This window comes from Eleutherodactylus coqui, chromosome 4, assembly GCF_035609145.1.
Source record: "Eleutherodactylus coqui strain aEleCoq1 chromosome 4, aEleCoq1.hap1, whole genome shotgun sequence".
In the NCBI taxonomy this organism is placed as follows: domain Eukaryota; kingdom Metazoa; phylum Chordata; class Amphibia; order Anura; family Eleutherodactylidae; genus Eleutherodactylus; species Eleutherodactylus coqui.
This window is the reverse complement of record NC_089840.1, coordinates 146245620-146367515: the sequence shown is the minus strand read 5'-3', so window position 1 is coordinate 146367515 and position 121896 is coordinate 146245620. Positions and strand designations below refer to the sequence as shown.

Here is a 121896-nt window from a genome sequence, read left to right as displayed (position 1 = left end):
CACATAAAAAAAATGTAAATCTTTTCGTTACATTAAATTGCGCCCTTTCAACCCACTTGTCCTGTAAAGCCGTATCCGAACTTGTTGTTTTCCAGTTGGCAAAACCGCAATTAACGATATCTGACAAACAAAGCCCTGATACCACCTTGTTAACGGAAAAACAAAAAACTCTTGGAAGATGGGAACAAGTTTCCTGCCAAAACTGGCTACAATAGAGAGGTTCAAACTGTGCATGACTCCAGATGTCTGTTTGGCCGGTGGTTCAAGTCTCTACATCACATATGCATGGAGCCATGTTAGTAGTAGGACATAGTTTACTATGGAAAATGTCACAGTCAAAAGGTAAGGGTTGTAGGGAACAAGTTCTTAGAGCAAAATAAAAAGTGAAGATTAAAGGTTATGCACTATTAAAGGGACACACTACATTTTACATGCCTGCCTCCCTTACCTGATTTCCTGTCACACCCCAGAGGTCTCTGTGTATCCCAGTCACTTCCATGAAGTGCAGCCCTCTGTCTGATGCTTAACAGACACCCCACTGAGGCTGAGATTTTTTACTTTGTTTAGCATCTATCCCAGGATGCATCAGCACAGCATTAGTTAAAGTGATGCCATTCTGCCTGCCGGGGGACAGCTTAATTATCATTACTTTTTGTTTCTTACCTATTTAAGCTACAGTCTGTAAGTATACAGTCAGAAGGATGAGCTGTGATCTCCTATATTATAACTGTGTGACATGAGCTGTGACCATCATCAGTAACTGTGATAGGACTATCTATGTCCCCCTGCAGGCAGTTTCAGTGGTAGATCCATGTAATAGCATCACACAAACTGAGAATTGGACTAGAAAAATAACTCCAAGTAGATCTAAGCTGGTGAGAATGAGATCACATGACCACCTCAGGGAAAAGAGTCTGGCAGATTCAAACAGAAAGAAATAACTTACCAGGGTAACACTAGTGCACTTGCATAGAGTGGGGGGAGAGCTACATTATGCATGAATAAAAAAAAAAAATCAGAGTGGCCCTTTAACATCCCATTTAGCGTGTGTTTCAGGAAAATCTTTGGAAACACGTGGATATCCTGACAGATATGCATTTGGAAATTAACATGTACTGCACAATACATTTTTTTAATGCAAAGGCATCCTGGAAATAAAGGCGCTTCAATACAATACAAAAGAACATGTGTTAACAATTACCACCTGAATGTATAACAAAAAGACACTCTAGTTATACTGTTGGGCCGGTAGAAGTCTATGGATACATCTGACATACATCAAAAGCATTTACCAGGGATATGTGCACCACAAGCGTAGTGTGAAGAGTCATAATGGGAATAATAGTTGTTACTGCAACTTTCCCAATTTCTATTTTTGCTTTACCTTTATTACAACTTATCTCACAAAAAGTCAGAAATGACTTCTGGAGGACATATTTTTTACACTAAAGCTACAGGCACTCACAGTCCTAACAATAGAACGGCTCTCACAAGCAGAGCTGTGCTGGGTGTACAGTAGAGTTACAGTTGTCCTCAAGATGATGTGATCATGGGGACCAAGACAGTTACATGTATTGGCTATACACATATCAAAAAGGCAGAACTGATGAAAAAAGAACATTATCCTTATTGGGTGGATCTCCTGCGCAGTTGCTATTCTGCAGCACTGTTTCCATGATGCTACAGAATAAGGTTTTAAGGCATTTTCTGAATTCCAAAATGATGAGTCCATGGTTGTTCTAGATAATTTATTGGAATGAAATTGGAAGTACAAATCAGCAGTACATTGCAGGGATCATAGATGGCTTCAGTGCAACAATGTCCTTATTGACTATGATTAGAAATGTCTGGTAGAAACTTCCCAAGGTCCTTCATGAGCATTCACATCTAAGGAGAACAAAAAAGTACGTACTGTTAAAATGGCACAAGGTAAAATATAACTTTTAGTAGGCTTGACATATATTCTATTTGTATATGACATCACTTTTAAGGTGAACCTATCCTTAGGACTTTTTTTTATATTAGTGGCACATGTTACTATTAGCAGGAAGCGGCACCTTCAAGCAGTCTGTACATCCCCTTTCACTGTTTAGAAACTAGTCACTATTAAAAAATACATATCTGGTATAAAACAAATAGTTGAGAGAGAAGAAGGATAATGAAAAATGGGAAGCTGCAGCCGTATCTCCTGCCTAATGTCTGTATGTGACAAATTCTGTGAGAGGGGACAGAAAACAACAGGGGAAGACATCTAATACCCCTCTGACATCACAGCAGAAAAACCAACCCACTCAGCAAGCATGGTGCGTGGAAAAAATGGAAACCAAGTCCCAAAACATGTAGGTTAGCCACAAAATTGGCCACCATACATCTGATCTGCTACGTAACATGTCAAATCTATGGCCTGCCGAGTTATCCTGCTGTCACGGACATCGCAGAGTGATATGCATTAACATCTGTGGTACAAAAAAAATTGCACAAAAAAATAGAGTCTTTGAAGTGTCACCCCATAAAGGGGTTGTCTGGGAGTTTGCTGCTTGGGATCCCCGCCGATCAGCTGATTGAACTTGCAGCGGCCTGGTTTGGTACTGTATTCAATGGGAGCTGTGCCTATAGTACCAGCCTGGGCTACTGCAATGTTGAAAGCACTATCTGTTTCTAGCGCTTGCCACAATGATAGCAGGCCTGATGATCAGCTGATTGGTGGGGATCCTGAGTGCTGGACACCAGCCGATCAACTATTGGCTTATCCTCAAGATAGCCCATCATAAATAGTAAAAGTCCTGGAAAACCCCTCTAGTTCCTGTGAAACACCTGAAAGATTAACAAGCTTCCTAAATGCTGTTTTGAAAACTGTGTACTTAGTACTTCGAACCCCCCATAAATCACCCCATTATAATATACACGCCACAAAGTCACTTCTGAACTGAATTGGACCCCTGCCGATCAGCTGATTGCCAGACTATATGGAGTAGATGCAACTCCCTTCCCAATTAGTTGTTTGCCCGGGATTTGGTTGCAGTAAATATATGAAATAGGTTAACAACTCTGTCACAGTTATTTAAAGTAGAAATGTCTTATGAGAACAAAATAGAATTTTCTGACCATTGCCAAAATAGAAAACCAGATTCCATCTTGCTTTCTCTGTTCATTTTAAGATCTAAAGGTAGGAATATAATTGTTATAGGCAAGTTTTGATATCCAAAATGTAAATCTCACCCCTAAGGAAGTTCGGATTTCATTGAGTTGAGAATATACACGATTGCCTTCTTCAGGACAAACCACTTTCAGGTCATCACGACTCAAGTCCAGCAGTTGGTCCCCTGTTAGAACACCAAGGCACCTTATTGTGCTGTAAGAGAGGGAAGAGGAAGACGAGGGACGTAGCATTACAAAGATCATGAAATGCAAACACTTCTACATAAAGAGTTCACTGACACAAATTGTTCTCTCAAAAAAGTATCATTTTATATAAAAAAAATTACATAACAACCTTAAGTGTAATAAGGGAGTAATGCTGTGAATCTTTTGTAGATTAGGGCAAGTTCTCATCTATATATTTATTTTCCGTCTAATTGTTCTGTTGTGGAAGCAGTGAAGAAAGTGAGTCCGTTTTTGTGCCTGTAGAGGTCTAGTGAACGGAAGGCCTCAAGCCATTTGTATATTTTCTGTTTCCATTCCGTTTTTTAAACGGAAACTAATGGAAAGCATTCTTTCTGGGGTTTTTTTTGTTCAAATCAGATTTTTATTGTGGTTTTCACAAATTATACAGGGTAACAGAAAAGAACACGGACAGATAGAAGCCCGAAGGCTAAGGGTCCGACTCGAACCGACGCTCAATAATAAGTGATAACAAAACATACATAGTATTTTCAACTTGGTGCGGTCTGCACCGCCTATAGCTGTACGGATGGCATGGAGAAGAGACTAAGTCATCTCGCATCGGCTTCTACAAAACAGTTGTCCTTTTCTAGTCGGACCGTCATAAGGAGGCGAAAAAGGAGGAAACCAAATAACCAACAATGAAAGGAGGGGGGGGGGGAGGAAGGAGGGGGAGAAAAAGGGGGGGGGATGCAGTATGGAACGCCTGCACTAGAGGGGGTGTAGAAGGGCACGTCTCACCCATCCCACAACGCTGAGGATCTCACTTCACGCCACGGAGCCCAGGTCGCGATAAATTTATCGTAGGAATTATTTGACCAGCTGTGGAGTTCCTCCAAGGAATATAAGTTGTCAACTCTCTCCCTCCATTGACCCAGCGATGGAGCCATACTCTGAAGCCACAAGCGAGGGATCAGGGATTTGGCTGTATCTACTAGCAGGGCGACCAGTTTGTTCCTTTTCGGGTGGAAATGACTACTGGGCCTCCAAAGGAAGACTAGGTCTGGGGAGAGGAGGGTATTTGGCGCAACTTTCTGAATGATTTTTCCTACTCCCTGCCAGAACGGGGATAACGTCGGGCATGACCACCAAATGTGCAAGTATGAACCTACGTCATTCTTACATCTCCAGCAGGATTCCTGAGGAGAGAGCTTGTGTTCAAATAGCCATTGTGGAGTCCGATACCATCTGACTAATAATTTATGGTGTGCCTTCTGTGCTAGGACACATGGGGTGAGGCCGAAAGAAGTATCGAGGATCGTCTTGGTCTCCTCCTCCGAAAGCCGTATACCCAGTTCTCTCTCCCAGGGACGTAAGAAATGCTGTTTTGTAATGCTGGTGTGGAGAGATAAAAGACCTGCGTATAAAGGAGATCTTTTTATGGGAGGGCTTGTTTTCTGACCAGGCCTTCTCAAATGAGGTGAGGGGTCTGGTTGACTTAAATACATTGAGAAATTCCTTGAAGAACCCCGTTAATTGGGCAGTCTCAAGGAAGGAAAAGGTTACCGTGGGGAGGAGATTATGTGGAATCGTCGAAGGGGTCAGGTGGGAGAGAGCCTGTATATTAGCTATGGAGAACGCCTTGAATTTCCTCCAAACTGGTGCCAAGGGCCGGTTAGCTTGAGGGTTCAGGATTCTAGGGATGGCGTCTAGGGGGAATATAGGAGAGGGAGTTGGAGCAAGTTCCGCTCTGAGCTTATCCCACAACTCGCAAGGACCCCTGAGGAGGGGATTGTAGGTTTTGGACCGGTAATGGGAACCTTTGAGCATCCATAAGACCTCTGCTAGGGGGGGATTGCTATAGCCTGCCACCACCTTTGTGAGTAGTTCGTCGCCCCCTTCTTTCTGTTTTTTGGCAGATACTGCCGACAAGTCAAGAAGACGGAAATAATGCTTTCTGTTTATTTACGGTTCAGTTCCATTTTGATATTTATCTTTTCACTGCATTTATGTTTTTAATAAATGTTGGCAATATAAAATACTAAAAATAGTACCAATATTTAATAAAAGCATATTTAAAATCCCCATACACCATCTTGGCGTGTATGTGTACCAAAATAGTGCATATTGCGTTCTTTTTTGCGCGCATTTGCCGTAAATTCCTCCCTATGTGTCAACACTTGTACAAATCAAAGTGCTAATGAGCACTTGTCTGTCCGTCTGTGTGTGCTGTGTGAGTTACACGCAGAGCCTGACAACACCTTTGATGATGTCATCATCATGTAATCAGTTACTGGCTCTTAGCTGCGCCACCCAAATCATAAGACAGTGAGGTCATCACAGGTCCTTTATCCTCTTTGTGCACTAAATGAGGGATTATGGGTGGATTACATCCCCCACAAACCCCAGCAGCCTCAGTTGCTCTGGATACAGCAGTACTCAGTCGGAAGTTTGTACCTGGTTGTTGCACACCTCTATGGAGACTCCAATAAATGACACCTCACAAATGTACAGATATATAGCTTGTGTGCTGCCAGGACCTGTGATGATGTCACCATCCTGTGATCAGTTACATGGTCTCTGAGCTGAATGAGGGATTATGGGCGGACTACATCACCCACAAACCCTGTGGCCTCAGTTGCTATGGATACAGCAGTACTCAATCTGCCAGTTTGTATACAGCTGCACACCTGCGTGGAGACTCCAATAAATGACACCTCAAAAATGTCCACATACATAGCTGGCAGTGCATACTGACCATCAACATTGAAGCATAGTCCTTCACCACTATCTTCACATCTCCTAAATGTGATATCATGTCATCTTAAGTGCTAATTCTGCCAACACCAGTTCAGCCTTCATCTAATCGTCAACCTCTGTCCAGTGTTGAAACAAACCGTCGCTGTTGTGCAAGCATGTCACCACAGAGGGTTCAACGCCACGGTGAAGCTAAAGCTAATTCTTTAATTCGCAACCACAGCTGTCACACATGACAGCTGCGGAAGAGAATCTTGCTGCCGGCATCCCCGTTAATGGCTTTTCAGGGAAGGGCTTCATAAGCCCTCCCCTGAAAGGCCATTTAAAAAAGTGTATTAAAAAAATATCAATACTCACCTCCCTTTAGCTGCCAGGGCTCAGCTGCGACTTCTGGCGCTGTCCCCAGCTCCGTAGTACTGAGCTATCAGCAGCCGAGGATTTAAAATCCCCACCTGCTGGTAGCTCTTATTGTGATTGGCTGAAGTGCTTCAGCCAATCACAATCAGAGCTACCAGCAGGTGGGTATAGCGGGGATAGCTCAGCAGCGCTACAGAGCTGGGGACAGCTGCAGAAGTCGCCGCTGAGCCCTAGCAGCCATCAATGGCTTTTCAAGGAAGGGCTTCATAAGCCCTTCCCTGAAAAGCCCTTTAAAATAGTGTACAAAAAATAAAATTATACTCACCTGCCGGGGCTCAGCTGCGACTTCTGGTGCTGTCCCTGGCTCTGTAGTACTGAGCTATCAGCAGCCGGGGATTTCAAATCCCCGCCTGCTGGTAGCTCTGATTGTGATTGGCTGAAGCGTTCTTCAAGCCCGCAGGGGTCATGGCAGCGGCAGAGAGGTAAGTTTGTTTGTTTTTTTTACACTAAAATATTTCTTTTTCAGGAAAGAGCTTATATGTAAAGCCCTTCCCTGAAAAAGAATGCAGGGAGCTGACAGAGCATTGTTTTCAATGGAGCCGCCGGCAGCAGCCGCGGCTCCATTGAAAACAATGCATGCATTCCCCGTGGTGCACGCATGTCCTATCTTTGCAGGCACGCACCTGCAAAGTACGGATATGTGAACACACCATAGGGAATGCATTGTTGTAAATACAAGCGTGTTTTTGTGCGTGCGTATTGTTCAAAAAATTGCTAGATTGTTCAAATTTGAATGACAGTCGTTGAGTGTAAACAGGGCTAACATGTGAACGATGAACAAATTTGTTTGCTTGTCGTTCATCTCCTGCAAGCATAAAATCATCCTTGACTCATTTGCTAATCGTTCTCAGTTGTTCTCATTCACTTATAGTGAGCTAATGATTTATCAACCTGTATAAACAGCACAATCGAACTCTGACATTTTTTTGCTCAGGCAAACAATAAATCGTTCTATCTAAAACCACCCTTAGCCGTATTCAATATCTTGCTATCTTTGCTGTTCAGCTTCCTTCATAAATGCTTTTAATAATGAAAAAAATAATTAAAAATACTGGCTGCCAGGAAAATACTGCCAATAGGATTACAAGAAGCTGATGTTAACCTACATCCTTGAGAAGCCATTATCTTGCAGCCACTTGGCGACTTCCTCTGGTGTAGAGCTCTGTTGTAGCGTTACCACTCGATCTTGAACCTGCTGTTACAGAACAATAGCAATGTCTTATTGTAAGATTTGTATTATTTAAGCCATAATCACATTTGTGCATTTTTATTCTTAGCTTTTAACATGATTATTTACCTGGTTATTATTTGGAGTTTCCAGTACATTGTTTGGTATAAATCCTCTCTGCTCCTGAGTGTTCTCAACTATCCACCATTGCCTGCTCTGATCTAGAACCTGAGGGGAAACATTGAAAGAAAATACAGGAACTATATTAAGAAAGAAAATATACCTCCTCTGCGATCTAGTCATCATTTATTGATTATGAATAGACTTTATTTACTGTGGTGTTGTCTGAAATCTGCTGCAAAATCTGTATCTGTTAGGTTATGCTCACAGGGGATTCTGCCACTGTAAACATCTGCCACAGAATCCACGGCAGAAATAATCTGAGATTGAGCCTAAGGTTGTTGCTGTGAATTTACACTTTATAATTGTGCATTCAATGAGGGAAAACCCCATCTAGTCACCAACCCGATTTCCAAATGGAAATTGTCAAGTCTATTTTTTTCCACGATGCATGTGGAATCTCTATATATTCTGTGTCCATGCAAACACACATGACCTAGTCAAGCAGCTAATGAAGATCAATCCAAAATGAATTATGGTGCTTTGCTCAGAGCACATTAAAGGGGTGGTCTCGCGAAAGCAAGTGGGTCTATACACTTCTGTATGGCCATATTAATGCACTTTGTAATATACATCGTGCATTAAATATGAGCCATACAGAAGTTATTCACTTACCTGCTCCGTTGCTAGCGTCCCCGTTGCCATGGTTCCGTCTAACTTCGGTGTCTTCTTGCTTTTTTAGACGCGCTTGCGCAGATGCATCTTCTCCCTTCGGCTGGTCTTGGAAGCATCGGAGTTTTGGCTCCGCCCCCTTTTCGCGTCATCGCGTAGCTCCGCCCCCGTCATGTGCCGATTCCAGCCAATCAGGAGGCTGGAACCGGCACACGTCATGGGGCGGAGCTACGCGATGATGCGTACAAGGGGGCGGAGCCAAAATGCCGATGCTGCCGAGCAGAGCCGAAGGGAGAAGAAGGGAGAAGACGGATCTGCGCAAGCGCGTCTAAAAAGGCAAGAAGACACCGAAGTTAGACGGAACCATGGCAACGGGGACGCTAGCAACGGAGCAGGTAAGTGAATAACTTCTGTATGGCTCATATTTAATGCACGATGTATATTACAAAGTGCATTAATATGGCCATACAGAAGTGTATAGACCCACTTGCTTTCGCGAGACCACCCCTTTAAGCCTACAACATAAAGATAATTGCATGTACCAGGTTAAGTAAAGGCTCATTTACACTGGACGAGTGTCGGGCAAACGATGCCCAACACTCGTCCCTGTGTCTCCACGCTCCCATGCTCCTGCACGGGAGCTAGCAGAGCATGCTGGGTCACAGAACGGCCAGCAGGGTGTCAGGGCAGTGCAGGAGATTTCTCTCCTCTCGCTCCCCCACCCCCCTACATTGAGATACACAGCAGCCATTCGCTACTGAACGTCCGCTATTTAAATTACACGATGAGCAATGAGCTTCATCGCTGATCTTTTATGCTGCATAAACGATGAAGCTTATCATGCGGTTTAAAACAGTGGCCGTTTAGTAGCGAACGGCCACTGTGTTATGTGAATGAAGGAGGGCGGGGGAGCGAGAGGAGAGAAATCTCCTGCACTGCTCTGCCCCCCTGTTGGCCGCTCTGTGTGCGAGCCAGCCCTGCTAGCTCCCGTGCTCCTGCGCGGAGATACAGGGATGAGTCTCGGGCATTGTTTGCCCGACACTCGTTCTCTGTAAATAGACCTTTAGGGCTCAGTCACATGGACGCCGATGCGCCTGTGTTACTGCACGAAAAGATGGCTGCACCGGGTGCGGATGTCTCTCTGCATAACCGGCATCATTGCGTTCTATCTGCTGGCCGGTGCGGAGAGTTGTCCGCACCGGCAGTGCAGCGGTCTTATCCTGCAGAAACACTGACGCATTGGCGCCTGTGTGACCGAGCCCTTAGATCCCATTTACACTGACAGATGATAGCTCAAAAGTCGCTTAAACAATAGTTTACAAGATTAATGAGGAGCATAAATTGTGTGAAAAGTCAACGTCCCTTTAAAATCTGCAAAACATCACAAGTTCGTTTCTTGCACATTGGCAACAAGTAAAGTTGCTGTTTTGCCTAAGTATGAACTTTAAAAAAAAAGTTATACTTGTTTAGAAATAAGATATATATTGCCGCTGTTGGACAGACAATTTTTGTCATATCTGTGGTATATATGGTAAGTGCTTCTCATTACGAGGGATTTAGAATTGATCCCCTTTACGTTATATTTGCGAAAGATATTTAATCATAAATATGTAATTATTACATTTTGTGACCTATCACAAATGTTTGGTAGACCTTTCCTTACCTTCACTTTGTCTCCCTTCTTCACGGATAGTTCTCGTTCATTTCTAGCTTCAAAGTCATAAGCAACTTTCATTTCAACTTGCTGGAAGTGTCTGGAAGAAATTGTGTCTGTTGTTACCAAGAACAATGAGAAGGCCATTTGTTCTCTTGCAATAGTTAGACTCTGTTCACACTGGCATGACTTCTTTTGATCTAAACTGTAACTGATAGACCCCAGTGTCTTATAATGGGACCGTCAGGGTTCTGTCCAGTTTCCAGAATTTTTTTTTTGCAAGGATAGTGCTGCTTGCTGCTGTATTCTCCAAACATGACCGAAACCCCAGCAGAAGTTCCTTAAGCCAATGTGAACAAAGACTTAAGGTAGCCAGACTTAGATAGTTGTTGCAGCCATCAGCTATTCCTTCTAACCCCCGTACACATGTATTTTCGGCTGCAATGACTATGTTCTCATTATTGAGAGGGAAATAAGCGCTGACAGACACCTCTGATGGTGACTAATCTCCCTTGAGAACAAAATGATTGCTCATGTTGAAATCCAACATGCTTGATCCTCCCCCCACCCCCAACATCTACCTTCAGAGGAGTGTCAGGACCACCTTTGGACTGTGACTGCCATAGCCAATCAGTGGCCACAGGGTCCACATGTTTTGCTCTTGGCAATATGGCTACCATCACCAAGTGGTCTGTGGATTTATTAATAATATTTCAATTTTGGAAAAATATGATATGAAAGCTGCCCTATATTTTCATCTTTGCAAATAAAATCGATTCCAAAATGGAGTGAGGTCAGCATAATGTTTCTCCTTAGATTTGATACTTTGATTTCCATGTTGCTGTAGGGTGGGCCCCTAGAATCAATTCCTCTAGTGGGCTTTAGGCACTTCAGTCCGACACTGGTCAGGGCACCCCTATAGACTTTAAATAATTGTCCGCTTGTGCTGAAGTCAGCTAGTTTGGACAACATTCACCTAATGCACAGATGCACAACTTTTTCTGGTCTGAGGGCCACATTGCCATACTGATCCACATCCAAGGGCCACAAGGTTATTCCCATATGGTTTATCCTAGGTATAATCGAAATAAATTCCATTTCTAGGACCACCTATTGGGAGAATGAGGGTCACCTTCTCCCCAATAAGCACTCCAGAGAGGAGGAGACAATACATTTGGTTCTCCCCATTGTACATGGTGAATGTCGAAGTAACAGCCCGACATTCTGTAAGTCCTATGAACTACAAAAAAGAGAGCTGCGTGTATATACAATGCTAATAACTCATCTACTCATTTCTGGAGTGTCAAACGGGTCAAGAGACTTTATTCTTCTAACGTATAGGAGACCCAGATATGACTACACAGTGCAGCTTTCTTTGTCCGTTCTTGTTGCCCACGTGCTACTCATCTTCACCCTACATGTGAGTAGCTACAGATAGATATTTTTCTGTCCAGGTGACTGGGGCCCCACAGAATGGCATTGTGGGCTGCATGTTGCGCACTCATGATCTACTTTGTATGGCCACCTTTACTTTGTCATTGTTTGGATGTGTTTGTGTTAGGTTTAATGTAGAGTATTCACAGTTTATCTCAAATGCTCCCTTTATGTTAACTACTTATAATACCTAACTATACACATCGTGACTATCACTGAGTATGTTGGATAGTAAGAATATTTGGTCATACCAAATGTACTGTATGTGGTCATTTATCTGAAAACAAAATGTCATGAGCTACCACACCACACATGTTTAACATATATACTGTACATAGATTTACCTTTACATCCTTTAAATAGACTGTGTGACTATGAATTTGCCCTCTCATCAGGTAGTGGCGGTCACACTGATTACACTGATACGTGTCTGTGTGGGTCTGTGCAGGAGTTTGGGAAAAACTTGCATTTTATTAGTAGCATCCAGACACAGAACTAGTCCATATTCATGAACTGCAGCCACACCCACCCCAAGCTCCAGCCAATGATTTCCAGCTCTCTATGCACAGTAATAGGTAAACAGCTGTCAATCATTGGCTGGGGGATGGGGTGGGTGTGGCTAGGCTGCAGCTCATGAATATCCGCGATTACTACAAGTAGTCCTCTGCATGTGCTGCTACTGATAAAAGGCAAGTTTCTCCAAAACTCCTACCCAGATCCACCCAGCAGACACATCACTGTGATCAGTGTGGCAGGCACTACCTTATTCTGCCCTTAGAGAGGGGTGCAAAAAGATGGTGACAGAGTTTCTTTAAGTAACTATAGATTTACTTTATCGCTGAAATCAAGGATATTATGTGTTTCATACCGGTTGGTCGGTGGCGTTTTGCTGCTTTGTTGAATCTGGAGATAGAGCAACAGCAAATATAAAAACATAATAACAAACACACCTTATTCTTCTTAAAGATGAAAGCATAAAAGGAACGGCCTAAGATCCAAAAAAGTGTCAGCATTTTCCCCAAAACAGCACTACTGTCCGAAATGGAAAATCAGCTCTATTTTATTGAATGGGGTTTAGGTGCAATACCAGACAAAACCTCTCAACCAGAGTGGCACTGTTTCTGCGAAAAAACACACTCTTACAATAGTCAATGTAGACACCTATTTGTTGTTGTTGTTAGCCCTTTAGTTGTTCACGACTAAAGCCCGATGTTTTTTATACAGTTTTTGGGCATATATAATGGATTGTAAAACTTTTATTAATTGTGTTTTGAGAGCAGGGAGAGAAAACACATAAATCTCACCATTTTTTATTTTTAGCAGCGTTAATCCTACAGCATAAAGGCTTATTCACAGGAGTGTATATCAGCCGCCATTTTCATGGCTGGCTGATATACACTACCATCTGAGCTGTCTTTCCCCTTCGACGGCTTTTTGCCTCTCTTCTCGCCTCCGGCTGTTTGCAATGAGAGAAGGCGGAGCTAAGCTTACCACCCTTGTCTGCAGCCAGCAATGGAATGGGACGGGATGGGGCAGAGCTTAAACCCTGAGGACCTATTCACATGAGCATATATCAGCCGCCGTTTTCCCGCGGCATAAAAGCGCTCAGCCGGCCAATTTAGCGCTGTGCGCTTTTACGCCGGGCAGCAAGGATAGTCCTGGAACTATCTTCTTGCTCAGAATGCGTCGGCCGCTGCATAGACTCCTATGGGAGCCAATGACAGCGGCCGGAGAAGGGAGGTGGGAGGGAGTTTAGCAGCTTGACTGCTAAACTCCCTCCCTCTTCTCTCCTCCTCTCTCCTCCCCTCTGGGTGTTTGCAATGGGAGGGGGTGCGGTGGAGATAAGCTCCGCCCCTTCCTATTGCTAGCTGCATACAAGGGGTGGGTAGGGAGCGGGAGCTTAGCTTTGTCCCCGTCCTGCCTCATTCCATAGCAAACAACCAGAGGGGAGGAGAGAGGAGGTGAGTTGGCGAGGGAGAGGGAAGGAGGAGACAGCTTAGCAGAGCTAAGCTGTCTCTCCCTGCCCAACGGCATTGCAGCCTCGGCGTATATGCGCCAGGCCTGGGCCATCTGAACGGGCGCACAAACATTAGATTTGTGCGCCTGTTGGTGCATTTGTACGGCGCCGGCATGTGTATCAAAAAACATCTACGGTGTTTATGACGATACCTGGATTATTATAATTATTTTAGGTTTTTCCACCTTTGCACAATAAAAGCCCTTTTTATGGAAATTGTTATTTTTTCGACATCATTGCATTCAAAGTCCCGAGACTTTTTTATTGTTCCATGCACTGATCTCTCTGAGGGCTTGATTTTTTCATGACAAACTGTAGTTTTTATTGGTACCATTTTGAGGTACATATGGCCTTTTTGATCACTTTTATTGTGTTTTTTTTTTTTTTTAAGGCAAACCAAAAAAAAGCATTTTGCCGCAATATTGTTTTTTTTGCCATGCAAGATAAATAGTGTGTTTAATTTATTATACAAGTCGTTATGGATACGCTGATACCAAATATGTGGGATTTTTTATCTATCAAGTAAGGAAATCACGCTGCTCTGTGAATCTTTTACATGCTGCGATCTACATTGATCATGGCATGTAGTGGTTTAATAACGGGGAATGCTGTTCTTATGTATCCCTGCTGTTGCAGCCGGAGGCCGGCTATTGGTAACAGTCGACTCCTACTGCAGGATGGTGCGGCTCTGCTTCTGATCCGGTGCCATCTCCAGGATGTAAGTTTACATTCTGTTGCATTAAGTACCCTGCAGCCAGGGTGTAAAGTTATATCCTGTGCCGATAAGGGGTTAACAAGCCTTGTAACAATGAATGGGACAATAGGTGGCACTGTAGAAGTATTGTTTCATCTTCTCATTTGCTTATAATTCTCCTCACACCTTCTCGGTTCTCACCCTAAGGGCTTTTAACGCTGCAATATCGCTGCGTTTTTTTCAATGGGACTTTCTAATGTTAAAATCATATCACAAAAAAAAATCGGAAGATTGTGCTTTTGCGATTTTGGTGCGCTGCGACTTTAACATTAGAAAGTCCCATTCAAAATAAGGCAGAGATATCGCAGTGTTAAAAAAAAACCTTCATAACCCTAAAAAAAGCCCTAAGGAGGAACTATACCCTTCCTATCCAACAAATCTCTTTCCTATTAAAGCAGCCTTGGCTGACTATAATATATTGGGAACAAAATTTGGCAAAAAATATTAAAATGCCTTCCAGAAAATTCACAACTAAACAACGAGTGGGAAATGCTGCAGTTTTATAAGAAAAATATAACCTAAGAAGCAAGGATCCGTTAATAAAAACCTTGCACTACAAAAAAAGAAATATACATCAGATATTCTTGACAGCACATTTTATAGCCTGGCTTGTATTAAAGTGGCAATATTTGGTCAAATGGATATTAAACAATGGCATTCATTACAATGGCAATGATAGTGTGTGGGCGAGCCACATGAAAGGGGTATCCTAATAGCCATTTCTGTGAGGGGGTATATTGGTTTCAGTTATGGTATAAGTAATCACCTGCATATTAAAGCAGTAAGTTTTTGGTCTCCACATTGTCTATACTTAGAAGAGCACATGTTGTATGAGCTGGCATAGAAAATATATCTGCAAGTAGTATTTAATTAACAATCAGAGAATATTTGACAAAAGCCTATTGAGAATAGCACCACTTTAAAACTGGCTTACCTCTGGTTGGCCATTTCTGGATGTAGTTGCTGGAGGAATCCATCCATCAGAAAACGTTGGTGTATATTGAGGAACATTCCTTCCATTTGGCACATCTTCTCTATAATGTAAACATATAGTATTGAGACAAATGTAAAGAGCATTCCCTGGTCATCCTACAACAGGACACAAATGAGTTAATGTTCTTCTAAAAGACAAAATAAATGAAAGTAGACCGTAGCAAATCAATGAATCAACAAATGAGCCAGAAATGGACGACTATGCTCTATAAATATTCTATCCAGCAGAATGGGTCCATAGCATATGTTTCATGTGTAAGCCTTCTAAGGATTTAGCCTTGCATTCTGAAAGATTTCTGTCTTGTTTTAATGAGCAATCACTTGATACCTTCCAAGGATGTGAGACTGCATACAAGACCAAGAGTACTAGGGTGGAGATGAGCCCATTCTCTGCAGACCCTGCCCAATCCTTATCGGATGCTATTCTACTCTCTGAAGGCAAAATATCCTCCTGGGATTCGGATGATGACTCTCCAGATGACATACGGTATCTTTTTATTCCATGAGGACCGACTATCTAAATAATTAAAGCTGTTGAGGCTACTCTTTCAAACTGATTTGTCTGCCCAATCCTAATCAGATACTATTGTACTCTCTGGAGGCAATGGTGTACGTACCATAGAGACAGACCATGCCACTGCTATGGGGCTTTTGGAGAGTGGGGACACCAGTTCTGATTACACCATCTTTTCTGCTTGTGGATAGTGAGAACATATGCAGGACCATCCTCCAAAGAGGAACTGCATTGTTAGCAAATAAGGAGGTGGAGAATTTGCCCAAGGGTCATTCTAAAGGGCATTAAATGCTAAATACACACTGGATCCTGTTCTGGGTGGTAAAATCGGCCACCATGTTGGGGGCCCATTTACATTTTTGCTACGGGGCCCCATTAAGTCTTTGTACGTCACTGTCGGAATGTGAAAATTTTTCTGAGGATTTGTATGATAAAAAAGAACAACTTTATTAATTCCCTCATTAAAAAAAAACTTTGGCCTGTTCATCCTTTGGCAAAATAATGGTTACAAAAAGACCGGTACAAATGAGAAAAAAGAGCCAATCCAAGGCAAAATTTAAGTCCACATATAAGTACCTGAGGCTTCTGCTGTTTGGGACTGTCTACCAAAAATGAATATGGTGCTTGTTAACTTATCCAAGCTGTTTTGACCTCTAAAGAGTTCTCATTCTTAAAAAATCTGATGCAGAGAAAGGCCGATTCTTCGGTGAAGAAAAGACGTTTACCTCCTCTGCAGCTGCTTACAACAAAGCTTCAAAAACTGCGCCAGTTGCCTGGGACTCTGCCTATTTGGCTCTCAGCTTTCCCAAGGTCTGGAGATTGGGGTTCTGAGGGAAGAGAAAGAGAAAGAATATTCCTCTCATGAAGTCAGCTGCGCCGTTCCTCTATGATGAACCCCTGGAGAAGTTATCTTCCAAGTCTCTGGAGTCTCCTGCGCTCTTCAATACTGCCAAAAGAGCTCTCTAGGTAAAGCATTTATCTGTTGACATCCCATCTAAAATTCACTTTTGCTCACTGCCCTTCCATGCCTTATCATCTCTATAAAGCTACTTTTACACAGGTGACGCAATATCGCAGCGGAAAAGTTGCCACGATATTGCATCTGTGTTACAATCGATATCGCTGTGCCTTCACGTGTCGATTTCGCATTTTTGTCTTGCTCTTTCGCCATTTTGTACCACTCTTTTGCCGGGATTTTTTTTTTTTGGGGGGGGGGGGGGGTAAACTTGGAATACAGACCCTAACCTGAAAATAAGTCCTGGCTTCTCTGAAGCTACGGCAGACTTGCTTGAAGTTCCCCGGCAGAACTCAGGAGTTTGAAAATCCCCGCCTCCACGAAGCTCTTCCACTGATTGGTTCTTGAGCACCGCGGCTCAGCCATATCAGAGGCAGAGCTTTCTGGAGGTAGAGATTTTCAAACTTCTGACCAGGAAGCTCTGCCGGAGCTTTTTAATCATGCTATTCAAACAGGAACATGCTTAAAGCTCCTGTTATAACCCTTCTTAATCCTGGTAAAACCCTGACTCGCCCGAGAATTTTAGACCTTTATCCTTACTTAATTCCAGCATAAAATGTGAAAATACTAGCCAATAGGTTGTTCTCTATACTCCCCATAGATAATTAAAAATGATCAAGCGAATTTGATAAGAACATTAGGCCCCTGGCGGCACAAGGCACCTTACCAGCATTATTGCTACGGCCAGGTCTCTTTGGACGCTTTCTTTGCTTCCAGCTCTGGATGCGGAGAAAGTGTTTGATAGAGTCCATTGGAACTACATATCTGAAACTTTAAAAAAGTTTTGGATTCTCAGGCTCAATCCTATCAGCTATCCTGGCCTTATAGACCCATCCTTCTACTTCAGTTTTAGGAAATGGCAGTCTCAAAGACTTTTTCAATTGTCACTACTAGTATTCTCTTTAGTTATAGAGCCCTTGGCTGAAGCGATATGATGCAACTCTCACATAGAAGGCATTATGGTAGGTCAGCAATCTCATAAAATTAATCTTTTCACAGATGATGTAATTTCAATCCTTACAAACCTACTAACAACACTCTCATCTGCTATGGACACTTTGAATAACTTTAGCGCAGTTTTCTACTACAAACTCAATGCAACAAAAACATTGATGATGGGAATCAACATTTCACATTCTGACAAATCTCATATGATAGCCACATTTTCTTTCCAGTGGAGCCCTAAATAACTCCAATACCTAGGAATCCAGCTGCTGCCAAAGATCGATAAACACATTTTTTTTCACTCCTAGCCAGCCTCCAAAAAGAACAAGATAGAATGTACCCTTATGAGACAAGCTGGTTTGGTAGAACAACCTTATATAAAATGCATATTCTCCCCAAGATCTTATATCACTATATAACCCTGTCATTCTAATCCCAAATTCTATAACTATAGAATTTGTGATTACAGAAAATGCCACACAAGTTTTTGAGTTACACGATACAAATGTATGGCTGAGCTCAAAACCTTGTGTGGCATTTTCTGTAATGGCTAAACCTATGAAGAATGGGGTTATCCCTCACTACAGCTACTACCCCACAGCCTTTCTACTAGACCAGTCTAAGCACTAGCTTGGAACGCGCACAGACAAGACCTGGCGGCTTCTCTGTCACCAAGAATTCCAGATTCAATCAGACAATCTGTCAGCTTGGTTGCATATAAACAAGCAGGGAGGCACAAACAGCGAGCAGTTGGAAAAACTCCCTCCTATTTGTCCAAGGCTGATTTTAATTAAAAGTTCGTTTTTGTATGCTCTGACTTTGCAGGTTTAGGACTTATTCAGATGACCGTATTTATGTAGGTATTTTGCTGCGCTAAAAAAAATAATAATAAAAAAAAAAATCGCCCATAAAACGTGACTATGTGAAGCATTGAATTCCAATAGGTTCATTCAGATGACAATTTTTTGCCACTTAAAATAGTCACGCCAGGAAAAACAGTAACCGTTTGCGGTTGCCTGTTTTATACGGCACGTAAAACGATAGGTCTTGCCCTATCTTTTGAAGTGATACGCAGCGAGCTCCTGTAGACTTCTATGACAGCTGGATAAAAGGGAGGGGGAGGGAGTTATGCTGGGAAAAGAAGACAGCTCGCCCTAATTAGGCATTATTAGTCTTTCCAAGGATTTCTGCAGAATGCTGTTTTTCATCACCTCTGCTATTATTTAACATTCACACAGCAGCAGCCCATGTGAATGGCATGATATAAGCAAAAACAGATCGGGACTCGATCAGGTCAAATCTTTATTCATGTGATTATACGGTCGTGTGCAGGAGGCCTTATAATCAAAAAAAGGTGAGTCTGTTAGTGTAGGGTCGCATCTCAAGAGGTCGCCTTGTCGAAGGCCGCTGGATCCCCACCAATTCATCAAAATGTACGCTAAAAACTTCAAAATTATACATATACATGATAAATATAGCAGTGACTCAGTTCAAAATTAATATATTTATATTGGCATATTTCTTGGTGTTTGCTTTTTGCATTGCAGCCATAGTAACATACACCCGTGTCATCTAATCCTAATTAAAGGTCTGCATTGTTTCAGCGACCTGCAAGGAGATGAAAAGTTTTTTTGTGGGATATTAGATATCTTAGTGACACAAACCTTGTCATTACCTTGTTTTTAGCCATGCATCCCCTAAACTTTCCCACAGTTTCCGCTCTTTCTCCGTAACACATGAGTTTAATAACAGTATCGCTCTTTGTGTAAGGAAAGGAGAGAGCACAGAGCTGGCGGTGTTCTTCCTTGGACATTTAGATAAGATCTGTAATAGAGCATAGTATTTATTGCATAAAAATGTTATTGTCATAATATAAGTATCCCATGCTAACCTTTACCTTGGGCAGGACATCCATGAATATGTGGACCAATCCCGGAGCAGTTGGCTGGGACATGTGATCTTGGACTTTTGCCTGTTGGCATACAATTTAGAGAAGTATAAATGACGCATACATATACATTTTAAGGGGTTGTCCGGTTACTGGAAACCCCCCCCCCTTTCAATAAGATCCCGTGTGTGAAAGTAATAAAAGGAGATATACTTACTAGAGATGAGCGAGCACCAAAATGCTCGTTACTCGGGACGAAATTTTCGCGATGCTCGAGGGTTCGTTTCGAATAACGAACCCTATTGAAGTCAATGGGCGACCCGAGCATTTTTGTATATTGCCGATGCTCGCTAAGGTTTCCATTTGTGAAAATCTGGGCAATTCAAGAAAGTGATGGGAACGACACAGAAACGGATAGGGCAGGCGAGGGGCTACATGTTGGGCTGCATCTCAAGTTCCCAGGTCCCACTATTAAGCCACAATACCGGCAAGAGTGGGCACCCCCCCCTCCCAACAATTTTTACTTCTGAAAAGCCCTCATTAGCAATGCATACCTTAGCTAAGCACCACACTACCTCCAACAAAGCACGATCACTGCCTGCATGACACTCTGCTGCCACTTCTCCTGGGTTACATGCTGCCCAACCCCCCCCCTCTGCACGACCCAGTGTCCACAGCGCACACCAAATTGTCCCTGCGCAGCCTTCAGCTGCCCTCATGCCACACCACCCTCATGTCTATTTATAAGTGTGTCTGCCATGAGGAGGAACCGCAGGCACACACTGCAGAGGGTTGGCACGGCTAGGCAGCGACCCTCTTTAAAAGGGGCGGGGCGATAGCCCACAATGCTGTACAGAAGCAATGAGAAATATAATCCTGTGCCACCGCCATCAGGAGCTGCACACATGGGCATAGCAATGGGGAACCTATGTGCCACACACTATTCATTCTGTCAAGGTGTCTGCATGCCCCAGTCAGACCGCGTTTTTTTATAAATAGTCACAGGCAGGTACAACTCCGCAATGGGAATTCCGTGTGCACCCACAGCATGGGTGGCTCCCTGGAACCCACCGGCTGTAAATAAATGTATCCCATTGCAGTGCCCTGGACAGCAGAGCTAACGTCAGATTAAATGACGTTTAATCCACACTGCATGCCCCAGTCAGACTGGGGTTCTTTATAAGTAGACACATGAAGTTACAACTCCGTGTGGACCGACAGCATGGGTGGGTGCCAGGAAGCCACCGGCGGTACATAAATATATCCCATTGCATTGCCCATCACAGCTGAGGTAATGTCATGTTAAATGCAGGTGGGCTTCGGCCCACACTGCATGCCCCAGTCAGACTGGGGTTCTTTAGAAGTGGACACATGCAGTTACAACTCCGTGTGGACCGACAGCATGGGTGGCTCCCTGGAACCCACCGGCTGTACATAAATATATCCCATTGCATTGCCCATCACAGCTGAGGTAATGTCATGTTTAATGCAGGTGGGCTTCGGCCCACACTGCATGCCCCAGTCAGACTGGGGTTCTTTAGAAGTGGACACATGCAGTTACAACTCCGTGTGGACCGACAGCATGGGTGGCTCCCTGGAACCCACCGGCGGTACATAAATATATCCCATTGCAGTGCCCAGCATAGCTGATGTAACGTCAGCTTTAATGCAGGTCGGCAAAAAATTAATTGGATTACACTGTAGGCGAGGGCCCCAAAAAATTGGTGTACCAACAGTACTAATGTACCTCAGAAAAATTGCCCATGCCCAACCAAGAGGGCAGGTGAAACCCATTAATCGCTTTGGTTAATGTGGCTTAATTTGTAACTAGGCCTGGAGGCAGCCCAGTTAAAATTAAAATTGGTTCAGGCGCAAGTTTCAACGCTTTAATGAGCATTGAAACGTATAAAAATTGTTTACAAAAATTGTATGACTGAGCCTTGTGGGCCTAAGAAAAATTGCCCGTTCGGCGTGATTACGTGAGGTTTCAGGAGGAGGAGAAGGAGGAGGATGAATATAATACACAGATTGATGAAGCTAAAATGTCCCCGTTTTTGATGGTGATAGAGAACGATGCTTCCATCCGCGGGTGCAGCCTACGTATTGTTTAGGTATCGCTGCTGTCCGCTGGTGGAGAAGAGAAGTCTGGGAAAATCCAGGCTTTGTTCATCTTTATGAGTGTAAGCCTGTCGGCACTGTCGGTTGACAGGCGGGTACGCTTATCTGTGATGATTCCCCCAGCCGCACTAAACACCCTCTCCGACAAGACGCTAGCCGCAGGACAGGTCGAGCAGTGTGTACACCCAGTAATCCGTAGTGGCCAGAATGCGTGTAACGCGAGGGTCACGAGAAAGGCATCCTAACATGAAGTCAGCCATGTGTGCCAGGATACCTGTACGCAACACATGGCTGTCCTCACTAGGAAGATCACTTTCAGGATCCTCCTCCTCCTCAGGCCATACACGCTGAAAGGATGACAGGCAAGCAGCATGGGTACCCTCAGCAGTGGGCCAAGCTGTCTCTTCCCCCTCCTCCTCATGCTCCTCCACCTCCTCCTCCTCCTCAACGTGCTGAGATATAGACAGGAGGGTGCTCTGACTATCCAGCGACATACTGTCTTCCCCCGCCTCCGTTTCCGAGCGCAAAGCGTCTGCCTTTATGCTTTGCAGGGAACTTCTCAAGAGGCATAGCAGAGGAATGGTGACGCTAATGATTGCAGCATCCCCGCTCACCATCTGGGTAGACTCCTCAAAGTTTCCAAGGACCTGGCAGATGTCTGCCAACCAGGCCCACTCTTCTATAAAGAATTGAGGAGGCTGACTCCCACTGCGCCACCCATGTTGGAGTTGGTATTCCACTATAGCTCTACGCTGCTCATAGAGCCTGGCCAACATGTGGAGCGTAGAGTTCCACCGTGTGGGCACGTCGCACAGCAGTCGGTGCACTGGCAGATGAAACCGATGTTGCAGGGTGGCAGCGTCCGTGTGGGACTTGCGGAAATGTGCGCAGAGCCGGCGCACCTTTCCGAGCAGGTCTGACAAGCCATGGCACGTGCGTGAGGCTGCCGAGCTGCAGAGCCGCCACCAGGTTACGGCCGTTGTCACACATGACCATGCCCGGTTGGAGGCTCAGCGGCGCAAGCCAGCGGTCGGTCTGCTCTGTCAGACCCTACAGCAGTTCGTGGGCCGTGTGCCTCTTCTCTCCTAAGCTGAGTAGTTTCAGCACGGCCTGCTGACGCTTGCCCACCGCTGTGCTGCCACGCCGCGCGACACCGACTGCTGGCGACGTGCTGCTGCTGACACATCTTGATTGCGAGACAGAGGTTGCGTAGGAGGAGGAGGAGGAGGGTGGTTTAGTGGAGGAAGCATACACCGCCGCAGATACCACCACCGAGCTGGGGCCCGCAATTCTGGGGGTGGGTAGGACGTGAGCGGTCCCAGGCTCTGACTCTGTCCCAGCCTCCACTAAATTCACCCAATGTGCCGTCAGGGAGATATAGTGGCCCTGCCCGCCTGTGCTTGTCCACGTGTCCGTTGTTAAGTGGACCTTGGCAGTAACCGCGTTGGTGAGGGCGCGTACAATGTTGCGGGAGACGTGGTCGTGCAGGGCTGGGACGGCACATCGGGAAAAGTAGTGTCGACTGGGAACCGAGTAGCGCGGGGCCGCCGCCGCCATCATGCTTTTGAAAGCCTCCGTTTCCACAAGCCTATACGGCAGCATCTCCAGGCTGATCAATTTGGCTATGTGCACGTTTAACGCTTGAGCGTGCAGGTGCGTGGCGGCGTACTTGCGCTAGCGACGGCTGGCCGCTGCGCTGAGAGACATTGGTGGATGGGGCCGAGGACAGCGGAGGTGAGGGTGTGGGTGCAGGCCAGGAGACGGTAGTGCCTGTGTCCTGAGAGGGGTTTGGATCTCAGTGGCAGGTTGGGGCACAGGGGGAGAGGCAGTGGTGCAAACCGGAGGCGATGAACAGCCTTCGTCCCACCTTGTGGGGTGCTTGGCCATCATATGTCTGCTTATGCTGGTGGTGGTGAGGCTGGTGGTGGTGGCTCCCCGGCTGTTCTTGGCGCGACAAAGGTTGCACACCACTGTTTGTCGGTCGTCTGCACTCTCAGTGAAAAACTGCCAGACCTTTGAGCACCTCGGCCTCTGCAGGGTGGCATGGCGCGAGGGGGCGCTTTGGGAAACAGTTGGTGGATTATTCGGTCTGGCCCTGCCTCTACCCCTGGCCACCGCACCGGCTCTTCCAACCTGCCCTGCTGCTGCACTTGCCTCCCCCTCTGAAGACCTGTCCTCGGTAGGCTTAGCAAAGCAGGTGGGGTCAGTCACCTCATCGTCCTGCTGCTCTTCCTCCGAATCCTCTGTGCGCTCCTCCCTCGGACTTACTCCAATTACTACTACCTGAGTGATAGACAACTGTGTTTCATCGTCATTGTCCTCCTCACCCACTGAAAGCTCTTGAGACAGTTGCCGGAAGTCCCCAGCCTCATCCCCCGGACCCCGGGAACTTTCCAAAGGTTGGGCATCGGTCACGACAAACTCCTCCAGTGGGAGAGGATTCGGAACCATTGCTGCCCATTCTGGGCAGGAGCCCGAGAACAGTTCCTGGGAGTCTGCCTGCTCCTTAGAATGTGTCATTGTAATTGAGTGAGGAGGCTGGGAGGAAGGAGGAGCAGCAGCCAGAGGATTCAGAGTTGCAGCAGTGGACGGCGCAGAACTCTGGGTGGTCGATAGATTGCTGGATGCACTTTCTGCCATCCACGACAGGACCTGCTCACACTGCTCATTTTTAAATAAAGGTCTACCGCGTGGACCCATTAATTGTGAGATTAATCTGGGAACGCCAGAAACGTGCCTCTCTCCTAATCCCGCAGCAGTTGGCTGCGATACACCTGGATCAGGAGCTCGGCCTGTGCCCACACCCTGACTTGGGCCTCCGCGTCCTCGCCCGCGTCCACGTCCACGTCCTCTAGGCCTACCCCTACCCCTCAGCATGGTGTATTACCAGTAGTGCAGAAACAGAACGCTGTAATTAAATGTGCCGCTTATTGGCCTGTGGTTGGAGGCTGACTTCGCTTACGGAACGCACAGCAGAGCCAGGAAATAATTTTGCGCAAGCCTGCTGTAACACTTAGCTGGCTGCGTATTAATTAGGACTACTACCCCCAGCAGAGACGCAGTACAGTCAGGACGGTCACAGGCAGCCCAAATATATTTTTTTGTCCCAAATTTTTTTGTAAAAGCCCACTGCCTATATAGACAGTATACGTCTTTCACCTTTTTCACTGTCCCTGCCTCAGCACTACTGGCCCTATACTATGTAAAATTACTGCAGACTGAGGACGCAATGCTCTGCACGGCCGATATACAAAAAAAAAAACAAAAACAGCCTCAACAGTACTGCACACGGTCAGATGTGTCCCTAAGAAGGACCGTTCGGGTTCTTGAAGCCTAAAATAACTCCTAACACTCTCCCTATAGCAACTCCAGCAAGACAGCACTTTCCCTGAACTATGTCAGAATGCATCTGTGGCGAGCCGCAGGAGGGGCTGATTTTTATACTCGGGTGACACCTGATCTCGCCAGCCACTCACTGCAGGGGGGTGGTATAGGGCTTGAACGTCGCAGGGGGAAGTTGTAATGCCTTCCCTGTCTTTCTATTGGCCAGAAAAGCGTGCTAACGTCTTAGAGATGAAAGTGAAAGTAACTCGAACATCGCGTGGTACTCGTCTCGAGTAACGAGCATCTCGAACACGCTAATACTCGAACGAGTATCAAGCTCAGACGAGTACGTTCGCTCATCTCTAATACTTACCCTTCTGCAGTCACTGGGATCCAGCACCTTAGCTCACTGCGGTCCTGGCGGTCCTGACAGTTGATATCACACAAAATCACGTGACCATTGCAGCTAATGAGAGGCTGCAGTGTCACATTCTTGATCTCCTGGCACTCAGCATATGAGTGAAGATGCCAGGAGAATGGGCAGTGATGGTACACTGGGAACCCCACTTATCGGCTGACTGAAGGGGCCTAGCAATCGGGCAAATTCAGTGGCCTCTTTGTTGTTTAGCAGGCAGCAGCCATCAGTATTAAAGTCCCAGGAAACCCCTTTAAGTTAAGCTATAAGATATGTGCACACAGGGCAGATACACCATGGATTTTTTGCCACAATTTGTGTATGAAAAGTCTACAGTGTAACAAGGTAATTAACACTAAACAAAGGATGAACTCAGATTAGTGTAACAAATGTAACATCTTTATCAAAATATCCATATAAATACAATCAAGATACCTATGACTGGGATATGATAAATACGGATAGTACCTTGGGTCACATAATACTACATAAAAATTAGCAACCACAATTCTAAGCATAAACCACACAGTCAGTTAAGTGACATACAAAGGGCTACATAAGGTTAGCACACAGACCACAGGGTATCTCTACGCCCCAACGCAGATTTTGCTAATCACTTCATCGGGTAATAGTGCCATTAATGTGTAGTATTATGGATTTCTTTAATATCTACTCCACCCGAGTTAGTGTCAGTATTTGATCATTGGTAGGTCACAACTATTTGAATTGTTTTTGATGAATATTTCAATACAAACATTACATTTGCATATATTAGTGTCCTTTCATTTGGTGGGTGTTTACTGCAGTAATTATATGGAATGATTTATATGTTCTTTACAAGCCCAAAGCCCGGGAACCAGGACCAGCAAAATACAGTAGCTGTGAACTGGATGAGTTTTAGACCGCTTCCACACGGGCAACGCGATATTGCAGCAAGAAAATCGCAGCGATATTGCATTGGTGATCCGTGCGATATCACTGTGTATTCTTGCGGCGATATCACGATTTTGTGTTACAAAACCACATGGTGCTACAAATCAGAGGCAGTCAATCAGAGGCAGTGCCTCCTGGAGGCAGGGATATTCAAATCCCTGACCAGGAAGAGCTGCCCGAAGACCAGGGCCAGGAACCAGGGGAAGATGTGGCGGAGCTGACAGCACTTCTTTGGTGATGTATGTGGTTATTTATTTTATTTTTTTTTTTATGCAGCTAGGGCTTATTTTATGGCTTTTACAGTAGGATTGCCTACTGTAAAAGTTGCATCGCACCACACGAAAACCGCATTTTCGTGTGATGCGATGCAACACATAGGAAGGCTCCATAGGGAAACATGGGCTGCAAAAAAAATTTGCAAATTGCGGCTGTATAGCGTATGCCATGATTTTATATTCTCGTAATGTCGCAGGCTACAAATCATGGCTCGTGTGAAGAACCCATAGGAAAGCATGGGCTTTACATACACGCGATTTGTAGCACTGTCGCATAGCATCAAAATCGCGACAGAAGTGACCTTAGCAAACCTCATTTTGATATCCTACAGAAAAAATCTTCACTGAATCAATGCAGAAACTGGCATGCGGTGCGGATGTCAAATCCACAGTATGTCAATTTGTGTTGTGGATTTTACCCCTTTCAATAAGTAGAGTGAAATCCATGTAACATCTGCAGCAAATCTGCAACAAAGCTGCAAATAACTACCGTAGTTTGGTTTTTTTCCACAGAATTAACATCAACAAAAGACATCGACAAGCTGGAGCAAATTCAGAGAAGAGCTGCGAGGACTTAATAGTTGTCTACAAATATCTGAAGGGCTGTCACAGTGCAGAGGGATCAGCCCTATTCTCATCTACACAAAGACAGACTAGAAGCAATGGCATCCAACTGAAAGGGAGGAGACACAGGTTAGATATTAAACAGTGAGGGTGATCAATGATTGGAACAGATTGCCACGGGAGGTGGTGAGTTCTCCTTCAAAGGAAGTCTTCAAAGGCTGGACAGACATCTGTCTAGGATGATTTAGTGATCCTGCATTGAGCAGGGGGTCGGACCCGATGACCCTGGAGGTCCCTTTCAACCCTCCCATACTATGAATGTATGACAATACGGTCCTTACACTTATTTCAGATTTGCTATATGTTTATATTGTACAGGTTGTTGTTACTCACCATTAGATTAAAACCATATTTCATCTTCTGAAAACATTCGATAAATTCTGATTCGGAAGGTTTTTCTTTTAAGAAACAAAAAGAGGGGAATTCTTGTCAGTTTCTGATCACATTACGTTTTCCTAAACCAACGTGCTTTCACTATTATAGCTATTTTTTTTATTTAATTAAAGTAACTTCTTACTGACCTTTTTTCTTCTTTTTTTCTGGATTTAGTTTTCCAACAAATATTTCAATATCTGCAAGTACGTGGTTCAAGACTTCCTGAATGCAGAGCAAATTACAGAGAATATTAATAAAGACAAAAACCAACCATTGATTTCAGTGGTTTCGTTTTGACTAGCGTGATTTTTGGACTTGCCCTAGAAAAACTATGTGAGAGAAAGGCGAGGGCAGGACCTAACCTATTTTTTTTTCAAAATAGCCTGAAAAAATCTGTGGTTCATCCACTAGTATGCTCCGTAGCGGTGAGTGTATTAGCGTATGCGCCCATGTGTTTCAGCCCAAAGTTTGGAGCTCACAGCAAATTCCACATCTGTTACATAGTCAATCAGCCAGAGATAGAGAACGCAGCAGCAGACACCACTGGTGTGAGGCAAATAAGTAAGCACAGCCCAAATAAGGAACTGACTCCAAAGTTCCAAACTATAGTCCAAAGCAAAAAAGGCAGGGCAGCATCACAGACTGGTTTAGTAAAAATCAATGCATCACAGCGGATGCTCCTTTATTGATCCGAGTAGAAGGATACAAGCAGTTACATAGTGTCACAGATTTCGCTGTGGACTTGCCCTGAACTTTTTGCAGTGCAGTTTTTAATATCATGTACAAAGCTTTTGTGTTATTTTTCCAATTTGAGATTTATAACCTCAATATTCAATGTGGAAGAGTATTTAGGGCTCTCACACGAGCGGAATCACTGGCTTGAATTTAAGCAATTTTCCTGAAGAAAGGTCAATTTTGTAGATCATATTATGTATAATATTTATATAACATTCGTACAATTGTAATGATAGGTAAACAAATCCAGTTTCGTATAAAATGAACTTACAATGTCACTTCCTATGTTGGCTTTTTGATTAGGGATTGGTGGTGACTGGAAAATGACAGGTCCAGGATCATTCCTTCTTTGGTGAACGGGAGAATCTGCAATATAGCGCAATGCACATTGATGTATTTATCACTCTAAGGTAAGTTTTCACGGGGACATAGCAGAGTATGGACAATTCAAAAAACTTATGTTTTTGAATGCTACCTCAAGGTCATTATGGTGTACTAGTTTAACTGGACTGTGGCTTTTCATTAGGGAATGTATCACCTAGATCTATTTTGCTAAATAAGACCAAAAAAGTGAAATAGAATTTTATTTCTAATCTTTTATTATTTTCTGATTGTACATTTTTGTACTTATAGAACCATATAATGGTAGAGTTGGAAGGAACCTCCAGGGCCATTGGGTTCATAGAATAGTACAATTGGAAGAGACCTCCAGGTCTCATTGAGTCCAACCCCCTGCTCAATGCAGGATTACTAAATCATCCCAGACAGATGTCTGTCCAGCCTCTGAAGACTTCCATTGAAGTAGAACTCATTACCTCCCATGGCAACCTGTTCCCCTCATTGATCACCCTCACTGTCTAATTTCTGTGTCTTCTCCCTTTCCGTTTCATCCCATTTTCCTTATATGATAATCACGGCCGCATAACGGGGCAAAACGAAACCACTTATTTCAATTTATTTCATGGTTTTGTTTTCACTATCGGGATTGTCGCCTGTTACTTTTACAGGCAAGAAAAGACAGGACCTGACCTATCTTTCCCACATGTAAAGAATACTATGTGCAGGAAAGATCAGGCAGCATCTATCTTCCCGCGTTTTTTTCAAACTCCTGCAATATAGTGTGGAGTAGAATGACCAAAGGAAAACCTGTTCAAGTGCAACTACGCTCCATACTGGTGAGCGTAGTTGTGACTACTGCTATCTGAAGCCACCCTGAGGTCTGGAGGCATCTTAGACCACATTGATAATAGTGTTAGGACTCATAAGTGTGCAGCAAATTGTGCGCATATAATCCACAGTGAATAGAGGTCATTGATTTCAATGGGTTCATTCGCAGCTTTGTATTTTTCCTGCAACTTTCGGTTGTGTGGAAAAAATGCAGCATGTCCTATCTGAGTGCGTATTATGCACCGCAATGGCCCATTGAAATTAATGAACATCTGTAAATACACAGGAAATACACTGGAAATCAATTAGGCTTTGAGTGTTTTCTATACGCCTAAAAAGACTGTTGATAGGCAGAAAACCGCAAGGCAACAATGTATTTCAGCACATGAAACACTACATATTTACAGAACAAAATACAAATATGTCAGTATGAATTCACCTTTAGGGCTTAGTCACACAATGCGCCTGTGTGACTGAGCCCTTACTGCAGGAAGAAGACGGCCGCACTTCAGGATGGACGACTCCCCGCAGCGCCGAAGAAAGAACACATGACCGGCAATGAAGCCGGTCACGTGTTCTTTCTTCCGGCGTTGCAGAGAGACGTCCATCCTGAAGTACGGCCGTCTTGTTCCTGCAGTAACACGGGCGCCGATGCGCCCGAGTGACTAAGCCCTTAGGGTGGGATCACACCTGCGTTAGGGTCAGTTCAGGTGAGGCCGTTCTCCGACCTGCATTAGGGTCAGTTCTGGGTTTCACTCTCTCTGCTTTGTTTTTAGAGGACAGAAACTGAAATAAAATGGAAAAAAACTGATCTGTTTTTTCCATATTGATTCCATGGGGTTTCAGAAAAAACTGAAATTCCATTCCGTCAAGTTTCTCTTTTTTTGGACAGGAAAATAGCGCAGTCTGCAGTGTTATTTTTCTGTCCCCAAAATACAGAAACCTGACAGAATGGAAGTAAACCAAAGCCTTTCCATTTCTTTGAAACCCCCTTTGAAATCAATGGGAAAAAACATTTTTTTCCATTTTATTTTAGTTTCTCTTCTCCAAAAACGGAGCGGAAAGTGGGAAACCCTGAACTGACCCTAAGGCAGATGTGAGAGCAGCATTACCTGAACTGACCCTACCGCAGAGGTGTGAGAGCGGCCTCACCTGAACTAACCCTACCACAGGTGTAAGACCAGCCTCATCTGAACTGACCCTAACGCAGGTGTGAGAGCAAGCTCCCCTGAACTGACCCTAACACAAATGTGAGAACAGCTTCACCTGAACTGACCCTAACGCAGGTGTGAGAACAGCTTCACCTGAACTGTGAAGGCCGCAGGCCTGAATATGATTTTGTCTTGTCTACCACTTCTTGACACAGCTAAACAGAATTTTCTGGGCATACTGCTAGCAGTACAACTCAGCAAAAGTTACTAATCACATATCCTGTTTAGCTGGAACTAACAACGGAATGTAACATTGGAATGTTACAATCTAAGATAACATGTCTAACCAACAATGTATGCTTATGTGAAAACAAGTTCATTGGGCATAAAGCCCACCCTGTATTATGTTACTATACAAGTTGTGACATATGTAATAAAGGTAGACTGCTTTGCACATAGACTTGTCTGTGTCACTGCTTTCTCCCGGCCAGTCCTACAGGCTTTTTCAATTTGGAACCTGACAGCATATGAAGGAAACCAGTGAATTTCCCTAACAGAACTGACCCTAATGCAGGTGTAAGAGCAGCCTCACCTGAACTGACCCTAATACCAGTGTGACAGCAGCCTGAACTGCTTTGGAACTGTCATGTTAGAAAAGGATCGAAGAGGGGATTTCTCTTGCAACTCTCTTCGAGAAGACAACTAACCCTGAGGAGTTTGTCTCTCTGAAGTTCCGAATCTTGGGCTATCCATTGGTGGAAAATGACTGCGTTCATTGAATTCCCTCAGAGATGTTGGTCTGCTGTTGATCATAATCTTCTGTAGTTTATTTCTAAAATGATAAGCAGAAATTTATTTAAAAAATGTAAAGCGAGTTGTCCTTAATAAACATCACATGACCTGGTTGCCGTACATAAAAACAGACACATAGCAAGCTCTCACTAAATGTAATGCACACAGCAAACAGAGTCGACAGCACTGATTCTCAGTGTTCCTTAATACTAAAGTAAAAAGGTGGGAATCCTATATGGAAGCTGGGGTCCCCTATTCTGTGTAACATGTTGATGACTTTTTTATGCCAACTTCAGTTGCTACAATTATATACATCATTCCAATTGTCTGAACATTTTGACTACACTAACAAGTAGCGCTGCAAAAGGTCTGAGCATATCAATAAACAAAAGCTTTTCTGCTGACATTAAAGGGTTATTTCAGGATGTTTACTATTGATGACTTACCCCCTGGATAGGTCATCAACAGTTGATCAGCGGGGTTACCTCACTTCGAACCCCCGCTAATCAGCTGATTGTGTGGCCTGTTGTCAGTGGCCACAAGCCTGACGGCATCATTGGTGGTCAGGGCTCGGTCCTTAACCCCTTGAGTGGTTTCTTACCACCCTGTCAGACCCACCAGGGCAGGTTTTTTAAATGGTCTAATCATTTAATTTCAACTAATTTTCCAGTCGCGTTCCAAGAGCCATAACTTTTCCATTTTTTCATTGACACAGCCATATGAGGGCTTGTTTTTTGCGGGACAAGTTGTACTTTTCGATCATTTTTGGGTATATAAAATGTATTGCATAACTTTTGTAAAAAAAATTGTAGGGAGATTGGGGGGAAAAAAAAGAAATTCTGCCATTTGTTTTTTGGACTTCATTTTTACCGCCTTTAGTGTGCAGAATAAATAGTGTGATAACATTATTCTCTGAGTCGGCACGATTCTGGCAATACCAAGTTTATAACGTTTTTTAAGGTTTTGCTATTTTTGTATATTTAAAACATTTTTTTTCTTAAAGGTTTGCTTTTGTGTCGCCATATTCCAAGAGCCGTATTAATTTATTTTCCATTGTTAGAGCTCTAGAAAGCCTTGTTTTTTGCGGGATGAACTCTAGTCTTCATTTATCTAATTTTTTGGAACATGCAAAATTTTGATCGCTTTTTATTCCATTTTTTCTAGTGGCAAGATTAACAAAATCTGTAATTCTGGCATGTTTTGTATTTTTATTTTTCACTGCATTCTCTGAACAGTATTAATAATATATTAAAGTAATTCTACAGGCTAGAACGATTATGCCAATACCAAATTGTAATAGTTTTTTTCTTTTTCGCAACTTTTTTACAGTTTAAAAAAAAAAATTATTAAAAGTTTAAATCACCCTCCTTTTGCCATATCTATAATAAAAAATCTAAATCATAAAAGAAAAATACATATTTGGTATCGCCGCGTCCGTAAAAGTCCGATCTATCAAAGTAGTGCATTATTTACCTCACACGGTGAACGTAGTCCGAACCCTGACTCCCAGAAATAATGCAATAAAAAGCAATCAAAAAGTCGTATGTATTCTGAATTAGCACTAACGTAAACTACAGGACATCACACAAAAAATGAGCCCTTGCTCAACTATGTTGACGGAAAAATTTAAAAAGTTATTGCGCGCAAAAAATGCAGCAGAAAATAATTAAATGTCTTTGAAAAAAAATAAAAGTACTACAGCAAAAAAAACCTATACACATTTGGTATCGTAGTAATCGTACTGACTCATAGAATAAGGTTATCATGTCATTTTTGTTGCAGTTTGTGCACCGTAGAAACAAAATGCACTGAAATATGGAGGAATGTCATTTTTTTAATTTTACTCAGCTTAGAATTTTGTAAAAGTTTTTCAGTACATTATATGGTACTTTAAATAGCACCATTGAAAAATACAACTCATCCTGCGAAAAACAAGCCCTCATACAGCGACGTCGATGGATAAATAAAGGAGTTATGATTTTTTAAATGGGGGGAGGAAAAAACGAAAAGGGGAAAAAAGAAAAAAAGGATCCATATCATTAAGGGGTTAAATAATGTACTAACTTTCTCCTCTCGGTCATTACGATGCAGAGATACCACATGTGTAATTTTATTTTTAATTTTTTAAAAAGTAAAGGGAGACAAGTGCTTTTATTTTTATAATAATTTTTTTAACTTTGTTTATTTTCTAAAGTTTTTTAAACTTTTTTATTTTTGTCCATTTAGGGGACTCCCACAGAGACCCATCAGGACCTCCTGATCACATTCCAGGGGTCTGAAGGTAACAGCCCTTTACATGTTGCAGTCGCATAGACTGCAGCATTTAAAGGGTTAACACAGCAGAGATTGGAGTTTTTTTCCATTATCTGCTGTGTAAGAGTTGATGCCCGGCTATTCTCTGACAAAGGGAGCCCCCTCCCTCTGTCAGCCCTTTACATGCTGTGGTCGTATAGACCACGGCATGTAAAGGTTTAACACAGCAGAGATCGGAGGTTTTCTCAATTCTCTGCTGTGTAGAGCTGGTGCCTAGCTATTGTCTGACAGGCAAGCACCAGCTCTCCCTGCCACAGAGACCATTGGCTGGCTTCTGACAAGCCGATGATTTTTATGGCAACCTGTAAATAAAGCAGTGCAGGACTTTGAAAATAGAAGCGTGAGATTGCCGGCAGATCGGCAATATCTTCCTGCTTCTGTTTTTCAAAGTCCTACACTGCTCTGTGTGAGTCTGTGCAGGCAGATCACACTGCCAGAGTTTATGGCAGTGTGCTCTGCAGCTCCCATAGTGAAACATAGCCCGTAAATCTTCCGGGCTATATTGCTATGGGCAGTGGAGCTCGTCCTGGAAAATTTCCGGGCGTGCCACTCAAGGGGTTAATGGGTCCTTCTCACTTATTCAGATGGCCAGGTGGGTGTATATATGCCACAGCCCAAAATACCATTGGCCAGGAGCAGAGAGTTTAGCTCTGCCTAACTCCCTCCACCTGCCACCCCTTGCTGGCTGCTGGCAAGAGAAGGGAGCAAGACAGGGCAGGGAGGAAGCTTAGCAGTATTAGTCATGCTAGTCATGTTAAACTCCCTCCCTCATCCTCCCCCTGTGCCAGCCAGCGGCTCCCATTGGCTAATCATAGCCAAAAGTTAGGGCAAGTCCTATCTTTTCCAGCAGCGCGTAAAAGCGGCTGCCGGAATCGGCATCGTATGTGCTATTTTTTCCGGCCAGACAATTTTATGTGCCACAAAATCGCCCATCTGATTGAATGCATTGGAATCCAATGCTTCAGATGGTTGCGATTTTCGGACGGCGTTTTATTGTGGCTAAAACGCTTGTGTGAATAAGGCCATAGTGTGAGAGCTTTAACAGATGGGCATGTTTTTGTCCTGTTATGTGACTGTGATAATCATGGCTGCATAATGGAACAAAATGAAACCATTGACCTTGGAGTTTGGAGTGTAAATGTCCGGAGAAAAAAAAAACAAAAACCCATTCATGCACAACCACACTCCGTAGCAGTGAGCACAGTTGCGCATAAGGCCGTGTTAAGGTCAATTCAGACAAGCCAATTTCTCATTTGAACAAGCAAACTATGTCAGATTTGGCTCGTTCGCTCGGGCAGCCTGTTTATCACACAGATACACCATTGGGTCATATAAACGAAAAATTGCTCAGTCGTTCATATTTGCTGTTTAGTGACTGAGAGCGATGGAATGATCTGTATTTAAATAGAATGATTAGTGATCGAGCCAGAGAAGACTTTGTTGTGTTTAAACTGAAAGATATTGTTCACTTTCGCTTGTTTGAATAATTTTTCGAAAGAGAATCGTTTCGTGTAAATGGGCCTTTAAGCGCTCCTTCACACGGGCAAATTTTTCAGCAGTTTTCTGACCTAAAACCAGGAGTGGAGACAAAGTATAATGGAAAGATTTGTGTTTCTTCTGTATTTTGGACCCACTGCTGGTTTTGGCTTACAAAATACTGATGAAAAATACCCCCGTGTAATGGAGCCCTAACTATTATAAGGGCTTAAACAGACAAACATATGCGTAAAGACGTTCGCTGCAATGGAGCATACAGTGGAGAAAAAAAGTATTTAGTCAGATACCAATTGTACAAGTTCTCCCACTTACAAAGATGAGAGAGGCCTGTAATTGACATTATAGGTAGACCTCAACTATGAGAGACAACATGAGAAAACACATCCAGAAAATCACATTGTCTGATTTTTAACGAATTTATTTGCAAATTATGGTTGAAAATAAGTATTTGGTCACCTACAAACAAGTAAGATTTCGGGGTCTCACAGACCTGTAACTTCTTCTTTAAGAGGCTCCTCTGTCCTCCACTCATTTCCTGTAGTAATGGCACCTGTTTGAACTTGTTATCAGTATAAAAGATACCTGTCCACAACCTCAAGCAGTCACACTCCAAACTCAACTATGGTGAAGACCAAAGAGCTGTTAAGGACACTAGAAACAAAATTGTAGCCCTGCGCCAGTCTGGGAAGACTGAATCTACAATAGGTAAGCAGCTTGATGTGAAGAAATCAACTGTGGGAGCAATAATTAGAAAATGGAAGAGATACAAGACCACTGATAATCTCTCTCAATCTGGGGCTTCACACAAGATCTCACCCCGTGGGGTCAAAATGATCACAAGAACGGTGAGCAAAAATCCCAGAACCATACGGGGGAACCTAGTGATTGACTTGCAGAGAGCTGGGACCAACGTAACAAAGGCTACCATCAGTAACACACTACGCCGCCAGGGACTCAGATTCTGCAGTGCCAGACATACTTAAGCCAGTACATGTCCGGGGCCGACTGAAGTTTGCTAGAGAGCATTTGGATGATCCAGAAGTGTATTGGGAGAATGTCATACGGTCAGATGAAACCAACGTAGAACTGTTTTGCAGAAGCACAACTGGTCGGGTTTGGAGGAGAAAGAATGCTGAGTTGCATCCAAAGAACACCATACTTACTGTGAAGCATGGGGGTGGCAACATCATGCTTTGGGGCTGTTTCTCTGCAAAGGGACCAGGACAAATGATCCGTATACATGAAAGAATGAATGGGGCCATGTCTCGTGAGATTTTGAGTGGAAACCTCCTTCCATCAGCAAGGGCACTGAAGATGAAACGTGGCTGGGTCTTTTAGCATGACAATGATCCCAATCACACCGCCAGGGCAACGAAGGAGTGGCTTCATAAGAAGCATTTCAAGGTCCTGGAGTGGCCTAGCCAGTCTCCAGATCTCAACCCTATAGAAAACCTTGTGTTGCTAGAAGCCCTAGTACTACAAGTCCCAGCAGCACAACCTAACAGTTCCCATTCATTTCAATGGGAACTTTGCCTGCAATACCTAGTCTGGCCACTGCAGTAAGAACGGAGCTGTTTACTTCATGCAGAAATTAGCTCAGTACACAGGTGTAGAACTAGACAAGAAGTAAGATTTTAGTAGTGTGCAACCTTGTCTGCTAATCATTACTGAGAAAGAATGTGTTTGGTATCATAAGTAGAGCATGTAGAGGTACAAGTAAAGTCCAATCTCTTCAAGGCAATCCCTTTTAAAGTGAAATCAGTCACATTTCTGCTTCTCTAGTCCCTGGCCATAAGCTGTTGCCATAGGGAGAGTTATGTCTGGCCACTTTTTCCCCTGCAACACTGCATTGCTATACATATTCTGCATTCATTTGAGATCAGCTTTTGAAAACCCGACTCAGTCACTTCTATGAATTGTACAACTATTGTTAAGGCTTTTGCTTTGTAATATAGCGTCCATATTCACCTAACAGCTTGTGGCCAGTGTAGGGTACTGCGGCTCGGTGACAGGAGGAATAGTACATTCTAATATGCCTTAGGAGTCGCTCCATATAAATAGATGCATAATCTACAAACCAGCAATGAAAAGTACGCTTGGACTAGAAGGCATTCAGAATGATATATTATATTGTCCTAATTATGGGGACCCATCTAGGTGTCTGTGGGAACATCAGAATTACCCTGTGGGCTTCAGCTACATTGACTTGTACTGCATGAGTAACAGATAGGCCTCATGCCCACGGCCGGTTTGTAATCCCGCTGCGAGATTCATGCAGCGGGATGTGACCCGTGCTCTGGCATTGACCTCATACTTACCCATCCGGTGTTTCCTCCCTCCGCTCTGCGATGTGCCGGCTGGCGCACAGCCGCGCATGCACGGAGTGCAGCCGGCGTGTCACAGGTGACGTGTCTGTGCAAGGCCTGCACAGAAATAGGGCATGCCATGATTTAAATACCACGTGAGTTTTCATGCGGTCAAATCGCGGTTGTTGGCATGGGATTGCTTAAACTAATGCAATCCTAGGACAGCGTGCCATGGTGGAAATTCTGCAGGAAATCCCACCGCTGAATTTCCATCTGTGGGCATTGGGCCTTAAGCATGGAGCTGCAGTATACTATGGAATACCCTCAGAAACTGCTACATTGGGGTCTGTGCCATCTACAGGGCTGTTGATATATACTGATGTCAACATATTTTTCCATTTCTGCACCCCACACCTGATTGCCTGTCATGCTTCTGTGTAATGACCTGAAGTGTGGCCTTAGCCTGGGTTCACACACACCGGAATCCCGGCGGAAATCTCGTGGTTTGGCCACAGCGAAAAACCGCGAGATTTCCGCTGGGAGAAGCGCTGCTTCAAAACACGCAGCACTTAGCCACGGGTTTTGAAGCAGCCTGGCAGCTTGTTCTTCTGCTGCGGACGGCGCTCCCATAGAGGAGAGCGCAGCCGCAGCGGAAGAAGAAAAAAAATTTACATGCTGCGGCCAGGGAATCCACGCCGCAGCGCCGGCTTCTGCCGGATTTGCCACAGCAGATTCGCCATCCCGTGTGGACGAGATTTCTGAGAAATCTCATCCACATGGCCGGCTAATCCCAGGATTAGGGGCCGCAGGTGGATTTGCCACGGCGAAATTCCGGACGGAATTTCCGCGACAAATGCGCCTTGTGTGAACCCAGCCCTACAGTATAAAAGTACTTAAATGCAACTCAAGAGCAACTGTCCTAACTGCTCATTTAGCAAAGGGTAGTGATACTGGATTTCATTTAATAAGAAGATGAAGTCAAGATAGGGAACTAAATTGTTAATTTAACTTAGTCAGTTTACTATAAAGCAATTGCTGAAAGACCTGGGAGAATCTCTGTACGTGAGTGAAGGACCTTCCACTGTCATAGATCACGTGACCCAGCAGAAGAAAGAAGCTCCCTGACTGGTCAAGGGGCGGAGCGAATCACAGCTAACCTGAAACAAGGTACCTGAATGGACTCGGAGGGGGAATTTCCTGTTCCCCTGATCTGTGACATAGTAGATAATTATAAAAGTGTTGAGAGGCAAGGAACGAGGCAGAGTAAGTATAGAGAGTGAAAGAGAGAGAGAGAGAGAGAGAGAAGAAGAGAGAGAGGGAGAAGTAGTGGGAGAATGTTTGCAGCCAAGTGAAGCCATGTTACTGGCTTCCCTCCTTCCTGTCCTGTAACTGGAGAAGTTTTGCTTTCAACTTGAAGAAATCGTGTGTGCAGCTAATTAATCACCCACTATGCTGAGAGAAGCCTGTGTTTGTTCTCAAGACGAAAAAAAAAGGTTTGGTACGGTGTGAGCCAGTAGAGCAAAGTGTAATTGTTTTCATTAAGATAAATCAAGTAATCTTGTAGATAGGATACCTTTTAATGGCTAACAAAAATACATGATGTTACAACAAGCTTTCAGATCTTCTATGGACCCTTCATCAAGCAAAATTAAACTGATTTGGATGGGACACATATATATACATAGACGTACTGTCAGGGGTTACCAGGGTCACAATGGCGACCCAGCCCCTGCACTGATGGGGCCCCAGAGACCGCTCTCTGACATATATAGGTTCACATACAGTCCATTCCCATCTGTTCGCACTGCCAGCCGCCTGATTGCTGCGCTGAAGCCGACAGAGCGAACAGCCGAAACACAGGAGAAGGAGGAGGGAGGCAGTAAGCAGACGGCAGATGCAAAGCACGGCACTGCAGGGAGCTGAGCAGGATGATGTTACCACCCTGCACTCCTACTGACAGTGTACGGCAAACCCTGCCCTGCTGCTCTCCTCACACAAAGAAATGGTCCGGGGTATCTATCTATCTATCTATCTATCTATCTATCTATCTATCTATCTATCTATCTATCTATCTATCTATCTATCTATCTATCTATCTATCTATCTCATATCTCTCTGTCTGTCAATCTCATATCTGTTTGTCAATCTCATATCTATATGTCTATCTATCTCATATCTATCTGTCTATCTCTCTCATCTCATCTATTTCTGTCATCTATCTATCTATCAAAAACGATGGGAGCGTTGTACCGAAGTTAGCACTAAGGCCTCCTTCCCACGAATGGATTTACGCCGCGTAAATTTGCGGCAAAAATCCGCTGCGTTGCCCCCTGCTATTAGGTTCTATTGAACCTAATAGCACAATGCTCACGATGCGGAATTCCACTGCGGAATTTCGCACCGTGAAATCTCCCGTCCTCACCCGCAGCATGCTCTATTTGCCGCGGGTGTAAGTGCTGACGGCTTTCATTGCAGTCAATGGAAGCTGTCCGTTCATGCTATCTCCCGCTGTAACACAGCGGAAGATAGCGTGAAAACGCTTCCCCACCTACCGCCGCCTCATCATATGACGCGGCCGGCGCGTCACGTGACACGGCCGGCCGCGTCATGTGACGCGGTGGGCGTGTCACATGACGCGACGGTGGTGGGCGGGGAAGCGTCTTCACGCTATCTTCCGCTGGTAAGTATGGGGTCTCTGGGGGGCGCCGTGACGGGCTTCACTGCGGAATATTCCGCAGCGGAGCCCGTCACGCTCGTGTGAAGCCGGCCTAATAGTGGTAAAAAGCAGTGTGTGTGTGTGAGAGTGGCCTACGGGGCTACAAACAAATTTTCATGTAGTACAGGAAATGAGTTATATTTGGAAAGACTACGCTAAGGGGCAGATCATGTATGGAAATTTGTTTTGCAGCTGTATGCAGCACAATTTAGGTACTGGTACGAGAAGGAAGAGGGGCCTAAGTCGAACTCTTGCACCCGAGTCCCTGAGCCTTTAGGTACACCCCTGTATATATACATATACAAATGCAGAGACGACACCCCTCTTGATCTAAATACAAAGTTTCACACACAGAAATTTGAGACTTACTTGCACTTAAAACGTAAAACACTACCAGACAAGCTGGGCAAAGAAATAAATACTTAATCAGTCCACTAAGCTTAGGAATATGATTCTTGCATAAGTGGAGAATATGAAAGGTTTGAAGGAGGTCAAGAGGAATGTCCTCTTCGAATCATTGTTTTTTGTTTTTTTCTTAAACTTCGTAAAAATTCAGAAATTGATTTGAAAAAATGCTTCCATCCAATAGGAGGCGCTGCAGAACTATTGTTCCATCTTCCTTATGTGCAGGGTTAAAGGAGAGATAACAGACATCATAAAACTGTCACATTCCTTAGCTCAGTGGACTAATTAAGTAATTATTTCTCTGCTGAGCTTGTCTGGTAGTGTTTTAAGTGCAAATCAGTCTCAAATTTCTGTGTGTGAACTTTTGTATTTATATCAAAAGGGGTGTCATCTCTGCATTTGTATATGTTTATATATGTGCCCTATCCAAATCATTTTCATTTAGCCTGATGAAGGGTCTATAGAAGATTGGAAAGCTTGCTGTAACCGTGTATTTTTGTTAGCCATTAAAAGGTGTTATGTCTACAAGATTACTTGATTTCTCTTACTGAGAACAATCAGAAATGTCACTCCTGACGCGCCGGCTCCGCTCTGCACATGCACCGGCTGGGCGGCAGCCGGCCCATCACAGAGCAGAGCAGACGCGGAAGAAGGTGAGCTGCACTGCACACTGCAGGTGGTAGGTCGGATCCTGCTGCAAGAATTCTCACAGCTGGATCCAACCCAGCCGTCTGCAGGCAGCCATAGAAGAGCCTGTCTCCTCCTCAACACAGTTTCAGTGGCAGATCTATATAATAGCATTACACACAACAGACTGTGAAAGTGACTAGAAAATGGATCCATAACACCCAAGTAGATCTGAGCTGGTCAGAACTGAGATCACATGACGATCTGAGAAGAGAGATTTAGATGGTAAGAAATAACTAACCCAGGTAACACTAGCTGATTTATATGTACTGTGAGGATAGCTACATAGTGAATGAATAAAAACCAAAATCACCATCTAAGGACCTCCCAGTGATTGTTACAAGGCTTGTATAAAGAGTCTAACATTGACTTGCAGGAATGCTGCCTTCCAATAGGTGGCACTGCAGGGGTGTTGTTCCATCTCCCTTATTTGCATATTACCCAGAAGAGCATGAATGGCCTTATAAGTCTCCTCACTCACCTTCTTGGTGCTCTCCCTAAGGAGAAAAGATTCCTGACCCACATGTTTAAGAACAGACACTCCATGGGAAGCATTTGTGAATGTGGAGTGGTTACCCCACCCAATCCAGGGTCTACAAAAATTCAGAGTTTTGGAAGCAGTGAGGTGCATCTCCGAAAGACACATTATGCTAGGAGAGTGTTGCTTAAGTATTTGAAGGACTATGGTATGTTTAATCGTATTAACATCTCTGACATTCCACATCATGCACTTCAGCCGGCCATACTTTATGAGTTTATGTGCAATAGTATACAACACGCTGTGGGAGTCAAAGAATATCAAAATAGAAAACAAAACAGAGCTAAGCAATGCAGTGTTAGAGTCTCCTAAGATGGGTTGCTTACTCAAATATTGGAAACAATAACATTCACCAACCCCAGCCTCCACCCTGCATACCACTGTATAAAAACACATATGGTAGCTTGTATCGCCCACAAAGTCTCCACATAATATAAATAAAGTAGAACTATACCATGAACCAAAGAACGTAAGGAAAAAATGTGTAGAACATGGAAAATGGAGGCCCAAACCAAGGCGAGGCTAGGATGAAGACAGAGCCATACTGCCCCATCAAAATACGTGAAAGAAGGCAACAACAGGCCTTGGTGTAAATATTGAATCTAATACGGAGGTAAGTATACATAGTGTTCCACTGATTCAGCAGAACTTTAGGCATCTTCCAGAGGTTGTTGTGCTGGTTGGGCCGGACAGTACAAGCTAGTCCTCTAGAAATGTCTTAGGCCTCATGTCCACGGGGAAAATTAGGCTCGCTACGGATTCTCCATGGAGAATCCATAGCGGGTCCCTCCTGCCCCGCGGACATGAGCGCTGAAAAGAAGAATAAATAAGAATAAACTTACCCGCAGCGAACCGGGCAGGTCTTCTCTTCTTCGCGGCCGGATCTTCTTTCTTCGGCCGGCGGATGTGCTCGGCACATCCGCCGGGCCGAAGAAAGAAGATCCGGCCACGAAGAAGAGAAGATCTGCACGGTCCGCTGCAGGTAAGTTATTCCTATTTTAGGTCTCCAGCGGATCCGGATGGCTTCCATAGGCTTCAATAGAAGCCTGCGGGAGCCTTCCCGTGGGAGACCCGCACGAAAATGGAGCATGTCCATTTTTTTTCATGCTCCATATTTTTTTAATTCACTTTTATTGACCATCCGCGGGTATTTATCTACCCGCGGATCCACGGGCGGGAGAAGAGTTAAAATCCACTGCAGATTTTAATTCTTCTTTTCCCCGTGGACATGAGGATTACTGCCTTTTGCTCCTTCAGGAAGGCCAACAAAATGAAGGATAGAATGACGCTGTCTGATTTTCTGATTATCAAGTTTTTCTAGAGGCTGGTTACATTGGTGATGAAGGTCTTGGACTTGTCTTGGAAGAGGTTCAACAGTATTCTCAAGTAAATCCACATGCATCTCAGCCTCCGACACTGTTTCTGAGTTTCTGCATATCTTGGTAAAGCAGTGAAATATTGACTTTAACTTCTATCCTGCTAGTAAAGTACGACTCTAAACAATAGCTTCTAGAATGCTTGTAATATCTGGAAGCTTTGTTTGCTGTTCATCCTCCCCTGCTGCCACAGGGAAGATAGGCCACAGGGGCTAGCAGAAGGTTGTTTCTTATCTTGAGTATGACGGAATTTATCTAGCCTATCCCTAATCTCCTGAAATCTCTTTTCTTTGGACTCCTTTTGAGGCACCAAACTTACAGAGAAAGACGAGGAGGGGAAGATACATCAGAAATAGCAGAATCAGCAAGAGCTTGTGCAGTAGACAGATCGCGACACTTTTAGAATCTGTAACTAGTAAAGCATAAATGTGTAGTCAATAAGAAAGTCCCCAAGTGCGCTACAAAGCCTTTAAGAAGGTAGGTCCACGGTTGTGCTTGGTGGTGAAATAGGGTGCATATTTTACAAATGGAGTAAGGAGAGCAATACAGCGAGAAACAGCCACAAAGGAATATTGAGCAGAGGAGCAGTACATATGTCCCAGTCTGAACCACTTGATAGGCAGCATACACCAGGTTCGCTATCCATAGCCACCCACCCAATCCTCATAAGGTGCCCTCCAGGGACTCAGTAGTGCAGCCGTCTGCCACAACCTGCTCCGCTGCACTGCAGTCCCCAGATAGATAGAGAGGGCACCAGGGCAATGGGATACGTGTGGTCAAAAGCACAGGCCTCCACTAACAAAAAGCGGCCCACAGCCAAAGTCACATGTCATGTGACAGTGATGTAGCCAGGTGCCAAGGAGTGGAGCTGCCCAGGGCAAAAGAATGTGGAAAAATCCTGGTGTGATGGCGCAACACTCTATGCTACTAGAAGATTAAGATTAAGGTGCTGAAGCACTTCTTGCCTCCCTGTCTCCCTGACACATACAGGACCTCTGGCACATCCAAAAAAACCTTTGGAATTGTGTCACCCCCAGGCATCCTGTCATGTCTAATCTAGCCAAACTGACGAAGGGGGCTCGTCTCCGTAACGTGTTTTCACTTGCTGTTTTTTTATTTTGTTAAATAATAAAAAAGGAGTGCTTTCACTATCGCATATTGGACCTTCATCTTCTAGCAGCTTAGAGTGTTGCGCCTTCACACCAGTATTTTTCCACACTCTTTTCGCTATACTCACGCCGCCTTGGTGGAGCGTCATCTGGTTGGCAGCACCTCCATCATTTGAAACACTTTTTACTCCAGAACTATTTCACCACTCTCACTGGGTCTTGCTCCACCCTCCTTTATATATCTCTTTTACTCACAGGGCAAAAGGAGGCAGATGCCAAACAGATGGTCGGCTCCCAGGGCTGTGTCAGGTCATGGGCAACCGTAGATGGCTAGACAGACCAGCAGGACTACAACACTCACAGGAATCAGGGCAGCCTAGGATGATGGGAGGTCCAATAGTGAGTAGGCCCAAGTAGCCTGCAGCACGTCGCGTAGGTCACAGTACCTGAGCCAGGAAATCTGAGTCCCCTAGATCTGTGGATGGTAGTTGGTAGTAAACTGGAGACAAGAGATGGGATGGAGCAGGATTACAGGTTTTTGGAGGAGCTCTCCAGCTGAGTATCCTTCCACACCAGAGGTTGACCCCACTATATGGTGATTTTGACTGATTGCTGTGGCACTCTGCGACTCACACTGCAACTCCATTGAGTTCAGTGGCAGTGCAATGTCACTGTGCTACACAGCAGTTTTGGTTGTGCTTCACCGACTGCTTCCAAAATCACCGAGTAGCCTTAGCCTACATTTGTCATGTTCTTCTCCAGCGGGTGCTGCACTAAGACCTGCATATGAAACACCAGTATAAGTAAATGTGCCTCTTAGGCCTGCCTCACACAGACGTTTTTTACTGAGATTAGCGTGACGCTTTCAGCACCGCGCTAATCGCAATATAATGCTTCTATTGTTCTACGTGGGACCGCTCAGACAACCGCTTGATCACAGCGCTTTCCAACGCCACGATTTTCGAGCGGTGTCTGTTCTATTTTTGCTCGTTTAGCACGCCTCATCAATGATGAGGTATGCTAAAGTCCACAGTCGGCCATAGCGAAAGTAAAATTGCGACACTTACCGCAATGCACGTATGAGGGAGGCCTAAGGGTACATACAGATGTAGTATATATGCAGATCTTCTGTAGTGGAATTATGTGCTGAAAACTTACAAAGTTTTACTTTGCAAGCAATGTAAATGACATTTCATGAAGCTAATTTGTAACATCAGAAGTCATAAAACCTTAAATTTACATTAATGTTAAACTGTCCCAAAGTAAAACCAATAAGTTAACACTTTGTTAGTTTGTAGCATGCTGGACTGGATGTATGACAGAAAACCAAGTACACTGAATGCATTCTAAATGTCCAATAAGTTGGGCACTCCTATCATACAGTATTTAGAGGAAAGATTCCACAGGTGGTGGAAGGTGTGCTGTAGAGAGCCGGCAGGAGGCGTCATACCTGATCTCATCTTTAGCCTGTTGCATTTCTTTCCATTGAGATAGATTCTTCTCTAGATTCCTTTGCAGGGTGTTTGCCTAGAGGATACGAGATAGCAGATATGTTGACTGAGAAAATGGCAATTACTGCTGGTATATGGCATTTATGGCATTCTGTTACATGACTCACTGGGTGTTCATCAGACTGAAAGAGTAAAATACTTGTATTTTCTTGATTCTGGACAGTAACCAGAAAAAGAGAATTGTAGGGGGGGCTGCCTATCACAGAGCGACAACTTTCTATATGCTCCAATGGGATACTTTCCAGTCTGTCCTAAAAGATAGAATAGATACAACATTATTATATTCTTTAATATCTAATTTGTGCAAAAATATCAGTGCTCACATAATTTCTATCCTTTTACTAAGTTTACATGTGTACAGGTTAATACAGGGCTCAGCATTGTATCATGTATCTTGGTCAAAATCCAACCAATGCCTTGCATTTATTATCTATCATTCACATGCAGCGGGGCTTTAAGACTCCAGGGGGAGCCCAGGGTGGCAGTACCAATGTGGTTCACTGATGGAAGTGCAGGGCAACCCACCGAATTATTATGGCGTCATTAATAGGTTGCTGGTCTGCATGGTGAACTACATATATCAGAATGGTCTGGCACTTTGTATCCACTATGTGTGGGAGTATACGCCAAGCAGCCACCCCCCTCTATATCAAGAGGCAGTGTGAGTGGCTGTCTCATCGGTGTCCTGCACAGGTGTAATTCGCTCCCTCATTTGGTAGTCAGCTAACTGCATGGTGAGAGGATGCATCTATATGCACTCCTCAGTCAGTAAGTAACGGCCATTTTTTTGTGATGATTTATAAATGAAGCAAGAATTAATTTAATCTTAACTTTTAATTCTGAAATTTACATAGAATTTCAATTCCTGTAGTATGGCAGCACCCAACAAGGTGGGTATGCAAAGGCACTTGCATCAAGTATTGCATTGGGAAAAGGAGATTTGCAAAGTATGGTACATGCAGTAGGACTTTCTGTTAATATCTCTGTTCACCCATTACAGTTCAACCACAGGTAATCCGTTATTCCCTTTAAGTTTTGGTAGCAAAAATTTAGTTTTTCATGCCCTGCCTTGCAAGAGCCAAACATTCTTTTTCTGTCAAATTAGCCATATGTAACATTTCACACAATACAGAATAACGCCGCCAAATTTGCAGCTGCAAAATTCCACACAAAATCCTGCACAATCTAACTGTGGATTTTGATGCAGAATTGCTGGCAGGTTTTAAGCCATTTTGAATTCTACATCAAAATCATGCAACCTATGGCCGCCTGCACTCGGGCGGAAATCCCGCGGCGGTATTTCCCGCGGGATTTCCGCCACTGAAAGTTTGCATAGGAGTGCATTACAATACGCACTCCTATGCAGACGGCCGCGGTTTGGCCGTGCGAAATCTCGCGCGGCAAACAAACCGCGGCATGTCCTATTTTTGTGCGGGGCTCGCACTCACCCGGCCGCCGGCACATGAAAGAGCCGGGGCCGCCAGGCGCGGGTGAGTACGCGCTCGTCCCTGCAGGCTCTCGGGTCCCGCGGAGAGAATTCTCGCTGCCGGATCCGACCCGCTCGTCTGCAGGCGGCCTATTCCATCCTATGTGTAATGTGCCTATGAGGACTTGTTTTTTTGTGGGACAAGTTGTATTTTTAGTGGTGCTATATAATGCATTGAAAGAAATACAAATTTCATGGAGTAAAATGGAAAAAAAAACAATTATCTATTTGTTTTGGGTTATTCTTTACTGCTTTCACTAAGTAGTAATAACATGTATTTTGCGAGTCGGTATGATTAATTCAGTAAGAAATATATATAGTTTTTGTTATGTTTCACTACTATTACAAATTTAAAAATAACTTTAGACCACTTCCTGAGCAGAAGTATTAACCCCTTTCATTCCCAGGCCCCTGGGTGTTTCCAGTCTATAGGCAGTCAGTAGCTGGCTAAATTTTTTGTGTAAACTTAATCTGAGACCCATAATAACACCTTTATTTTCCAGTTGGGGAGCTGATTGAAGGCATATTTTTTTGAGGGCAAGCAATAGTTTTACTGGCACCATTTTGGGGTACATAGAAGTTTTTGATCACTTTTTTGTCCATTTTTGAGAGGTGAAATAATGTTAAAACAGCAATTTTGATATTATGTATTTTTTAATGTCACTCAATGTCCATGATAAATAACATGCTATTTTAATAGTGCGGGTTTTTAAGGACATGGCTATACGATTTATGCTTTTTTCTTAAGTATTTTTCATATAAGTGGGAATACGGGTGAATTGTGGTCATTTTAGTCTTAGTTTAGTTTTTTTTTTTTGAACGTCATTAAACTTTTCTTTCATTTTTTTTAGCCCCTCAAGGACTTTACAATGAACTTGCTTGATTGCTTATACGAAATACAGCGATACTGTATTTCGGTGTATTGTAATGTCAGCATTATTCTATTACTCCCTGCCACAACAGCCCAATGGCACACCTCAAATGCATTGCAGGAAGGAACAACGATAGGTTGATAAGAGGGAGCATGCAGTTTATAGAATGTAAAGGCCCATTTACATGAGCTGATGATCGCTCAAAGATCGTTCAAATGACAGTTTGAGTGACAGCTTTGAGCGATCATTTTGCAAAAACTATTAAGTAGCTACTCAGCTACTTAATAGCAATTAAGTGTGCAAATGAAGCCTTAGCTGAAAGCAGTTAATAGCCCAAGGCTAGCAGTGCCCGAAAAGTGCACGATGGGCGCACATTTGGACACAACAATTATCGCTAAAACAATCGCCTTTTAGCAATTTTTTTTTTTAGCGATCGGCTCGTGTAAACGGGCCTTTGCACTTACAGTGCTAAGGTCAGATTCACACCATGATATCCGGGATCAAGTGCAAATGCAAGGAGTAGTACAAGAGAATGTTTTATGCATCACTTCTCTCTTTTCCTGTATAGAAAATAGGCCCTGTGTGTGAATCAAGTTTTAAAATACTAAAACAGCTTCTGTTTAGAGAGCTGCCTTATGTAGTCTGCTGAAAGTCTACTGTGATCCTCCTTGTGTTATAACATCAGATTCCGCTTTGTACTGTGGACTTTGCTAGGGCCTCACCCTGCACTTACCTCTCCTACCTACGAAAGCAGAGAGTGAGGGCTTATAAACAGATGAGCTCATATTGCAATACGCTCGCTGCTACGCAGTATTTCTGTGCAGTGAACAAGTGTATTTTGCGTGTATACCTATGCAAATACTGAGCATATTTGCGCAGGTACTGTTCGTTCACACAGGTGAGGGAATCACCCCTCCCTTATTCAAATGGCTAATTAGCCTATCACTGTGCCGGTAAATGCGGGTATAAGAAACATTTAGTGCATACTAGCGCATGCAGATCTGCATGTTTATGAACCTACCATAGACCTCTATGGGGCTCATTGGTACGCAAACACGCACAAGATAGAGCAGGTCCTATTTTTTTGTTCCTGCGAAAACAGCGGGCACTGAAAAATGAAGTGAGAATGAAGCCATTGAAATCAATGGGTTCTATTCTTCATGTTCTATGGGCGGTAATTTCTCACTCGCTAAATCGCGATAAAGCACACTCGTCTGTTTAAGCCCGAAAGGCTGCATTTATTTCCAAAGTAAAACAGTTCAAATTGGCTTAAGAAAGGTCATTTGGACTGAGATGTTGCTCTGGTGAAATAGAAAGGAATGTTCCTTTGGAAGAGCTCTCTGCGGTAATACTGGAGGAGTCTTGAAACGGTCTCTTCGAAGTTGTGTAACCTGCTTATATAACCTTGTTTAGAGCTCTACAGTTCTGCCAACTAGCAGCTGCAGAAGTCAATGTATTGTCAGAGGATGTTAATATTTGGGTTCCCCATAGTAAGGGTTATGTAAGATTATTGGAGGACTTCTACAAGTGAACAGCAGATGGAAAGTTAATACCTTTTTATGCTAGGGTCACGCTAAAAGATTTAGGACGCGTCCACATGGCAACATTTTGCCACTGATTCCAGCTTGGATTCTACATTGGAATACATGGAACTTTAGCATTACATTGAATAGTATGGACATCCGCATCATTTGCATAATTTCAAAATCTGCTTTGCAGGAAAAAAAGTTGATATGTCAGTTTTTAGTAGCACACACATCGGGTAGCTGCAGGTGAATTTGTCTCATTGACTGAAGATAAATCTGCACGCGGATCCACATACAAATACACAAAGAACTCAGAGGTTCAGTCGCAGAGTACTGCAGCAGACTGGATGACAGATAGTATTGCTCTTCTTGATCTGCTGGGCAATAAAAATCTTTCCAATTTTCTCCAAAACTAATCGGGTTAGTCCAAACAGATTTTTGTGGGAAAATTGAATTTCCCATAATACCTGCTACAGAGGTCAGCAAGCAGCCAGGGCACATTGCTGATGTCACCAAATGTGTCCTCCATCTTGCATATGGGCAGCAGTTTCATTGGATGCATGCATCACATGACCTAGCCATATATAACAGGCACAATGTAACCATCAACCATTTTACAGTTGAACGCAGGACAGAGAAGCTGTATCACATTTATATACCCATGTAAGGGCTCCCACACACTTGCGTTTGCGTTTTTTGTTAACGCGATTGTCAATGGGACTTTCTAATGTTAAAAACGCAACACAACGCAGTGCAACTTGCGTTTTTGGTGCATTGCGTTGCGTTTTTAACATTACAAAGTCCCATTGACAATTGCGTTAACAAAAAACGCAAACGCAAGTGTGTGGGAGCCCTAACACATGGTCTGTTGTCAGGGCATAGATATTATACATTGAATATATTGCTGCTGGTGTGAAAGCTTGAATACCAGCACAGAAGTTAATTGGGGTTCTCTTGGAGTGGGCAGAGAAAGAAGCTGCTTCACATTTATATGCCTATATGAACCATTGTCTGAAAATTGGTAGGGGGGATATCTCTGCTGCTGTCAACATATATGGAAGTAAGGCCACCTGCACACGAGCGGAAATTCCGCAGCGGGATTTCCCGCAGAATTTCCGTCCGTGCCCGCCTGCATAGAATTGCATTACAAAATGCAATCCTATGCAGACAGCCGTGATTTGTCTCGGAGAGGCCCGCACAGAAATGTCAGTGGTGACGGGCCTGGTCCGCTCTGCGCATGCGCCGGCTGGCTGGCAGCCGGCGCATAGCAGTAAACAGAAGACGCCGGGAGCGGGTGACTGGCAGGTCTCTGCAGCGGCACGGGTCCACATCCCGCTGCGAGAATTCTCACAGTGGGATCTGACCTGGCCGTCTGCAGGCAGCCTGAAGCAGGTGGACAAATTCTGCTTTGGCATGGGGAATATTGCAGTTCTCTGTTTGTGGCCTCAGATGTCATTCATAGTCGGCAGTCCGGCCAATATAAATTATTTGCAGAAATTACATTTAAAATAAAAAGAAAACCAAACAGGGAAACCACACATACACACAGTCCATGTCAGTGCTCTCAAATGTCATGTCACCAGTCTAGCAGTGGTTTTCTACAAACTAAGGGCTAATGCCCATGGCCAGATTTCAGGCGTGCAAAACGCTGCGGAAATCTGCGGCATTTCCCCACAGCTATTAGGTTCTATTGAAACTAATAGCTTAATGCTCACGCTGCGAAATTCCACGGTGGAATTCCGCAGCGTAAAATTACCAGCGGCATGTCCTATTTGCCGTGGGTATACGGGCAGACAGTTTCCATTGCAGACAATGGAAGCTATCTGTCATGCTATACTTTCGCTGTGGCACAGCGGAAAATAGCATGAAAACGCTTCCCCGCCCACCGCCGGCGCATCATATGACCCTGCCGGCATGCCATGTGACACTGCCGGAGCGTCATGCACTGCACTGCGCAAGCACGCCAGTGCATCATGTGGGACTTCGGGCCGTGGATCCGGAGATAAGTATGGGATCTTTGAGGGGTGCCGTGACGGACTCCGCTGCGGTATTCCATTTGCGGAGCCCGTCACAGCCGTGTGCATTAGACCTATAACGCTAGCTTATAAGTTACACAAAACTAAACTAAAAAGTAAACAGAAAAAACTAAAAAGGAAACATGAAGAAAGCAAGGGTTGGAGATATGTTGGTAGTCGTTGTGGAGGTCGTAGAGGATGGACCAAGATAAAATCCAACCTCCATACAGCAGTGCATGTGGTAAATGCCAAAAAATGTCCTAAAACTAATATGTCTAGGGTAGCTCAGCCACACGGCCAAGGAGCTGTTGATGGCTCTGCACACGGGCTAGCAAGTGGCTAACCCTGCTTAATTTGAAGCAAGGCATGATCATGTGTGACAATGGGACCAACCTGCTGGCAGCCCTTCCCCTCGGCAATCGCACACATGTACCTTGCCTGGCCCATGTGATGAACCTGGTAGCGTTTCCTAAACAATTACCCAGGTTTACATCTTCTAGTGCTGCAAAAGGAAAGGAGACTGTGCTCTCACTTTTGGTGTTCACTCTCAGCCGCCTCTTGTCTGGTGGAGGCAGGGGCGTAACTAAAGACTCAGGGGCCCTGATGCAAAATGTGAGCTGGGGCCTCTATCTGTTTCTGTGCCCGTGCCCATACCTAAACCATGCTGCACAGAGACATAACTTGAAGCTTCTGGGTCCCAATGCAAAACCTGAAACAGGGCCCCCAACTATAATGCTTTATTCATAGTACTGGGCTCCCTATATGGCGAAGAGAGGCCTTATGGGCCACCTAAGGCTCCTGGGCCCGGCTGCAACCGCATCCCCTGTACCCTCTATAGTTATGCCCCTGGGTGCAGGTGTAGTGGCAGTTCGGGCTACCACCCAACCGTCTCACCTGTGACGTGCCTACATGGTGGAATTGCACATTGCATATTTTGCAGAGGCTTGAGCCTGCAGCAGAGAGCGATCTGGAGTACCAGATGTATGCCATTAGTAGGTGCTGTATGGAGGTTGGTCACTTGCTACCTGTGGAGTGCCTGCAGATCAAAAATGTGTGTGCCTTTTTAGCTTGCTTTGATGAAACGACCATAGTGGTTAGTTGTGATGACGCACCAATCAGGATGACAGTCCCTATTGTCTGCCTGCTGGAACAGACATTACAGAGCCTAAGGGACAATGACATGTTGTTGTTGAAGAAGTAGGAGGAAGGGAAACTCATTTTCCAACTGTTTGGCTAGTCCGCTATTACTCAAAATCACAGGGAAGGTAGCTTTAGGCAAGAAAGAGGGATGTCTTTTCCAACACAGATCTCTACTCATGGGAGAACTATAGAGGAATCCTAGAATTGTAGCATTGGAAGAGACCTCCAGGGTCATCAGGTCCATCACCCTGCTCAATGCAGGATTTACTAAATCTATGTTTAGCCTATGTCGGAAGACTTCCATTGGAGGGGAATTCACAACCTCCCGTGGCAACCTGTTCCACTCATTGATCACCCTCACTGTCTAATATCTTAACTGTGTCTCCTCCCTTTCAGTTTCATCCCATTGCTTCTAGTCTTTCCTTGTGCAGATAAGGATATGGCTGATCCCTTCTAATATTTGAAGACAGTTGTAGATATTTGTATTGTCTCCCCTCATCCTTCTTTTTTGCAAGCTAAACATTCCCAGATCCTTTAACCATTCCTCATAGAACATGATTTGCAGGCTGCTCGCCCTCCTGGTAGCTCTTCTTTGAACTTGCTCCAGTTTGTCTATGTCTTTTTTTAATTGGGGTGGCCAGAACTGGACACAGTATTCCAGATGAGGTCTGACTAAGGAAGATTAGAGGGGAATAATTACCTCACGTGATCTAGACTCTATGCTTCTCTTAATACATCCTAGAATTGTGTTTGCCTTTTTTGCTACTGCATCACATTACTGATTCATGTTCAGGGTGCGGGCAGACGAGCGCATAAACGGCGCGTTTTTGCGACCAAACGTATATACGTGACCATCTGAGGCAATGGTTTCGAATGTATTCGTTCACATGGGCGATTTTACGGCGCGTAAAAACGGCAATTCGAAAAAAAACGGAACATATGCGACCGAAATACGCGCCAACGCATATTCGATCGCCGAAAAGACCGTTTGCAAAGTAGGAACAAACGAAAATACACTTTCTAGCTCTGGTCGTGATCGGTGAAAAACGATCGCTCGGGCGATTATACGTTGCGCTCGTGCGAACGTAAATACGCCTATGCTCGTCTGCCCGCACCCTGAGTCTGTGATCTATTAGTATACCCAAGTCTTTTTCACATGTGCTGCTTAGCCCAATTCCTCCCATCCTGTATATGCTTTTTTCATTTTTCTTGCTCAGATATAGGACTTTGCATTTCTCCTTGTTAAATATCATTCTGTTAGTCAAAATCCACTGTTCAAGCTTTTTTGGATCTTCTCCCTGTCTTCTCTAGTATTAGCTATCTCTCCTAGCTTTGTGTCTACCGCAAATCTGATCAGTTTCCACTTAATTCGCTCCTCTAGATCATTTATAAAACTGTTGAACAGCTTTATAACACATTATTTCCATTGGATGTGCAGCCTTTTATAACCAGTCTTTGAGTACGATCACTCAGCCAGTTGTGAATCCACCTAACAGTTGCCTTGTCAATGTGAATCACCTAGTGTTTATAAAAATGAACCAGGTGAGGATTTCACCTGACGTCTGCACCCCCATGGCAGGTTCCACTGATTAGTTAACATGCTGGCAATTTTTACTAACATATGACTGAACATAGGTTTATATCAAAGACCACACTGTGAGTTCCAAGTGCTGTTGCTGCTGGTGGTGGAACTGTGGTATGAGGACATACAAAAAGTAACATTGAAACAACTGCTATTATTCTCTGTTATCAGTCAGAAAGCTAAGGCATATTATAGACTTTTCTGCTGTTCCTAAATGATTCTATGCACACAGGATATAGCTACTGCATACTAACCTTTGTCTTATTAACTTCTCTTCCTCTTATGTAAAATGTAGTTAACTAGGATATTTTCTACTAAAAATACCATATACTACTAATATTGTCTGTGTGGGATGCATCTGACTTACACTGCTGTATTTGGATACCAAGAAAGCCCAAGTTACATTCCAACCCCCCTGCTTCTTCTAAAAGTGAAAGTAGAAGATTATTTTCTTCCTGGGTTCTTTGTCTGACGTAGAGATAGTTTAAGACGATAGAGAATTAACACTTAATAAGCCTGCCTGCCTACCTGGTATATAACCTTGTGTAATTCTTTTGTATGTCACTAACAGATTTGACATGTCGGGTGGACACTAAAATAAATCTTAGTTCACTTCCTAAAGAATCATGATGTCCTGTGGTATCTCGTATATCAGACCTACTTCTGCTCTCCTTCTCCTGCTTATGCCATGTTTTCTCCTCCTCCTTCTTCCAAAAAGAAACATTTCTAAAGCACAAGAAACATCTGTAGCTCTACAGCTTTTCCTTGGAGGGGGCCCATGCTCATCTGTTCTCTTCACCTGGTAGAATTTCTCCTTGTAAAATTTATGATAATCCTTTTAAACCAAGACAGCACACCTGCTGTCTTATGTAGTGGCATTTTTGGTAGCCCCACAGCTGTTCTTTGAAGGAGGCCTGTACTAGAGTTCTGTTTTCATATGGCAAAATTTGTATGACATTGCTTTTCAAACAAGCAGCATATTTGCTGTCTTCCTTGGTGCAATTTTTGATCCCAGAGACCCTATGATGGCATTCCTTACATTACTTTGAACCATTTTTTGGATGAGCACAGTGTTCCCTAGATGTGTGACTGTATTCCCATGCAATTTAGGGGGCTTCGGCTGCATTTGTGACCTTCTATAGGTCAAATTAGTGAACCCGATTTTTACTCCCATTGACTTTAATGGGAGTCAGAATCAACCTTCCTGATTATTGTGAAATCGGCCCAATAACGATACAAAGCAATTACTCCACTAATTACTCATCACTAGTGTCAGATTTCCAATGGAAAAAGCTGATGGGAATCTGACATTTTACTTAACTGTGTGAATGAGGCGTAAGGGAATCTGATATACCTATAAAATGCTAGAGCAGTCTGGGAAAATATTATTAATTGGTAAATGTATTTGCTTTGGTCTAACAAATGCAATTCTAAAACAAGTCTTCTTAATTACATAACAGCAGCTTATAAATTGCAGTCTGTGACTCTGGCAAAGTATTATGTTTATTTAATAAATAGGAAGCACAAACATTATTTTATACTATCAGATATGTAAGCAGATAACTTACCCGAGATTCCAGGTCTGTCAGTACCAGTTCTCCATCTTGTACCTCCATAATCATTCCTTGTCCCCAAACTTTCCCTTCTGCATCTAATAAGTTGAGATGCTTCAGGCAATCCTGTGCATTTCGCAGCCGCTTATCAAGTTCGCATGTCATCAGGTGCTGCAACCAACACATTCATGAAATGTTACCGTGTGTTTATTGTGCTTTATTATTTAAAGGGAACCTGTCAGGTTCATAATTGTCCCTGGTTGATGGATCTCTCTGAATATGGAGAGACCTATCAATCATCAGTTGTGGGCGGGGGTTATGGAGGGGGGAGGTGCAGGAGGGAGCAGCGTATATTGACGGGTATATATATGAATATTAGTCGCGCTGAGCTCCCAACGGCCCACGCTGCACACTGTTAAACCTAAGTTTTAAAAGTGGCTCAACTAATTAGTATAAGTGACAGACTGCTGGAGTCAGCGTGCCTGTCCCTATAGTGTAGTGTCGGCAGCCAGGGCTGATTAGTGACCTGACAGGCGCTCTTTAAGTAAGGTTGCTTTATATCTCTGCATATGTACTGCACAGTTTTACTTGCAAATGAAGTTCCACTTTGTTGTCCTTTAATATTTATTTTAAATGTACTTTAATCATTTACTTCTTGACAACGTGACATAATAACTAGGAAAAGTAGCATTTCATTACCTCTACTCGATGATGGAAGCTGAAGTCACCCTTGGACAAAGACTGAGCATATTGTTTCCTCTGATCTGCAACACAGCCAAAAATACAATTAAAGCCAACAGGAACTCCCATACAATATTGTTTCTAACACTACAAGACCACTGGGTGAAATCTGGCAGGACGGATGTTTAATATGTCAGTGTGAGGTCCCTTAATACATTTAGTGCATCTTTGCTGGACTGGCGTCAAAAAGGAAAGTCTACATCTGCTATGTGCATAAATTTGTCCTATAGGTTACTGTAATTTATGGCGTAATTGTAGTTAAATTGTGGGACCACGAGCACCTATGCCTTCCAGCTAAGCCCCAGCTACTTTTGGAAAAGTGACAGGAGAGTATCGGAAAATCAGAAAAAGTTGCAAATTTTTGCACAAGTGTTGCTTGTATGACAATTTGTAACTTCTTTTACATTGGAAAACTGGTGGACATTTAATAGTGAATTCTCACTTTGATTACATTGAAAGTGATGATCTATTCTGGTTATTATTCTAGAAAGGTTTTTAAAAGTTCTCTTGGTCTGTAATAATGATGCTATTGTCAGCAATATCAAATCAGTGAGGGTCTGGTGTCTGGTACCCTTGCCGACAAGCTCTTTGAAAAAAACCACTGTGTGTGGGAAGTAGTACAGCTCTTTTTAGTGACCCAGAATGGTACTGCAACCCTCTTTCATTCACTTGAATGAGCATGAGCTTGCAGTTTGGGAGTAGGCCACTATACAGTTTAGGGCTCACACTCACGTGCGATAGCGTTTTTGCGATGTTGCGAGGCTGTTTTTTTGTATGACATTGAAATGCATTGAGTCTAATGTAGCTGTGCTCATTTGCCATGTTTTCACGTCTGCGAGGTTGCGTTTTTTTCTTGCGTGCTATGGTCCTATTTCTTTGCGATGTGCTATATTCTTCTTGAATGTAAGTCAATGGAGTGCTGTAATATCGCATCGCAAAACGCATAACGCGTGCGAGAATGCGATGCGATGGTGCTATGTTTTCTGTGTGGAATATGTCAGCAGTGCGGAGGAAGTTTGGACAAAAGCAAGACCATAAAAAAATGCAAGGGAGGCATTAAATACTCCTACCATGCAATGCAGGTTTTCAGAGAACAAAAATTCATCGCAATCGCACAAAAAATGCAAGTTCACATCTGCGATATCGCTGCGATTTTTTTCTCGCAAAAATGCTATCGCAAGTTAGTGTGAGACCTTACAGAGATGTGCATTGCAGCATCTGCAGACGGCTGACTGTGGGGGTACCGGATGTTGGATCCCATCAGTCTGATATTGATTACCTATTTTGAGGTTAGCTCATTAATATTATAATCTTTAAAAAAAACCTTTAACTCTTTAGATAACTTATTTTATTTCTTTCTGACCATTTGTATTTTGATCCATAATACAGTGTGAACAGAGCAACAATATCACAGGCCACATACTTTTGTGTTTGGTGCTGTCTATTGAACCATGTTTTCCCAATTGACATTGAAAATACTGCTCTGGGCGCCCGCTCAGTTTACTGTACTTTTTTGTGCAGCCGGGCCTGTTCACATTGGTGCAGGAAACACCCGTGCGGGTTTTAACTGGATCAACAGCCTAATTAGGCTCCAGTGTTAGTAATTAACACCGCAAAAACACACAGTTACGTGCGCAATTTCATCGAGCAGCGTGCGAGCACCCCCATAGACTCCTATTGAACCTTGGATGTGCAAACACTCATAAAAATAGAGCATGCCGTGTATTTTTCCCCCCTATGGAAATATCCGCTCAAAAATGCAGAAAATGAGGAAACCCATTGAAATTGCACAATGTCTCCTGTGTGAAGGAGCTCTTCTACAGAAAATCTTGGTCTGATATATGGTATCTGATAGAGTCTGCTGCTAGTTGTAATTAATATGGGCTGTGCAGCAAAATGGGCTCTCACAGCTACGTTTGTCGCCACAGAGCATAGTTTCGCATTGGTGTTTTTTTTTTCCTCTGTAGCTGTTCAAACACCACGCCATAGCATATGAGTTAAAAAAAAAGAGCAGGGAGATTGGTGCTGCCCTATCTTTCCTGCACGTAGTATTAACGAGTGAGAATACCGCTAGTGAAAAAGAAACCATTGAAATCATGCCAACATAAGAGGACAAAAAGCACGCCCAAATGAAGAATCCCTTAGATGTAGGATTTTAGATCAACTTGCAGTTTTTGATGTAGTTTTTTTCCAGCATAGGGTTTAAACAGACATGCATCATTTTGTCCCTTTTTGCGACTGTGAAAATCAAGTCCACATAACGAAACAAAACCAAACCATTGATTTTAATCAGAATTCTCGCGTATTACAGGACACACGAGAAAACATAGGACTTGCCCTATCTTTCTCACATAGTCTTTCTCCATACAAAAGAGATATGCCAGGACCTATCTTTCCTCTTTTGTTTCAAACTTGTGCACAGTAGCGCAGAGTTTGAATTGTAAAAAAAAATAAATGATTCATGCGTTAATACACTCCGTAGCAGCGAGCGCATTAGCACATATGCCCATGTGTTTAAGCCCTTACAAAGTGAGACTTTATGACTCATGCAAAGTAGGGACTTGTGCGAAGAGCCTTTACAGCAGTGCCCAGAGCATGTATGGGACCTTTCACACAGGACAGAATATTTGCTGTCCCTGAATTCCACACCAAAATCCACACTACTAATTGCAAACTTTGATGTGGAATTGCCGGCAGGATTTTGCTGTTTTCAATTCGGTACCAAAATCTGCACATTAGCAGAGGAAATTTTGGGACTGAATATTCTGTAGGAGGGCGTATTCTGTAATGCTGTTGCACAATGCTCCATCTCATGTGAAAGGTCCAAAGGCTCCTTAGTATCTAGCTGCTCTCTATCTCTATTGACTGCATATGTACAGAGAATCTTCCTCTAGAAGAAATGCTCCGGAGAATACCATTGTACTTATAGATTCTGATTGAACCTGTCATATTTTTGTTGGATTCACAGAATTTCCAACACAAAAACCCCTGTATTGCTCCATATGAAATCAGAGGCATACAGAGATACGGCAAGGTCCCATTCACTTGTCTGAATGCTATATTAAGGGCAAAAATACATGGGCGTATGCGCCACTACACTGCTACAGAGTGTATTAGCGCATGACCCTTTTTTATATTGACTATTTAAACTCTACACTATTGCGCTCGAGTTTGAAAAAAAAGTGGGAATATATATCCTGCCCTATTTCTTCTCGTACGTAGTAATATCGCGCAAGAACCCCGCTAGGATCAATAGCTTCTTTTCATGACATTTTGTGGTTGTGAGTTTCACAGCCGTATAACGGGAGTAAAACACTTCTATGTGTTTAAGCCCTAAGGCTCAGTACAACTTGGAGGTTATATGGACCCATAATACAACTATGTACATGAGCCTTATTAAATAATAATACAGATTCTTCCTATCCAGTGCTTATGTTATACTGTCTGCACTGCATCACAAGAAAGAATGCTGCAAAACAGCAAGGCATGAAACTTGGTGAATTATGTTAATATTTTCATGTCTCTTATTATTAGATAATAGTGTGTATATTAATGGGCTACTCTGGCGATTAAAAAAAATGTATTTATTCATTCATTATGTAGCTTTCCCCCCAGTATATATGTCGGCTAGTGTCACCTCGGTTAGTTATTTCTTTCTATCTCCTTCCTCAGATGATCATGTGATCTCAATTATGACCTATTCACATCTACTTGGGGTCACGTATGGAGTTTCTAGTCAATTTCATAATCTGTGTGATGCTGTTACATGATCCCTACCATAGAAATGATCTAGAGGGGGACACAGACTCTTCTATTACCATTATTGACGATGATCACACAGTTCCTGTCACACATTTATAATATTTAGGTGAATACAGAAGGTAATGATAATTAAATTGTCCACCAAACAGGCAGAAATTGTACAACCTGTAGCAAATGCATCATGGGTCAGATGTGAAAATAAAGCTAAAAACTCTCGCTCAGGATAGTGCCTAATAAGCATCAGACAGGGGGGCGGCACTGCATGGAAGTAGCTGAAATACATAGAGAAGACCTCCAGAGTGTGACAGGCAATCAGGTTAGGGGTGCAGGATGGAAAATTGTGTTTCTGTCAGAGTGGCCCTTTAAAGATGTGCCAAAAACAATGTCATAACTTGAAATAAAAATAATTGTAATAAATGTAATTACCATAGATGTTTTTTGCACTTGGTCTGCTGCCAACACTGCTGGACCTGGTGGATTCCTCATGCTGAGTCAGCATACCACTAATAGAGGACAAATATGGCATATAACGTCATCCAGCATTATAACACATTAACATTATGCCCAGTTTCATATAGTGATGGCTCGCTATGCCTGTTAGCTAGCTGGGATTTTATGTCATACATATATTATGTAACTACAAATTACTATTGTAAGTGTAGGTGAGAACAGGTTAGAATACCCCCATCATATAGAGATTGCCAAGATGTCACTCATAATCCAAGAACTTGACTGCAAATTTACAAAACCCAAAACCTTATTGACTGCATTCCCAAATCCATCCCCTATTTTATTGAATATGTTTGTGCCGCCGTACCGTGAAATACAGATTTGTAATTTGTTCTATTTGTTGCCATGTTAGAGTTCAACAGTGGGGTTTTGATTCAGTTTATTCTTTAGATCCTCTACGAATGCTGACATGGAAATAGCTTGGCAACATAACATGCCTGAGGAGCTGCGCTCTATTGTGAGACTCCAGGATGAGCGCTAGTAGTGTAAGGTGATGTTTTACTTATGTTCTTCTTATTCCGTAATCTGTCATATTTTGCAATAATTTTAGTATATCTTATTCTTATTATAAACATGGCTGCTTCTACTGAACTGGTTATGACTAGATATAGCTTACACAAATTACAGGAATTGTCAAGAAGATGGCTAATATTGCTGAATCGTTGGCAAATACGTGGCAACACTTTAACTTTTTAAAAACAAATGAAATGTTATTGGATGTTACTAAGGTTGTGATGCTTGAAGGAATGCACTCGCTCAATATGAATAATGCAACCTATCTGGTCTCTTGTGCACTATACTGAAGAGTGAAATACTCTTTTTTCTGTTATGTAGCAAGTACTATTAGTTAACAATACACTGATCAACCATAACATTAAAGGGGTTATCCTCAGGATAGGATATCAATAGTCGATTGGCTGTGGTCCACCGCTCGGGATCCCGACCAATCAGCTGAGCTGGTGCATACTGTCAGCGCCGCAAATACACAGAGGTCAGACTGGAAGCAGCGGAAATCTCAGTGCCAACCCCTGTGTAGTGGCCGCCGCTTGTAAGTGCAGGCACAGCTTTTATTAATTTTAGTGAGAGCCGTGCCTGCAGTTACAAGTCTTTCTACAAGTGCAGTGGATAACATTGATTATCTTGTGTTAAGAGGTGAAATATATTAGGCAGAAAGTGAACAACTAGTTCTAGAAGTTGACTAGAACTGAGTCATATTGTGATGGCTAGATAACCGGGTATTTACAAATCAGCAGGTCCAATGGGGTTAGTATAGAACCTTTCCAAAGTGGCCCAAAGAAGGACAACTTCAATGGGAGAGAACTGCAATACTAAACGGGGTCATCCGCAGCAGCTTCTCATCAGCTGGGGATCAAAGCAGCGGACCCTCAACCAATCTGCTTTTGATGACCTGTCCTAGTTTTAGCCTGGAAAACGCCTTTAATAGTGGGTTCGGTAGGAAGAAGTCATAACACACAGTGCATTGCTGCTTGCTGCATATGGGTCTGTGTAACCACCAAGTGCTCAGTGTCTATGCACGGCACAAGATTAGGCAGATAATTTATTGCCATAGCTGATTGGGGTCTATCATCATGATACTGGCTACTATTTAATGCAGCCAATATTGTGTCACCAGACTGCAGACACTGACTGTATTAGCCTGCAGTCTACTGACGGTAGTTTATAGTATATCATTTTATTTGGGCTTTCATTTTATCTAACATTGCTTCATGCAAGTACCCTTTTAATCTACCATACGGTATGTATTATGTATATGCTAAATAACCAAGAACAATGTAATATATCATAATAATTGGAGGTTATTACAACTATTCTTTGACAACAAATACTTACTCTGTTGTATTCAGAAAATATTGTTCCATATTTGGTGTTTAGAATCCTAAAAGGGAAAAAAATTATTTTTTATAGATTGCATCATTATTACTAAAATGCACTTCTCTTTGCACTTTCTCTTTTTATTTTGGATGTAAATCTGATATTTCATTTTACATTTTTTCAAATTTCATATAGAGGACCTTAAAGATAGGAAGGTAAGAAGATTAGAGTTTACTAGTGTTATCCGCGGTCAGGGGTGGTAGGGGGTTCGGTCGGGGGATTCTCAGGACAGAATTATAAATTTGTGAGCAAATAAGATAAAAGGAAATGAAATAAAAGGGTTGCATCTCTAATTAATTCATCTAGAAATGGGAGTAAAATATTTGTCTTTAAAAAACGTGATGGGATCTTGCTTAGTTATGCTATTACTTTCTCACAGTTGGGGTTCCAGTTCCATCAGAAAGGAAACCTACTTATACTAAAAATATGGTTTCAAAGTTTTCCCTGCACAGTAGATACCTCAGATAAGACAGTGAAGGGGATGCAGTGCTAAACCATGAAAAACACATTACGAACCATACATTATATTGGACTTATATGTATGTTGGTCATTCTGTTCCAAATCGAGGGAGGGAAGGGTTCTATTTGTAGTTGTCCCCTGTTTTCTGGCTATAAAAGCATGTGATCTAATCTTCTTTGAAGGTTTTCCACAAGATTTCAGAGTATGATTGTGGGAATATATACCCAATTGGCATGAGGTCAAGTGCTTATGTTGCATGAAAAGATCTGGCTTCCATTCAGCATTCCAGTCCATGCCAAAGGTTTTTGGTTAACAATAATTTTTATTACTTTTGAGAAGATATGATCACTCAAATTTCAACATTACAATCATATTTCAAATCAGGAGGAAACAGAATTTTTCAAGATTACAATAGTTATATAACCAATTTTTGAAAAAAAGTCTCAAATTCTTATTTCTTCAATAACATTTGCCCCTCATATAATGGTGATAACAGAAAGAAACCTTAAGTGAAAATAATATATTAGAAGGAGACAAGCGAAACACATAAGGGTAGAGCAGGGGTGTCAAACTCATTTTCACTGGGGGGCCACATCAGGTTTTTGGTGAACTTCAAAGGGCCGATTGTAAGACAGTATAGTAAGGGCTCGTTCACACCAGCGTATTTGCGTACATAATATGCAGAGAACAGAAGCCATTCATGTCAATGATTTAATTCACATGATGTATATTCTCACACAGCATGACCTATATTGTTTCAAACTACGCACCCCGATAGGCCATTGAAGTGAATGGGCCGCGCAAATACGTGGTGAATGCGCAGGAAGCCTATGTATTCAATGCATATTTGCGCACCATCTCAGGGGCCCATCTGCGTTCTTTTCTGCGTGCCCAAATACGCAGGCATAAGCGATTTTCGATTGCGCAAATACGTAGCATATTTGTGCGACCGAAATACAATTACGCCCGTGTGAACGAGCCCTAATAGTGACCCTCATAGTGGTCGCAGTAGTAATAGTGACTCTGATAGTGGCCTCAGTAAAAATAGTGACCCCTATAGTGGTCGCAGTAATAATAGTGACTCTCATAGTTGCTCTAGTAAAAATATTGACCCCCACAGTAGACCAGTTAGTAATAGCGATCCCCACAGTGGCCCCAGTAGTAATAGCGACCCCTACAGTAATATTACCCCCTCCCAGCAGCAATATTACCCACTCCCAGCAACAGTATTAACCCCCACCCACCCAGCAGCAATATTAACACCCCCCCCCCTCCTCCCCTTCCCAACCCGGCAGCAATATTAACCCCCTCCCAGCAGCAATATTAACCCCCTGCCAGCAACAATATTAACCCCCTGCCAGCAACAATATTAACCCCCTGCCAGCAGCAATATTAACCCCCACCAGCAATATTACCACCCCACCCGACCCCCGCAGCAATATTAACCCCCTGCCAGCAACAATTTAACCCCCCCCCCCCCCCCCAACACACCAGCAATATTAACTCCCTCAGCCCCGGCAGCAATCAGCATTATTAACCTTCTCCCAGCAACAACAATATTAACCCTCACCCCCCAGCAGCAATATTAACTTCCCCCTTCCCCAGCCATATGCTTACCTCCTCCTTGCTGTCAGCACCGTTCCTCCTCGGATCGTGCAGAGCCCGGGTGGCATATGAACTTTTCCCACAAGACTTCTGCACTATTGAGCAATTCCAGTAACCTGATTGGTTGTTTGGTTCTCTGGGTTGGCTGATTCCCCAATCAGATTGCTGGAATTGCTGACAAGTGCAGAAGTCTTGTGGAAAAAGTTCATATGCGTCCGGGTGTGCACTGACATCAGTGAGCAGCACGGCACGCTTCCTCCCTGAGTCCTCTCCTGCGGAACTGAAGAGCAGGGGACTCAGGGGAGAAGGGATCAGCGCTGTCAGTGTGATTACCAGCGGGGAGCTGCGGCACCCCAGCTGGTAATCACTACAGTGGTGAGCGGCCGTCGGCACGCCGCGGGCCACATAACACAAGGCAGCGGGCCGGATTCGGCCCGCGGGCCTTGTGTTTGACACATGTGGGGTAGAGTAAGGGGGAGGGAATAGGGCAGTATGTATTATCTAGGTTGGAGTAATAGGATGGGCCCTTCTATTATCTGAATTGATGGTTATTTTACTTCGTAAGCTTGTGGGGGTGGGGTGGAAAATATACTTGAATGTAGGATAGGATGCACTGGATGGACCTGGGATTTAATTGTTGAACTCCACAGGCACATGGTAAGAGAGTATTGGTACCAAGACGACCATATTTTTTCACACAGCGTTTTGCAATCTATAAGAATGGCTGCCAAGTTCTCATTGACCATGATCCAGGGTAAATAAATTTTCACATAGCTGATACTAACTGATGTTTACCTCCAGGAGCGAGCGATTTGCTATATGTGCAGATAGAAAGCAATAGTATATGCATTTATGTGTATATTCATGGGTGTTGGGAATCCTTCTACCCAAGAGGGCTTCCCAGGGCGATTTGTGTAGCGACAAATTTGTGATGGTGAATATTAGGGTGTCTACCTGAATCCAAAAGCGGTGGAGCCTTGGGCAGTTCCACCAAATGTGCAAAAGGTGCCCTCCCCTTCACATCCCCTAAAACAGAGGCCTGATGTCCCTGGGATCATGTTGGAGATTCTCCTGGGAGTCATGTACCATTGCAATAGGAGTTTGTAGCCAGCCTCAGTGATTGAAACATTAATAGAGTTTGGCATGTGATAAAGCAATTTTATGCCAATCCGAAATTGGTAATTCTTCACTCAACTCCCTTTCCCATCTCCTCATGTATGGGAGTTTATCCGTAGGTGTTGCAAGGGCCTTCAAATATAGACACATTCGCCAAATTTCACCTTTTTTCGGAAAGTTAATACATAGTGCTTTATTTGTTAACAAAGTCAACTATTCTGATGATTTTTTTGGGCTATCTACCAACCAAACTCAGTTTTATTCATAGCAGGGGGGAAAGCAGGATTACCAAATATACTAAATATAGGGAGGTGTCTAGATATTAGGTTATATCTTTTGGATAGTCTGCCCCATAATGCGAGAGAGAAAGACAGGGTAGGGCTCATAATTGCTCTTTTGTGTTCCATTTTATGCCAAAACACCCCTAAGAATGATTGGAGGGTAACTGCCTGCACCTCAATCGAAACCCATTGGGGCTTATTATGGCGGGAGAATATAGATTTTAATTGTGCTAATTGGGCTGCGTGGTAGTACTTTAGGATGTTGAATTTTTGTAAGGCATGACATTTTGATGGAGTGGATTCTGCCTAGCCAGGAGAGATTGTAGGGCACCCATATATTCAGGTCTTGTTCCAGGTTTTTAAACAGGAGGGGATTGTCGGCTCGGTATATGGTCTCAAAAGAATTTGAGGTGTATTCCCAGGTATGGAAGGCTCTTAATAACCCACTGAAAATTTAAATTAAGTTTCAAGAGTTTAAGCACTGGGGGGGGGGGGGGGGGGGGGTATTGAAGGCCAGCGATTTAGTGTTGTTGACTCTAAGGCTTAGGATTGCTCCAAATTTGTCCAAAATGTAAAATATGTTGGGGAGAGAAGTGAGAGGGGAGGAGACAAACAGTAATACATCATCTGCATAAAGGGCGCATTTGTGTTCCTGTCTCCCAATGTGAATACCCTTCACGTTCTCATTTGCTCTTAGCATAGTTGCTAAAGGCTCAATTGCTAATGCGAATAGGAGGTGAGAGGGGGCATTCCTGGCTTGTTCAACTCTCAATTGTTATTGCCTTGGATTCAAAGCCGCGGATCTGGACCGACGCCAAGGGGAATGAATACAGTGCTTGAATAAGGGTTTTGAATTTCATTCCAAATCCCATTCCCTCAAGAATATAGAATAAGTATTGCCATGGAACTGAGTCGAAGGCTTTACATAAATCTAGGCTGAGGACAAGTTCTTGCCTATTTCCCTCCCCCATCTCATCCGGACCGCAGAGCCGAAAATTTGTCAATTGCCCTTCTCATTTGATCAGAAGCTTGACAGCCTGGGATGAATCCGACCTGGTCGGGGCGAATGTATTGACTTATGAAGGTATTGAGTCTAATGGTCATAATTTTAGAGGGAATCTTTAGGTCATTGTTGATTAGGGAAATAGGGCAATAGTTTTCACACATTGTGTGGTCTTTATTAGGTTTGGGAATTACACGAATAAAGGCTCTATTGGCTATTGGGGACAAATATGGAGTTTGTAGGAGAGCATTGAAAATCTTGTGGCCTGCAATGGAGATGGTTTGTCAAACTCTTGATGCTTGGATGACGTTTTCTTTAATGAAATAGAAGTGAGGTTTTACTATGATGTCTCGGGGGTTCTTTCTTTGCACTGTGCTGCCAGGGCCTGGTGGGCTCTGTCTAGTTCCATATGTGAGGGCTCAATGTCTGAAATAAGTAGTAAAAGGAGCTCAGAGACTGCTTTGGGTATGTCTGTGATGCTCTCGGGTAACCCCCTGATCCTAAAGTTTTCTCTTCTGGATCTATTTTCAAGGTCCTCTATTTTCAAATTAGCAGCCTACAGTTATTCTTGTAAATCTGATATCATCCTGGAATTTTGGTTTACTCTTGATACTGTGCAGTCAACTTTGGATCTAGACAATCTAGCCTTCTCCCAATATCTGCTAAGTCTTGCCTGAGGGTTTTGGTAATGGTTGCCCTTCTTTTGGAAAGTTCACTGGCTAGCAAGTCTTTAAATCTAGATAGGAGTATGGCGTCTGGGGAGTAATTCGGTTGGCGTGGAAGAGCAGGACCTAGCTGTTGCGTCCTAAGAACGTGCAACCTCAATAACATAAATCAAAGGCACAACTGTGCAAAAGGAAACAAAAACTAAAGGGGAAAGCTCTCCCTATCGTCCCCTAACCCGGGAGGGGACCCTGCCTACTCGGCAGACTGACCGCGCTGATAAGTGCGAGCCTGCACTCAAACCTGGGCCACTAACCAGTCCCTAACTGGGAGCCCTAGCGCAAAACAAAAGGAGAACAAAACCAAACCAAACAGCAAAGAACTTAGCTTATCCAGCAGAGCTTCCACCACACTGTGTTGCTCTGTCGCTGTCCAACATAGAACTGCAGTGAATCATTGACCAGCACTGGAGTAACAGTTAGCACTGCTTAAATAAGAGCAGAGCTACTTAGCACCAGGTGCTGACTGACATTAATCTTGCAACCTCCACACCTCTCAGCTCCAGGAGAGGTAGGAATGCTGCTAAACTCTGGTCTGGCCTGAAGGCACGGTGGGAACCTCAGAACGGCTGCAACAGTACCTCCCCTTCTAGGAGGGGCCCCACGGCCCTTAAGATCAGGACGACCAGGGTTTGATCTGTGAAATTTTTTGACTCGACGGGAGTCCAAAATTTGACTTATTACCAACTGCTCCTCCCCATCCGCTAGCACAGGAGCCGGGGGTGGAGGGTCATTCCCAGGATCGATGAATCTTTTGAGCAGAGATTTGTGGAAAACATTGTTAATTTTCATCGCACTGGGAATTTGTAACCGAAAAGCAACCGCATTACTCTTCTCAGTTATTTTAAATGGACCTATAAATCGCAAGCCAAGTTTAGCGGACGGTTGTTTGGGTTTTATAATTTTGGTAGACAACCAAACCAAGTCTCCAACACGGAATTCCGCCCCCTCTGAGCGGTGACTGTTAGCAACTCGCTTTCTCCGCCAAACTGCTCGCCGTAACTCTCTCTGGACCTCGGCAATAATATGCCCAGAAGAATCTGGCTGCCCCAGTTCTGGAGCCGTAGCAAGACACTTCTTCAATTTCTGAACCCTCTCAGGATCCATCTTAAAACCCTCTTGGGTATAATCTTTGAGCGTCAGTCTCTCAGGAGGGGATATGCGGCTCCTGGGGAACTCGTAGTCAGGGAGGAGTTTAATTGCACAATCCCCCTGTCAGAGCGGTGGCAATCTGTCTGCCCCCTCTGGGGAATACACATCAGAGAGGTCAGCGATGACTTCTGGCAGCTCTTCTGCCTGAATAGAAGCTAGATCGACAGAAATGCAACCAGACAAACACCTAGGGCTCCATTTAACAATGTCCCCCTTCTCCCAGTCTACTACCGGGTTGTGTAGATGTGGCCAAGGCAGCCCCAAGACTACTTGCGAAGGGAGGGATTCTATGACATATAATGTTATAATCTCCATGTGGAACAGCCCAATTTTTAAACGGACGTTAGGCACACAAAACCTCAGACTTCTCTGCGATAGTGAAGCAGCATCAATGGCAGATACTGGGATGGGAGACTCCAGAGCCTTCATCTCTAAGCCTTAACGTCTGACCGTCTCCCGATGTATTAAATTAATACTAGCTCCACAATCCAGAAGGACTCTTATGGGGTTGCCCACACTATCAGACAGGATCTCAGCAGGAAGCACCAGTCTGGAGGGTGATATCCAGGAAATTGTATGGCCTAGAGGGGCCCCCTCAGTAATCTCCCGGTCATCAAGTCCTGGCTGGCAATTATGACGGGGACAACACTGAGCCATGCAACCAATGCGGTTACAGGAAAAGCAACGACCTTTACACTGTACTTTGTTCCCATTCCTAGCCCTGGCAGCCAGAGACCCCAACTGCATGGGCTCTTCCACATCCGCTGATAAGAAGCCAGAATCTATGGAGAGTTCCTGATGTCTCTCCCTGATCTGTCTCCCAGCTTTGATAGCCAGAGACATGGCCTCATCAAGACTGCGTGGTACTGTATAACCTACCAGTACATTCTTGATTTTATTGGATAGACCCCAATGGAACTGGCTCTTTAAAGCAGGGTCATTCCACTGGGTTTCTGCTGCCCAACGTCGAAACCCAGCACAATAATCTTCGACAGAGGAGTCTCCCTGTCGTAAACGTCTGATATTCCCTTCAGCCACCGATATCTTGTCTGGGTCGTCATAGATTAGACCCAATGCAGCAAAAAAGTCATCCACTGAGTCCAAGGCCTCAGACGTTGGGGGTAATGAAAAAGCCCATGCCTGCGGCACCCCCTGCAGTCTGGACATGACAATGCCCACCTTCTCGGCATCGTCCCCTGAAGACACTGGACGCAGTCTAAAGTAGAGCTTACAGGCATCCCGAAAGGATCCGAATTTCTGCCTATCACCAGAAAAACGGTCGGGTAGCTCATTTTTTGGCTCCTTGCTGGGAACCTGCAGCGCAGTTTGTCGCTGTTTTATCTCAGCGAGCTCAGCAGCCAGCGTGCCAAGCTGGTGTGACAAAACCTCAAGGGGATTCATAGTAACAGCACAGAATCTCCCTGAGTAGGTAAGGGCTGGTCAATCTGTTGCGTCCCGAGAACGTGCAACCTCAATAACATAAATCAAAGGCACAACTGTGCAAAAGGAAACAAAAACTAAAGGGGAAAGCTCTCCCTATCATCCCCTAACCCAGGAGGGGACCCTGCCTACTCGGCAGACTGACCGCGCTGATAAGTGCGAGCCTGCACTCAAACCTGGGCCACTAACCAGTCCCTAACTGGGAGCCCTAGCGCAAAAAAAAGGAGAACAAAACCAAACCAAACAGCAAAGAACTTAGCTTATCCAGCAGAGCTTCCACCACACTGTGTTGCTCCGTCGCTGTCCAACATAGAACTGCAGTGAATCATTGACCAGCACTGGAGTAACAGTTAGCACTGCTTAAATAGGAGCAGAGCTACTTAGCACCAGGTGCTGACTGACATTAATTTTGCAACCTCCACACCTCTCAGCTCCAGGAGAGGTAGGAATGCTGCTAAACCCTGGTCTGGCCTGAAGGCACGGTGGGAACCTCAGAACGGTTGCAACACTAGCGTTGCAGAAGGTGAATCTGGGACATCTGGCGCTTCAGATGTGACATCAGTTTCCTCTTGGCCGTAGAAATCCTAAGATAGCGAATCTGTATCTGGACTATATGAAGGTAGAGGAAGTGAGTCAGGGGTCATTTGGCTAGAGGCGGAGGAGGATACCTGCATAGCGCCTGTTTGCTGCTTTGAAGGTGGACGGTATTTGTCATGCATGCTGGAACGAGTGGTGGCCATTTCTAGCAGGTCTTTAACTGATTGTTCTTTGATGTTAAGTGGTTTTCTAGTGGCCTCCTCTAGCCATTCACGTTAGAGAGGATGGTAAGTGGTTTGAAGCGTTAGACTGTATAGAGATGCTGAGGTACATGTTATTGGTAGTAGAATGTGACTGCTACATAGCCTCAGTAGGCAGCTGTGTGGGTGTGCTCAAGTTCTAATAAAAGTTGCTTTTCTTTGGAGCTATATTGGGACGTGAATGCGTACTAGGTTGGTGTACATCTGAAATGCATGGGGATTCGTGTTTTGTTAAGCTCGCCTTGAGGGAGGATAAGACGAATATTAACTGCTACCGGACAATCGTGGAAATGCGAATTGATATTCCTGCTAGCTGCGCTGTAGCTTTAGCCCCTTAAGCACCAGGCTGTTATGTACCTTAAGGACCAGACACATTTTAGCAATTTTACCCATGTGGCGGTTTAACTACCTTATTTTTTCCTTCAGCTACCAAAATTATTTTTGCTGCATTTTTTTTCAGTGACATATAAGGCTATTTTTTAAATATCTTTTTCACTGACTTTTTTTATTTTTATTTTTATTGGGGATAAAAAGCTAAACAAAGGATTTTTGTAATATTTATAGTTATTTTTTATTTACACAAAAATAAAGTATGAGAATGGGTCCCTCATTTTGTTTTGGACGTTTTGATATATAATATGTATGGTTTTAAATTACAGGGCACATTTGGCCACAGTGTTGGTTGGCGTCAGCTTTTGTTTTTTTGCTCTTTTATGTATATATTTTTATTTTATTCTGTAATTTTGTTTTACTTATTTATGTAATTTTTTTTTACTATGTTCCCCATGATGTCATATAAGACCTCTGGGGGACATTCACATGTTTTGGGGTTTTTTTTATTACACAACTTTCCACTCTAGCTGCAGCATCCTATAGGAGCCCCAGTTGCAATGAAACACATCTCTGTAGTGACAATAATCACTGACAGAACTGATCAGGGTCTTATAGGACCCTGCAGCTCTGCTGTCTTAGGGAATCCCGGCAGTCACATGACTGCCAGTTTCCATAGTGGAAGAAACCCTTCCGCTTTCACTTATAGTACATAGTGATCATTGAGCGCTGTGTACTAAAGAAAGAAGAAGGCAGAGAGGGTTAAAAACTCCTGCCTTCTCCTTGAGGATTCTCAGCTGTGACTAACTACTGACAACCCAACATGCCACTGATTGATGGCAGAAGAAGGAGCTTTAATCCTCATCATATTTTTACTATCGGCTGGGATTAAAGCCCAGGAACAAGTGCCAAAAATTTACGGTGCTTGATCCTAAATGAGTTTAATTCTTATTTTTCAGTGTGGGAATCTGCTACAGGGAACAAGCAGGCATCTCCCTGAGGCCACTAATGCTGCTGTGTATGGTGAGGGATTGGGGCAGAGTCTGCATTCCCCCCAGGGTGCTGGACTGCAAACCCTCCCAGCTGCGTTCAGGCTGCGATTTTCATGGCTTAGTGCACTCTAGGAGGGCTCATCACCTATTCCCCCAGGTTACGGGGCTTCTACCAAGGCTCTACTGTCTGGATTCCTGACTCCCAGAGGTCCAATTTGTCGTCACTGGCATCCCTGTAAATGTAGCCTGCGACTTTGAACCGATGACTAGGCCACAATTTCCGGTGGTGGCAGATCAGGCAAAAAAGACCCTCTTCGCGTGTCTCTGTGCTCTGGGAGAGCCATGAAAGTGCTTAGGATGTAGTATGGACCAGCAGGAGGCCCAATGGCACCAGATTATAAGGGTACCTTGCTGGAGCTCTCCTGCTGTGCATCTGCTCCTGATTACGGTTAGGCCACGCCCCCTGCCAAAGGTTTTTGATGGGCTTGAGTTCAGAGCTATCTGCAGGTAGGGTTGCCACCTTTGTCATGAAAAAATACCGCCCATGGTTAAAAAAAGGGCGTGTCGGGGGTCGTGTCTTGGAGGCTTGTCTTATCATGGCATATTTTTCTCCTTTATTATTCGAGTCACTGAGTGACTGACATCTCTATGACCGGTATAGAATGACAGGTATGGTAGTGTGATTAACACTTAAAGAACTGGCAGTGTTAGGACTGGCTGGGGACACATTACACAGTTACTTCTCACTACAGTCCTGGCTCCGCAGTAGAACTTTCACCTGAGCAGCTCCTGAGCCATCCTATCGGGGGGTCTGGTGGTCGGGTCCTCCGGAGCTGCCTGCACTGGTTGAGGCCCCCGAGGAGCCCCTCACCTCCCTTTCAGGGCCGCACACTCGGGCACTGGTCGCACTCTGTTTGTCATGGTACAAATTCTAAATCAACTGCCTGCTGTGTCCTATGCGTGCTGATTAGAGATGAGCGAACGTACTCGGATAAGCACTACTCGTCCGAGTAATGTGCTTTATCCGAGTATCTCTCCGCTCGTCCTGAAAGATTCGGGGCGCTCCGCTGCTGACAGGTGAGTCGCAGCGGGGAGCGGGGCAGAGCGGGCGAGAGAGAAGGAGAGAAAGATCTCCCCTCCGTTGCTCCCCGCTCTCCCCTGCAGCTCCCCGCTCCGCAGCGCGTCCCGAATCTTTCAGGATGAGCGGGGGGGTACTCGGATAAAGCACATTACTCGGACGAGTAGTGCTTTACCGAGTACGTTCGCTCATCTCTAGTGCTGATGTCACGACGTATCCGACTGTACGACGTTGCAGGTTGTTGGATGTGGGTACGTGATGTGCTGTTTCTTAATCATCCATATTTGTTATGGTCAAAGAGGGACGCTCTACTGAACCAAAGGAAACCTAGTCCACGTCTTCTGCAGGACAGGATGGAGGGGCAGAACGAGCAGACAGATGTGGGCATGGCTGCGGGGACGCGGCCGGAGAGGTGTGCTCACTTCATACAGAGGAAGGGCGTACTTACACAAGCGTATATCGGTCGGGTTTTCATGCCCGGCCGATATACGCTCCCATCCAAACAGCTCCCCCCCTTCCCTCCCACTCACTGGCTCTCTGCCTCTCTCCTCCCCTTCGAGCAATTTGCAATGGGAGTGGGCGGGATGAGGCAGAGCTAAGCTCCTGCCCCCTCCCTGCCCCTTGTTCATAGTCAGCAATGGCGGTGGGCAGGACAGAGCGAAGCTTAGCTCCGCCCCATCCCACCCACTCCCATTGCAAACGAAGGACTGGAGGAGAGAGACAGAGAGCTGGTGAGGGGGAGGGAAGGGGGGAAACTGCTTAGATGGAAGCGTATATCGGCCGGGCTTGAAAACCCGACTGATATACGCTTATGTAAATAAGCCCGAAGAAGCAGTATTGTAAGATGATCGCAGGCAGGACCCTGACGAAAATACCGGCCTGTAATATGGCTGTTAAAAAAAACCAAACACTGGCACCTGCCTGGCAGGAAAAATACCGTCTGGTTGGCATCCCTATCTGTAGGACACTCAGGTTCCTCCACATTGAACTCATTGAACCAATTCTTGGATCTTGCTTTGCGCACATTTATGTTGGAATACGTAAGGGCCTTCCTCAATCAGTTGCCACAAGGTTGGAAGCATACAAGTTGGAACTCTGAAGTGAATGCAACAGGGGATTGGCAATTTTTATGCAGCCCTTACTTCAGGACTCCCACTGAGTACGCATGGTCTACGACTTTGTGGCTGAGTTGTTGCTACTTCTAGGTTTTACTTCACAATAACAACTTCCACAGTTGACCGTGACAGATCAAGAAGATCAGTAATTTTTATAGACTAAAGTGGCATCCTTAAAGGGAACCTGTCTCAACCAGCTCACCCCTAAAACTGACTTCACTGGTCATGAAGGAATGAAAAGTAGATCACTTCAATTAAGTTCCAAAGTTATCTGGCACTGTATGCAAATAAGCAGTAAGTCATCTGGCTGAGAAGAGTCATGCTGATTAATGGTCAGCCAACCTAACCACACCTCCTTTTCTCTTGATAGACAGCTTATTGCATGCCTTGTTATGCAGAATAAAAACTATCAAGAGAAAGGAATGTGGTTAGCTTGGCAGCTCCTGAATCAGTGTGACTCTTCTGGGCCAGATGACTCTTCTCTGCTAAGTTGCATGCATTTCAGGATAAGTTCAAAATCAAATTGCAGAGGTACATGGACTCATTAGGAAAAAAGTGGTCAATAGAAGTGATTGATTTTTCAACTCCGGCTGGCCTTTGAGGTTAGTTTTAAGGGTGAGGTAGTGGTGACAGGTTTCCTTTTAAGAGGCCTATAGAAGCTGTTGACAGATAATCTGGATTCAGATAAAGATGCGACAACTGCCACTTTTTCCTTCACACTTGGAGAAACGAATTGCGTATTCTGCGAGCGGAGGAAAAATCGCAGCATGCTCTCTTTTGCAGTGAACTCTGTACGGACAACCTCCACTGAAGTCAATGGAGGCCATCCGACCCGCAGCCCATCCGGAATTGACATTGTGGATTGGCTGCGGGTACCCTCGTCAGATATTTAGAAAAAAAATCTGTACTGTGCATGACTGATGGCAAGCGTCCATGGTCTTCCGCAATGCAGAAATAGCAGGTACGCAGATTCCGCTGTGGACACCCGCATGAGGAATCCAGATCGGTCGTGTGAGACTGACCTTAATGATTGATGGAATTGTTTTGTAATACTTCTGTCTTATGTGCCAGTTTCATCTAATGATTTGCATATGGCTATTAATTGTAATGTCATGTAGAACGGCCTTCTTCCTGTCTTCTCACATTGCTATTTTCACTGCCATTTCTTTTGCTCAATAAAACAATTTAAAAAACACAGATAAAAGCTGAGCAATCCTGAGCAGTCAATGAAGGCTGTACTAGATAGAGATGCATCATAAATCACATACAACTAAAGCTAGTAAAAGGCAATCGGCATAGGCAGAATCAGTCTGGTCCAAAGGGGAACAGGTAACTCCCCCGCTGGGCCCTGGGTCAGGAGTGCACCCCTCCAAAACAAGAATGACGCAGTACACCCGCTGCACTATATACAGATAAGCAGTGAATGGCATCTCAGACTGCTGATATTTGCATGTTCCTGTTCTGTGGACCCCCAGAATGAATGCTACTCGTGAGCTTGAGGTAGTCCCGTGTGAAATATCCCTGTCTGTCCTAACTAACACAAACACTAGGTTATCTCACCTATAGTACATTCAGTGTAGAGCTCTTTGGTTTAGACTACAGACAACACACTTGTGTAGCTCTGCAGGCTCTAAACTTTGACTGCCGTAGCTGCAGCCTTTTTAGGTTGTGTTCACATAGGACCATTTGTCTGCGGTAATGAACATACCAAAAACAGCACTAGCACAACTACGTACATTTTTGCTGTGGTTACTTTTTTTTAACCACAAAAACGCATGTGGTTTTGCCATTGCTGCTTTTGGTTTGGTTTTTACTGCGTCCAGATCCCTTAATGTGAATACAGCATTATGCCCCATTAGTTGGCTCAGCAGCTTCACTTCAGCTTATTGGAAACCTTATTTGAAACTTGTACTGGAGGAAGAGAGAATGGCAGGTCCCACTACCAACATACCCACCATTCCATAAAAATACAGGCCCAAAATAAAACATTTAGCAAAAACCAACCCAATTTTCCTAGAGTTTTCTTTCAACTTCCCCAAATCAGTTATAGGCTAGGGCTACATGGCGACTGTGGTTGTGTGGCCAAGTATAACAGTATAGCTGCAGCGTCCAAGGAGCAGGCCCTCAGCCTAGGAGACAGTGGGGTAGAGTTTGGGCCTTGTCACGGGGCTCTGCCATCTCCCACCCTGAGTGTAGCACGGGACCAGTCCAAGTAACTGAGGGTATCCCACTGTGCGGTTTACCTTGGCGAACTGTTGTCACGGGTGACACCGTCGTTTCTTCCACTGCAGTGAATTTGGATGATGAAATATCTGGTCCACACTTACAGAGCAGGTTTAAATAGCAAAGCCGGGAACGGTCGGCAGTGCTCCTTTACTTGTGAAGCTTATTTACAGTCCAAGCACAATACAATTCATGCCAGCTGGACAATTGGTGTAGAAATCACAAAGTGGTGCGACAGAGAGGACATCACAGGTTCACCGAGGAATCTATAGTCTCAGTTATCTGTAGGGCTCCGTGCCCGGCACAAACACCTCTTCTACTCTCCAGCTCTCTACCGGTCTGCACTCACATTTGGCATGCTTATCTGTGAAAGGGCTAGATTTATTTAGGTCCCCTCTGCCTCAGTGAATTCACGTTTGGAATACACTCCACACTGCGGTGGCGGTTCACTCTCTCTTTCTGTCAATTCCTCCTGTGGGTTGACACCACTGGCATCTCCTGGGTGTAACGGGCCCAGGGATGGCTGGGGATGTCTCTCAGCCTCCTCCATTATGGCCCACAAAAAACGGAAGGTGTCTGTGTAGGTTCCTTCACAAGCTAGCACCGGAACTAGAGACCTCACACTCAAGCCGTGCATCCACATATATATCTCATGCTCACGTGACAGACAACAAGATACATTTCTCAGACATTCTCACATACCAGACAGTTACCTTATTCAGTGCTGCAGAGGTGCAATCCACATATTCATGGAACATGAAAGACACTGACTACACATAGGCACGAGACAAATGCAATTCAAAATGTGACATTCAAAGTGTCCATATCTTGTTCTGAACGCTGTTTTCCATTCATCTCCGAGGCAGATCCATACCAGATTATATGCTCTTCTGAGGTCCAGTTCTGTAAAGATTTTTGCTGCCTGCAGCCTCTTCAGCAGTTCTGGGATTAACAGGAGAGGATAGCGATTCTTAATAGTGATCTTGTTCAGTTCCTGGTAATCAACGCATGGTCGAAGAGTAGAAAAATATGGGTGCTCCTGCCGGGGAGTAAGAGGGCTGAATAAAAGCCTTTTTTCAATCTTCATCCAAATATTTCCAAAGGGCTTTTAATTCTGGTTCTGAAAGGATGTAGATACACCCAAACAGAATAGAAGATCTAGGAAGCAGCTCAATAGGACAATCATACGGCCGATAAGGGGGCAGTTGATCGGCATTATCTTTGCCGCAGACGTCGATGAATGACTAGTTTTGTGGTGGGTACTTTTCGTCTTCTAGGTGGACACTCGTGGGTCTTGCCCCTGACTGGGTGTGGGCATCTTAGATTGACAATTCACCTTACCGTGTTTGGAAAGGTGATAGTTCTGGATTCCCAGTTGATGGCCGGGTTGTGGGTAGAGAACCAAGGGATTCTTATGATGACTGGAAATTTCGGAGAAGAGATGAGATTATGGCCCCATGTCCACAGGCGTCACGGTATCCCGCAGCGGAGCGGCCGCCCAGGAACAGGAGCCACAGGCGAATCTTCGCCGGTCAGTCAAATCTAATAGATAGGCAGACCGTGGAGAATCGGGACAATTCGCAGCCTGTTGCAAATTGCCCTCTGCAAGTGGAGAATCGAAATGATTCTCCACTCGTGGACAGGAGGCCTCCCCTCCCCCCACTTCCTCAGGATCCCTTTCTACTGTATAACTCTGTCTTCATCCATATGACAGAAAAGCAGCAATTCTGCAGCAATCTTTTCTTTTTACAGCAGACATCATGTGGTATGAATGATACAGTAACTTTATTCATTGGGCCATTATGATAGTACCAAATTTATATTTTTTCTTACACTTTTTAATTACTTTTGCACAATACAAGTTAGTGCTGCCATTGTTCAATATTTCAAATAAGCAATTTAAGATCAGGAACTCCAAGAGGTGTCAAATAAGGGACATTCCCCTATCATGTGGTAAAAATCAGGGTGTATATAAGAACATAGCTTAGATGAAATCTGATCCTGCCCGTGTAATTGAGTCATTTGGCGGTTAAATATGTTTAGTAAGTGATATATAATTGGGTGAGGCCCATTTACATGCAACAATTATTGCTCAGAATTTGTCCAAACGATGGCTTTTGAGCGATAGCCATTGCATGTAAATGCGCTCCCATTTCGCATTTTTCGTTCACTGTTCGTCCATCGCTGAATTCAAGTCAGCATAACATCCATCATCCCCGATAGCAGGGACCACACACTGAGTGCTCATCGGGGAGTGCTGATAACATTGAAATTAGCGTGCTGTTCTCTAAATACATCCAAATTAAGTTAATAAGCTAGTAATGGCAATTAGTGCCCATTAGTAGCTTATGCAAAATGATCGCTCAAAACTGTCACTCAGACTATCTTTTGAACGAATTTTGAGCGATCATCTTTACATGTAAATTGGACTATTAGCAGCTGGTGAGGCTGGGGTCTGTGACTCCAAGATTTCTGACCAGACAATGTTGGCTGGTATAAGGATACAGTAGGAATTAAGTGTTGTGTCGCTGCTGCAGGGAATTCTATTCCAAGGTAAGATAAAAGGTGTCCTGAGTTAGGTAGGAGGTCAGAAACCAACCAGTGTCTATTAAAGTCCTACAAAATAACATAAAAACAGGTGAGGTAGAGACAACCCACCGATGTGTTCATAGCTGTGTAGGGTAAACAATGTAAATTTATTATGTGATGACCCCCAAACAAATGGAGTTATAAGTGAGTTAACCTGGCAGTAGAAGGCCTGAGAAACCCGGTTGGAGACATTCGATAGCAGGTAGAGGAATTAGGGCATAATCACTTTCATTGCATTAGTACAGCTGGCTACATTAAAGGTCCTTAACAGATTTCATTTGGGTGTATTCTAATAATGGTACTACGCTTAGGTTGTGTAGAAGACAGAGGTCTTAAGTATTAATGATACCCAAATATTTGACGTCGGACACCACCTGTGTTTTTCCAGCTTCTTTGGACTTACAGGACAGTCGATACACAGATGACCCCCTCTTCTACGGTACTGACAGAGGCCAACGATCACCTAACAAGTTCTGTCTTGTGGAGTTAGGGCCGAGCAGCCCAATTTAATGGGGTCAACTGGAATTACAGAAGGTGCATAATTGGAGATGCTGGGTGAGGATACTGACAGACTTGCTCTTTTTCCTAAGACTAGAGGATCCATTCTAGCAGCCAGGGCAATAAAGTCATCAAGGCTTATAGGGAGGTCACAACCTAACTTGTCCTTAAAGGGTTTTTTTCTGAGTTATTTGTTTTATATAGATTTGTCCCCCTATGCTAAAAACTATATAACATGAATATACACACAGAGGCACTGAACTGCCGTTTCAGTCCAGAAGGCCAAGCGACATTCCTTAAACTTCTCACATGGGCTTCTAATGTAGAAGCCTCAGCAGGTTTATAGAGCATCATCCCTGTTGGGCCTTTTATCATCTACAGCGATCACAACCCACATGACCTCTACAGTGCTTGTAAACAGAAGACAAGAGCCGTGGTGAGCATTATAGCAGCGGGAGGTGAGAATTGTGACGTTTTTTCTATGTCCACTGATTTCTCCCACTGCTATCAACAATTTGGACAACCCCTTTAATATGATCGGACAATCCTTCATAGAATACAGCAGATAAGGAGTCATTACACCAGCCTAGATTGATGGACACAGTCTGGAACCTAAAGGCATATCCCAGAGACTGGGCAAAATTTTTTTAAATTTCCCCAATATTTCCACTTATTGCCATTATTCCAAACATCAATGTAAGTCATCAAACTGAACTCTGCTACCTTTTTTTGCCAACCTGTCCCACCACTGCTTTCCAGCCAGCTTCAGATTTCCACATTGTTATTTAATTTGGCCGCTGGAGAGTGCAAAATCTACATATCCCACAATGCCCTACTGCCAGTTACTAAGGAGTGCACCATCCCGGCTGCCTGACCAGTAAAACAAGTTAAGTCTACAGGTCTTAAGGCCCATTTACACTGGATGATTTAATCACTAAAAATTCGCTAATCGGCGATCGTTTTAGCGATAATCGGTGTGTGTAAAAGGGCTCGGGGCACCTGCATTTTGGGCACTTTTTGCTGATCCTTAAAATCAAGCTCACCTAAAAATCATCCCTCACTTTTATCAGTCGTTCTCCACGGGGTAGTGCTGATAGCATTGTTTCCCCATGGAGAACAAAGGATCTGAGTGCAGATAATAGCCTCCAGCTATTAGCCTGCATTCAGAGAAGGCTTCATTTGCATAGTAGTTGAGTAGCTACTTAAATGCCAATTATTTTTTATGCAAAATAATCGCTCAAAGCTGTCACTCAAACTGTCGTTTGAGCAATCTTTGCGCGATTATCTGCTCATGTAAAAAGGGCCTTTAATTACTGGATGCCATTGGAGAAGTAAGCATGCGGGAGACAACAGGTAAAGCCGTATCGCTGCAGATGTGTAATACAAGTTCTAACATTATATTGCAACATTACATTATCACTAGAGATGAGCGAGCGTACTCGGAAAAGCACTACTCGCTCGAGTAATTTGCTTTATCCGAGTATCCTTGTGCTCGTCCCTGAAGATTCGGGTGCCGGTACGGAGCGGGGAGCTACAGGGGAGAGCGGGGAGGAATGGAGGGGAGATCTTTCTCTCCCTCTCTCCCGCCCGCTCTCCCCTGCTCCCCGCTGCGACTCACCTGTCAGCCGCAGCGGCACCCGAATCTTCAGGGACGAGCACAGCGATACTCGGATAAAGCAAATTACTCGAGCGAGTAGTGCTTTTCCGAGTACGCTCGCTCATCTCTAATTATCACCTTATGAAGCAGATAACTTTCACTTTGAATACAGAATACACCTTTAATGACATATTGTCCAACAGTCAAATCTCCTTGCTTGAGATGCAATAAGGAAGATGCTGCAGAAGAAGACCAACTGGCCCGCAGCAGAATTACCAAGCAGAGGAGGCTCACTGGAAGTTTGTTGAATTATGGGTGCTGCAGGGGCGGCAGATACTAGAGGCTGTAATTTGTCTAATTGACTTGAAATTTAACAGAGATCCTGTACTATCTCTCACCGGCAGACCCCCGTATGAACCATTAGGTCAACCAGTTCGTAGACATCAACTAGCAGGGATTAGAAGCCTCAACACCTTTGGGGTCCATGGCCTGGTGATACTGTTCTGTTTTATGACTGTACAGTCCCACATACTGGCAGGAGAGACTGTAGACACTCAACTATGGCATAAAGACAAAAAGGAGATCAGGAGACTGCACACCACAGAAACATAGAATCATAGAATGGTAGAGTTGGAAGGAACCTCCAGGGTCATCTGGTCCAACCCCCTGCTCAGTGTAGGATTTACTAAATCTTCCCAGACAGATATTTGTCCAGCCCTTGTTTGAACACATCCATTGAAGGAGAACTCACCACCTCTCGTGGTAACCTGTTCCACTCATTCATCACCCTCACTATCAGAAAGTTTTTTTTCTTATATCTAATTTGTGTCTCCTCCCTTTCAGTTTCATCCTGTTGCTTCTAGTCTTTTCTTGTGCAAATGAGAATAGGGCTGATCCCTCTGCTCTGTGACAGCCCTTCAGATATTTGTAGACAGTGTAACGCCAGAGGGGTTAATGAGTGCGCCAAATGGTCACTTTTACTTCTCTGTTAGTTTATTCACATAAGTTTTAGCAGAACAGAAATGACTGGGTCTCCAGAAAAATGATAAAGTTTGCAAAAGTCCTTTCAATTTAATCTTCCACAGTCCACAGGCGGAGCAATTAAGTCCACAGCTGAGTGAAACAGTAATAAGTCCGTTTGTTTTCATAGACCTGTAGTTGTCCAGAACGCAGATAGTCTTTAAGTCGTAGTGTCTCCAGACCCCAGTCCTAGGGCTAGAGTTCCCCAAGTGTCCTGCTGGAGCAACGTAGCTCTTTGTCCACAGCGTCTCTCTGCTGACAACAGGAATCAGGTTACAACTGAAGTCTGGTTCTCCCAGACACACACACCTCCTCCTCACTTCCACCTGTCTCTTTACACAGCTTGTTTAGGTGTAAGATCTGGCCTGGAGTAATATTGGACCGATCTACATCACAGAAGCTAACAACCTCTGTGACATATATCTTCCATTCCAGACCACACCTCTCACCCTGTTACAACGGCTATTAAGTCTCCTCTCAGCCTTCTTTTTTGCAAGCTAAACATTCCCAGATTCTTTAACCGTTTTTCATAGTACATGATTTGCAGATTGCTCACCATCTTGGTAACTCTTCTCTGAGGGGTGCCCAGAACTGGACACAGTATTCCAGATAAGGTCTGACTAAGGAAGAGCAGAGAGAGATAGACTTACAGCAGGTAGGAACCTTGGTCACCTGGCAAGGAATGAGTAACTGCACAGAACTTTGAGGAGAACTCATAAATGATCAGACAGGTGAATGAGGACAGGCCAGTGTAGTACCCCAGAGTTGGGTACTCCAGCAATTGCTGTATCGACTATATTATTATAATCAGGCTCTAATGTGATGTGTAATAGGTGGGAAAAGTTATGATGTTGTGTTTCATATTTCTCTACTGTAATGTGTGTTCTAGTAATATTCTCCAGCCCCTAATGTTTACAGGTCACCTAAAAACAGTCAGGGGAGTGTTTAGCCAGGCTCAGCAAAGAGTAGATAACCTGGGATTGGTAGCCTACATCCCCATCACAGGCTGAACTAGTGTGCCAGTATAAAAGAGATGAGTGGGTGGAGTTAAGCCAGTCTAGTCCAGGGAAGCCTGAGATAGAGACCGGGGAGGAGCAAGTGCAGAGCTAAGCCTAAGCTTGAGAGAGGCTGGGGAGGAACACGGAGAAAGCCAGTGCAGTGGGAAGTGGACTGAGGTTAATTCCATCTTTTTTATTTAGTTCTCCATATTTATTATTTTGTTCGGAACGGGTCCCTAACCGTACATTGACTGGCATAACGATAAAACTGCATCTTCCCCTACCCGACTCAGCAGGTAGAACCCCCTGGGGTATCACCACCTTACCCTGCCCGATCCCGTGGGCATCTCACAGTGAGAACTGCCAAATTTTGCCACTGTGTAGCATCACTTTTAGACCACGTTTACCATCTTGCCAAAAGAAGCAGCAGAGCCACCATGACTTCCATCTCAATTTCCCTCGCTGCTTAACCACTCTTAGGTCTGGCCTGTTGCACCAGAACCTGGGAAGAATTAATAATTAACTGGCTAAATTTGCAGGATGTTGTAAGAACTGCACAGAAGCCTGAGAGTTTGCAACAACCAATGACCATTTTTACAAAACTGTGAGGATCATATGACATCTCCTCTGATTAGTGACACCCATTTTCCTTAATTTTCTCTATACCAGTCGAAGCCCACAGAAAGAATCCTTTCAGCCGAGACTCTTTTCTGTTGACTTGAACCATCCTCCCCATGCCACCATGCCTCATAGTACTAGTACCCCGCTATGTGGCCTACATTGTAATATTGACCCAGTTTGTGCTCCACAAAGTAGTAGTATTCTCACAGAGTAATAGTTACCCCATAGTACCCACCACAGTAAATAATACTTCCTTTATTTCCCAAATAGTAATAATTCCCCCTTTTGCCCCCCACAAGGTAATAATACTGCTTTTAGGCTCTGCAAAGTATGTTTCCCCTCTACGGAACCCAAAAATTGTGACCCCATTGTGGCTCCCCTCGCAAAGTAATTGAGTTTCCTCTTTAACCCTCACACAGTAATTGTGCCTTCTCTTTTGACCTATCCTCTGTGATCCCTACACAAATTGAGCCCCCTCTGTGATCCTCCACAATGTAAATGAGTCTCTTACTGAGATTACTGAGAGGTTCACTGGGGACAATGGCAGGACGGGGAGTATAGAGTACAGAAATGAGTCCTGTCTAAAAGTAGTTTTCCTGTTGATCTGAGCCGAGAGAATAGAAAATAGACTTATTTTTCCATCTTCCTCATTTGCATAAATTACCCAGAGGAGGTAGCATGGCCTTATAAGTCTCCTTACTCACTTTCTAGGTGTCCCCACACAACTTTTAGGTGCTCTCCCTGGGGAGAGACTATGCCATTCCCTTACCCACTCACCCTCAAGGTGTCTCCACACACTTTTTGGGTGCTCCCCTTAAGGACACGCGACACCCCTCTTGACCCACATTACAGGCCTCTTACAAACTAAGCCAGATGCACACTGATGGGGAGCAAACACCCAGAAACAACTTTCTATGCATGGGTTTCTGGCTTGGTTTCGTATTCCCAATCATTGTTAAGACTTAGCATATTGATTTGAAGGAATGCTGCCATCCAATAAGTGGCGATGCAGAGATTTCCATCTTCCTTGTTTGCATTATTTTAACAGAAAAACAATAATGGACGACTCAAAACAGCGAAGACGTCACCTGTGATCACTAGAGGTAACTGCACTGTAATCACTATCATAGTGTAGAACATGCATATATTATTTGGCAACTGCATTATTTAGAGGTAGGCTATACTAAAGTTGAGCCACTTTATCAAAGCTCACCTTGTTATAAACTTGTCCAGAATATATGCATAATTTTTGGGGGGAGTGAGGGAAGTGTAGGGGGACTGCAATTTTGAGTCATGCTATAGAGCCCCATGATGCCTGCAGTATGTGCGTGCCCTGATGGAACCAGATGGGAAGACAACTAGAGATGAGCGAGCACACTCGTCCGAGCTTGATGCTCGTTCGAGTATTGGAGTACTCGAGATGCTCGTTACTCGAGTCGAACACCACGCGGTACTTGAGTCAATTACACTTCCTTCCCCGCATGTTTAGCGCCATTTTCTAGCTAATAGACATGCGGGGAAGGCATTACCACTTCCTGCTGTGACGTGCCAGCCTCCCTCCCCCCTCTTCCAGTAGTGAGTGGCTGGGCCGATCAGGTGACCGCCGAGTACTTAAACTGCTGCTGATATAGGGACAGTGTTAGAGTAGGATCCTGTCATCAAGAACCCCAATGGTCCTTCTTAGGGCTACTCCTCATAGTGTGCATTACTGTTGTGGCTGGCTGGGAGCAGTAGTGCACCATTTTTTTTTTTTTTAAGCATCTAGGGCTGTGCAGGCCATTTCAGCTGTACTGTTCTGTGTGTGCAGTGCATAAGGCAGAGTGTAGGGACACAGCTACTTATATAGGGAAGGTTTTACAGTCCTCCTGATCCTCTGTACAAGAACCCCAATGGTCCTTCTTAGGGCTGCATCTCACCCTGTGCATTATACTTGTGGCCTGCTGGGAGTTGTAGTGCATCCATTTTTGTATTATGCATCTAGGCCTGTTCCCAGCCTTTCAGTAATAGCGTTCTCAGCCTGCAGTGCCGTACAACCAGCTCTCACCTTGAAACTGCACTCTAACATTTCCTCGCCTACTGCAAACTACTTCAGTTATACCGTTCTGTGTCCTTTCTCACCTGAGGAGTTTGTCATGACCGATGCCCAACCTTTGGAAAGTTCCCGGAGTCTGGGTTATGAGGCTGGGGACTTCTGGCAACTGTCTCAAGAGCTTTTTGTGGATGAGGATGATGAGACACAGTTTTTGCGATGTTGCAGTCAGTGAGGTAGTAGTAAGGGCAGTAAGTCCGAGGGAGGAGCGCACAGAGGATTTGGAGGAAGAGCGGCTGGACGATGAGGTGACTGACCCCACCTGGTTTGCTAAGCCTACTGAGGACAGGGCTTCAGAGGGGGAGGCAAGGGCAGCAGCAGGACAGGTTGGAAGAGGCAGTGGGATGGCCAGGGGTAGAGGCAGGGCCAGAGCGAAGAATCCCCCAACTTTTCCCAAAGCACCCCCTCGTGGCAAGCCTCCGTGCAGAGGGCTAGGTGTTCAAAGGCGTGGATGTTTTTTAGTGAGAGTGCTGACGACTGACGAACAGTGGTGTGCAACCTGTGTCGCACCAAGATCAGCCGGGGAGCCACCACTGCCAGCCTCACCACCACCAGCATGCGCAGGCATATGATGGCCAAGCACCCCACAAGGTGGGACAAAGGCCGTTCACCACCTCCGGGTCACACCATTGCCTCTTTCCCTGTGCCCCAACCTGCCACACAGATCCAATCCCCCTCCCAGGACACAGGCACGAGCGCCTCCCGGCCTGCACCTGCACCCTCACCTCCACCGTCCTTCACTCCATCCAGCAATGTCTCTCAGCGCAGCGTTCAGCTGTCGCTAACACAAGCGTTGGAGCAAAAGCGCAAATACGCCACCCACCCGCATGCACAAGCTTTAAACTTGCACATTGCCAAATTAATCAGCCTGGAGATGCTGCTGTACAGGCTTGTGGAAACGGAGGCTTTCAAAAACATGATAGCGGCGTCGGTCCCGCGCTACTCGGTCCCCAGTCGCCACTATTTTTCCTGGTGTGCCGTCCCAGCCCTACACCAGCACATCTCCTGCAAAATAAATTGTGCCCTCACCAACGCGGTTACTGGGAAGGTTCACTTAACCACGGACACATGGACAAGTACTGGCGGGCTGAGCCACTATATCTCCCTGACGGCACATTGGGTGAACTTGGTGGAGGCTGGGACCGCTCACTTCCTACCCACACCCAGAATAGCGGGTCCTACCTCGGTGTTGGTATCTGCGGCGTTTTATGCCACCTCCTCCAAACCCTCCTCCGCCACCTCTACCTCTCATTTAGGAAGTGTGAGCACGTCGCCAGCAGTTGGTAGCGCACGGCACGGCAGCATAGCGGGTGGGCAAGCGTCAGCAAGCCGTGCTGAAACTAATCAGCTTAGGTGACAAGAGGCACATGGCCCCCGAGCTGCTGCAGGGTCTGACAGAGCAGACCGACCTCTGGCTTTCGCCGCTGAGCCTCCAACCGGGCATGGTCGTGTGTGGCAACGGCCATAACCTGGTGGCGGCTCTGCAGCTCGGCAGCCTCACACACGTGCCATGCCTGGCCCACGTCTTCAATCTGGTGGTTCAGCGGTTTCTGAAAAACTACCCCCACTTCTCTGACCTGCTCAGCAAGGTGCGCCACGTCTGCACATATTTCCGCAAGTCCACCACGGACGCTGCCACCCTGAGGACGCTGCAACGTCAGTTTCAGCTGCCAGAGCACCGACTGCTGTGCGACGTGCCCACACGCTGGAATTCTACGTTGCACATGTTGGCCAGGCTGTACGAGCAGCGTAGAGCAATAGTGGGAAACCAGCTACAACATGGGTGGCGTAGTGGAAGTCAGCCTCTGCAATTCTTGACTGAGGAGTGGGCATGGATGGCAGATATCTGCCAGGTTCTCGGAAACTTTGAGGAGTCTAGCCAGACTCAACCCTCTGCAGTGTGTGGCTCCGGTTCCTCCTCATCCAGTACGCACTTATAAATTGAAATGAGGGTGGTGAGGCTATGAAGCGAGCACGTGGCATGAGGGCAGCTGAACGCTGCGCAGGGAAACTTTTGTGTGAGCTGTGGATGCAGGGTCGTGCGGGGGGGGGGTTGGACTGCAATGCCAGCATGGAACTCAGGAGAAGAGGCAGCAGTGTCACCCGCAGGCAGTGACTGTCCTTGGTTGCAGGTAGCGTGGTACTTTGCTAACATGTGCCAGTGCGTGTGCCTTGCTAATGAGGGTTTGTCCGAAGTAAATTGTTAGGGGGGTGACCGCCAGGCTCTTGCCCCATTTTGGCTTAATAGTGGGACCTGAGAGCCTCAGATACAGCCATGCATGCTGCCCCTACCCTTCCCTATCCGTTTCTGTGGTGTTTCCATGACTTTCTGATGTTTTCTGGTGTTTGACAAGTCATCACCTATGCGGAGCATCGGTCCCATACAAAAATGCTCGAGTCCCCCATTGAATTCAATGGGGTTTGTTATTTGAAACGAGCTCTTGAGCATTACGAAAAGTTCAACTCGAGCAACGAGCACCCGAGCATTTTGGTGCTAGTTCATCTCTAAAGACAACCCTCAGGACAGTGTGCACCCTGCCTCAGCTGCTGGCCCCCCAGACACCAACATAAGCAAGATGATGCAGGTATGGTGCAGGGATGTGAGGTGAACATATGCTAGGTCCTCTTCTGATTGGCCTGGAATACAGCTGAGGGGTCCAGGAAAGGGAGGCACCACAAATGGAAGGTATCAGAGGCATCGGTACTGTAAGGGTTTACTAATGGGCACTATTACTGTGAAACGAAATACAGGGCATGACTCCATGTAAAATGGATGTGTAACATGCTGCAGGACTTGAGGCTCTTTTTGTTGTATCAAAGTTCAGAGGTTTGGAAATATAGATAATGTTGTGCAGCAGATGCTTTCTTCATCCAGTACTGTTATCAAAGACTTAATTGTTAGGGGGAAGGAAAAAACAAATGAATATGAGGAACAGAGCCAAGCAAGGTCACAGGGATAGGAATTTGCCTTTTAGTGGCCTCACTAAACAAAGCAGTCAGCTGAGTCTGAAGATGAACCTTGGCCTGGAGCCTGAGCAATTTTTGGCAAACTGTAGCCAGTAGTTTTGTTTTGTTAGAAGTTGTGCTACATTTTTTTTTAAATCACAGAGGTGAGAGAAAAATTGTACAAAGACGTAACTCACAGAAAAGGGAGCCAAAAATCTGATAAACTGCAGGGTAGGTTTAATCACCATAGGCCCTGGTAGTATGCAGGGAGTCTAATTTAGTTAATAGTGAGATAGCATAGGTTCTGTTAAGGCCTGTTTTAGATGGAACGCTTTTTCTTCAAAAAATCGTTCAAACGAGCGAATGTGAGCAATAACCATTTGATCTGAACGATGAACAAGAATCGCCTATCTCCGAGGAGATAGCGGGGTAGATTGAGGCTTTGTCACGGGGCTCTACCATCTCCTCTCCTGGGGGTAGCACGGAACCCAACCAAGTTACTGCTGGGGGACTTTCATGGGGGAAACTGAGTTAGTGGTTTACCTTAAGTCCCTGTCACTCATGACGCTACGGTGCTGTCCTCTGCGGTGAATCCAGAAGATGAAAGTTAATAGTCCACATACAGGGATAACTTTCTGAGCAAAACCGGAAACAGTCGGTAGAACTTGTTTACTCCAATAAACTATTACAGTCCAAAACGTTACATAAGCCAGTGGGACACCAGTGCAGACACAATAGTGGTGTGACAGGGAAGATTCACAGGATGGCAGACAAGTCCACAGTTCCAGTTATCTTTGGGGTTCTGTTCCCGGCCTCTCTCTTTCTCTCTCCAGCTCTCTACCGTCAACACTCACATTTGGAAGTAGCACTCAACGCTGCCTGGTGGTTCCTCTCTCAGTTCCCCATATTAACAGCAAACAGGCCTGGGTGGATTGGGCCCAGGGCACACATCTGGCCATCGCTCAGCCTCTTCCATTCTGGTGCTCCACGTAGGATGAGGCACAGTCTCTCCTACTCACTAAAGAGCTTTCTCTTCCCCAGACTCCAACTCAAACTCTTGCAAGACTCAGCCTCAGGCTTAGACTGACTCAGACTGACTTGCAGGATAACCTTGGCAAGAGGACCCTTGCACTAGACCGTGCACACACATATATACAACATGATTACGTGACCTACAACAAGATACATTTCCCAGACATATCACAGAGATTGACTCATTCAGTGCTGCAGAGGTGCAATAAACATCAAATTCACACACATAGAAGATACTGACAATACAAATGCACAAGACAAGTACATTCACACTTATGGAGGGGCTCTGTTAACTCTGGGCCACTACAGTTGGCTCGCTCACTTGTTGTCCAGTTTAAGTAGCGCTCTTTCAGTCCTTCTCATTCTCTTATAGTGACGATTCTGAACAATTTTCATTTGAATGAGCCAACGATGTGTCTACTTGTCTAAGCAGGCTGGACAAGAACGAACGAGGTAGCAATGACGTCAGTCGCTTATTCAAACAATAATAGACTTGTTTCGATTGTCTAGAAGGAGCCTTACATATATGTATAGTGTTTCCCCAGCAGTACTGAAGAAAAAAAACATGATGTTGCTTCGAAACAAGTTTTTTAAAGCTGGTTCTGCCAAATAAAAACTCAAAAATTTTCATGACAACATCTGTATATGTTCATGTCTACTAAAGCATTGCCTTCTAGAGATGAGCGAGCATACTTGCTAAGGCAAACTACTCGAGCGAGTAGTGCCTTATTCGAGTACCTGCCCACTCGTCTCTAAAGATTTGGGTGCCGGCGCAGGTGACAGGTGAGTTGCGGCGGTGAGCAGGGGGGAGAGAGGGAAAGAGAGATCTCCCCTCCGTTCCTCCCCGCTCTCCCCCGCTGCTCCCCGCCCCCTGCCGGCACCCGAATCTTTAGAGACGAGCGGGCAGGTACTCAAATAAGGCACTACTCGATCGAGTATCCTCGCTCATATCTATTGCCTTCTATTCCAAGCCTTTTAGTCCATACCATTTCAAACTTTCTCAGGGCTTAAGACCTTTCACACCTCACACAATCACTAGGAAAGAGGAGAGAGGGTGATATTTACCTGTAGCACCTTCATAGTTAAGACCTAAATTCAATACAAATGCTCAGAGTAAACTTTGCCCTAGATCTATTGTACCCATCTGCAAGGAGCCCAGCAGTACCATGAAATACTGTCAGGCAAACAAATACTAGAAACTGCTCAGTGTGACGTAAACTTGGTCTTATCCAGCAAGTTATGAAGGCTTATGAATCAGGGACTGGTAGGGCTGTATGATGAGGTGTCATGTGACATTTATTTTCTAATTACCATTTTTGTATAGATTTCTTCAGTCTGTTCAGAAAAGGACAATTTATTTCGGGACAACAAATTGGCTGAGAACTGAATACAGACTTTCAGAGAATAGATTTGCATGTAACAGATATCAATGAAAGCAGATTTTTGTTGCCTGCGGTCTTGTGAGTAATTGGGTCAAAGCTGACTTAATATATTAAGCTGCAATGGTTAACATTGGGTAGGTCACAGAGGATGGTTAAGGTCAGTTTGAAGGAGCACCTTTTCCTATGACCTTTTAATTCAGTACAGTTTCTTTGATTGTTTCCAGTTTCCCTCTATGGTGAACATCACCTAATAGGGTACATGTTCAAAGGTTTGACTTAATCTTGCTCCCTCATGTGAACTTCAGGTGACGCCTTTCTAGAAACTTTAAAGAACATCTGTTGGCATCCTAGTGGCTACTTCATTAGTATCAGGGCAGGGACATTCGCATAGGGACAGGTTACACAGACCTCCCTCTCTGCTCATACTTCGTCGGGAACCACTAAATCATTGTTAATATCGCTGTGTGTACATGAGGCAAGAACAGTCGCATGAACGGTCGTTTACTAGAGTGGTCCTGCCTTTCTGTACTACGTGATCCTTAAACCTTCCTGTGGCACCTGATTGACGGCTCATGTATGACGCCAGCAGACAATTTAACATAATTATGCAGGATGCAGAGCTTGTAGTTGCACCCAGGTCATTAAAACAGAAATATCTAAAAGCTCCTTTGCCCCGTATGAAAAGAACTAGGGCATGAGATAGTTAGTAGGTCCTGTTAATGATCTTGTATTGAGGCACAGGTGCTTCACATCACATCTACTCAGTTCACAAACATAGTAACATGTATGCAAGGCTGAAAAAATATGCACATCCATCCAGTTCAGCCTATTACCCCTCAATGTTGATCCAGAGAAAGGGAAAAAAAAAACAGTTAGGCAGAAGCCAATTTTTCTAATTTAAGGGAAAAAAATCCTTCCCGACTCCCATCTGGCAATCAGAATAATCCCTGGATTATTTGTTTATTGAAAAAGGTAAGTGATTGTAAAGCGTGAGGCTGTGTTCACATTTCCACAATTTTTTTGTGCTTATATACCATCATGGAACAGAAGAACAAAATGACATGATGGAGACCAGCTGAGGGAACACATTAGCTATAACGCTTTTGTCCGGTTGCTGCTACTTTACCAGAAAAACAGCCCAACATTCTGTATTATTTTTTCTGGCATTTATGATGAAAACCGCGACGAAACAAAGTGTGAACACAGAGAACATCATTACAAATAATTTGCATGGCAGTAACACACTGGTTTGATACATTCTATTTAACCCGGATAACATAACATAGTTGCTTACACTAGTCAGCTGATCGCCTCCCGAGTCCTTCAGTCAGAAATCCATCTGCCACAACATAGGGACACAATAGGCAAGTAGGTAGTCCAAATACAGGGGGTTAAGGCTCAAGCACTTCTATGTAAGAGCACTGGCGTCACTCCTTACGGCAGACACTCCCTCTGTCCTTTGCCCAGGACCTACTGTCAAGGGTGTTTATATATTAACGCTAATGGCAGCTATCACCAGCGATTTCCGCACCGCCCTTTTCCTTGTTTATTAATCTCACACCCGCAGTAAGCACCGATTGTCACTACTGCCATTACATCTCCGTCCTCTGCTGGTTTATTACATTTGTTTCATATGTCCATTTAGCAGTGTTTTCCTTCTACCATACAAGTCTTGCAGTTTTATAATCTCAGTTCCAGCATGTCTTTACACAGGATAAATGTTCAATTGTCATTGTTGTCACCATTGCTTGTTAAACATTAACTCTGGTTTATGATCAGACTTGTGCAAACTTCTAGATTAGATGGGTATTTTTAATCTGCCTTTATCTTATTTCAGCAAGAAAATGTAAAATTGAGCACATTTATACCGCATAGAAACTGACTATTCCTCAACTAGTAAACATGCACTAAGGGACCTTTCATACAGGACAGACCACTGCGCAATAGCATTGTGAATTATGCCTTCCGGCGATATCGCTCATTTTCTTAAATGGGGCCGGCAGCAGCAGCGCCAGCCCCATTGAAAACATAGCGAGTACATCTCAGACTTCTCCCACAGCTGTGACAGCTATGGCATAGGGAATTTTTCATCACCGTTGGGACAGCAGGGATGAAGGAATCCTCTGCCATAGCTGTCACAGCTGTGGCAGAAGTCTGCAATGCTATCTCATTGCTTTCAATAGGGCCGACAGTTCTGCGGCCCCATTAAAAGCAGTGGGTTGCAGGCAACCCCCTCAACAATGATTTTCGGGGAGGTGCTTGAAATATAAGCCCTTCCCAGAAAATCATCCCTAGCTGGAAAAAAAAGTTTAAAAAATGTTTTGCTCACCTAGAAGAGCTGTCCAGCTCTTCTCTCTGGCCCCGACAGTCGTCTTCTGTCTTCTGGAGGCCGGGAATTGAAAAATGCCTGCCCCCAGAAAATGCTGGTCTGATTGACAGAGCGCTCTGCCATTAACTAACAGCTGAGTGCTGCTTGTGATTGGTCACAGTGCTCAGCAAATCATAGGCAGCGCTCAGTCATTCATAATTCAATGAATGGCTAAGTACTGCCTGTGATAAAAATATATATTTTTTTTCATTTTTTTTTTTCAGCTAGGGATGATTTTCAGGGAAGGGCTTATATTTCAAGCCCTTCCCCGAAAATCATCGCTGCGGGGGGTTGTCCGCAACCCACTGCTTTTAATGTAGCCGGAGCACCAGCCCCATTGAAAGCAATGGGATAGCATCACGGACTTCTGCCACATCTGTGACAGCTATGGCAGAGGATTTCTTTCTTCCTGTGTTATCGCAAATTTTTCTCTGCGCTGCGAGTCTTGAGTGTAAAAATCGCAAATGAGTATAAAACCATTGAAAATCCTTGGATTCATAATCATGCGTTTTCACTCGCTCTTGAATCACAAGAAAACATATTACTAGTGGGTAGGCGTCCGGCTACAATATTCCGTCCTGTATGAAAGGTCCCTTCAGCTGCTATTATGTTAGTGAAAGCTTAAAGATTGCTTTCCAAAGCATGTCTTTGGGTTTCAAATTAGTTAGTTCATATAGGCCAAGCTCAGAAATAACTGATAAACCCCAAACACGACTGGATGTGATCAAAAATGATCCATCTTTTATTGACAGGCAGCTTTTATAGAGGTACATGCTTCAATTACAATAGGTCAAATTTATTATAACTAATTTATCCCCATTGGTTCATAAACTAAAAAATATAATATGAATTTGCAAGATAAAGAATTTAACATGTAAAATGCCAACAAATACATGCCGGCGCAATGGGATCATATATGATTAGATTCTCGGAACACGCGAACAGGCAATGGTAAGCAATAAGTTGTGTATGTACGAATGGCAGTGCTATGATCGGACTCATTCAATCTAGAGCCTTGGAATGTTCTAACCACCGAGGTCCCTTTTTATTGTTCAGTACATTTCAGCAAATCTTGTTACAGGAAAAGTACAACACATTGACACAGACTATATCATACAAAATGGAAGGAGCATATTATAAAATGGTTAGGGAAAATGGAGTCATATCCATTTCACTAACAATTACACAGCAGCATTTCTCTGACACTAAATGCAAGTGGAGCTCTGCTGTTTGCTACCGGTACTTGTATTCATCATGCTATTTAAATGGAGTAGTACAGGTACTGGCTGCAATTAGTGTTTATAGAATCATAGAATGGTAGAGTTGGAAGGGACCTCCAGGGTCATCTGGTCCAACCCCCTGCTCAGTGCAGGATTTACTAAATCATCCCAGACAGATATTTGTCTAGCCTTTGTTTGAACACTTCCATTGAAGGAGAACTCACCACCTCCCGTGGTAACCTGTTCCAATCATTGATCACCCTCACCGTCAGAAAGTTTTTTCTAATATCTAATTTGTGTCTCCTCCCTTTCAGTTTCATCCCATTGCTTCTAGTCTTTCTTTGTGCAAATGAGAATAGGACTGATCCCTCTGCAGTGTGACAACCCTTCAGATATTTGTAGACAACTATTAAGTCTCCTCTCACCCTTTTTTTGCAAGCTAAACATTCCCAGATCCTTTAACCGTTCTTTATAGGACATGATTTGCAGACCGCTTACCATCTTGGTAACTCTTCTCTGAACTTGCTCCAGTTTGTCTATGTCTTTTTTAAAGTGGGGTACCCAGAATTGGACATAGTATTCCAGATGAGGTCTGACTAAGGAGGAGTAGAAGGGGATAATGACCTCATGGGATCTAGACTCTATGCTTCTCTTAATGCATCCCAGAAATTGTGTTTGCCTTTTTGGCTGTTGCATTACATTGTTGACTCATGTTCCGTCTATGATTTATTAGTATACCCAAGTCTTTTTCACATGTGCTGCTGCTTAGCTCCATTCCTCCCATTCTGTATGTGCTTTTTTCATTTTTCTTGCCCAGATGTAGGACTTTGCATTTCTCCTTGTTAAATACCATTCTGTTAGACGCTGCCCACTGCACAAGCTTTTCTAGATCTTTTTGAATAATCTCTCTCTCTCTCTTCCCTAATGTTAGCTAATCCTCCTAGCTTTGTGTCATCAGCAAATTTGACCAGTTTCCCATCAATTCCCTCCTCCAGATCATTTATAAAAATGTTGAACAACACTGGGCCTAGGACAGAGCCTTGTGGTACCCCACTTGATACATTCTTCTACTTTGATGTGCAGCCATTTATGACCACTCTTTGAGTACAATCACTCAGCCAGTTCTGAATCCACCTAACAGTTGCCTTGTCAATCCCATATTTGGTCATTTATTTAATAAGTATAGTATGAGATACTTTGTCAAACGCTTTACTAAAGTCAAGATATACTATATCCACCGCATTTTCCTGATCTTCCCAGTCAGTGATACTATCATAGAAGGAAGTTAGATTCGTCTGGCATGACTTGTTTGTTACAAACCCATGCTGGCTCTGGTTAATCACTCCATTTCATCCAAGTACTTGCATACATGCTGTTTCATAATTTGTTCAAAGATCTTTCGTGGTATAGAGGTCAGGCTCACGGGCCTGTAGTTTCCTGGATCCACCTTCTTCCCTTTTTTAAAGATTTGTTTTTTTCCAATCTTTTGGGACTTCTCCTATTCTCCAGGAATTTTCAAAGATTATGGCGAGTGGTCCAGCAATTAGCTCTGCTGCTTCCTTTAGTATCCTAGGATGTAATTCATCTGGACCTTGAGACTTGAATTCATTTAAGTTAGCTAAGTGTTCCCTCACCATCTCTCTGCTTACAGATAGCCTGCATTCTTTTATTCCCTCAATAGCACAGGGAAGATCAGTTGATGTTCCATCTACGTTCTGAGAGAAAACAGATACAAAATAGGAATTTAAAAGTTCAGCCTTCTCAATATCATTCTTAACCAATTCCTCATTTTCATCTTGTAAGCATCCAATAGCATCTTTGACTTTTCTTTTGCTTTTGACATACCCTCAAAATCCTTTTTTATTGCTTTTGGCATCTGTTGCCAAACATTATTAGCTTTAGCTTTTCTGACACTTGCCCTATGGTTTCGCAGATCCCATTATATTCTTCTTTAGATATTTCCCCCTCTTTTTATTTGATAAACATATTTTTCTTTGTTTTTAACATGTGTGCAAGTTCTGCGTTCATCCATCCTAGTTTCTTTAAATGCTTCCTATTCTTCCTTCTTTTAGGTATTGTTAACGATTGTGCTTTGAGAATCTCATTTCGCAGTGTTTCTCCACATGCATTTGGTATGGAAGAAATTCTGTGTGTAATATCAACCCAAGGGCTGGAAAATAAATTAAGGCAATAAAATCAGTCTATTAAGGGCACTGCATACCACATTTATGACACATTAAGATCAGGGTTTTGGCTGGAGCAGGGAGACTTAACTCCCCAGACTGGGATCCCAGCAGATGTTTGAGGCCAGCTGATGTGCTGACTTCTGCTGTGGGCACTTTCTTCTCCAAGAAAAGTGGTCACAAGTCAGGATGGTAGACAGACCTGTGACCTACAGGAGTTCTAAGACCAAGGCCAGTACTTACAATGTCACAACGTAGATGGCGTGATTACGTTGTTTCATAATGTTACCTGCACGGGCCAGAAGAGGACTCTGCGCCCTTCAAGATAAGATAAGTGCAGGTGTTTTTTGACGTTTGGGAGCTCGTAGGACAGGGGGCCAACAGTAAAGATCTTCTTACATACTCACACAGTCATCACGATGCTGATGCCGCTTCTTCCACTCCTTCCATCAGGGTACAGTGTGCAGGTGACTGAGGAAGGAGTCAGAAGGTGCACTGAGCATGTGAGTATTTAAGAAGATTTTTACTTTGGGCTGGTGGTTTGGTGCTAAAGGTTCAGCAAGTAAGGCTGACAGGGGGCATAGATAAAGTCTATTACTAAGCAGGAGCTGCAAAAAGGGACACTATTACTAAATGTAGGCCACAGAGGAGCACTGTTACTACTTGAGGATCTCAGAGAGGTATTATTACTAAGTTGGGGCCACTACTATGAGTGGTATTAAGAGGGGCATTGGAGGTATGAGCAGGCTGGGAAGAGTGTGGAGCAACCAGTCATAGCTGGAATAGTCTTCATGATGTCCTGGACGTTGGTAGAGAAGAAAAAGGAGAGCAGCCTCAACAAAGACATCATTAGAGGAAACATCACTTGTAATCAATGGAGGTAAGTGCACTGCAATATCTATTACTAGTACATAGAACTGGTATCTGACTATTATATGGTGACTACAATATTTAGAGGTATACCAGAACGGAAACATTGTAGCTAAGCTGCCTTGTTATAAATGTCCAATAGAACATATATATTTTTTCTCTCATGGCGGGGGTAAACTCTGAATTTTGCTATGGGCCCCATGAGTTCTGTGTGTGCCCCTGCAAGAGGGAACTGGGGGGTGCTTATAATTTGGCACTCGGGGGACACTTTTATTATTAAGAGGGCATTTAGAGGCACTGTGACATTGTAAGGCTCAGAATAGTGGCCATTATTACTATGTGGGGGAACAAAGGGGAAAATATTACTGCACAGAGCACTAAGAGGGACACTATTTTTATTTTGGGGCACAAAGGTGACACTTGAATATGTGGTGCACTATTACTATCTATGGCACAATAACAGGTACTATTGTAGTGGCCTAGAGTTAACGGGGCCCCTCCATAAGTATGAATGTGTTTGTCTTGTGCAATTGCATTGTCAGTGTCTTACATGTGGTATGCATTTGTTATGTGTATTGTACTTCTGCAGCACTGGATGGGTTAATGCCTGGGTTATGTCTGGGAAATGTATCATGTTATGTGTTATGTTACCATGTTTGATATATGTGTTTGCAAGGTATATGCAGTTTGGTTAGCCTAAGGGAGAGTGCAGAGTGAGGTAGCATGCAATAGCAGAGAGAAACTTCTAGTGAGTAGGAGAAACTGTGCCGTGTCATTGAGAGTCCAAGATGGAAGAAGCTGAGCGATGGCCGACTACTTGTTCTGGGCCCATTTCACCCAGGAAGCCTCAGTATGACTAGCATATGCTTAGTTTGAGAGAGAAGCCGTAACCCCACGCTGAGTGCCACGTTCAAAAGCGAGTGTGTACCGGTAGAGAGCTGGAGAGAGTGAATGAAGAGAGTCTGCTGGAAGCAGAACCCCACAGATAACTGGGACTGTGGATACATCTGCCATCCTGAGAATCCTCCCTGTCACACCACTATCCTATGTTGGCACCAGTGTTGTACTATTGGATGTAACGTTTATGGACTGTTTGCTATATTTCATTCAAGTAAATGAGCTCTAACTCTAGATTAGGATTCTCTGGGGTTTTTTTTAAATTTTATTAACATTTTTTAAAAATATATTGTTCTACTTATATATCTCTATTTATTGAGCTCTAATATATATATATATATATATATATATATATATATATATATAATCTGCACCCACATGGTTACATAATAATGTTACCATCTGGGTCTTCAGATATATTGGACAATATATTCATAGTCTTTTGCACAGTATCAATTATTAGTTTATTATTACCCATAGCAAAAGTCTAGTTAGTATATAATTAATCATATTTATATAACATCTGTATATATATATATTTCAGATATTCTAATACCGTTCCCTTCAGTGATGCACAAGGGGACAGCGTAATGACAGCAACAAGTCACTCAATGGAATGCACGTTTTGCATTCTAGTAGCACAGCCGCCAGCGGGATGACGCCTCCGTCCACCCAATGCATCACTACCGGGCACCAGAGCACCGTGTGATTCCATGCACCTGGTGAGTAGATTTTGTACCATCTATTTATTCTGTACCATTTGTGTATATTGTATGCTTAAAAAGGCCCAAAACGCATTGCATACCTGTCTTGACCACTTGCATGTGTGATTTTATCATTATTTGACGTTGCCAATAAAAGAGGATTCACTTTACTCCACTGAGAACGTGGATTCATTTCAAGAACCATCTCGGAGCCTGACCCAAGGAACATCTGGGAGTTAATCAGAGCCTTCTTGGGATCGTAAGGGTGGAGTTTCTCTTTGTAGGGAATCTTCCCCTTTTGAATGAGTACTTATCTCCTTCATACCTTAATCCTTTTTACCTCAGCGCATAGGTCGTATTCTAATTCATATTCTTGTCCTACCCCATAATACCCATTCTGGGGAATATATATTTTCTTCCTATATGCTGCTCTCCATTTCGGTGGATTGTATGAGGATCCAAGAAGGGTGCGAATCGTGATTTCGTCAAGCCACATCCTCCTAGAATGAGCCTCTATGAGTTCAGATCAGAAGACCCTTGGTTGGGCTGTGGCACCCATAATACACTTGTCAGAAACTGGCCATAAAGAGAAAACATTTTTGGTTCTGGTGTGATATTATCTACTAAGCTCAGTTCTGGTGCTGTATTTCTTGGTTCTGATACTGTATTGATGTTATGAGCTTGGTTCTGGGGTTGTACTTATGTTCTTAACTTCATTCTCGTACTGCACTTATGGCATGTACTTGGTTCTGGTGCTGTATTATATACTGAGGTTAGTTCTAGTGCCATATTTATGTTAAAAAGATAGGTTAAAGAGGTTATATCAAAATCTAAATTGCTGAGTATGTGCAGTTAGAAATTTCCTGCGCTGTTATTGAAATGAATGGAGTGGAAGCGTGCATGCGCGTCCTCCACTCCATTCATGTGTGGACTGTTGAGACCTCTGTTCTTGGGATTGGTGGGGGTCCTGGAAGTCAGTGCTCCAACAATCATAAAGTTTGGGGAAACCACTTGCTGCACAGCCCTGGAGTTTGCCTCCACCACTGTAAGAGAAAAGACTAAGATTAAAGATGTGTTCCAAGTAGGGAGAGTGTTTTTTTTAAAATTAATTATTAGGTGCTGCCGGTCCGAGTACCATCACCATGAGTAACAGGGCATAGAAATGCTTGACCATGAAAAGGAGTAAAATTACGGACTATAGGCACTACCCTTGTGATATAAGCTGCATTACGGTGAAAGGATTAACCCCAAATCTTCTTTATTAGTTAATTAGTAACCAGCACAATTACGCGTTTCGGGAAGCAACCCCTTCTTCAGAAAAAGCTGAAAAGAGTAAAAGTGAAGCACATAAATAATTAAAGGTAGAAGGACAATAGTTTAAGATTGAGGAGGCAAAAACATAATAAAGGTAAGAATTAGAAACAATGATAAATTCAATAAAGTTTTGCTAGTTTAGTAGGGCTAAAGATGTATAATCAGTTCATAGCATTTAATAGTAAAAATTCTAAAAAAAATACTCAGAGAAATGTCTTTCAATATAGCGATTAATAAATAAATCGAGTAATCATATTCATAAAAAACAAATAAAAAAGCAAGTTTGTAAACTGATAAGAGAAAATTAATCTCTGAAATAAAACTTGTACACTCCACCACAGTGGCAACAACAATGAGCGCGTTGCGTGCCACATGTCCTTTATCCCGAAGAACGTCCCATCCTGTGGGGCAAGATGTGTCCTACCCTTGTCCATTAGATGTACATGCCCCACCAAGTATGGTGACTAGTAGTAAAGCAGAAAGTTTCCATTGGGGCTGGGACTGAGACCGCTCACAGTGTCCACAAGAGCCACGACAGTGTAGTAGCCCAGCACATGCTTTTCTGACCACCTCCATAATGTCATACATGTATGTCTTATATAGATGTTCTGTGCAAATCTGTCTTGTCATTCTGTTATGTGTATTGCACAGCTGCAGCAAATGATGGGTTAATGTCTGCAAAATGTGAGCTGTCTGTAAATGTATCAATATATGTCCTGTCACGTGGTATGAGAGAGGCTATAAATGTGAGCTATTGAGAGCAGGAAAGGAGTTAGTTCCATCTTGAGTTCCATCACGGAGAGTAAAGCACATGAGGGCACCTTTAGCCCTCATGTGTTAAAGATGGAAGAGGAGGAGAAGTTTCCCACAATGCTTGGTTCTGTGAGGAGGATGGTGTGAGGCCACAAAGAGAGAGTGAGCAACTAGTGAGTAAGACTTTCTCAAGGCCCAGTGCAGAGGTACTCTTCTTTCCTTCAATTGTTTACTACCCAAGCGTCCTGAAGTCTGTGATCGCTCTGTGGAGGTACTCATCTTTAAAGGGGTTGTCCCGCGAAACAAAGTGGGTCTATACACTTCTGTATGGCCATATTAATGCACTTTGTAATGTACATTGTGCATTAATTATGAGCCATACAGAAGTTATCAGAAATTTTTCACTTACCTGTTCCGTTGCTAGCGTCCTCGTTTCCATGGAGCCGTCTAATTTTCAGCGTCTAATCGCCAAATTAGACGCGCTTGCGCAGTCCGGGTCTTCTTCTTTTCTCAATGGGGCTCCGTGTAGCTCCGCCCCGTCACGTGCCGATTCCAGCCAATCAGGAGGCTGGAATCGGCAATGGACCGCACAGAAGCCCTGCGGTCCACCGAGGGAGAAGATCCCGGCGGCCATCTTCAGCAGGTAAGTAAGAAGTCACCGGAGCGCGGGGATTCAGGTAAGCGCTGTCCGGTGTTCTTGTTTAACCCCTGCATCGGGGTTGTCTCGCGCCGAATGGGGGGGCTGTTGAAAAAAAAAAACCCGTTTCGGCGCGGGACAACCCCTTTAAGTATATACATATACATACACACACACACACTTTTCCTGCACTTGGAATACTGTCTATTTTTGCCTTGTATTTGTGGAGTTGTTACCCAATAAAGTTATCCCAAGCCCTGACCATTCCCAGGGACCTGAGGTACTACATCATTGTCTGTGGCTCATTTATTCCCCCGCAGATGTTCATGCTGGTAGGTGCTGGAACTGTGGCGTCACCTGTGACAATCTCAGCACCTGTTCTCCCATCTATTGGGCATCCCCATGCCGTGGGCATTCGGAAAAGGTTCAGCGCTGCCATGGTTATGGCTGCATGCATCCCTCTGGTAGGAAGCATGGTAAGTACCGCCGTGACAAGCCAGCATCTTGCCCTCCCAGCTCCTCAACGTATGCCATGTATCCAGGGTCACCCTACGGGACGCTGCAACAGTCTTGCAATAAATGCAGTGCATGGTTGCAGGTAATCATCAGTAGTTGGAGAAATAGCATCCGTGGCTATAGCATTTCCCAGTGGATTTCAGCATCTCTCTAGATAGACCCCAGCAGTTGTACCATTCTATCTGCACACAGGTAACATATTCATCCCCTTACACACCGTTATAGTTCCAATCCAGCAACCATTAATTTAGTATGTTAATAAGCTAACAAGGTCACATGGTCACATCAAGCACAGCAGTTCTTACAGAGTGCTTGGTGCCATTTTTTTAAAGCCAAAATCAGAAGTGGATTAAAAAGTAATGGGGAAAATAAGGGAAGGACGTCTACTTCTCCTTTCTGCTGCATTCATGTCTAGCTTTGGCTCAAAAAACTGCATGCAAAACTGAAGCGGCCTTTTTCCACACTGTGTAAAGCCACCTTCAGGCTGGTTTTGTGCAGCCTATTTTTTTGAAAATGCCTTGTTTTTTGGTGTTCTGATGCAATGGTATCTTTTCCTGGCAAAAAGTTGCGTCTGTTGTAGGCCAATGCGGATATGAAAAGCCCTGCAAACATTGTGTTTTTTGTAGTGGTGTTTTTTTTCCCTTTTGCTGCATTTTTTGGTTGCATAATATTTTTTTTTGCAAATCACAGCATGCTCTGGATCTGGTGGTTTTCCTGGCGTTTTGCCATAGGCATCTCTATAGGAAAAAGAGACAAACAAAAAACACATATGAATAATAAATGCCACCGAAAACATGTAGCATCCAAAAATGCTTATAAATTCTATTGCTTTTGTCCCAAAAAAATGAAAGAAAAAAAAGACTACACAAATAGATGTATAGAAGAACAGTACTCCCTATGTGAACCACATAAAATACATAAAAATAATGTAAAGAAGCGCCTAAACTCACACTTTGGTTTATATTCCTTTTTTACTACATATTTATTTTACTAAATTCTATTAAAATATTATTTTTTATTACATTGCATTTATATAAAGTGTGAGTTTAGGCACCTTCATACATTAATTTTATGTGGTTTACCTAGCTTTCTATTATATTTTATACACAGTGATATTTGCATTGTCTCTATAAAAAAGTGCGATTTTTATGTATTTTATATATAATTTTGATAATTTCTTATGTATTATTATCTACTCCCAGCTAAGCGATTTACAAACATATACTACACGCCACTTGTTTCCATGCAATGTTGTCTTTAAGTGCCCCACATATTATCTGGGACCGTTCTTTTCAGCATGCAAAATCTTGCAAGAATTCCCTCGCTTTAATCCCAAAATCCCTCCTGCCATACCCAGGCTTTTGGATTGAACTTCAGCTTGCTGAAGCACACACTAACTTCCAGACACATAGGGTTTGTGGACGTCACTTCCGACCACTTTGGCGTGCCTTAAGCCCACTTATTTTATTTATCTTTTTATATTTGAATTTAATTTTATTATTTTACTGTGTTTTATATTGCATTCTGGTTTTTTTGCTGTTTTCCAATAAACACGCTGCAAATATTTCAGCACTCAAAACTATTGGTTCCCTCTATTTGGGCCCCTCCCTATTTACTGTTCAGTCTTCTCATTTACTAATCAGTTTTCCTTGGGAGATTTTCCTTGAGCACTTTGTGTTTCTTTTTGTTTCTTTATCCTACCAGAAAATCACTGCCTGCGGTTGCCCTCGTAGTAGGCCTGTTTTAGATCTGCAACCTCAGCACCATCTACTGGGAAAAAAAGAAAATGCAGAAGTGGAAGTTTATGCGCAGTTCACTCCTTTAGCCTTTTTCTGTAATCCAAACTAACTGCATAACTAATGCAAGAAAAGGGCATTGCCTTGTTTTAGCACTCAATTTTTTTGGATATTATGGGTGGTTTCACACACAAGTTTTTGTGGCAGGTTTTAATGCAGATTTTTGAAGCAAAGCCAGAAGTGGGTTTAAAAGACGGTGCTTTTCCTTCCTGGTGGACCCCCTTCTGTCTTTGGCTCTAAAAAACTGCCACAAAGAAAGCATATGTCATGATCCATAAGATGAACATATCTAGTAAAATGCAGGAACTCAATTACAAAATTTTAACACGGTGGTACAGGCCTCCGGTGGGGCTGGCCAGGGTTTACCCCCAGTATCCGGATCTGTGTTGGAGGTGCCTCGGAGAACCAGGGACCGTGATCCATTTATGGTAGTCCTGCGCACTAATTCAACCACTTTTGCAGGAGGTAGGTGCATTGTATGCAGCGATTTGTAAAAGGTCGATCAACCTCACCCCTGAAATGGCCCATGATTCCCGGCTCATTGTCCCGAATAAAAAGCTCCTTGTTGCGATTCTTTATGTTAGTCACGAGGCAGATTATTCCAAGGAAATAGAAGTCCATGACTCCCCCCTCAAGAATGATGTGGCTGGAAGCCATGTGTAGTGTCCTGCGGCTACCAAGGCATGAGGCACAATACTGAGGAGATGGCGGGGGTAGAGATGGCACTTGTCACGGTGGCTTCACCAAACTCCTCCCCAAAGGGACACGTATGGCCTGAGCCAAGGCACCGCTAGACCTCTTCCAGGCAACACTGGGACAGTGGTAACCTGTATAGGGGTGTAGTGGACTGAAGAAGTTGTCACTCATGATGCCACTGTTCCTTCACATTGTTGGTTGTCCAGCGGAGAAAATAATAGAGTCCACACACGATTATAGTTGAATACCTCAATCACTGGGAACGGGCATTGACTGGAACTTTAGTTCTTCAAAGGTAACTTTCACACACCAGTGCAGGGAAAACTGTTAAGCAAGGTCAGCGAGGAGAACACAGGATGAAACCGCGCCTTCAATCCTAGTTATCTGAATGATGCGGCTCCTGGACACACACACCGGAGGTGGACAAAACACTCCGCAGACACTCACTTGTGCTTAGTAGCTTGAACAATGCACGGCGGGCTCCTTCTTCCACTCACTCTCAAGGTAGGGGTCCTGGGATGTGGACATCAGGATACCTCTACTCAGCTTACATTCTTCACCACATGAGGGTTGAAGGTATCCTCCCCCCACACTCTACCGTTGAAGCAATGGAACTCCCTTCCCACCTCTTGCAATCACATATATATCATACAACACCACATGACAAGACAATTGGTTACAATTTCCAGACATATCCCAGCCATTTGCAGACATTAACCCCTTAGTGACGGAGCTTTTTTGCTTTTTTCCATTTTTGTTTTTTCCTACTCCCTTTTAAAAAATCGTAGTTCCTTAATTTATCCATCGACGTCGCTGTATGTGGGCTTGTTTTTTGCGGGATGAGTTGTATTTTTCAATGGCACTATTTATTGTACCATATAATTTACTGAAAAACTTTTTAAAAATTCTTAGCGGAGAGAAATGGAAAAAAAACGACATTCCACCATCTTTCGGTGCGTCCTGTTTCTACAGCACACAAATTGCAACCAAAATGACCTGATATTTTTATTCTATGGGTCAGTACGATTGCTACGATACCAAACTTGTATAGTATTTTTTTTGCTGTAGTACTTTAATTATTTTTTTAAGATATTTAATTTTTTTCAATTATTTTCTGCGGTCATTTTGTGCGCGCAATACCTTTTTTATTTTTTTGTTGACGTAGTTGAGCGAGGGCTCATTTTTTGCGGGATGTCCTGAAGTTTCCGATAGTATCAATTTGGAATACATACGACTTTTTGATTGCTTTTTATTGCGTTTTTTCTGGGAGACAGGGTAACTAAAAAAGTGTATTTCTGGCGTTCTTTTTTTTTTTTTCAGACGACGTTCACCGTGCAGGAAAAATAATGCACTACTTTGATAGATCTGACTTTTACGGACGCGGCAATACCAAATACATATTTTTATTTTATGATTTTGATTTTTTAATAATGGATATGGCAAAATTAAAAAAACTTTATTGATTATTTTTTTTTACATTACTTTGAAGTCCCCCTGGGGGACTTTAACATGCGATGCTTTGATCGCTCCTGCAGTATGACGTAATGCTATAGCATTACGTCATACTGCTTTTTTACAGGCAGTCTTTCAAGCCACCCTGTGTGGATGGTTTGATAGGCAGTCTGTTAAGGTAGCCCTGGGGCCATTCATTAGGCCCCCGGCTGCCATGACACCTGCATGGCTCCCCTGATCTCACCGCGGGGGGGCCGTGCGGGACCCCCGAACAGCATTCGGGGCATTTAAAGGGTTAATAGCCGCGATCGGCCGAACGGCCGAGCGCAGCTATTGCCCACGGGTGTCAGCTATAATAAACAGCTGATGCCCGCGCTGTATGGAGGGAGATGGCGGCGCTACCTCCCTCCATACACGTCCTGCAACAGCAGGACGTAGTTTTATGATAGGGCTGTCACTAAGGGGTTAAACTCCTACATGCTGCAGCTATGCAATACACATAACTGAAGACAAGACAATTTGCACTGTGCATCCACACTGAAGACATAACATGACTATTACGGAGGGGCCAGATATATAGACTTCGGGCCACTACACATGGGCAACCAAAAATACATGGAGGAACATTATGCCAAGGATGAGATGCGATTTACTAAATTTTTCACAACATGAGTGGTGTGGTTGCAGTTCCGTGCGTCGCCAGAGTTGAACGCCTAGCTACTCAATGGTGCTGTTGCGCCCTAAAAGCCTAATGCTACCAGAACCAAGGATATGACTTGCTTGGCCGAGTGTTTTAGATGCCTGTTTATGCTGGACAGACTCCCCCCTCCTTCCTTACCCCTTTTTTTCCCTTTGTCTTTCCCATCCCCACACCTCTATTTTTCCCTCATCTCTGATTTAGTTATTTCTATCTTTTCTTTATTTCTTCCAGATTGTAGAATCTTTATGAGAAAATTATAAGGAGGATTATGTTATATTCTAAAAAGTTGTTGGGTAACCAGAAAATACGACTGAAACTGGGCAATGTTGATATTTCTTTATTGCAATTACATGTACATTCTGGATTCATTGCTGTTAGAGATGCAGTTAATAAAATACTTTTGAACCATAAAAAACTGCCACAAAAAAACCTGCGTGCAAAGTCACCTCATCTTTGGATCCGTTAAAGGGTCAATTGCTTTTTGTTTACTTTTAGAAGATACATTTTTATTTGTGTTTATTTAAAATAAGAAAATGTAACTGATTTCTTTCATACCAAGGGGCACATGGGCGCAATTCACTGCATGCCGCTAATCGCCATTCACTATCTTGGCGTGTTTGTGTGCATAATATGCTCCAAGATAGAACATGTTGCAATCTTTCTTGCACACATATTTTGTGCAATATGTGTGAGTAGCAACATGGGAGCTTATCGCAGATCAGTAAAGCATATTTTAATATGCAGGAGGTGCAGTAATGAAATTTCACAATAAAAACAAAACAATTAACATCCACACAAGGTTCTGTTTACAGGTAATCCAACAGGTATTTCTGTTATTATCTTTTAAATCTTTTTTCTCTCCTTTGAGGAGAGTGTGAAATCAAGGCTAGGACTACTAGAAATATAAATCACGACAGGGGAAACTAGGGTCAGGACTTTAGTTTCTGAAGCACATCCTGTCTTACCCATTTTTTTTACTCGTTACTAGAGATGAGCGAGCACCAAAATGCTCGGGTGCTCGTTACTCGGGACGAAATTTTCGCAATGCTCGAGGGTTCGTTTCGAGTAACGAACCCCATTGAAGTCAATGGGCGACCCGAGCATTTTTGTATATCGCCGATGCTCGGTAAGGTTTTCGTTTGTGAAAATCTGGGCAATTCTACAAAGTGATGGGAACGACACAGCAACGGATAGGGCAGGCGAGGGGCTACATGTTGGGCTGCATCTCAAGTTCACAGGTCCCACTATTAAGCCACAATAGCGGCAAGAGTGCCCCCCCCCCCCCGCACTGTCAGCGTAAAGATCGTTCTCCTCTGCCATAGCTGTAACAGCTGTGGCAGAGAAGAACGATGTTTGCCCATTGAATTCAATGGAGCCAGCAATATAGCAGGTTCCACTGAAAGCAATGGGCTGCCGGCGATCGTAGGATGAATTGTCGGGAAGGGGTTAAATATATAACCCCTTCCCTGCAATTCATCCAGAAATGTGTTACAATAAAAATATATACCGGCGTATAAGGCGACGGGGCTTATAAGACGACCCCCCAACTGTCACCTTATACGCCGGCAATACAGTGGAGCAAAGAATAAAAATCATTACTTACTTCTTCTGACATTCTGCGGCGCTCCTGCAGGCTGTTGCTCCCTCCTGGTCCACGGCAGAGTATTGCTTTCTGGAGGCAGGGCTTGAAATCCCCGCCTCCAGAAACACAGCCAATCACAGCCATTCAATGACATCATTGTCATTGGCTGTGATTGGCTGAAGGCACGTGTGTTTCTGGAGGCGGGGATTTAAAGCCCTTCGTAGAGAAATCAATGCTCTGCCGGGAACCAGGAGGGAGCAACAGCCTGCAGGAGCACCGCAGAACACCAGGAGGGAGGCAGCCAATGCATAGTACAGAGGTGCCTGAGTACTGGCTGGATAGAAAAACTACCCTAGCTGCCGCATTTAGTATGGATTGGAGAGGAGCGAGTCTGGTGCGTGGGAGGCCGATGAGTAGCGAGTTGCAGTAGTCAAGTCGGGAGTAGATATTTCTGAGGTGCATGTGTGACCCTAAGGCAGCGGGCATGCTGTGTGGGGGTTATGATGGTGCCAGACACTGGAATGGAGATGTTGAAGGAAGGTCGGTTGGAAGGTAGAAAGACGAGAAGGCCAGTTTTAGAGAGGTTAAGTTTGAGAAAAAGGAAGGATATAGTATTAGAGACAGCGGACAGACAGTCTGTTATATTTTAAAGAAATGGTTCAGGGATCTCACAAGAGGAGGTGTATAGTTGGGTGTCGTCAGCGTAGAGATGGTATTGAAGGCTGAATTTGTGGATGGTTTGTCCGATTGAGGTATAGATAGAGAAGGGGACCAAGCCCTGGGGGACCCTAACAGTGAAAGGAAGGGGAGAGGAGATAGAGCCAGCAAAGGAGACACTGAAAGAGCGGTCCAAGAGGTAGGAGGAGAACCAGGAGAGAGCAGTGTCCTTTAGACCAATAGAGCGAAGCATAGTGAGAAGGAGGTCATGGTCAACAGTGTCAAATGCAGCAGACAGGTCAAGGAGGATTAGTAGGGAGTAGCCACCTCTCGACTTTGCCATCATCAGGTAATTTGATACTTTTTTGAGGGCAGTTTTGGTCGAGTGTAGAGAGCGGAAACCAGACTGGAGAGGGGTTGAGGAGTGAGTTGTCAGAGAGAAAGCACGTGTGGCTCAAGTAGACCAGGTGATTTAGTAATTTGGAGATGAAGGGGAGGTTTGAGACAGGTCGGTAGTTGGCAGCATCAGTCGGATCCAGGGTTGGTTATTTAAGCAGAAGGGATATGATGGAGTGTTTTAATGAGGAGGGGAAACTGCCAGAGGTTAGGGAGAGGTTGCAGATTGTGGTGAGGTGACTAATGAGAGCTAGGGAAAGGGACCGGAAGAGGTGAGAGGGTCGCTAGCGCAGGTGGTGGGGCGGGCAGCAGAAAGCATCCTGGAGACTTCTTCCCCTGTCATTGGTTCTAATGTAGAAAGTGAGTAAGTGCTGGATTCAGTGCTGATGAGACTGGGATTGGGGCTAGCCTTGCAGTTTTCAGAGATTTCTTTTCGCATCTTGTCAATTTTTTTTCTTTGAAATAGGCAGCTAGTTCTCCAGCAGTCAAATCCGTCATGGGGGCCTGTTCTTTGGGGCTGAGGAGGGAGTGGAAGGTCTTGAGGAGTCGTTTGGGGTTGTGGGATAGTGAGGAGACAAGGGAGGTAAAATAAACTTGTTTGGCATGGTGAAAGGCTAGGTTCTAAGTTTTAAGCATGAATTTGAAGTGGGGGAAGTCTGCGGACAGCTTTGATTTTCTCCACACACCTAGAGCACCACCGGATGAAGCGCGTTTGGGACGTAAGCCACGGTTGCCGTGGTCTGTAGTTGACGGCGGTGGTGCTGCTTCATCCAGGACACGGTTGAAGGTGGTGTGGTAGTGATTGGCTGCCAGGTTAGGGCTGGGGAGGAGAAAGATAGGGGACAGGGAGGACTGAATGGTCTTGGCAAACTGTTGGGTGCGGATGGACTGGAGGTTTCTAGAGGTGCGATAGATAGGAGGGTCAGGGGAGATGCTAGGGTGCCTGATGGAGAAAGAGAGGAGGTTGTGATCTGAGAGTGGAAGGGGGGAGTTAGTAAAGTGAGAGGCAGACCAGAGACAGAGGAAGATTAAATCAAGAGTATTGCCATCTCTGTGAGTAGGGGAGTCAAAGATTAGTGATAAGCCGAGGGAGGAGGTAAGCGTTTAAAGCCGGGAGGCAAGTGAGAAGCTGGGGTCATTAGTAGGGACGTTAAAATCACCAAGGATGAGGGTTGGGATTTGGGGGGAGCCAGGCGGCAAAGTGGACTAGGAACAGGCAGGTGGGACCTGAGGGCCGGTAAATAACTGCGACACGCAGGGGCAGTGGGCGGAAGAGTCGCAGAGTGTGGACTTCGAATGACTGGAAGGTAAGCGAGGAAGCTGAAGGAATGACCTGGAAGGTACGGTTAGGTGAGAGGAGGATACCTACTTCTCCGCATTGCCTGTCATTCGATCTAGGGGTGTGGGGGGACTGCAGGCCATCCTAGGACAATGCAGCGGGGGAGGTAGAATCGGACCGCTGTATCCAGGTTTCAGTGAGGGTGAGCAGGTTAAAGTGTTTGGTAATGAAGAGGTCATGGATAGTTGGGAGTTTGTTGCATGCGGATTGTCAGTTTCATAGGGCGCATTTGAATGGGGCAGGGGGGGCATTTTGGTAGAGAGCAGTATGGGGTGGGCCTGGGTTGGGGGATATGTCGCCTGTGGCTAGGAGTAGCAGGGTAGTGAGGGTGAGCACGTGGTTAGGGGATTTGTGCAGGTGTCTGAGGTGTTTCTTGGCGGTATGGGGTGGTTGGAGGCGTCTAGGGAAGTTGAAAAGTGCATGGGAGCTGTGCATGGGTGAGGAGAGCAGGGAGAGGCTGATGTGGATGGAGTGTGTTGGGGCTGGGCATTGGAAGAAAGTGTTAAGGCTTGAAAGGAGGATAGTGATGGAGATCAGTGCAAGGAGGAGACCATTTTCCTCCAGGCTTAGTCCAACTCTTGTAAAACTGCATCATTCGACAGCATAAGACACTTGTTTCTGGACACTTAGTGCTGGAAACATCAGGCAAGGCAGCCCCATGCGAGGCAAAGAGGCTGTAACTAGCTTGAAAGTTCTGGCTACAGGACATCAGCTGGGAGTGGCTTGTTACATTTCACTAGGCAACCAGTTGACCCATCTTTGCATGGCTAATGAACAAGATGGGGGGGGGGGGTGATGAGGTATACTACCCTCTTAAATAAACAATATGTGCTAAGCAACACTAAGATGAGACAGAGGGAGAAAGCTTTTTGGGGGAGGTGATGAGGAAAATACATATGGTAACAAATAAAGTCAATTCAGTTTATATCAAGCAATGGGACATACCATTGCGCACAGATTATGACATAAATGAAAGATTTCACAGCAGATTCAGTAGATGGAAGGCGGAGCAATCAAATTCAGATGGTGTGAAGCACTGGATGAGTGGGACATACCTGTCGGTGAAAGAGAGAAGGTAGATGAATATTATTAGTAACTGCGCTGTAAAACTGCATCATTTGACAGCATAAGACACTTGTTTCTGGACACTTAGTGCTGGATACATCAGGCGAGGCAGCCCCATGCGAGGCAAAGAGACTGTCATTACTATTAAAATAAGAAGGCAGTGAACAAACACTAAAAACCTATAAGGAAAAAATAAATTGTTGCAAACAGATAAAAGCAGCAAAGCAGATAAACTTATTGCCAAGGAGAGTAAAACTAACCCTAAACGGTTCTTTAACTATCTTAATAGTAAAAAAGATTAATACTGAAATTGTTGACCCTGTAATAAATAATGTAGAAAAAATTGTAGAGGGCAATGAGGAGAAAGCAAATCTATTAAATAGTTTTTCTCCAGTGTATTCATATAGGAAAATGAAATGTCAGATGAGATGTGAAGTGATAAATTAAACTCTCCACTTAAGGCCTCTTTTACATGGGCTACAAAATCTCGCTACAAAACGCATGTATGTGCATGGTTTCCAGTGGGTTCTTTCAGGCTACAAAACATCTCTCATATGAAATCCATTGGAAGCCATGGGCTTCACATACATGCGTTTTGTAGATATGATTTTGTAGCTACATTTTGTAGCCCGTGTGAAAGAAGCCTTAAAGGGGTTGTACCGTGAAACAAAGTGGGGGTATACACTTCTGTATGGCCATATTAATGCACTTTGTAATGTACATTGTGCATTAATTATGAGCCATACAGAAGTTATTCACTTACCCGTTCTCGTCTCCATGGTGCCGTCTAATCTTCAGCGTCTAATCGCCCGATTAGACGCGCTTGCGCAGTCCGGTCTTCTCCCTTCTGAATGGGGCCGCTCGTGCCAGAGAGCGGCTCCTCGTAGCTCCGCCCCGTCACGTGTGCCGATTCCAGCCAATCAGGAGGCTGGAATCGGCAATGGACCGCACAGAAGACCTGCGGTCCACCGAGGGTGAAGATCCCGGCGGCCATCTTCACAAGGTAAGTAAGAAGTCACCGGAGCGCAGGGATTCGGGTAAGTACTATCCGTTTTTTTTTTTTTTAAACCCCTGCATCGGGTTTGTCTCGCGCCGAACGGGGGGGCTATTGGAAAAAAAAACCCGTTTCGGCGCGGGACAACCCCTTTAAGGCCCTTTTTTGTTTCCGTTTTTGGCTTTTATTCCTCCGTTTTAAAAAATCATAACTCTTTTAATTATCCATCGACGTAGATGTCTCCAGGCTTGTTTTTTGTGGGGAAAGTTGTATTTTTTAATAGTACTATTTAATGTATCATATAATGTACTGAAAGAGTTTGATTTGGATGTATATTTTTTAAGAAAAGGCCGATTTATTTATGTTATTTCGTTTGTTATACATGTTTTATAGGTCCTGTGAGACCTTTTTGAGATTTGTATGTTTTGTAACCTATCCTATTGAAAATTTCAATAAAAAGGGATTGAACATATAATATACTGAAAAACTTTAAAAAATTCTAAGTAGAGTGAAATAGAAAAAAAAGCAAAATTCAACCATTTTGGAGAGGGATCTCATTTCTACGCTGTATAAACTGCAACAGAAATGAGACAATAGCTTTATTCTATGGGTTAGTGCGATTACTGTAAGACCAAATTCATATAGTTGTTTTTGGGGTTTTTTTTGCTGTACTACATTTATTTATTTTCAAACATATTTAATTTTTAAAAAATTTTTGCTGTCGCCATCTTCAGACGGCCATGACTTTTTTTTCTGTCGACACATTTGTGTGAGGGCTCAATTATTGTGAGACGTCCTGTAGTTTCTATTGGTACCATTTTGGAGTACATGCGACTTTTAAATCGCTTTTTATTAATTTTTTTTCTTGGAGATGGTATTCCTTGTTTACTATAAAACCCTATAAAAATGATTGAAAACAAATAAAAAAAGCTCAGTTCTGGTGTTCTTTATTTTTTTCTGTCCATGTTCACTGTGCGGTGTAAATAATGCATTAGTTTGATATATCGGACTTTTACGGATGCAGCGATAACAAATACGTTTTGGGGTTTTATTAGATTCTTTTATTATAAATATGGCAAATGGATTTTTCAAAAACTTTTATTACCTTTTATTACAAAGTTTTGTTATAATTACTAAAACCTTTAAAAACGTAAAAAAAATTTTTTTAGTCCTTATAGGGGACAAGAAATTGCGATGGTTTGAGTGCTCCTGCAGTATAATGTAATGCCATAGCATTACATTATAATGCTATCTGCAGGCAATCTATCAATCCCTGCCAGTCAATCTGCAATGGCATCCCTGGGGCTTTTCAGAAGGCCCCCGATTGCCATTGCAACCTCATGATTAGAGCATTTAAATTCTGCTGTCAGAATTGATCACGGCATTTAAAACCTTAGCAGCTCTGACCAGCAGCACTGCCTAAACTGGTTCTGACACGAAACAGATTTTTATGCTTTAGCAGCCATTGTTCCCTGGTCTGCCTAATGAAGAAAGGGAACCCACGATTAATGGCTGCTAAAGCATAAAAATCTTATACTTACCTTTTTTCCTGTTGTTGTTGTGCAGTGGGGTCATCTACCAGCAGGCTCTTCTTCTTCCTCCGATGAGCCGCCCCCCCCCCCCCCCCCCCCCGGGAATCCACGCATACGCAGAAGAGAGGTGCCCTCTGACAGGAGTCAGGACGGGCCGTCTCTCAACTGCGCATGCGCATCACTCGGGAGTTCAGCCAGGACAGACCGGCCACCCACAGCAAGCACTACTTGTGATGTGCTTGCTGTTGGCGGCCCATCCGTTCACCTCGGAAGTGGCTGACGGATGGAGCAGAGCAGGAAGCGGTCATTTTGACGGCTCATGCTCTGCTTCAAGAAGCCACAGCAGAGGATGCCGAATAGAGGGGCCATGCCTAGTGATCGCTCCTGGCCAGGCAAGGTAAGTAAAAATAATTTTTCATGTCAGAACCCCTTTAATGGAGTTGTTGCACCCTGTAGAGTAAAGGGGTTAAGGACTCTATAGTGACGGGGTCTGTTCCACTGGATTGGCGAATAGCTAATGTGAGGCCAATATTCAAAAAAGGGTTGAAAAGTGAACCTGGGAACTACAAGCCGGTAAGACTTCTATTGTGGGGAAAATGTTTGAAGGGTTTCTAAGAGATGTATAACTGTCTCAGTATGGGTTTATGAGAGATCGCTCCTGTCAAACCTGCTTGATCAGCTTCTATGAGGAGGTAAGTTCTAGATTGTATCTGAACTTTTCCAAAGCGTTTGATACTGTGCTACATAAAAGGTTAGTATATAAAATGAGAATGCTTGGTCTGCGTGAGAATGTGTGTAAGTGGGTAAGTAACTGTTCAGTGATAGAAAACAGAGGGGGGTTATAAATGGTACATGCTCTCATTGGGTCACAGCTACTAGTGGTGTATCACAGGGGGCAGTATTGGTGGGGTCACTGTTACTAATTGGGTACCACAAGGGGCAATATTGGGCTTTATTCTTTTTAATATATTTATTAATGACCTGGTAGAAGGATTGTGCAGTAAAATAGCAATATTTGCAGATGATACAAAACTATGTAAAGATACTAACACACGAGAGGGCAGAATGAAGTTGGGGCAGAAAAGTGTCAGATGAGGTGTAACACTGACAAATGTAAGGTTCTGCACATGGGCAGAGAAAATACATGTCACCATTACACACTAAATGGGAAACCACCGGGGAACACAGGGAAAAGGACTTGGGGATTTTAGTTAACTGTAAGCTTAACTGAAGCAACCAGTGTCAGGCAGCTGCCGCCAAGGCAAATAGGATCATGGGGTGCATCAAAAGAGGTCTAGGGGCACATGATGAGAGCATTGTCCTTCCTCTTTACAAGTCACTGGTGAAACCACACATGGAATATTATGGGCAGTTACAGGCACCAGCACTTATCTATTTATATTACTGATTACTTCAGATGGAGTGGTGATCCAGGGATTATTCCTGCTGCTGTGTGATCAACTCTCAGATGTTCATGGTTCAACCAGTCTTGATACACTCTTGATACCATGGTTTGGGAAGAGCCAACAAGTGTTACTGTTTCAGAAATATTGGCACCACACCTTCGGACACCAACAATCTGCCCACAGTCAAAGTCACTCAAGTCACCACGTTTACCCATCACTGCCAAATGTTGCCTGCTGCTGCGCAGAGGGAAGGTCAGCGCTTTGCCTGATAGCAGATCATGACACATCCATCATGTGATATTATTAATCACAAGATGTCATGCCCTAGCTGTTCCTAATGCAGTGATCGTTCCATGTTAGATTTACTTGACTCATTATGTACATTGTTACTATGATATAATTGCAGAATGCTTTACAAACACATCCTGGAAATTACATGTCTCAATATTTGCATCATTTAAGATGAGGTGCATCAAAAGGAAGCTGTGTGACAAATCATAACATATAAAAGTTGGTTTTGCAACACACACATGTACACTAGAACATACTAGTAATTCACTATGCAACAATTTTTTTTGTTTATGTGTTCGGGAAATCCATGGTATTTTTACATTATTTTGATAATGTGCACTCTTTGGCAACAACACAAAAATGAATGCAGCCTACAAATCATATTTTGGGGTGGCTGTGGGTGATCAAAATAAGTCATGGGCACCTCACTTCAGCTGGGATAATTGCAAGAAAACTCTTGAAAGTTGGTTCAGAGGCGAAAATAGAGACATGAAGTTTGTGATACCAAGAATTTGGGGGGAGCCAACTGATCATTCCACCAACTGCTATTTCTGAATGGTAGGCCCCTCCAAATGTCGAAGTGGAAAAAATGCAGATGCTGCAACGTATTCAAACATTCCTTCCTCTATGGCCCCGGTACCACATTGCTCTCATCTCCCCATCCCGACGCCTCTGCAGAGCATGCAGACATGTTCTTTTCCATGCTGGTGAAGATAACCGAAGACCATGCTACCCAAACCAGAAGGATGTTAATGAGGTGCTGGCCAGAAGCACCTTTTAAATGCCCTGCTGTAAGCAGCAGGGAAGCTATTTCCTGTGCAGAAGTTTCCATTAACTCCTGCTCCCACAGGAATCAATGGAAACTCCTGCAAAATATGCACCTATGTCCTATCGCTGTTTTGTGTTTCTAATTCTGCACATATGAACGCTTCTATAGGAACCCATTGCTTCTTGTAGAAGCGTGCATTATGCATGTGCAAAACACATGCTCGTCTGACCAAGTCCTGAACGATTATCACTCACATTCATTTGTTTGAATGAATTTTGAGCGATCATTGTGTGTAAAAGCGTCTTAAAGGAGAACTCCAATACTGTCAAGCAAAGAACCCCTGATTAGTCCATATTCAAATGCAAGGCCAACTAGTGTACAGAGGGGCAGAAGAAAAAAGTGGAGTCAAGATCCAATAATATTGTTGGGAACTAGAAAAATACATATGAGTTTGTTGAGTTCAATCATAATTACCTGCAAGTAATGGGGATATCTAGAGAGACTGCTAGGCAGAATGCCAGTTATCCCTGTTGCTGCAATAGTTCAAAGTTAAGCAAAGATCAAGAACAGCACCAGTATTCTCCAAATCTTTGAACAGGATGCACAGTCCATACTTGATGGAGGAGCCACTCAGTCCACCTGAATAAACTAGAGGTCAATGGAGGGCCCTCAAAAACGATTTCAGGGATCTAGGATCCAAGCTTAGGGTGAAGAACTCCAAGGTGGTTTTCTCAGAAATACTACCTGCACTATAAGCCATACTAGAAATGCAGCAGGATCTTAGGGAGGCAAACAAGTGGCTCCAGAGTTGGTGTAAGAAGGAGCGGGATAGGTTCCTGGATAATTGGGCTGACTCTACCGTAGGGACAGGCTGCATCCTAATGGGGAGGGTGCAGCTGTGCTGGGGAGAAGATGGCTAGAAGGCTGGAAGAGTGTTTAAACTAGTGACTGGAGGGAGGGAAAGAAGAGAAACAGACGGGGCTAGACAGTGTAGATAGTGACCTGGGACTGTTAAGGACCGTTACACATGACCGGTCACATTAACCTTTCAAGCCTTGGGTTCCAAATTAGTTCATACCTGGATGCATCAGAGAGGCCAAAAACTATATGATTTATAGTAATTAGCTCTCACAGATATGTAGAGATGAGCCGCGGCAAGTATTCAGCCCACTCTGCTTAAGGCGCGTACACTGAATCTTTATTGACTGAGTATAGTTCTAATACAGGAAAGGAATACGTCATTAGTCACGAGGTTAATCTTATTGGGTTAGAAAAACATCAAGAATTGTGCTTTGTTGAACAATCAGCGCAATGAGAATAAATATGTGAAATGTCCTTCAAATGATTATTCTCTCTTGTGAGTTTGGATGATCGCAGCATCTTATCAGCACGATTTGCTCTTTTCCCAAAGCTCAGGACATGGGGGAGTCTTTTCTGATAGCGGCTGTACCAGGCAAATGTTCTCGGATGAATAGAAAGAAAAAAACAAATCATTAGACATTGCACCGAATACCCTGCTGTAAAGTTATTTCTGCTTTAATTATTGTTTCACTACGCACAAGCTTATTTATATATTATAATGCTCCATTTTGTATCTAGCGGCCTGTACTTTCTCAGGACCAAGTAAGGGGAATGGGGGTCTAGCAGGGGATTGAGCTAGTACAGTTAGAACGGACAGAATAGCTAATAGTACCATTAGTAGCAAAATGAATATAAAGAACAACAACAGCCGTATAAATCGTATGGCAACGAATGCATGAAGTCTGTAAAGTGGGTGAGCTTGAAGCCAGAGTGTCTGATGAAAATTACGACATAGTGGGAATAATGGAAAGATGATTTGATGATAAGTGTGTTTGGGTGGTGAATTTACAGGGTTACAATCTCTTTAGACGAGACTGTGGGGAATAGAAAGGGGGAGGGGTGTGTCCCCTCCCCTTTTACATTAAATCCTACCTAATGCCGAGGCTACGAGAAGATATAGGTGCAAGGAAAACAACGGTAAAACCCCACAGCGGCATGGGTTCATGAGGGGTCGATCATGTCATACCAATCTGATCAGCTTCTACAATAAAGTAAGTTCTAGGCTGGACCTGGGAGAGTCTATTGATCCCGTATATCTGGACTTCTCTAAAGCATTTGACACCGTGCTGCATAATATATAAAATGAGACAGCTCTGACTGGGCGAAAACGTGTGTATATGAGTAAAGAATTGGCTCAGAGATAGAAAGCAGAAGGTGGTAATAAATGGTTCGTACTCTGAATGGGCCACCATTGCTAGTAGGGTGCCACGGGGTTCGGTATTGGGCCCCATTCTGTTCAATATATTTATCAACGACCTGATAGAGTAAAATATCAATATTTGCAGATGGAACAAAATTATACAATAAATCATCTGACACCATGCTACATAATAGGCTGATATATAAAATGAGACAGCTCGGTATGGGCAGGAGAAACAGATGTCACCAATATACACTAAATGGGGTACTGCTAGGGAAAAGTGATGTGCAAAAAGATCTGGGGGTACTAGTGGACTGTAGATTTAAAGGGGTTGTCCCGTGCCGAAACGGTTTTTTTTTTTTTCAATAGCCCCCCCCCGTTCGGCGCGAGACAAACCCGATGCAGGGGTTTAAAAAAAAAAAAACGGATAGTACTTACCCGAATCCCCGCGCTCCGGTGACTTTTTACTTACCTTGCGAAGATGGCCGCCGGGATCTTCACCCTCGGTGGACCGCAGGACTTCTGTGCGGTCCATTGCCAATTCCAGCCTCCTGATTGGCTGGAATCGGCACACGTGACGGGGCGGAGCTACGAGGAGCAGCTCTCTGGCACTAGCGGCCCCATTCAGAAGGGAGAAGACCGGACTGCGCAAGAGCGTCTAATCGGGCGATTAGACGCTGAAAATTAGACGGCACCATGGAGACGAGGACGCTAGCAACGGAGCAGGTAAGTGAATAACTTCTGTATGGCTCATAATTAATGCACAATGTACATTACAAAGTGCATTAATATGGCCATACAGAAGTGTATACCCCAACTTTGTTTCGCGGGACAACCCCTTTAACTGGAGCAACCAATGCCAGACAGCTGCTGCAAGTGCTAATAAAGTCTTGGGGTGCATTAAAAGAGGTATAGTGGCAAGAGATGAGAAGATTATTCTTCCACTATATAAGGCACTTGTTAGGCCTCACATGGAATACTGTGTACAGTTCTGGACACCGGTGCTCAGGAAAGATGTTGCAGCACTTGAGGGGGTCCAAAGAAGGAGAACTAAGTTAATAAATGGAATGAGAGGACTGGAATACCCAGAGAGGCTGTCAAAGTTGGGATTATTTACCCTGGAAAAAAAACGGTTAGGGGGCGATCCAATAACTATGTATAAATACATTAAGGTACAATACAAGCATCTGTCTCATGATCTGTTTATACCCAGGACTGCGGCGGTAACAAGAGGGCATCCTCTAAGTCTAGAAGAAAGCAGGTTTTATCACCAGAAAAGGGGTTCTTTACTGTAAGAGACTGTGGAACTCTTTGCCTCAGGACGTGGTGATGGCAA

The 121896-nt window shown here is 44.0% G+C and overlaps 1 protein-coding gene across 2 annotated transcripts; it reads right to left on the bottom strand.

Moving 5' to 3' along the window:
• Window positions 1–1734: 1734 nt before the first annotated feature.
• On the bottom strand, window positions 1735–93637 carry EPS8L3 (EPS8 signaling adaptor L3). Of its 2 annotated transcripts, none has more exons than XM_066598684.1 (20): window positions 93497–93637; window positions 63075–63120; window positions 61140–61216; window positions 56910–56974; window positions 56226–56381; window positions 46144–46287; window positions 45976–46052; window positions 31494–31618; window positions 28740–28834; window positions 27880–27955; window positions 27692–27756; window positions 19679–19753; window positions 19457–19605; window positions 15249–15348; window positions 12412–12446; window positions 10119–10209; window positions 7793–7891; window positions 7602–7690; window positions 3220–3352; window positions 1735–1887 (listed from the first exon to the last, which is right to left on the bottom strand). In XM_066598684.1, exons 2-20 carry the CDS (start codon window positions 63101–63103, stop codon window positions 1882–1884), a joined length of 1686 nt encoding a protein of 561 aa, XP_066454781.1. In that variant the 5' UTR covers window positions 63104–63120; window positions 93497–93637; the 3' UTR covers window positions 1735–1881. The 2 variants fall into 2 exon arrangements, with proteins under 2 accessions (XP_066454781.1, XP_066454782.1); XM_066598685.1 differs by having other exon boundaries at window positions 7602–7687.
• Window positions 93638–121896: the final 28259 nt, after the last annotated feature.

What these genes read in the sequence shown, in the direction of transcription:
- EPS8L3 (XM_066598684.1), bottom strand. Translation starts at nt 63,103, where the DNA reads ATGGAACAATATTTTCTGAATACAACAGA. An exon ending in AAGTGCAAAAAACATCTATG is followed by an intron (nt 56,975 to 61,139) that starts GTAATTACATTT and finishes GCTGTGTTGCAG; the next exon opens with ATCAGAGGAAACAATATGCT. An exon ending in TTCAGTCTGATGAACACCCA is followed by an intron (nt 46,053 to 46,143) that starts GTGAGTCATGTA and finishes CGTATCCTCTAG; the next exon opens with GCAAACACCCTGCAAAGGAA.